The sequence below is a fragment of the Aquarana catesbeiana genome, linkage group LG03 (assembly GCF_042186555.1).
Source record: "Aquarana catesbeiana isolate 2022-GZ linkage group LG03, ASM4218655v1, whole genome shotgun sequence".
Taxonomy (NCBI): Eukaryota; Metazoa; Chordata; class Amphibia; order Anura; family Ranidae; genus Aquarana; species Aquarana catesbeiana.
The window spans coordinates 653,408,639-653,552,817 of record NC_133326.1 but is presented as its reverse complement, the minus strand read 5'-3'; the positions used below and the strand labels follow the sequence as shown (position 1 = coordinate 653,552,817).

General features: G+C 44.9%; 1 protein-coding gene and 1 pseudogene across 4 annotated transcripts; one reads left to right on the top strand and one right to left on the bottom strand.

Annotated features, from left to right (window-relative positions):
- Positions 1-48,822: 48,822 nt before the first annotated feature.
- DNASE2 (deoxyribonuclease 2, lysosomal) lies at positions 48,823-135,856 on the bottom strand. Of its 4 annotated transcripts, XM_073622699.1 has the most exons (9): positions 135,800-135,848; positions 132,836-132,902; positions 125,715-125,790; positions 74,741-74,849; positions 73,132-73,303; positions 59,513-59,585; positions 55,428-55,589; positions 52,592-52,789; positions 48,823-51,215 (listed from the first exon to the last, which is right to left on the bottom strand). In XM_073622699.1, exons 4-9 carry the CDS (start codon positions 74,830-74,832, stop codon positions 50,872-50,874), a joined length of 1,041 nt encoding a protein of 346 aa, XP_073478800.1. In that variant the 5' UTR covers positions 74,833-74,849; positions 125,715-125,790; positions 132,836-132,902; positions 135,800-135,848; the 3' UTR covers positions 48,823-50,871. The 4 variants fall into 4 exon arrangements, with proteins under 4 accessions (XP_073478800.1, XP_073478801.1, XP_073478802.1 ...); XM_073622700.1 differs by lacking the exons at positions 125,715-125,790; positions 132,836-132,902 and having other exon boundaries at positions 135,800-135,856; XM_073622701.1 differs by lacking the exons at positions 125,715-125,790; positions 132,836-132,902; positions 135,800-135,848 and adding an exon at positions 103,186-103,321.
- Positions 128,604-130,722, top strand: LOC141134052 (uncharacterized; annotated as a pseudogene).
- Positions 135,857-144,179: the final 8,323 nt, after the last annotated feature.

The window sequence follows — 144,179 nt, the reverse complement described above, 5'->3', positions numbered from 1 at the left end:
GCATCCTGTTTCCATTGAACATCCTTGAGATGTTTCTACAACTTGATTGGAGTCCACCTGTGGTAAATTAAGTTGATTGGACATGATTTGGAAAGCTGCACACCTGTCTATATAAGGTCCTACAGTTAAGTGTGCATGTCAGAGAAAAAACCAAGCCATGAAGACCAAGGAATTGTCTGTAGACCTCTGAGACACGATAGTATCGAGGCACAGATCTGGGGAAGGGTACAGAAAATATTCTGCAACATTGAAGATCCCAATGAGCACAGTGGCCTCCATCATCCGTAAATAGAAGAAGTTTGGAACCACCAGTACTCTTCCTAGAGTGGGCCACCTGGCCAAACTGAGCAATCAGGGGAGAAGGGCTTTAGTCAGACCAAGAACCCAATGGTCACTCTGACAGAGCTCCAGCGTTTCTCTGTGGAGAGAGGATAACCTTCTAGAAGAACAACCATCTGCAGCACTCCACCAATCAGGCCTTTATGGTAGAGTGGCCAGACGGAAGCCACTCCTCAGTTAAAGGCACATGACAGCCAGCCTGGAGTTTGCCAAAAGGCATCTGAAGGACTCTCAGACCATGAGAAACAAAATTCTCTGGTCTGATGAAACAAAAATTGAACTTGTTGGCCTGAATGACAAGCGTCATGTCTGGAGGAAACCAGGCACTAGTCATCACCTGGTCAATACCATCCCTACAGTGAAACATGGTGGTGGCAGCATCATGCTGTGGGGATGTTTTTCAGTGGCAGGAACTGGGAGACTAGTCAGGATCGAAGGAAAGGTGAAGGCAGCAATGTACAGAGACATCCTTGATGATGAAAACCTGCTCTGGACTCAGACTGGGACAAAGGTTCTTCTTCCAACAGGACAACGACCCTAAGCACACAGAAGTGGCTACAGGACAACTCTGTGAATGTCCTTAAGTGGCCCAGTCAGAGCCCAGACTTGAACCCAACTGAACATGTCTGGAGAGATCTTGAAATGGCTGTGCACCGACGCTCCTCATCCAACCCGATGGAGCTTAAGAGGTCCTGCAAAAAAGAATGGGAGAAACGGCCCAAAAATAGGTGAGCCAAGCTTGTAGCATCATACTCAAAAAGACTTCAGGCTATAATTGGTGTTAAAAGGGCTTCAATAAAGTATTGAACAAAGGCATGTTATTTTTTTGTTTTTTTTTTATTTTTAATACATTTGAAAAGATTTCAAACTTCTTTCACGTTGTCATAATGGGGGATTGTTTGTAGAATTTTTAGGAAAATAATGAACTTAATTCATTTTGGAATAAGGCTGTAACAAAACAATATGTGGAAAAAGTGATGCTGTCTGGATGCACTGTAGGGTTTTAGTTACTGCAAATTCTGTGTGGGGTCATCAAAAGGGAGTTCCAATATACCTAGGTGTGAAAGAAAATCTGTCCATACATGTTTTTCATTTTGTATGCTTTGTTCACTGCAGCCAACGTCCCTGACATCATACTAACTCTTTTGCCACATACTCATAATACTAAGACCCTGATAGGAAGCTAGCTTGCAATATTAATGTGATATCTATGTAAGTATGTTTATAATACATTCCTATTATGAATGATGTCAGTGCTTGATTTGGGTCAGTCAGGAGAGGTAAATGCCATCCTCCAAACTGTGCTGCCAAGTGGTACAACTAGGTATTAGAATGGCAACCCCCCATCCAAGAACAAATATAATGTTTCCAGTTTGATTCTAGGCAGCCTGCTATTCCAGATCATTTAATGGAAATAGCATGCCCATCTTCTGAAAAACATTTTTATGTATCCAGATATGAGTATTATGGGTCATATATAGGGGTTAAAGCAACCATTTCATGTTTATAATATTTGCCTCTCCAATTGTAGTCAACGGAGGCCAGGTCCAGCTTTCAGGTTTTTCTTTGACTTTAGAGAGCAGAGGGAGCAGATTAAAACCCAACTCCAGGATATCAGCAACCCCCCCCCCCCTAACTAACCACTGATATGAAAAAAAAAAACTTCTCTGAATTCCCATTTTAATTACCTGAAGCTGCGGTCACTTGAGGATCCTTCTTTCTACTTTGAGTGTTCACGTTACTGCCTGCATGATGTGGACACCTCCTATAGGTGGAGGCAACACTTCCGGCAGTTGGGTCCTCTCTCATTTGCTTCAGAGACAGGAGAACTCATGGGCGGTGAGGGGACTAGCACCCAAAAAATAATGAGCAGGGAAAAATGCCTGAAAATTAGCAGTGGTCTCCAAACTGCGGCCCAGAGACCAAATGCATTACTTTGCATACTCCTATCTGGCTCTTGGGACACTATTCCTCCCACTGATATGAGGCACTATTCCACCCACTAACACCAAGAATGGGGCAATCATTTCTGCACTGATACCAACAGTGGGGCACTATTCTTCCCACTAACACCAAGAATGGGGCAATCATTTCTGCACTGATACCAACAGTGGGGCACTATTCTTCCCACTAACACCAAGAATGGGGCAATCATTTCTGCACTGATACCAACAGTGGGGCACTATTCCACCCACTAACACCAAGAATGGGGCAATCATTTCTGCACTGATACCAACAGTGGGGCACTATTCTTCCCACTAACACCAATGATGGGGCACTATTCCTTCCACTTACACCAACAATGGAGCACTATTCTTTTCACTGACACCAACTATGAGGCACTACTATTTGCCATGATAACAAAGATTACGAATCATTTACTCCCACTAATGGCAGGGCATTTTCTACTCCCACTGGCCATGGCCTGGCTCCCCTAAAATCTGAAGCACAGTAAACTGGCCCTTTGTTTAGAAAGTTTGGAGACCCCTGATCTATAGGATGGCTTTCGAGAAGGTGTTTGGAATAAAGGCTGAGGAGTAAGGTGATTGATGAACAATGCATTATTTTGATTTCAAAGTTGTGCTTTAACTTTTACAGTATATATCAGATCCCAGGGATCTGCAGAAATTATCACCTCAAAGTAGTGGAAGGAGTCCACAACTCTAAATTACCGCCTATAAACGGGGAAGTGGGTGTTGAAGTGGGCCTAGTGCCAATAAAGTAGACTAATCCCAATTTATTGTCCGGTAGAAACATCAGCCAAAGTTTTGTACCATTGGCCATAACATTTTCCAGGGAAGTTGTTGTATCTCCCAAGAATAATTGTCGATCATCTCTGTAATGGACTATTTTATCCTCCCATTGTGTGTGACAAATCCAGTAATGTGAGATTTTAGCTTGGCAACTGTTGCAAGAGGTTCAATCTCCAGTACAAATAATAAAGGCGAGAGCCTGGTCTGGTGATTCTCCCCAGTGGGTAAGGGATCTGAAAGGGAATTATTACTGAGGACTATGGTCTTGGAAGAGGAGTATATTAGCTGTGAATTTTGGGCTCAACCCCATTGTTCACAACACTTCCCACATATAATCCTATTCAAAGCTTTTGACAGCATAAGTGAGAGTATCACTCTGTTGACCATATTTTGTAAGGTGGATCCTATATTAAGAAACAATCTCCGTATGTTTATGACTCTTGACCTGTGGAGGATAAACCCAGAATGATTGCAAGTTACCAGGTTAGATATAACTTTGGACAAACGAAGATCTAAAGCATTTTAATATCTGTGGTTTGTAGTAAAAAGGGCCGGTAGAAGTCATATTTAGAAGGATCCTTATTTGGTTTTAGAATGACTTTGATAATAGCTTCATACATAGATGTGGGGAGGGCATCCAAATGACCCCCTTAGTGTGTGCAGGAGTTGAGGAAGTATCGATAAAATATATTTTTTATAGACTTCTGCTAGGAGTGACAAATTAAAGCCCAACACCAGGCGCAAAAAAAAATAAAAAAATCTATGAAATGGGGCCTTCCCCGGCATTGCATAGTAGTGCCATATCAAAGACAACAGGCACCAAACCAGGTAGCAAGGGTAAATTTAATATACAGTGGAGACGGAAAGTACTCAGACCCCCTTAAATTTTTCACTCTTTGTTATATTGCAGCCATTTGCTAAAATCATTTAAGTTCATTTTTTTTCCTCATTATTGTACACACAGCACCCCATATTGACAGAAAAACACAGAATTGTTGACATTTTTGTAGATTTATTAAAAAAGAAAAACTGAAATATCACATGGTCCTAAGTATTCAGACCCTTTGCTCAGTATTTAGTAGAAGCACCCTTTTGATCTAATACAGCCATGAGTCTTTTTGGGAAAGATGCAACAAGTTTTTCACACCTGGATTTGGGGATCCTCTGCCATTCCTCCTTGCAGATCCTCTCCAGTTCTGTCAGGTTGGATGGTAAACGTTGGTGGACAGCCATTTTTAGGTCTCTCCAGAGATGCTCAATTGGGTTTAAGTTAGGGCTCTGGCTGGGCCATTCAAGAACAGTCACAGAGTTGTTGTGAAGCCACTCCTTCATTATTTTAGCTGTGTGCTTAGGGTCCTTGTCTTGTTGGAAGGTAAACCTTTGGCCCAGTCTGAGGTCCTGAGCACTCTGGAGAAGGTTTTCGTCCAGGATATCCCTGTACTTGGCCGCATTCATCTTTCCCTTAATTGCAACCAGTCGTCCTGTCCCTGCAGCTGAAAAACACCCCCACAGCATGATGCTGCCACCACCATGCCTGACTGTTGGGAGTGTATTGGACAGGTGATGAGCAGTGCCTGGTTTTCTCCACACATACCCTCTTAGAATTAAGGCCAAAAAGTTCTATCTTGGTCTCATCAGACCAGAAAATCTTATTTCTCACCATCTTGGAGTCCTTCAGGTGTTTTTTAGCAAACTCCATGTGGGCTTTCATGTGTCTTGCACTGAGGAGAGGCTTCCGTCGGGCCACTCTGCCATAAAGCTCCGACTGGTGGAGGGCTGCAGTGGTGGTTGACTTTCTACAACTTTCTCCCATCTCCCGACTGCATCTCTGGAGCTCAGTCACAGTGATCTTTGGGTTCTACTTTACCTCTCTCACCAAGGCTCTTCTCCTCCGATAGCTCAGTTTGGCCCTGATGGCCAGCTCTAGGAAGGGTTCTGGTCGTCCCAAACGTCTTTCATTTAGGGATTATGGAGACCACTTTGCTCTTAGGAGCCTTGAGTTCAGCAGAATTATTTTTTTAACCTTGGCCAGATCTGTGCCTTGCCACAGTACTGTCTCTGAGCATTTCAGGCAGTTCCTTTGACCTCATGATTCTCATTTTCTCTGACATGCACTGTGAGCTGTAAGGTCTTATATAGACAGGTGTGTGGCTTTCCTAATCAAGTCCAATCAGTATAATCAAATACAGCTGGACTCAAATGAAGGTGTAGAACCATCTCAAGGATGATCAGAAGAAATGGACAGCACCTGAGTTAAATATATAAGTGTCACAACAAAAGGTCTGAATACTTAGGACCATGTGATATTTCAGTTTTTCTTTTTTAATAATCTGCAAAAATGTCAACAATTCTGTGTTTTTCTGTCAATATGGGGTGCTGTGTGTACATTAATGAGAAACAAAAATGAATTTAAATGATTTTAGCAAATGGCTGCAATATAACAAAGAGTGATTAACTTAATTAACAAAGCAATTAAGTAAGGATTAGGCATAAAATGACATTTGGCATCCAGATCAGCATAAACAGTAGAAAGGCCACCTCAAATGCAGCAGTGAGCAGTAGTGACGTTTATTCTACAGAGTACTGGAATTATACTGCCAGAGCACATTTATAGTGGTGATGCTGGTCCTAGACCTACTAGGTATGCACTGTCCAGAAAAAAAGGATGACGGTAGCGGAGGGGAACAAAGGGGAAGGGGCAGAATAATTATTATGGGAGGGGCAGTTCTTTGAGATGTTCTATGCCGGCTATCATTGGGGCCTTTTAAGTAGGTTGGTGCACTTAGCAACAGTCCCAGTTAACCTGCATGCAGTATACGTACAGTATAGGTTTGGCACGTGCTACAGTCGCCGAAAACAACAGGGGGTATAATTCCTACCGTGGCTGCAAAGCATCGCCGCTGTGGCAAGTGTACACCTCTGGTCACTGCCACTGTAGCTAAAGGTGGAACAGTAGTGGGGGCGGTAAAAGTGAAGCTCAACCAGAGGGTTTTACTGCCCAAAACTGCTAGTGTGAACGAGCCCTAACGATGCAGAGATCTTCTGTGACTTCTTGATGTGTCTCTGGGACAGAAAGTGAAGAGGAATCTCCCTTATGGGACATGGACAGCAAAATTCCCTACTCTGCATGAAACGAAAGAAAAGGTTTTATAGTTACTTATGCTTTAAGGGCCCATTCATACTTCTGCATTGCGGCAACACGCTTTAAAATGTAACAATGCATGGCAGTGCGTCAGATCTTCATGTGTAGTGTTGCCGTGCCTTTCATTGTAAATGGCACCCCATGCAACGCCCCCCCCCCAGCGCACCACAGTCCATGTACCATACATTGTGGTGTGCTGCCTTGCTATTAACCTCTTGCCAACCAGTGCATGCCGATGTATGTTGGCAGAATGGCACTGGCAGGCAAAAGGGCATACAGGTTGTTTTTTTATATACTTTTGGGGGATATATATTATAGCAAAAAGTAAAAAATACTGCATTTTTTTCAAAATTGTCGCTCTTATTTTGTTTATAGCACAAAAAATAAAAACCACAGAGGTGATCAAATACCACCAAAAGAAAGCTCTATTTGTGGAAAAAAAAGGATGTCAATTTTGCTTGGGTACAGCGTTGCACCCACCGCGCAATTGTCAGTTAAAGCGACGCAGTGCCGAATCGCAAAAAACGATGTGGTCTTTGGGAAGCCAAATGGTCCGGGGCTGAAGTGCTTAAAGGGTCATGCACACGTGTTCATTTGTTTTGGTGCCCTCTGGTAGCCCATTCAAAATAAAACATTTGTTAACACTTGGCGGGCATTACCAATAAACTGTTATGCCGCGTACACACGACCGGACTTTCCGGCAGACTAGGTCCGACGGGATTAGTGCGGCGGACAATTCGATCATGTGTGGACTCCATCTGACTTTTTTTTCCCCAAAAGTCCGATGGACCTAGAAATGAAACATGTTTCAAATCTGTCTGCCGGACTCGGCTTTCTAGCGTGCAAACCGTTCGTCTGTGGGCTAGTCCGACGGACCAAAACTGACGCATGCTCTGAAGCAAGTACAAGACGGAAGCGTTCGGTCTGATAAAACTAGCCTTCGTATTGAAGCTAGCACATTCCTCTTCTGTGATCTTTTATTACAGCGCATTCTTTTATTCTTTATAATGCTAGAAGAATTAAGTTGTTTTGCTGCTTATATTCACACAGAGTTCTCACAAACTTCTTTCTTCATTATTTATCCTCATGTCCTGACTAATATTATAGTTTTTAAAAGCCAGATCTCCATAAATAATTTAGAAACTTATTTATTTGACTCATCTTTTTTACATTTATATTTCAACAATATATATTTTACAATTTGTGAAAAATTATATAAAATCAATCGATTTAAAATGTGTAATTTTTTTAGGAGTTTCAAGTTACCACAATAACTTTATTACCTTGTATTGTTTAGGAACCTTAATGAGGTTGGTGTCCCTTGTTAATTTGACATAGGGGATTATTTTCAAAAGGCAGATTCATTTAGCACTACAAGTGCAAAGTGCACTTGAAATTGCACTGAAAGAGCACTTGGAAGTGCAGTCGCTGTTGATCCGAGGGGCACATGCAAGGAAACCAAAAAAAATAATTTTAGCTTGCACATGATTGGATGATAAAATCAGCAGAGCTTCCCCTCATTTCAGATCTTCCCCTCAGATTTACAGCGACTGCACTTCCATCAAGTGCATTTGCAGTGCAATTTAAAGTGCACTTTGCACTTGTAGTTTGCACTTGAATAGCGAAATGATTTTGCCTTTTGGGAATAACCCCTTTTTGACATGTACCTGCCTACTCACAAACAAAATGTCCTTTTTGAATAAAAACACATAGTAAATTATTTTAGTTAAATAAAATAGCCATTTATTCTAGGAAAAACATAAATGAGGAAGGCAACACTGGAGACACTTTTGGAGTTTGTGAAGCCTTTTGTCCCCCAGGGCACACATCAAGTCAGTGGAAATCAAAATTGGGATCTTGCGGAGTCCATAGAATAGGGAGCACAATCTGTGTCTTCTGTCAGACCAGACTGAAGCCAGGCAATCACTTTCGACTCTTCCGTGGAGCCTTCCCTGTACGCTGCCCTGCAGCCTTCCCTCCACGCTTCTCTGCAGCCTTCCTTGGAGGCTGTGCCTCTGGTGGTGTACTTGTGGCAGGAAGAGGAGGAGGGGCTTCATCAGAAACATGGGTGGTTTGAGTAAGCTGGCCCCTCAACCCCTTCTGAAGGGCCTCAAAAATAATCCCCTCACAGAGGAGGCGTTGCCCCTTCTCAAGTTCCAGCAACCTGGTGGCCAAATAAGTACCCTAGGCCTCTTCAGCATTGGGGGGGGTTACTCAGCATTTGGCTGGCTTCCCGAATGAGGGCAAGTGATTCCTCCTCTGTTCGGCTCATCTTCCTGGGCCTTTTGGTGGTAAGGCAGAGGGGAAGCACCTGGCATTGGGTGAGGCTTCTACTGGGCCCAGCCACCTCCTGCCTGCCACTGGGCACGGCCTCCTCCTCTCTCCCACTGGGCAAGGCCTCCTCCTCTATACCACTGGGCACGGCCTCCTCCTGGCTGAGCTCATCCTGTGTATAAAAAAAAGGGACATAGTTGTAATTTTTGCTTCCTCAATCACACACAATTTTCAGCTCATGACTTGCAAATATAATTGTAAACAAATAGAAAAGGCTATCATTTTGACCCCACCATTATTCTAGCTGTTCAACAATCTTTGAACAACAGTTTTGGCTACTACTGTCTAGTGATATGTATACATAATAATAATTGGGATTAAATCATTGATTTGTAAGCAATTAAAACATTTTAGTTTACATCATTAATATTTAGACAATCCAAAATTAACCAAAAAAGTATACCTGGCTGCAGCTGGGCGCATCCACTTCATCAAGGATGAAAGGGCCTGGTTCTTCTTGGGACGCCTCAGCTGGGGTGGAGGGAAGGGTCCGAAAGTGATTGCCTTGCTTCTGTCTGGTCATCCAGAAATCTCAGTTTGTGGTAGTACCACAGCTTGGGGACACAAACCTTGTCTGCTGCTGCTCCTGATTTGAGGGAATCCCGTACCTTCTTGTGTTCCCGCCTGTACATATTCCGCAAGATCCCAATTTTATTTTCCACTAACTTAATGTCTGCCTGGGGGACTTTACAAACTCCAGAAGTCTCCCCAGTGTTGCCTTCCTTGCATGTTTAAAGCGGGGTTCCACCCAAATTTTGAACATTATCTCTATGCATTCTCTTCCTTGCCTAGATGCTGACATGCTGTGTAAAAAAATTTAAATCGCCGTAATTACCTTTTTTTTTCTAATCTTCTTTGCACTTCCTGGTTTTCCTCCCATGGGAGTAGGCGTGTTTCTAGCCTCTCCCAGACCTCCCACAGTCCCTGGGAGCTAGTCTCAGGCTTCCCAGCATGCATTGTGCAACAGCGTCATCACAACATCTCTGCTCCCAGCATTCACGGCATCCAAGAAATACATGCTTGTGGGCTTCAAATGCCCACAATGAAGATGGAAACCGCCTTCAGTGAATTTTATAAGTTATTCTTTACAACGAAATCGGACACAGGCGGACTTATTACACAGAACATGTGAGTAGATAATCATGAGAAGAAAAGTTTGTGAATGAACTCCAAAAAAAAAATGATAGATAGGTGGACCCCCGCTTTAATGAAATACAAGGGGTGCTTGACCTCCCACAGGTTTCTGTTCTCTTGATAGAGATCAATAAAATGAGTCAAAAAATCCTCCTCCTTAAAGGGATTCATTTTTTCTGAAAGACAAGACACAAGATAAAAACTGTAATGTCAGTCCAAACTCATAGTATTATTTTTATCAGAATATAGGGTGCACACACACACACACACCAAACACATACACAAAACACACACCCACGTTTAAATCTTACCTTCGTTTATGACGCTCACTACTTCCGTTCGGACATACGTAGGCCAGCGTACTAGCTTTATATACACTGCGCATGTGTCATGCTCCGGGTGCGTCGCCCGCCCCTGACGTTCTTTATGACGATTTTTCCCTGCCCCTTCACTCTTCGTTGCGCAGTGGGAGTATATAGTTAAAGATGCCAGAGGCATTCTCAGGAACTAGCGCGGAGGAAAGCCCGGGGCCACAAACATCCAGATCCAATAGGAGATATAAGGCCACCAACATGGCCTTTGGAGAGATGGTGGAGATGGTGGCCATATTGAGGAGGGAGGACTATGATGGCAAAAAAGGACCGTACACCAGACCCAATATGCGGAAGGACAAAATAATGTCCTCAGTTGTCACCGCTATTGAGGAAAAATTTGGAATTAAACGGGCTAAAGAACAATTGAGAAAGCGCTGGTATGACCTAAAAACTAGGGAGCCAGAACAATATTGGCGAATCAAGAAGGTGCTTAAAAAAAGTAAGTACTTGTCGTGTGTTCCTATTGAGATACTTAACTTGCATGCTGATCCATATGCTTTTTGTTTATACAGCATCATTCGTAAAGATCGTTCTTTTGAAACCACATATGATTATAATAAAATGTCTTTCGTTTGGAAAGAAATACGATGGTACAGGGTTCTACATACATTTAGGTCTTGATAATTTGTCGTATTAAAAGACGTTTAGGATATTGTTGTGTAGATGTGTTTGAAACTAGAATGCTTAATAAAAAATGATTCAGTGTAATGTAAGGACAGGACACAGCAGCTGTTTCCACATCTGGACTCAGGAGCACTAGTGTACTGTGTGACACCAGAGAACATTTTTGAGGGTAATTCACACAGGGGCTCCAGGGGATACTTGAGGTGTCTCCATCTGTGAAACTTGGTCAAAAATGTTGAGTACTGCACTTTTGTTAAAAGGGAATTTGAATCCTGTCTAAAAATATTTTTTTTTTTTACAAACAGACAATTGTCCACCATTTCAAAGCAAGGTTTCATATTTCTATTTCTGGACTGAAATATCACTGTGTTAAGTATACCTTTTGTTTCATTCTTATAGGGGAGAAAAGACTCAGACAACAGTCAGAGGATCCCAGGACCCCACAAAGTCACCAGCCTGAATCGGGAATTACCCCAAGCCCAAGACCACGCCCACCCGAGGATCTGGAGGAAGGAGAGGTGGAGGAAGTGGGCGAGATTTGCACCCCACCAAGTGAGTGTCTGACACCCCAGCTTAAGGTCATATATTTAGGCATGCATATTTCTAAATACATTTTTCTCCTCAAATTTTAGTTGATGTTCTGATTGTGGAAGGCCAAGCAGTGGAGCCATTTAGCACAGACAGTGCACAAAGACTGATTGGCAGATAATGGTGTGGAATGGCCAAATTGACAGCATGAGAAATCAGCTGGACAGCATGCAACAGGAAATGAAGAACATGATTGATGTTTTGGGGAGAATCTAATCACTTTTTGCCTAAAACATCAATCATGTTCTTCATTTCAGTTAAATTTTTTTTTTAAAGTTTTTTAAAGTTGTTAAATAGTAAAAGCCAAATTTAACAGATGCACACGGTGTGTCATCATGTGCTATCTGCCATCAGGGGATCTCAATGTACTTGTTTTGAGTTTGCACCCCCTTCCTCATATTGCTAGTTTGTGAGAGGAAGGGATTGCACCCACAAAACACGTCCATTCATCACCCATGATGGGAGATAGCACATGTTGACATTACCCATTTGGACTCACAATTTGTGTGCATCTGCTAAATTTGGCTTTTACATGGGTGACATCACCAGCACGTTTTTTGACATGTTGAACTTTGTAAGTTCCAGAGTTGTATATTTTTATTATATGTGTGAAAAAACCCTGTTGTAAAAAAAAAGTTGTCTAATCAAATATTTTGTTAAAAATATGCATAAAATAACCAAAAAAAATTAGGATTGATATAAAATCCCCCAAAAAATGATAAAAAAATCTTAAAAAAAAGACATTTTCAAAAAATGCACCTTTGAATGTGCGCACAGTAAAATGTTTTTACTACAACAATGTGTGTGGCTTCTTCTTTCAATACTCAATACCAGTTTTGTAATTTTTTTTGTGTTTACAGTGACAAAGGGCCTTATTGACTAAAGGGAAAGGCACTTGCCACTACAAGTGCACTAGGAGACAGACAAAAATAAAATCAAACAAGAGTAAAAACAAGAGATTCGATCCAAAATATTTTCTTTTTATTATTTGAAATTTTAAAGATGTTCTGGCATTGCAATGGCCCCCCTACCATTAAAATAATTGACATATGGGCGGTTTGGGGGGCCAAGCCAGTACGGCCAGTATCCAGGCCTGTGAGTGCAGATTCGGCACTAAGTCCGGCCTCAGGCCCAACAGAAGTGAGATATGTTGTAGAAAGTATGTAGAATGCAACAAGCCATGATGCAATAATTTATTTAATTTTAATTAATTTATAGTCCGCCATATTGATGGCCGAGAGAAACAAACAGAACCGGCTGGCCATAATCCCAAAGGCATTCTCCACAACTCTTCTCACTCTGGCCAGCCGGTAGTTAAATATCTTCCTCTCCGGGGTGAGGGACCTTTGGGGGAACGGCCTCATCAGGTGCTCGCCAAGAGCAAAGGCTTCATCTGCGATGAAAACAGAAGGCAGTCCCTCAAAGTTCTCGGCTTCAGGTGGCAATCCCAGGCCACCAGTCTGGAGACACTAGCACAACTCGGTCTGTGCGAAGACTTCTCCATCTGACATCTGGCCGTTCTTCCCCACGTCCACGAACATAAAATCCAATTGTGCCGAGACCACCGCCATCAATACTTCACTATTAAAGACCTTATAATTAAAGTAGTAAGACCCCGAATGGGGTGGTGGCACAATGCGAACATGCTTCCCATCGATCGCTCCTACACAGTTGGGAAAGTCCCAACGGTCAGCGAACTGGGAGGCCACAGTCTGCCATTCCTGTGGCGTGGAAGGAAACTGTGGAATCAAACAAGAAAAAAAATACATAAGTACTTTTAAACATAACTTTGCTAGCAGATTACACAAAAACATTCTTGCACAACAGCAGTCTAACATTTTTTAAAAGTATTATTTCTAAAAATCTAAAAAATAAGGTCCACTTATAAGATTACTCACCCCCTCTGATGGCCCATTGATCAATTTGTATGTGGGGGGGTGGGTTCTAATTTAGTAGAAGACCACACATGACATTTGGAGACATTTGAGGGGGTGAGGGGGTCTAATTTAGTAGAAGACCACACATGACATTTGGAGACATTTGGAGTCATTTGAGGGGGTGGGGGGGGGTTCTAATTTAGTAGAAGACCACACATGACATTTGGAGACATTTGAGGGGGTGGGGGGTTCTAATTTAGTAGAAGACCACACATGACATTTGGAGACATTTGATGGGGTGGTGGTGGGGTTCTAATTTAGTAGAAGACCACACATGACATTTGGAGACATTTGAGGGGGTGGGGGAGGGTAAAGCAGTACAATGGAGCTGAAAATATACATTGTTAAAGGGACTAGGCTATAGGTGTATATGGGCCCAGGATTGCATGGTGGGGAGGTTAGTGAAGGCAAATATGCATGTGGGGCAAAAAATTATTTACCAAAAAAAAAACATGCATGCATGAAGATAAAGGGGACATTCACAGCATATTCCAAGCATGGTAATTAGGTAATGATGAAATTAATACAATACATTAGCAAACATTGAAGACATATCATGTAATGTTAAAGGATAAAAAACTTACCTTTATATAGTCCTTCTGCAGGACCTGAATTATGGCAGAACAGGTTTCTGGGATAATGATCCCCAGAGCCTGGGGGGAGATGCCTGTCGAGAACTTAAGGTCCTGAAGGCTTCTCCCAGTCGCCATGTAACGTAACGTGGCGACTAGCCTCTGCTCCTCAGTGATGGCTTGCCTCATGCAGATATCCTGCCTGCTGATATAAGGGGTCAGCATAGCCAGCAGACGTTCAAAAACGGGGTCCGTCATCCTGAGATAATTCCTGAAATCCTCAGGATTATTCTCATGGATCTCACGGAGCAAAGGCATGTGCGAGAATTGGTCATGCTGGCGCAGCCAATTCTTCATCCATGAACTCCTCCTCGCCCTGTTCATGGACTGGGCTCGGGTCAAAGTATGAACCCCAACACCAAGCCCCCACGCAGCACAAACTCGAGAACGAGTATGTCCACGCGACATGGCTTCAAAACGGTCGGCTGGTCAAACAAACTTAAACGAACGCACTGAAGAACAGCAAGGCCTATGAAGAGCGACCTGAAGATCAGGAACAAGCAGACCAGAACGGCCTGCCATACAGGTTACGAACTGACCAACACGCACCAGACCAGATACAAACCTCACAAGCACAAACTGAACCACAGAAAAGATCGAAATAAGCTGAAGTCTGAAAAGCGCGAATCGTCTCTAACCGAACTTCTACTAACACGCGGTAAACACGAGATTAGCAGAAGGAGCCCAAAGGGTGGCGTAATGGGGCTTGAACTCTAGTCCGGTCGTATGTGCTGTACGTCACTGCATTCAAAACAATCGGACTTTTGGAGTGATCGTGTGTGTCCAAGTCCGTCTGTTTGTAAGTCCGGCGGACCTACGCTACAAAGTCCATCGGAAAGACCGTCGGACCTAGTCTGACGGAAAGTCCGGTTGTGTGTACGCGGCATTAGAATAAAGTACCCGAGGATGGGATGTATGATTTTTTATGATGTGCCTCCCTCGTGGATGGCTCCGATATCAGATCCAATCATGGCGTCTTCCAACAACATCTGGTCATAAGTACTCCTTTAAAGCTGCTGGCATGCCAGAATATCATGATTTATCTAGAGTCCACTCCTAGCCAAGTTGCAATTCCATGATTCATTCCTTCTTCTTCTTCTTCTTCTTCTTCTTATTACACGAGATTTATATAGAGCCAACAATTTGTACAGAATTTTACATTATAACAGGAGAAAGTACAGTTACAATACAAATCAATACAAGAGGGTTAGGGGTACTTGCTTGTGGGAGCTTACAATCTAATTGTGCTTATGCTGCCCCCTAAATAAGGGGCAAACAATCCAATTATCCTTGTTTTTTTAAGCAGAACTTCACTCTCTCAATCAACATTTACTATTGTCAATCCATATGCTGCTAGCATTATTAAATAGATAGGAAATTATTTCATAATTACTTTAATTAGGAGATTTGTTTGATGAAAGGGGAATTTGGGGGGCCATAGGGGGTAAGAATTGTTCTAGGAGGGGATATTTGGGGGGGTGAGTTCTAGGAGTGGTCATTTAGGGGCATATGTGATAGGAGGGGGAATGGGGGTATTGTGGATTGGGGTTTTTTGCATGAAGAGGTGATATGGTGGGGGGGATAATTGTGATAAGAGCGGAATTTTTTTTTTTGGGGTGGGGTTTGTGCTAGGAGGGGAAATTTTGGGGGGGTATGCTTAGGGGGTAATCATGCAGATTAGTGCTCAGTTTTGAGCACTTGGGGGATTTTTTCTGAAACGTAATGCTCACGCATTTTGGAGGCACTGTTCCTACTACACATACGCGAGCCATGCTGCACCTTGTGAATGGTCCCGTAGTCTTCTGGGACCTGTGATGTGTTCTGATGTGACCTATGATGTGTTCCAGAATACTGCAGTGGAAGGAGGGGGATGAGCCAGCAGTCCCCCCAAAAAAGTGCCAAATGTGGCAGTGGAGGGGGAAGGGGGGGAGGATGCAAAAAAGCACAAGCAGAACTTCCACTTTGCGTGCATTAGTACAAATAGGGCTGTGCCGAGAGCGTGTGCCTTGCGCACTCCCAAAACAGGTACCAGTGGCTAACAGAAAGCTCCCGATCGCTGCTTACGATTTGGAGTTTTCCGATCATGTGACTGCTGTAAAAGTCAATCACGGCGATCACATGATCATAAACCCCTTAAAGGGGCGGGAGGCACTGAATCCAAGGGGTTAAACCCATATTGAGAGGAATCTCCAGGCCACCTCCTCCTGACAATGCTGTTTGCCTGGCTGTTTCAGCCTGCTATACTTTCTGAATCACTCTCATGCAGCACGTCAGTGTTGTGCAGAGTACGGAAATCATGCGCTGTAGGCTTCTTATATACAGCAAACAGCTTTACTTTTATGGAGGAATATCATAACATATCTTTTCATATCTCTCAGCATGGAGAGAGGAACAGGAACAAGGAGGATACAACTACATACACTGAGAGAGATAACACTTCTTCTGATTACATTACCATAGATACACACTACAGTGCCACCTGCTGGATAGATAGGTATAATGCATACAGTATATAGTTCACAGTACTTTACATTACTTGCTGTTGTTCTTCCAACAGTCAGAACCCCTATTTTGTGTTGGTGGCTTTGAATATATTGAAACCATTGGACGATTCCGACAGCCAGGCATCTACTAGGTTCCGGAAGAGAAGTAAGCAATAAAGCCTATGTATTTATCTCAGCATAGGTTTCCTTTTAAAGGGCTTCTCATACTGAATTAGAAGCTGCAGCAAGTCAGAGAAGCACCGCTTCATTTCCTGGCTGGAGGACATCCAGCATCATCTAGCCTTTTCCTTGCCAGCTTAACTGTCCCTGACCCACCCCTTTCATTAATTGGATTTCAGTTATGCCAGTCATGGAGGACCAGCATCACATTACCCAGGGTGTTAGACTGCATTCAAATACATTCTGCCTAGGAACGCCCACTCCTCAAGACTGACATTTACTTATATAGCATTTTGATATTTGCATAACTCCGACCCAAGAGTCAGCCCACTGCTTGCATCAGTGCTGAGAACTTTTGAGAGGAGTGCTGAGCCAGGGTGCTGTATTGTTTTCAGGAAGCTATGTACAGCACCCTGCCAGCCCCTCCCACCAGCCATGATCTGCCTACACTGCATAGAGAAACACAGAGAAACACTAGATCAAAAAAAAAAAAAGTATGTAATTAAAATGGAAGCAAAGTGATGGCGTAGAACCAGGACCAGGAAATGCAAAAAAAGAATAAAAGTTTGTTTTAAACTTTTCTTTAGTTTTAAGTGGAGCGAAGCAGAATGTGAATCCTGCCTGGGATTTTTCTGCTCCATATGCCTCTGATGGCATGTCCCCTACTAACAGGGACAATATGTGACAACACTGCATCCATAAAACTACACAAGCAACACTATGGCTGCAGAAATGGGACCTCCTCCCTATATCCTCCAGTGGTTATGGGAAGGTGCTGTTGCATCCCTTACCTGCATCCACCTAAAATATAATGATCAATTTTGGGCTTCCCCTTTAAAAATAAAGTTCCTGACACGTGTTAGGGGGAGGAAATGGGAAAAGCCAAATTCTGCAGCAGCCAGTTCACACATTGTACACAACCATCTGTAGTATGCCAGGTCCCTTGACTCCGTGGTCACACAAGGCTGCCAATTGATGGAACAAATATGGATCGCATTTCACATATATAAAGTAACGGGACTGATGGTCATGCGGGGGGCCGGTCCCACTAAGGCTGCATTTACACCTAAGTGTTTTGAGCTCATAAAACGCTTGTAAAGCGCCTGAAAAACGCCCAACAAGCAAAATCCCTTTCATTTCAATGGCACCTGTTCATATCTGAGCGTTTTGTCACCTGAAGCAAAACGCCTAAAAAACGCCCTGAACTCAAAAAAGAACAGGAGCTTCTTTGGGGCAGATTACAGGTGTTTTTCTGCCTTTTACATTGGTGACCTGAACAAAATCACGGCAAAAATGCAGCAAAATCGTGGTAAAAACAGACTTTGAAACGCTCAGGTGTGAATGCAGCCTAAAGGGTGGGCCCAACGACTTTGTTCACTACATCATACACAGGTGCTGGATCTCGTACACCACCAACCACCCAGTTCCGTGAGTTAGAGTAAAGACAGACAGATGGTGCAATAAATAATAACAGGCTCCACTCATTTACAGACTGCATGGGTGTGGAGTGTTTTATAATAAAATGAAATGATGTCATAGATATGAGTGTGAAATGATTGGTCTGTATGGTTTCTGGGAATTTTTGGCCACAACTTTTGGAACATGCCACAGGCTCTTTAACAATACTGTGTTACCTGCAACCAGTGGCGTAACTAGAACCTTCAGGGCCCCGGTGCAAGAAACCATGATGGGCCCCCCTTCCATCCGAGCCCCGGGCTTCCAATTTTTGGAGGGTGTCCATGTACATTGTCCCAAAACCGTGCTTCCCGCATGCCCCCTGGGACGTACATCCAGCGCAATCACAGTGGCCCTTTACCATGTGATGTCAGCTGATCACATGTAAACAGCCGGTTATCCGCAGCCCTTTCCTCCCATGCTGTGTCTGTGTTAGGAAAGGACTGCCATTAACTGTCAAGAATGTCAGAAAATTGTTTACACTGATAATCAGTGCCCCAATCATCATCAATGCCACCTATCAGTGCCCATCAATGCCACCTATCAACGATCGAACAGGTGGGATCCCGAACACACCCAAGCCCATATCTACTTGCCACACCCCTATTAACCATGCTATGTTATCTGCCACATCCTCATTGACCATGCTGTTTTACCCACCAAACGCCTATTGACTATGCTGCACTACCTGTCACGTCCCCTTTAACAATGCTGTGTTAGTTGCCACACTCCCATTAACCATGCTGTGTTACCTACCACACCACCAATGACCATGCTGTGCTACCTGCCACACCTCCATTATCCATGTTGTGCTATCTGCCACAAAACCATTGACCATGCTGTTCTACCTGCCACACCCCTATTGACAATGTTGTGCTACCTGCCACAACCCTATTGACCATGCTGAGCTATCTGCCACACCCTCATTGACCATGTTGTTCTACCTTCCACACCCTCATTGACCATGTTCTACCTGCCACACCCACATTGACCATGTTGTTCTACCTGGCACACCCCCCATTGACTATGTTGTTCTACCTGCCACACCCCCATTGACCATGTTGTTCTACCTGCCACACTCCCATTGACCATGTTCTACCTGCCACACCCCCATTGACCATGTTGTTCTACCTGCCACACCCCCATTGACCATGTTCTACCTGCCACACCCCCATTGACCATGTTGTTCTACCTGTCACACCCCCATTGACCATATTGTTCTACCTGTCACACCCCCATTGACCATGTTGTTCTACCTGTCACTCCCCCATTGACCATGTTGTTCTACCTGTCACTCCCCCATTGACCATGCTGAGCTACCTGCCACATCCCCAATGACCATGTTGTTCTACCTGTCACACCCCCACTGACCATGCTGTGTTTCCTGCCACACCCCCATTGACCATGCTATGCTACCTACCATTCCCTCAATGACAATGCTGAGCTACCTACCACACTCCCATTGACTATGCTGTGCTACCTGCCACACCTCTATTATCCATGCTGTGCTATCTGCCACAAAACCATTGACCATGCTGTGCTACCTGCCACACCCCCATTGACCATGCTGCGTTTCCTGCCACACCCCTATTGACTATGCTATGCTACTTGCCATTCCCTCATTGACCATGCTGTGCTACCTGCCTCACCCCCATTAACCATGTTGTTCTACCTGTCACACCCCCATTGACCATGCTGTGTTTCCTGCCACACCCCCATTGACCATGCTGTGCTACCTATCACTTGTAGCTCACAAATGAATTTCTCTTGTTACCTCAAATTGCCCTTTTGAAGGGGCTGCAAGACCGGTCCCCACAGCGTCTTCTCCCCAGCTATCTAAGGTCCTGATGTTACCAAGACAGATACAAGGCTCTATAGCCCTGAACTGGATGTGATGACGCCAAGGGACAGTCCACCACCAGAGCAGGGGGGGGAGCACTGCCTGCGGGGGGGATCAGGTAAGTAAACAGGCTTTTACTCTCATTTAGACTAAATGAGCAATTAACAGTTGCATTGCACTGCAAAGGATCATTTTCAAGTTTTGTAGAGTTGGGCTTTAAAGTGCCGGATCATTATACCAGCTGGAGAGGGCAGCAGAAGATTGGAATCATATAAGGGGGGCAGGGAAGGTGTTGTGAGTTAATTCACTTTTTCTTTTTTTTTGAAAAGGTGGTCAAACCCTTTAAGACTCCCTTTAAGGGCCAGGGTAAGCTGGTGGTGAGGGGTTATTAATGATGCACAGCTCCTCTGTCTCTCAGTCCACCAGAGGAGTCTGAATAATGAAAATAACCTATTCTCTACCTGGCTCAAACTTTATCTCATCAGCTATAGATTAGGGGGGCTAACCAAAAACACCATAATGCAAATATGGCACAGCAAATGTGTCGAAAAGTTACATAAAACTGGCTTTTGAGGTAAACGGTAACCCAAAACATGTGTTCAGTGAGAATAGTCTATAATTTCCCTTTAGTCAGCCTGCTGGTGTCCTGGATTAACCGGCACACGTAGTATCGCTACTGCCCGGCGTACAAAGCCAAGTGTTCTCCGCATGTAGGCAGAGAATCCCACCAGTGCTGTGATAGGGAATCCAGGCGTTGGATAGATACAAACAACTGGCAGCTATAGTGGAAGCAAGGAGAGTGTATATGAGGGGACGAGCTGTGCCACTTCCTTATACTTCCTTGTCCTTAAACGCCCGTCTGGGCAGGGGCCCAGAGCCTGTTAATGTAAAACTGACAGTCTGCACGTAGACGTGTCTACACATACACAAACAACACATAGATAGCGAACAAGGAGAACATCACAACACAACGCAGACCCTGCGCCGCTACGGCTTAACCCCGCGCGCTCTTATATCCAGGGAACAGGGATTCCACAATGCTAAACAGCAAGAAGAAGTATTTAGGACTTTAATGGCATGCCATACGTAGAATTCACATAGATAACATCAGAAACAAAATTACAATACAAAATACAAAAATTTCTAAAAACCACACACTAATAGGCTGCCAATATAGAACGATAAATTACATCATGCAGAAATACATCTCTCTTATCCCACATTATATATAGTATAGCATTTCATATACAGTGCCTTGAAAAAGTATTCATACCTCTTGAAATTTTCCACATTTTGTCATGCTACAACCAAAAATGTAAATGTATTTTAATGGGATTTTATGATAGATCAACACAAAGTGGCACATAATTGTAAAGTGGAAGGAAAATGATAAATGGCTTTGCAAAATTTACAAATAAATATCTGTAAAGTGTGGCGTGCATTTGTATTCAGCCCCCTTTACTCTGATACCCCTAACTGTAGTCTTCTGGAACCCATTGCCTTCAGAAGTCACCTAGGTAGTAAATAGGGTCCACCTGTGTATAATTTAATCTCAGTATAAATACAGATGTTCTGTGAAGCCCTCAGAGGTTTGTTAGAGAACCTTAGTGAACAAACAGCATCATGAAGGCCAAGGAACACACCAGACAGGTCAGGGATAAAGTTGTGGAGAAGTTTAAAGCAGGGTTAGGTTATAAAAAAAATAACCCAAGCTTTGAACTTCTCACGGAGGACTGTTCAATCCATCATCTGAAAATGGAAAGAGTATGGCAAAGCAAGGTCTATAAAATGAGCAAGTTTGGGGTGGAGGAACTTGACTGGCCTGCACAGAGTCCTCTCCTCAACCCGATACAACACCTTTGGGATGAATTAGAGCGGAGACTGCATGCCAGGCCTTCTTGTCCATAAGGGCCTGACCTCACAAATTAAGAATTGTCAAACATTCCCATGGACACACTCCTAAACCTTGTGGGCAGCCTTCCCAGAAGAGTTGAAGCTGTTATTGCTGCAAAGAGTGAGCCAACTCAATATTGAACCCTACGTACTAAACCATGTAGTGCAAGGGCCTGCCTGATTGCATACAGATTGAAGCTCTTAAGGGTTGACCTCATAGTATATGGTTTTGGTAAATCTGAAGCCAAAAATCTGCAGAAGATCTAATAGTGTGTATGGGATGCAATTAACCACTTCAGCCCCGGAAGGATTTACTCTCTTCCTGACCAGGCCATTTTTTGCAATACGGCACTGCGTCGCTTTAACTGACAATTGCGCGGTCGTGTGACATACCCAAACAAATTTGTTCTTTTTTTCCACACAAATAGAGCTTTCTTTTGGTGGTATTTGATCACCTCTGCGGTTTTTACTTTTTGCTCTATAAACAAAAAATAAAAGTAACAATTTTGAAAAAAAAAACAATATTTTTTACTTTTTGCCATATTAAATATCCAAGAAAAAAAAATTTTCTTCATCAGTTTAGGCCGATATGTATTCTTCTACATATTGTTGGTAAAAAAAATCGCAATAAGAGAATATTGATTGGTTTGCGCAAAAGTTATAGCGTCTACAAAATAGGGGATAGATTTATGGCATTTTTATTATTATTTTTTTTTTTTTACTAGTAATGGCGATGATCTGCGATTTTTAGCCGCACTGCGACATTGCGGCGGAAAGATCGGACACTTTTGACACTTTTTTGGGACCATTGACATTTATACAGTGATCAGTGCTATAAAAATGCGCTGATTACTGTGTAAATGTCACTGGCAGGGAAGGGATTAACACTAGGGGGTGATCAAAGGGCTAAATGTGTTCCCTATGGAGTGTTTCTAACTGTGGGGGGATGGGACTGCCTGGAGGAGGAGACCGATCGCTATTCCTAAGCATTAGGAACAACAGATCTGTTTCCTTGCCCCTGACAGAACGGAGATCTGTCTGTTTACATTGACAGATCTCCGTTCTGTCTCTGTCAGGAGCGATTGCGTGTGCCCGGTGGACATCGCGGCCCCTGGGCACACGCAGTAGCTCCTACATCATGCGGCGTCCCCTATACTCCTTAAAGCGCCCGCCGTACAGCTACAGCGATTTGCGCAGGGGAGCCAGCCTGCCGCCGTTTGACGGCGGCTGGTCGGCAAGTGGTTAAAGTTCACGTGCATGTAAAGGCAAGCGTCGCAATACTTGTGGACAATATAGTGTATCTAGTATAGCACTTCATATAGGTGTGTAGTACCCTCTAGTGTGCTAGATTAGATGTACATAGTTAGTTGTAGTGTAAGTAAATTTGGCCAGGGTTGAATCTAGGTCAAGGCTGAGTGACTCAGAGAGGCTGGATGACTCAGCAAGCAGCATCTCTGGTAACTCCCCCTGCTTTCTGGGCCTTTGGAGAAGCTTCCAGAAGTATAGGGTGGAGTCTAGGAGGCGCTGCTTGGAGAATTGATGAGGGCCCCAGCCAATCCCTAGAAAAATGGGCTGGCAGGGGGCAGGCCACCTCATAAATACTCATGGGTTATGCCAGCAGGGGCAGTTGGGTGGAAAATGGAGAAGGAGTGCTAAGGAGGCTGTCGGTGGCCCTTGAAGGTGCCCCCTAGTCTGGGGAGTGACTTCGGGCCTGGGGGTCAGGTGCTGGAGGGTCCTTCTAAATTAACGGAGGAATCCTTTCTGGAGACACAGGACCAAGGAGAGAACAGCGGGAGCAGGTCAGCACATTCAGGAGATATCCTGAGTGAGAATTCAGCCGGGTGGGCTGGTGAGTGAGCAGTCTGGGAGGAATGTGGAGAGAGACAAAATGTCAGTCTGGGAGGACTGTGGAGGAGTAGCCAGGAGGGCTTCAGAAAGGGGCAGCTGCAGCCAGGCGAGTTGGCAGTGCTTGATTAAGTGATTAAGCTGAACACTGTAATTTTGCTACACATTTAAAGGGCTCTCAGGGTTCCTGCCTATAACAGGCTTTTGCTCTAAATATGACTAAGTACTTTGTCAGATCTACAGTGTGACAGCTGGAGTTCTGCAAGCAAGTGTGCTGGAGGAAGTGAGGCATGTATATAGACTGTGTATAGGAAAAGTTGTCCCTGAAGTTCTTTTAAGTCAAGCAGCCATCCCTTAATTTTCCCACATCCCTATCAAAGTTATATCTCCTCAATAAAACAAAATACCCAAAGTACTGGACTGTTTCCTGAGTCTGAAGTGACTGAAAATTGGGTGTTCCTAGCTGTGCAGAGTGGAGGATCTCAGTTCATCTTCAGCTCTTTAGGGGGTGCACTACAGGTGTCTGAGGTGTCTATCATAGATGTGGTCTATTTCCAACGCTTTTCAAATCAATCTTCAGGGGAAGGAGACTATTCATGTCTATATTAGATATGTTGAGAGTTACAACTTACATAATATAGTAATGCACACAAATATGTGGTTGTTAATTGAGGTTCACCAGGGTCTTGAGAAAAAGATGTTTTTTATTGGTTGACATGATTTAAGATTGCCCTCTATTTGCAAGTAAGAACTATGATATAGCATTTTATGTGTACATTACTATATGATGTAAGTTGTAACTCTCAACATTTCTCCTATAGACATGAGTAGTCTCTATCCCCTGAAGAAGGATTTGAAATGCATCAGTATAGAAACATAAATAGTCTCCAAGCCTGAAGAAAGATTTAAAACTCAATGGGAATTTCCCACATTTATGATACACCTTGAATCATTCTTCAGGAAAAGGAGACTATTCATGTCTATGGGAGATGTTGAGAGTTATAACTTACATTATATGGTGACGCACACTTAAAATGTGTGGTTGCTGATTGGGGTCCTCCAGGGTCTTGAGAGAAAGATGTTTTTATTGGCTGACATGATTTAAGATTGGCCTCTATTTGTAAGTAGGAACTATGACATAGTATTTTTTAGGATTTGAAATGCATTGGTATGGAGACTGAAATAGTCTCCATAACCTGAGGAAGTTACAGGCCCTCTATTTGTAAGTTGGAAATATGACATAGTATTTTATGTGTACATTATTGTATGATGTATGATGTTAGTTGTAACTCTCAACATATCTTCTATAGACATGAATAGTCTCCATCCCCTGAAGAAGGATTCAATACACATCGGTATGGAGATATAAATAGTCTCCAAACCCATACCTCCCAAGTGTCCCTGATTTCGAGGGACTTTTCCTGATTTGGAATAAAGTCCATCTGTCCCTCTTTCCTCCTCATTTGTCCTTCATTTTGGTCTGATCTATATAGTTATATATAAAATGCATTATTTACCTTTCAAAAAGTGTTTCCCAGTGCTAAACCTTTCATCCAAATTCTAAATGGCTGCATTTGGTAATTTCAAAAGGTAATTTTTTTAAAATAATTCTCCTTTAAGGGGTGTGGCAGTGGGTGTGTCCTATGCCTACATAGTTTTGCTAATAGGTGTCCCTCGTTTCCATCTCAAAAAGTTGGGAGGTATGTGCAAACCTGAGGATGTCACTAGGCCTCTATTTGTAAGTAGGAACAGTGACATAGCATTTTATGTGTACATTACTATTTGATGTAAGTTATAACTCTCAACATATCTCCTATAGACATGAGTAGTCTCTGTCACCCCTGAAGAAGGATTTGAAATGTGTTGGTATGGAGACATAAATAGTCTCCATAACCTGAGGAAGTTACAAGGTGTTACGTACCTAAAGGGTGAGCCCGAATTGCAGAGGATGGCCTCTCCTACGCCTCCGACTCGAGGGCCCCTGGTAGTGGTGACAGGGGTGCAGGAGTGCGGAGTGGTATGAGTGCCTGGCAGGATCAACAGCAGAAGGATCAGATGGCCGGCACAGCTGACAGGATGGATCAGTAGACAGGAACTGCAGACTGGACAACTCAGCAGACAGGACAGCAGGCAGGATAGATCAGCAGACAGGTGAGCAGCCTGGACGGCTCAGCAGACAGGCCCAGCAGACTGGATGGATCAGCAAACAGGTGAGCAGCCTGGATGGCTCAGCAGACAGGCCCAGCAGACTGGATGGATCAGCAAACAGGTGGGCAGCCTGGATGGCTCAGCAGACAGGCCCAGCAGACTGGATGGATCAGCAGACAAGCTCAGCAGACTGGATGTAAGTCCAGGAACGTCAGACAGGCCGGGTTGGAAAGCAGGCTGGCAGCAGAGGTACAAAAGGAGCAGGCAGAGGGATCGTCAAACAAGCCAAGGGTCAGGTACAGGCGGATAACAGGAACAGTCTCAAAGCAAGCCGGGTCAAAACAGGAGCAGATATCAGGTTTTCAGGGAACACATACACAGAGCTGCAGAGCAAACAGCAATGATGCAAGTGTCAGACAGGTTTAAATAACCCGGCAGACACTAACGAGTGCATGTGCGCGTGCGCATAGACGCCCGCAATCGTGCACCGATGGGTCTAATCTGCCTGTTACTGGCAGGATCTTCATAACATTGCCCCCCCCCCCCCAAGCCCATCCAAGCCAATTTTTCAGGATGGGACCTTTTGAAGGATTGAACCAGCGTGAATGTTTTCTTCAGGTTCCCATGAATGCTCCTCAGGCCCATAGCCCTTCCATTTGATCAGGAATTGAGTTTGTTTCTCCTCCTGCAATCCACTATTGCTTCTACCTCAAACTCCTCTTCCCCATCTACTAATACAGGATCAGGAGGGTCAGAGCTTCGGCAAGGAAAGGGATTAGCAACAGAGGGTTTTAATAGTGTTACATGGAAAACAGAATGAATTTTAAGTGACTCAGGAAGTTCCAACTCGTAAGCCACTTCAGTGATTTTCCTCTTCACAGGAAACGGGCCTATGAATTTAGGACCCAGCTTTTTCGAAGGGCATGCCATCTTCAGGTTCAGTGTAGACAACCATACTAGATTACCGGGTGCCAGTAACAGTTCTCCACGTTTCTTTTTATCAAAAACGTATTTATTGTGTTCCTGTGTTCTGGCCATAGTTTCTTGCAAGAGCTGATTGTTGAGAGAAAAAAATTAATTGTTTCATGAACTGCTGGTACAGAACATTCTGGGATAGAGCTTGGCAGGAATGATGGATGGAAGCCATAGATGGCAAAAAATGGGGTTTGTTTTGTAGCAGAGTGTGTAGAATTGTTGTAGGCGAATTCAGCCAGCGGAAGCAAAGACATCCAGTCATCTTGAGTAAATGAAGAAAAGCAGTGAAGGTATTGTTCGAGGGTTTGGTTGGTCCTCTCTGTTTGCCCATTTGTCTGGGGGTGATAAGTGGAAGAGAATGATAGCTCGAACCTCAAGGCTTTGCATAAGGACCTCCAGAATCGGGAAGTAAATTGTACCCCCCGATCTGAGACAATGTTGGCCGGTACTCCATGGAGTCTGATGATTTCTCTGATGAATACCTGCGCAGTCTCAGAAGCAGAGGGAGTGCCTTTCATAGGGATAAAGTGTGCCTTTTTTGACAACCGGTCTACCACCACAAAGATGGTGGTATGGTCCTCTGCTGGGGGTAAATCTACAATGAAGTCTATGGATAATATCTTCCAGGGTCTATCCGGAACAAGCAGTGGTCTCAATAATCCCCAGGCCTTGGATCTACTGCTCTTGTTCCTAATGCAAGTGACACAGGATTCCACAAACTTCCTGCAGTCTCTGCCTACCTGAGGCCACCAGAAGGTACGTTGTACCAAATCGGTGGTTTTAGTTATGCCAAAATGTCCAGCTAGTGCGTGATCGTGACAGAGTTCTTATATAGGGACTCATATGCTTTCAGGAGCAAAAATCTTGTCCCTGTACCAGAACAACCCGTCTTTTGCACGTAGTTCCGATTTAGCGGGGGGCGTCCACCCCAGAGTAGCCTGCTTGATCCGGGAGAGCAAATCTTCCTGCAGCAGAAGAAAATTCCCTGGGGAAAGAATGGTATCGGGGAAAGTCATTTCTTTGGATTTGTGAAACATTCTGGATAGGGCGTTTTGTATTTTTAGAGCCTGGCCGGTAAGTAACATGAAAAAGAGAACCTGGAGAAAAACAAACGCCCATCTGGCTTGCCGTGGCTTCAATCTCTTTGCCGACCTCAAGTACTCTAAGTTCTTATGATCAGTGAAGATCAAGATTGGGTGAGTTGCTCCTTCAAGTAAGTACTGCCATTCTTCAAGTGCAGATTTGATTGCCAGCAGTTCCCGATCCCCCACATCGTAATTCTTTTCGGCAGACGAAAGTTTGCGGGAGAAGAAGGCTACCGGGTGGAGCAGTGCCTTGGTTCCTTGGCGTTGGGAGAGTACTGCTCCAACAGCGATCTCAGAAGCATCTACCTCAAGTACAAATGACAGGGCGGAATCAGGGTGTTTTAGAACGGAGGCAGATGTAAACAATTCTTTGAGAGATTCGAAGGCAAATTGAGCTTCTGGGGTCCAATGAAAGCGAACTCCCAGTTTGGTTAATTGGGTAATAGGTAATTGGGTAATTGATGGCAGAAATCCCCTTAATGAATTTCTGGTAGAAATTAGCGAATCCAACGAAACGCTGGATTCCTTTTTTGTCAACAGGAACTGGCCAGTCAAGTATTGCAGCGATCTTCTGCGGATCCATCTTGATACCTTCTATGGAGATGATTAATCCCAAGAATGGTATACTCTCTTGTTCGAATTCACATTTTTCTGACTTTGCGTACAGGCCATGCTGTCGAAGCCGTGTCAAAACACACCTGATGTGTCTGCGATAAGCATCAAGGGAGGAAGAAAAGATTAGAATATCGTCTAAGTAGACGATGACAAACAGATCTAAATAATCCCGGAAAACATCATTAATAAAATACTGGAACGTGGCAGGAGCGTTACATAACCCGAAGGGCATTACTAGGTACTCAAAGTGCCCAAAACGGGTGCGTAACGCCGTTTTCAACTCATCTCCTTCCCTGATGGGGACCAATTTATAGGCTCCTTGAAGGTCAAGTTTAGTAAAGATCGTAGCTGTTCCCAGTCTCTGGAATAACTCGGGGACCAAGGGAAGGGGGTACCGGTTCTTGACAGTAATTTTATTTAGCTCACGGTAGTCTATGCAAGGCCAAAGTGTGTGAACCTTCTTCTCTACAAAAAAGATACCCGCACCTGCTGGGGAAGTGGATGGACGAATGAAACCCTTCTTTAAGTTTTCATTGATATAGTCCTTAAGGGCCACCTGTTCTAACTCGGTTAACGGGAAGATTCTTCCGAAGGGAATTTTGGCCCCCGGAAGGAGTTTGATAGGGCAATCATAAGCCCGATGGGGAGGTAGAGTTTCTGCTCCTTTCTTGCTGAACACGTCAATTAAGTCATGGTAGGCTTTCGGGACAGATTGGCATAGCTCAGCTTCAGTGTCCAGACATAGCAAAGGAAAGGGCCCATGGGAGTCCTTTGAGGTACAGAATTGCTGGCAATAAGGAGAGGAAAAGGTGACCTCCCCTGTGGCCCAGTTGACACCAGGATTGTGGGCTTGTAGCCAAGGCATTCCAAGAATTACAGAAAACAGAGGTGAGGAGATAATGTCCATACAAAGCAGTTTGTGGTGGGCACCAGCAATGGTGACTGGCAAAGGGGAAATCTCTTGGGTAACTGGCCCAGATTTAATAGTGGACCCATTAGCCAGGTGAATGGACAGTCTTTGGGTCCTAGGAAGCAGAGGAATCTGATGTCTTGTTGCAAAAGATGAGTCCATAAAGCAGCTGCAGGCTCCTGAATCAATAATGGCGGGCACTGACAGAGTCTTTCCTGGAAGCTGCAAAGAGATAGAGAGGGCAAGATGAGAAGAGGTCTGGATTCCAGTAAGCACATGTTCAGGAGATTTTCGGAAACACTTACAAAGTTTAGTAGGGCAATTCTTGACATAGTGTCCGGGTTCCCCGCAGTAGACATAGATTATTTGCCCGGCGGCGTTGATGCTCTTCCATAGTAAGAGAAGGGCGAAGCACCCCCAACTGCATGGGTTTTGAAGTGTCCATTGTAGAAGTGGACTGAAAGGTAGGGGCCGGATGCAGGTGACTGGGCACTCTAGGTAATATCCAGGTTGGTCGGGAAAATCCAGTTGCTTTTTCCGACCTACGTTCCCTCAGCTGCTGGTCAATCTGTATGGCAAGATTGATTAATGCGTCTAGGGTCTGGGGTACACCAACTCGGGCTAGCTCGTTGTTCAAAGGGTCAGACAGTCCCATGCGAAACTGGTAACGGAGCGCATTCCAGTCAGTGTCTGCACTCCACCACCGAAATTCAGCCACATAATCTTCCGCCGCCCGGCACCCCTGCTGAAGGGCGTGCAGTGCAGCTTCAGCAGTTGCAGAAAGCTGAGGGTCTTCATACAGTTGAGCCATGGCATTGAAGAATGTGGTAAGGTTGGTCAACACATCGGCTTTCTGTTCCAGGAGGCAATGGGCCCAGGTTTGGGGTTTACCCGAAAGTAAAGAGAGGACAAAGCCCACATTGGTGGCTTCCAAAGAGAAGGTATGTACGTGGCTGCAGGGTACAGTACAGTTCACAGGAATTGCAAAATGCCCTGAATTTGCTACGTTCCCCAGCAAATATTTCGGGTGTGGGGACACATGGTTCGGGCGGAAGCATCACCACCGTAGGAGAGGATACGGTGCTTGCAGAAGAGGTAGAGGCTTGAGGGGTTCCTTGGATTCCAGTGGGAGAAGACAGTACTTGGACCCGTTCCTCCAACCGGGTGTATCCTTCCTGAAGGCTTTTGACAGCCTGGGTCAGGCCTGCTAAGTGCAAACAAAGTTCCTGCATAGGAGAGGTTCCCTGCTCGGGCTCAGACATGGCTGTTTGCTACTGTTATGTACCTAAAGGGTGAGCCCAAATTGAAGAGGATGGCCTCTCCTACGCCTCCGACTCGAGGGCCCCTGGTAGTGGGGACAGGATTAACAGCAGAAGGATCAGATGGCCTGCACAGCTGACAGGATGGATCAGTAGACAGGAACTGCAGACTGGACAACTCAGCAGACAGGACAGCAGGCAGGATAGATCAGCAGACAGGTGAGCAGCCTGGATGGCTCAGCAGACAGGTACAGCAGACTGGATGGATCAGCAAACAGGTGAGCAGCTTGGATGGCTCAGCAGACAGGCCCAGCAGACTGGATGTAAGTCCAGGAACGTCAGACAGGCCAGGTTGGAAAGCAGGCTGGCAGCAGAGGTACAAAAGGAGCAGGCATAGGGATCGTCAAACAAGCCAAGGGTCAGGTACAGGCGGATAACAGGAACAGTCTCAAAGCAAGCCGGGTCAAAACAGGAGCAGATATCAGGTTTTCAGGGAACACATACACAGAGCTGCATAGCAAAAAGCAATGATGCATGTGTCAGACAGGTTTAAATAACCCGGCAGACACTAACGAGTGCATGTGCGCGTGCGCATAGATGCCCGCAATCGTGCACCAATGGGTCTAATCTGCCTGTTACTGGCAGGATCTTCATGACACAAGGCCTCTATTTGTAAGTAGGAACAATGACAGAGCACTTTATGTGTATATTACTATATGATGTTAGTTGTAACGCTCAACGTATCTCCTATAGACATGAGTAACCCCATCCCTGAAGAAGGATTTAAAATGCATCAGAATGGAGACATAAATAGTCTCCATACCTGAGGAAGTTACAAGCCCTTTATTTGTAAGTAGGAACTATGACAAAGCATTTTATGTGTATATCAGTGGCGGAAATACCAGGGTCCCAGCAGTCGCACTTGCGACGGGGCCTTGGCACTCCGCCACTGTCGGGGGTTGCTAGTCGCTTGGCTCTGAGCGGAGAGTGTGTCTCTCATGGAACAGCACAGAGCTTGCATTGACAGACAGTTCTTTCTCCCCCTCTGTCCTCTCTCGCACGGGATGAGAGAGGACACAGCTGATCTGCTCCCTTTCTCCCCCCTTCCCTCTTCTGTGTGTGGTTTCATGGTTTCTTGCAGGTTCTAGTTATGCCTCTGGTGTATATTACTATATGAAGTAGTTGCAGCTTTCAACATATCTCCTATAGACATGAAGAGTCTCACTACCCTGAAGAAGGATTTGAAATGCATCGGTGTGGAGACATACAGTAAATAACAGCTGCGACCTGTCCATTAAGGGCGCACCACCGCCACCCCCCTATCCATGCATCTGGCCCCTCTGCAGGATGCCGGACGCATGAATTCCAATGGGGGGGTGTTTTTTGAAACACCTAATTAGAGCCAGAGGCTCTAATAGGCTTTAAAATACGGTGGGCTCAGGGTGCAGAGGATACTATTGAGCCCACCCAGGTGTGTTACAATAGTGAATGAATATTCCCTATTTGTTACACTGAACCTCCTCCCAGCAAATCAGGAAGCCGGTCTTGAGACCTGTCACTTGATTGGCTGAAAGGACAGGCAATCCTATTGGACGCCTAGGAGGAGGGGAGGAAACGCACAGCGGAAGCCACCGTGATGGAGAAGAGGACGCAGGACACGCTGCCAGCTGCCCACCACCCGCCACCTAGCTGGGGTAAGTGCCGGATCGACAGGCAGACAGCGGACAGGGAGGGGTGGTTGTTTGTGGCTCCCCCCCCCAAAAAAAAAAAAACACCAGCCGCCACTGATAAATAGTCTCCAAATCGGAAGAAGAATTTAAAATGCATTGTGAATATCCTACATCTATGATACACCGCGACACCTATATCAAGTTTTCTATTATACGTAATGTGGTATGATGTGGATGAATTTCTGGGTGATGTAATGTAAGGTGTTATATTGTCAGGCTATATATGTATTAGTGTGTTTTTTAGATTTTTTTATAACAATAATTCTATGTAACGTATGCCTTTGGGCATTCCACACAAGATGCCGCCATACCAGAAGCTGAGCGCTAGAGGATTATCCCACCGTGAGAAACAGTAATAAGGGCTGATTACAGCAAGGACACAATGTCATCATACAGGATCTACTATATATATATTGCTCTATAAATTAATTTATCAGGGCCAAATGTTTTCTCCTCCCACGGCTTCCTGCAAATAGCTCAGGCATACCAGGAAAGTACATTCACTGCCGACGTCAATGGCTGCTTCAATGGCTTGTTTCTTTCAAGCCCAACTTCAATGAAAACTGTTTATATGGAGCTGGAAAAATCAAAGAAGGATTAGAGCTCCTGTTAAGTTTTCATTGCTGTGTCCCTATTCGGGAGTTTTCTTCTTTTTTTTTTTTTTACTAAATTCCTGTCAGGACAGGAAGTGATGGCAAATTGCACATCAAAAGTATTGGGATGCCCGCCTTTACACACACGTGAACTTTTATGGCATCCCAGTCTTAGTCCGTAGGGTTCAATATTGAGTTGGCCCACCCTTTGCAGCTTCAGCTCCTCTGGGAAGGCTGTCCACAAGGTTTAGGAGTGTGTCTGTGGGAATGTTAGTTCCAGTGAAGCGAACTCTTAAGGCGTCAGCATACCAAGACATTTTGGACAATTTCATGCTCCCAACTTTGTGGGAACAGTTTGGGGATGGCTCCTTCCTGTTCCAACATGACCGCCCACCAGTGTACAAAGCAAGGTCCATAAAGACATGGATGAGCGAGTTTGGGGTGGAGCAACTTGACTGGCCTACACAGATTCCTGACCTCAACCCAATAGAACACCTTTGGGATGAATTTGAGTGCAGACCGCGAGCCAGGCCTTGTCCAACATCAGTGCCTGACCTCACAAATGCGCTTCTTGAAGAATGGTCAAACATTCCCATTGAAACACTCCTAAACCTTGTGGACAGCCTTCCCAGAAGAGTTGAAGCTGTTATAGCTGCAAAGGGTGGACAAACTCAATATTAAACCCTACGGACTAAGACTGGAATGTCATAAAAGTTCACAAGGTGTAAAGGCGGGCGTCCTAATACTTTTGATATGCGATTTGCCATCACATGCAGTGCCAGTTTGTGTTGCAAAATAACTGTGACAAATTTTTCTACTTAAAACGGAGTTCCAAACAAAAGTGAAACTTCCACTGATTTGTCTCCTCCCCTCTCCGGTGCCACATTAGCCACCTTTCTGGGGGGGATGCCTGTCATATGACAGGTATCCTGTCCCCACTTCCGGAAGTCCAGGCGGCGGCGAATTACATCACAGGTAACCCAGAATTGGCCGTTCCAGGTCCCGTTAGAGCAGGGCCCAGGGCTCTTGGTGAGACCCCGGTCTCTGTCCTGGGAGTGCCCACAAAGGCAAATACGCAAATATGCGGCCCCTTAGAAAAAAGTCCAGCCCAGTGGGGCCGCATATTTGCGTACTGTCGGCGTGAAGGGGTTAAATTAATATCACCAATGTCAGTGTCAGTGTGTTTTAGGTAGGATTAAAAAAAAAAAAAAAAAGCCCAATTTGTCCTAAAAAACAAGGTATAATTCACCTGGATATACAAAGTAGTTGTGAGGATATGTACAGACTTACTAACACATGTCAAAGTTGCAAAATTGTGTTCAGACATTAACATTTGTTTTACCCTTCATCACTTAAAAAAAAAAACAAAAAAAAACGTTGTCATCTTTAAAAAAAATAAAATAAAAAATTCCTGGCATCAACATGGCAGCATACATGTGGTAGTATGCTGCCATGGATTGACGCCAGGAAAGGAAAATTACGATAAATATTGGATACAACTTTCCATTTTCCTGGTGCCAACATAGCTGTAATTTTCTTTTCCTGGCGCTAGTCTTTTGCAGCTCTACTACCACATGTATGCTGCCATGTTGACACCAGGAAGACAGAAAATTGTATCAAATACTTACTGTAATTTTAGTATCCTGGCGCCAATCCATGACAGTATACTACCAGATGTATGCTGCAATGTTGACACCAGGAAAATATTTTTGTTTTAAATAAGCAAAGTGTTTTAAAATAATGATTTAGGTAAAAAAAAATAGTTACTGAGTTATGTTAACTGATATATACTGACACTACTAAATTTTGGACTGGGATTCATAGCAGTGGCATTGTGGAAAACGATAAATGAATAAAACAGGTGAAAAAAAGTAGAATTACTCACCCTACACTCAGTTTCCAGCATGGTTCCCTTAGGCTAGGGTGACATCACTGGGCCTTCCCATGATATCTTTATAAAGCTGTGGAGCGCAGATTTTTGTGAAAAGTCGCTCTTGTGCAGCACTGGAATGACTTCTCACAAGATTTGGGACCCTTGGTGTTCCCAGGAGCTGGGAGAAGAACCAGTGACATAACCTTCTTCTAGGCAAGCACATCGGGTGAGGGTATAAGGTGAGCTACTTTTACTTTCTTCCAATGTTTTCTCACTTTTTTCAGGTGCTCTTTGGACTCTGATATAAGGGGGGCTTTGGTGAGCAGAGACCCCCTTACATCAGAGTCCCCCTTTATACCAGAGTCCACAGTGTTCCCCCTTACATCAGAGCCCCCTCCCTTTAGATCAGGGTTCCCAGAGCACCCCTTACATCAGAGTTCCCCTTTACACCAGAGTCCACAGTGTTCCCCCTTACATCAGAGCCCCCCCCCCTTAGATCAGGGTTCCCATTTATATTACAGTCCACAGAGCTGTAACGGGGCTCTGGGAACACTGATTAAAGGGGAATGCTGAGAACTATTATGTAAGTGGGGACACCCTTATATAAGAGCTACCCTTTACACTAAAGTCTGCAGTGTTCCCCTAACATCAGAGTCCCCAGAGTTCATCCATACATCAGAGTCTGCAGTCCCCCCTAAAGTGTAAGGGAACTGTGAGTTCAGATGTAAAGGGGAACTCTACGGATTCAGATGTAAAGGGGAACTCTGTGGGTATAGATGTAAAGGGGAATGCTGCAGATTCAGATGTAGAGGGGAACTCTGCAAGTTCAGATGTAAAGGGGAACGCTACAAGTTCAGAGGTAAAGGGGAAACTCTGCATATTCAGATGTCAAGGGGAACTCTATGGATTCAGATGTAAAGGGGGAACTCTGTGGACTCTGTAAGGGGGAACTCTTGTGATTAAATCCTTAGTATAGTGTATACTACAAAAAATAAAATAAAAATTGCAATGAGCCACTAAAGTATTTGGATTTGGCTTAAAGAAAAAGTGACAACCCTACCCAAGATAGCAGGGAGGGGGCCTGCTGCAGAACACGTTAAAACGTGTCATAAAGAGCACTGTGATGGGAGAAAAGGATCCCAGGATCAGTGGGAAGGGCACCGGGACCAGAGGTCAGGGGGATCCTTCATGGTTTCTTGCACCGGGGCCCTGAAGTTTCTAGTTACGCCTCTGTAAGGAAGATGCCCCAGCATTTTTATTCACATACTGTAGGTAGTGCAGACACCTAATTACTATGAAACCTGTCAAGACAAATGTTGATTGTCCAAGAACAGGATGGAGGTGTGAAACAATTCACACCTTCAGCCATGGGATTCAGCAGGACTAACATCTATGCGGACTGCCTGAACCAAGCATGGGATTATGTAACTAGAACAGGGTAGTCCTACAATTTTCACTCCTCCTATTCTGTCCTTGGGCAAACATCTGCCTTGACACATTCCATGGGGATTGGATTACAGTGTCTGCATTACCTGTATTGGGTATAAATGTTGGGATAGCTTCCTGACACTCACTAGAGGAAGTGGCTTAGATGAGCTACAAAATGTCTTCAACTTGACAGAATATGTCTGTTGAATGTGACCAACTACTACTAAATATACCATGACCTGGATATATTGGAACCTTCACAAACTTTAGATTATGAGAAGAAAACATGGGAAGAACATACAACATCCTAGCAGGAACTGGACCCAGGAATACATCATTAACCATCAAGATATTGGGCCACTAGTCATACATTTCCCAAACCTGCGACTCTGAAGTCAAAAATCTCACTCTCCAGCAACCAAGCTAGTTGCACGTTGAAAATACAAGTGGATTTAATAATCAAAACTTCATTTCTTGACTGACTCCATGGAGGCATATGTTTGGGCAGCTCCACTCTTGCTCCTACCCTATAGAGCCCCACTCCCAAAAATTTTGAGACTGAGCCAGAGATTGCTTTCCTTTTTTGTCCTCCTTATAGGACCTTTCAAGATGGAGTTTTCTTGCCTTCATTTTTTGATGGGTGTCAGCTTCTGAGTCTCCCTCAGGGTTGTGTGTAGAGACACGGATATCAGGGGGACTATTCCCAGGCATCTTGCAGTATTCCTGACTGTTGATAGGTACATGGTTGGCCGATGCTCACTGATCATTGGGATGGTCTCAGGATGAAACCTCATTCCCAAGCTATTAGTGGAGTGGTACTCAAGGCACATATTCAAGAATGAGAATTTCCAGGATCAATCCCAGCCAGAAGCCGGACTGTATTTAGACCACGGGCCCAGCTATCAGCGGGTGGCCTCTGGTTCAATGTGTCCAGCAGCTGGCCTTGCCCAGGAGTTCCAGGACGTGTGAATGTTGAAGCATCATTATCTTCTTTTTATTTTGTCCTTAAAGTACTGTCAGCTAATGGTTGAATTTAAAACCTTTTTGTTCAGCATGGCCACCCTTGTTTTTGGCTAGTTATTTTCAAAATATGGGCAGCACTTTTGCCTAACAGCACTAGCAGCACTAGTGTTGCTGGTTCAAATCCCAACCATGTCACTCCCTACCTGGAGTTTACATGTTCTCCTTGTGCCTGTGTGGCTTTTCTCCAGGTACTCAGGTTTCCTCTCGCATTCCAAAGACATGCTGATGTTAATGTACAAAATATATGTAAAGTAAAATGTAAATTGATGGTGCTATGTAAGTACCTGTAATGAATAAAATAAGTAAAAATACATACTGCCATGGAGCCAGTAAGGAAATCAGAACATTTCCTATCAATTACTTACCGTAAATTTCTTTTCTCTCATAGACTCCATGGCAGCATGGGTTCCCTACCAGTGTCATGAGTAGACTAGTTACAGAACACATTCTTTGGTTCAGCCTCCCTTTAGGGTCCCTTAAGGATAGGAGCAAAGGTGGAGCTACCTAAACAAATGCTGCCCCCGGGGCCTATCAGGTAAGGAAAACTACCGTAAGTATTTGGTGGGAAATTTTCCATTTTTGGTTTGGAAATGGTTAGAACCTTTCAGAGTTCTTTTTTTTTTTTTTTTTGCTTTCTGTGTCCCGCTGAGGAGATTTCCCTTGACTCCCTGTCCTAGAGAAGCAACAGGAAGTGAAAGGAAGTCCCCACGTCTGACTGGAACAAGCATTCCCAATTGAAAGGTTTCTTCTGTTCCAGTGACAACTGTAAAATTTTGCATTTCCTATCACTTTCTGTCCTGGTGATATTGGTTATCTGGACATATACAGAGGTTAAATCTCTCTACTGGAGACACAAACAGCAATAAAAACCTGACAGAGCATCCAAACCTTCCACCAAAGTGAGAAAACAGTTTTGGCTCTAGATACGCTTAAAACTCATGATGTTTTTTTGGTGTGCATGGACTAATTTTTCACACGGACAGAAGCTATTCAATAAAAAATATTGTTTTTCCTTCTCCTGTACCAGCTGAAGACAAACTAATTAGCTTTGTTAGAGGGATAATTTGTCATAGCAGACGTAGGGGGCGAAGGAACAATGAAGAGCTGGCACAATGTATTAGCCTGGTGTGTAATTAAAGTGACTCAGAGGAAGGGCAACTTGGGGCAAGCGTGGGCTTCTTAAAGGGAGATGGCTGAAGATGGTCATACAGAATTTTTATTTCCTTTTTAGTCAATGATAGTTTTGTCCTTAACTTTAGACCCACACTTCTTTATTTTCCACGCATTGCGTTACCTGCGGACGTTGCATCACATATTAACATTTGTTGAGTTAAGATGTGTGTTGGTATCGCTAACAGGTCTCATGCCCTATTTTCTGTATTGGTGTGAGTCTCCCACTCCCTGAAGGCGTATATAATGTGTAGAGTTCAATACCACATGTACATTGCCATGGTACCACACTCTACCCTGCAATCACGTGGCTGAGCCAGATTCCAGATAGAATAGGCAAAAAACAAGGAAGAGTTCAGTCCAGTAAATTTTCCAAGCGTTACTCCATAAACGGTATGGCAGACAAGATCCTACATTTCAGGCAGCGATTGGCAGTACCTTCCCCAGGGCAGGCATACTTAGTCCTGACCCTACAACTAGACACAACTAGGGTTCTAGGACCTCTTCAGCTATCCTCCAGCCAAGAAAATAACCAACACTTCCAGGGCTACATGGTTGTAAATAGGGCCCCAATCAATCCCATGGGGGGGGGGGGGCAACTCCAGCAGCTGCCTCCTTTCTGTTCTATAACTCTGCCTGAACTGATTCTTTCTCACTCTACCCACAATTTATAATTTATATGGCCAAACTGGGAGTTGAGCTAACACCTCCTTACAAGTGCACCGGAGATGTAATGCCTTAGTGCGTTGGGGTGCCATTCAAAATGAATTAAAGTTACGCTTAAAGAGATACTTTCACCTTGCCCATTCAGGGCAAAATGGCCTGCGAAGGGGACCTACCAACCAACCTTACCAGCACTCCCTTGCCACTGCTTCCTCACAACTGGCAACAATATCTGGCACTTCTGGGTATGGGGGCGCAGATGACCTTCTCTTATGTGACAGTGCTTGGGTCTAGCAGCCAATCACATTAAAGAGGGAGTGGTGGCAACATTTCCATACGGCTTATAACCTGATTGTACAGTCTCTTTATGATCAACCAAAAAATTTATTATAAATACATACCTGAATGAATATAAACTGAATCAATTGTACTGTAAGGCTAAGTTCCCACCAGTACAGTGCAACCTAGTGAGTGCGTAGTTCGACGTGTTCTTGTGTAATGCACATTCATTTAAATGGGCTGCCCTACCCATGAGAAACGTAAAGAAAGAAGTCCCCAAACCTTTTGTAAAGTCATGCTGCAGCAAACCACATGGCATTGCAGAACCATGCCTGTTGCCTATGCATGGGGGTTTCATTCAGAATTAATGACACCCCCCCACGTGCCTGCTAAAGAGCGCATGTCGGGAAAGTGTTCAATTTTGTGAGTGTTCCCAACCCATGTAGATGTGAACCTAGCATAAATGTACCGCAGTGCTAAAAAATGGTGACACTGCCAGAGTGTGTGGTATCCATTCAGTCATTCCCAACTCTTGGAGATTCTATGGGCCAGCTTTCTGGGCACCATGTCCGATACACTTGAGAGCCTTTTCTTTATGAGTGCTTTACAAGGTAGGTTATCAGGATTAACTCAACCCTTCCTAATTGCTTGGGTTTGAGACTTGCATGCAGAATATGATGTGCACAGCTAGTTCCAGTACAGCTACATACCACAATTAGGCTCCAAGTTTAGATCACTGAGTATAAAATGTGTTGCATTTAGAAAAAGCCTGCTTCCATCATTGCACTGCGTGCAGCATTTCTGAATACAGTGACACAAATCAATCAGACCCATCTAAATGCAGGGTAGCAAATGTATAATATAAGCAAAAAAAAATCACATACTAGAGCATTAAATTGAAAATAAAAACTTTTGAAAATGTACGCAATAATGAGTTTTTATAATGGTAGGCGTAGGTGTAAGGGGGCTCCGATGAAAATGGTAACAGCTTGCAGTACCTTATTTTAGCCTACTGGGGTCAGTGTGGCTGAACTTTGGATAAGGCAGGCGAATAGCTTTTTCCTATACACAGTTGTGGAATGTGTGATGTGGTCAAACTCTGAAAAATACATTTTTTTCAGAATTGTAAAGGAAAATTTACTGTTCTCTTCTTATACTACATATAATTGTTGCCTGGTTATCATGTTAATCTGAAGACTTTAGTCTTGTCAGGATCACTGACAAATATGCAGATAAAAAGCCCTGAATTCAATAGTGCTCGTTCAGGGCAGTGACTGAAGATGGCCATACACTTGTAGATTTTCGAGAGAACATTCGTATGAAAATTCTCAATACATCCAATGGCTTGACAAATATCACTTGAAAGTACTTCAAAATGTTATTTTACTTTCAACATTCGATTTTGGGATGAGTACAATTTCCAAAATAAAAAACACATTTACTGTTGGAAATGTGTTTCCTTGAGAAAAGTTTTCCATCTCTCTCCTTCAAATTTTCTTGTCATTGCAGTAGAAAATGCGAATGGTGATTTGACCCCACTAACCATTAGAAAACCGAAGGAATGTTCTTAAACTGAAAAGAGAATATTCTACTAGTGCAGTCATTCCAATCATGGCTCCGTGGAACACTAGGGCTCCTCCAGAGGTTGCTAGGGTTCCTTGGGCTGTGGCTGATTGACCTCCTATCTGATGGTGACTCTATAGTTTAAGGGGAAACACCACTTGGCATAGCCAGCTGCATGACAACAATTATCTCTTTAGCTGTCTGTAAGGGTGGCATTCTGACCACCACTGTAAGGGTTCCATTCTTCTCACTGACTACCACTGTAAGGGGAGCTTTCTTGCCACCTGCCACCACTGTAGGGGTACCATTCTTTCCCCTACTGACCAACATTGTATAGGTTCAATTCTCCCCACTGACCACCACTGTAAGGGGAGCATTCTTCCCACTGATCACCACTGTAACAGTTCCATTCTTCCACTGACCACCACTGCATAGGTTCCATTATTCCCACTGACCACCACTGTAAGGGTTCCTTTCTTCCCACTGACCATAACTGCATAGGTTCCATTTTTCCCACTAATCACCACTATAAGGGTTCTGTTCTTTCACAGACCACCACTGCATAGGTTTTATTATTCCCACAGACCACCACTGCATAGGTTTTATTATTCCCACTGACAACCACTGTAAGGGTTCCATTCTTTCCACTGATCACCACTGTAAGGATTCCATTCTTTCCACTGATCACCACTATAAGGGTTCCATTCTTCCACTGACCACCACTGCATAGGTTTCATTATTCCCACTGACTCCCACTGTAAGGGTTCAATTTTTCCCACTGATTACCACTGCATAGGTTCAATTCTTGCCACTGACCGCCACTGTAAGGGTTCCATTTTTCCCACTGATCACCACTGTAGGGCAAGCATTCTTCCCACTGAGCGCCAATGTAAGGGACATTCCTCCCACTGACCACCACTGTAAGGGGGCATTCCACCAATGTAAGGGACATTCTTCCCACTGACCACCGCTGTAACAGTTCCTTTCCTCTCATTGACCCACACTGTAAATGTTAGAGACCCTGCGCTCCTCCACCTTCCGTTTGAGGATGCCCCACAGATGCTCAATAGGGTTTAGGTCTGGAGACATGCTTGGCCAGTCCATCACCTTTACCCTCAGCTTCTTTAGCAGTGGTCATCTTGGAAGTATGAGAGGGGATCATGCTCTGCTTCAGTATATCACAGTACATGTTGGCATTCAGGGTTCCCCTTAATGAACTGTAGTTTCCCAGTGCCAGCAGCACTCATGCAGCCCCAGACCATGACACTCCCACCACCATGCTTGACTGTAGGCAAGTTTTTACATTCCACACTCTTCTGCATATTGATTAAATATAGTGCAAAGAGTGAGTGTTTATTTTGTTACTTTCTTTGCTAAACATTGATTCAATTCAAGGCAAAGAATATTTGCTTTTGTTTCCCTTTTTCAGTTTTCCTTTCTTCTCTTTTCTTCTTTCCCGTTTCTCTTTTCCAATTTTCTCTTCCTTGCCAATTTATCATTCTTCATTATAGTCCATACATTTCTATCCAACCACTCCCAAGATGCAGTTGGTGCTGGGGTCGATCGAGTCTTTTTCTCGGGGTTGCGATGCGGTCACATGACGGGGGCGGGCCCTGACCTTGGCGCATCGGAGTCATGTTCTCCACGCCCCGCACGCGGCGCCGTTGGCCGCCGCTCTGCGGGATCTTCAGTGGTTTACCACCCCTGGGCCTTGGCGCTGCGGGGATGGGAGGCGGCCCCAATCGTGTCTTGGCTGTCCTCCCCCCCCCGTTGGGTAATTACGCCCGCACATGACGTTGGCATGAGCATGCCCCCGGCCCGCGGCATTCAACAGCGGCCTCTGGCCGGGTGCATTGAGGTCTCGCTACGGATTTGGGGCATCTGGCCTGGCCCGGCACTTTCACCATACAGGTAACTCCCCTGCACTCTTCCACTCTGGTCTATCGACAACAGCAGTGGCCTCTAAGCCGCACATGCACTCTATCCCACTCCTACTTCAAACTCCTCTTTCTTTTTCTGGCTCCTCTCTACACACAGACATCCACTCACCTCTTGGTTTTCTGACGATGTTGTCACCCTCCCCATTCACCTTTAACTATTCACACTCTGTCCCAAGTTCACATACCTATTTTATTTTCTCCACAGTCATCCCAGTGTTTTGTGGCCTCGTTGTTTGTCCCCGCCTGGCGGCCCTTATGGGTACTTTGGTCAATTTGGTAGCTGTGGCCGACGGTTTCTTGGGGCGTGCTCTCTGCCTCAACCCCGGGGGAGACTTTGTAGACCCAGACCAATGCTGCATTCTAGTATATAGGTCACTACAGACCAATGCACTACTTGTGAGTATGATTGAAATTTGATTTCCATTGCATCTTTTCCCTATATCTGTCCGCATACTAACAGATGTTTCATTGTTTCAATGCAGCCAAATTGCATCGGACTCCTGATAAATGGTTATAAGCCAAGAAACGCGTTGAGTTAATAACTATTGATGCACATATCCACTTACTGTATAATGTATTCTCTCCTGCAACTGTACAATTAGTGTCTGAATTATGCCTTTCAACATACTGTCTATAACATGCTCAATTGTGGCCTATGATGTTTTCATTCATGATTGTATTTGGTTCTAGGATCTATGTTATTAAACTTTTATACCATTATTACCTTGTAAACTCTCTGTGGATATAATTATGTATAGGATCTACCCCAGATATTGTATTTCAGCATATACTATTCAGTTGACACATCCACTAACATGCCTCACGCAAAGTCCCGCTTCTCTCCTCTAACTTTACTAAGACACACTTGTCTTTGTACTCCTCACCTGGTTGCCGCCACAAACGCTTGACACCATCTGAACCAAATAAGTTTATCTTGGTCTCATCAGACCACAGGACATGGTTCCAGTAATCCATATCCTTAGTCTGCTTGTCTTCAGCAAACTGTTTGCAGGCTTTCTTGTGCATCATCTTTAGAAGAGGCTTCCTTCTGGGATGACAGGCATGCAGACCAACTTGATGCAGTGCGCGGAGTATGGTCTGAGCACTGACAGGCTGACCCCCCCACCCCTTCAACCTCGGCAGCAATACTGGCAGCACTCATATGTCTGTTTCCCGAAGACAACCTCTGGATATGGCGCTGAGTACGTGCACTCAACTTCTTTGGTCAACTATGGCGAGGTCTGTTCTGAGTGGAACCTGTCCTGTTAAATGCAGCTCAGTTTCAGAGTCTTGGCAATCTTCTTATAGCCTAGGCCATCTTAATGTAGAGCTACAGTTCTTTTTTTTAGATCCTCAGAGTTTTTTGCCATGATGTGCCATGTTGAACTTCCAGTGACCAGTATGAGAGAGTGAGAGCAATAACACCAAATTTAACACACCTGCTCCTCATTCACACCTGAGACCTTGTAACACTAACGAGTCACATGACACCGGGGAGGGAAAATGGCTAATTGGGCCCAATTTGGACACTTTCACTTAGGGGTGTACTCACTTTTGTTGCCAGCGGTTTAGACATTAATGGCTGTGTGTTGAGTTATTTTGAGGGGACAGCAAATTTACACTGTTATACAAGCTGTACACTCACTACTTTACATTGTAGCAAAGTGTCATTTCTTCAGTGTTGTCACATGAAAAGATAAAATAAAATATTTACAAAAATGTGAGGGGTGTACTCACTTTTGTGTGATACTGTATATGCAGCCTCTCTGCGTTAAAGCTCACTCACTGAGAGGCTGCATATATGCGTACGGCCGGCAGGAAGAGGTTAAAGTGACAGCTCATTCATTATGAATGTGGGTGACCAAGGCTCTCAGAAATAGACACAGACTTTTTTGTAAAGGATCATACCACAGCGTAACACATTGGCTTAGTGTTTTGCACTTCCGCCTTGCATTACTGGGGTCCTCAGGTTTTCATGTTCTCTCTGTACTTGCATGGGTTTCTTCTGAGTACTCCCATGCTCCAAAGACATACAGGTATGAAAATTCTTTGTTTTGTAGCGTTTTTTCAACCACCTCCTTTAAAAGTATGCTAAATCTCAAGGCCCCCTAGGTGAATTATACCTTGAAGACAAATGGAGTTTTTATTTGGTGGTATATTAATCACTTCCCTACCTGCCCATTGTCATATGACGTCCTCGGCTTCCTGGCGGTATAGGGGGCGCACACGCGAGTCCCCTGCATCACCGAGGAGCCGATACGCGAGCCCAGCGGCCGGGATATGCACTGGGCACTCGCAGTCGCTGGTTACAGAGAAGTACCTCGGATCTGTGTGTGTAAACACACAGATCCACGTCCTGTCAGGGGAGAGGAGAGGGCTTGTGTGTTCATACTAAGTATGAACACAATCGGTCTCCTCCCCTAGTCAGTCCCCCTACAGTTAGAATCACTCCCTAGGTAACACATTTAACCCCTTGATTGCCCCTAGTGTTAACCCCTTCCCTGCCAGTGACATTTATACAGTAATCAGAGCATATTTATAGCACTGATCGCTGTATAACTGTCAGTGGTCCCAAAATAGTGTCAAAAGTGTCCGATATATCCGCCGCAATGTCACAGTCATGATAAAAATCGCAGATCGCCGCCATTACTAGTAAAAAAAAAAAATAATAATAATAATAATAATAATAAAAAATGCCATAAATGTATCCCTTATTTTGTAGGCGCTATAACTTTAGCGCAAACCAATCAACCAACCAAAAATATGTAGAAGAATACATATCGGCCTAAACTTAAAAAAAATTTTTTTTTTTTAAATTTGGGATATTTATTATACCAAAAAGGAAAACATATTGTGTTTTTTTTCGTCAAACTTTTCGCTCTTCTTTTTATAGAATATCGCAAAAAATAAAACCTGCAGAGGTGATCAAATACCAAATACAAAAGAAAGCTCTATTTATGGGGAAATGTGGGTACAGTGTTGTATGACTGCACAATTGTCATTCAAAATGTTACAGCACTGAAAACTGAAAATTGGCCTGGGCAGGAAGGGGGTGAAAATGCCCTGTATTGAAGTGGTTAATGGCTATCTCTTGATTTTGTTATTATCATAGAAAAACTGCCCAAAAATTTTTATATACTCAAAAACACAGGGGTTGATTTACTAAAACTGGAGGGTGCAAAATCTGGTGCAGCTCTGCACAGAAACCAATCAGCTTCTAGTTTTTTTTTTTTGTCAAAGCTTAATTGAACAAGCTGAAGTTAGAAGCTGATTGGCTACCATGCACAGCTGCACCAGATTTTGCACGCTCCATTTTTAGTAAATCAACCCCACAGTGACACTCAAACTAACTTAGATGAAGCCCTGATCTAACTATTTTTATTTTTTATTTTTTTCAACAAATTCTTTTTTTTTTTATTTACACACATGTCTCCTTTAGCGATTGGCTATGACAGTGATCAGGAAACGATCTTACCTGCTCCTAATCAAGACCAGGAGTTGGTGGTGACAGCTCAGGCTTCAAGGGGGGTACGCGAATGAACATGCTTTCAGCACCATCACAGTTTGGAGGTATCCCTTTTGTACCCAACCTTTCTCTGGTGGAAGAACTCTGGGTTTATTGGCTCTATTGAGTGCACCCAAGATGGCTGCCTCATTTCGTAAGCGTCTTGAGTCCCCAGGGAGAGAGAAAAGCGCTATAGAAACACCAAATTAAACTAAAACACCCAGATGGTTCCCACAAGTGCATTTGGCAGGGTGCGTTGTCAATTGCGTTACTGCAATGCACAGGTGTAAATCCTGTCCTAAAATTATCCTAAGCACAGAAGCAGTATTAGACACCAGGGAAGCACCTTCAACAACAAAAAAATATATATAAATATATTTAATATACTAAATATAAGTATATAATATAAACATAATTCCAGTTTTAAAGTTGAAATACAAAAATCTGGGGTATAGATACATGTTAACTGCCTGCTCCTGCTGGAATCTGGGGTTTTGTGTTGGGGAAGCACTATAAGGCTGGATTCACACCTATGCAGTTTTAGTGCTTTTTGCATTTTGCAGATTTGCACTACAGTCCATTTAACATGGTTTCCTATGGAATATGTTCTGTAGTGCAAATCTGCAAAATGCAAAAAGCACTAAAAATGCATAGGTGTGAATCCAGCCTAAGAATAAAGCACATTTTATAGCATTTTACAATATGAATGAACCAAGCTGATTTGATTTCTATGGGTTTTGAGGAGACTGCAATTTTTGAAAAAAAGCAATATTTTTTACTTTTTGCTATAATAAATATCCCCAAAAAATATATAAAAACGAATTTCTTTCTCAGTTTAGGCCGATATGTATTCTTCTACATATTTTTGGTAAAAAAAAAAAAAAAAAAAAAAAAAAAATCGCAATAAGCGTATATTGATTGGTTTGCACAAAAGTTGAAGCGTCTACAAAATAGGGGTAGATTTATGGCATTTTTATTATTATTTTTTTTTTATTGGTAATGGCGGCGATCTGCGATTTTTATCATGACTGCGGCATTATGGCGGACACATCGGACACTTTTGACACTATTTTGGGACCATTGTCACTTATACAGGGATCAGTGGTATAAAAATGCACTGATTACTGTATAAAAGACACTGGCAGGGAAGGGGTTAAACACTAGGGGGGGATCAAGGGGTTAAGTGTGCCCTAGGGAGTGATTCTAACTGTGGGGGGGATGGGCTACCACTGACATGACAGCGATCACTGCTCCCAATGACAGGGAGCAGTGGATCTCTGTCATGTCACTAGGCAGAACAGGGAAATGCCTTGTTTACATAGGCATCTCTCCGTTCTGCCGCTCCGTGACACGATCGCGGGACACCAGCGGACGTTGAGTCCGTGGGACCCGCGGGCACGGCCACAGAGTACGCGGCGGGTGTGCTCGCACCCACAATGCCGCGTCTTAAAGGGGACGTACCTGTACGTCCATTTGCGCAGCCGTGCCATTGTGCCGACGTATATCATCATGCACTGGTCGGCAATCGGTTAATAAGCCTAACTCTGCACACAATAGGCTTACTAGTATTATTATTATACAGCATTTATATAGCGCCAACAGTTTGCGCAGCGCTTTACGATATAAAGAGACAATAAACAACAATACAATTCAATACAAGAGGGTTAGGAGGGCCTTGCTCCTGTGAGCTTACAATCTAATAGGTAGAGGCTGGTGGAACAAAAAGGTAATAACTGTGAGGGATGAACTGATGGGAGAAAAAGAACAATCAATTATTAGCTGAAGGCAGGATAGGCTGAAGAGATGAGTTTTTAGGGATTGCCTAAAAGTGGACAGAGTAGGAGGTAACTGGACAGATTGGGGTAGGGAGTTCTAGAGGATGTGGGAGGCTCTGGAGAAGTCCTGGAGACGAGTAATGGAAGAGGAGATAAGGGAGCTAGGAGGTCTTGGGAGGAGCAGATAGAACGGTTTGGGTAATAATTTGGAGATAAGATTGGTAATGTAGCTCGGGGCAGAGTTGTAAAAGGCTTTGTATGCTATTGTTAGTGTTTCGAATTTTATTCGGTGAACAATGGGAAGCCAGTGGAGGGATTGGCAGAGAGGGGTGGCGGACACTGAGCAGTTGGTAAGGTGTAGGAGTCTGGAAGCTACATTCATGAAAGACTGAAGGGGAGATATCCGATGAAGAGGTAGGCCAATGAGGAGGGAGTTACAATAGTCAAGGGTTAGATGTGGCATTCATATAAGGCTTGTCGCTTCAATAACGGTCACGTGTGCACACCCCGAGATAATAAGGGACCACACAGAAAAGCAGGCAGTATACCCATCAATGTCTAGGTCACGTGTCTGCTGTATTTTTTCGGATTCAATTAAAGTTCTGTTTGGAAACACAGAAAATCAATTATTTTTTCTAATTGTTTATACTTTTACTTCCATATAAAAAATAAATAAATAAATGTTACACACTACAATTCTCCAACGGCAGAAAAATGGAAAAAGGACGGCCTCACTCCAAAATGATGCCTTTATTGAATAAAGCTTGATCCATACATCAATTAGAGAACACAGGTCCAGATGATAACTGACGCGTTTCGCACCATTAATGGAGCTTAATCATAGCTCCAACCAGGGGCGGACTGACAACTCATGGGGCCCCCGGGCAATAGGAGATTATGGGGCCCCCGGGCAATAGGAGATTATGGGGCCCCCGGCAATAGGAGAAGATTATGGGGCCCCTGGGCAATAGGAGATTATGGGGCCCCTGGGCAATAGGAGATTATGGGGCCCCCAGGCAATAGGAGAAGATTATGGGGCCCCCAGGCAATAGGAGAAGATTATGGGGCCCCCAGGCAATAGGAGAAGATTATGGGGCCCCCAGGCAATAGATTATGGGGCCACACAGTATACACAAAAACACATACAGTATACACACACAGACACACAATATACACACACAGTATACACACACAGAACACACTGAAAAGGTACTGGAGAGGCAGGGCAGCTATAATCTTGGGATTTTTTAACAAAACACAGATTTTTACATACTGTCCCTGGTTTTATTGAGGCTGGCAACCCTGATGGGTCCCCTTAGTGGCATGGGGCCCTCGGGCAATGCCCGAGTGCCCAAATGGTCAGTCCGCCCCTGGCTCCAACATGTCCAAAAATAAATAAATAACCATATATACTTTTTTTTTTTTTTTTTTAATCCAGTTCAGAATCATTTAGCAAAATCATTTTCATTAAAAGGTGCTAAGAGATGAGGAAAAATATTTGATCTTTCCCTTTATATATAGATTCTAAAAGGGAAAAATGATTGAAATTTGATTGGGGTTCATTAAAAACTGAAGACAACATTTCTGAAATTTTTTTTAGCAGGCAGAAGAAGTAAACTTGAAAAGATATTAACCCAATAGAAATAGCCCCCCAATTATATCAGCAAAATACATTTTATATGTGTAGAAAATATAATCTCTTATGCAGATCCTCTGCAAACCGCAAAGACATCAGCACACAGCAAATCATAGCAGAACATGTTAAAAGGTATTCATGGACATGGTTAACGATTTACTGTATAGATTAATGAAATTCCGTGAAATGTTAGTGACTCTGTGTCCTATTAGATGTGTATGGTATGGACAGCAGCATACACAGTTTAATATATTACTAAAACAAATTTGTACTGTGTGATACGTAGGAGGATATTGTAATGTCTCCGTTGTCAGACAGAAAAACAATTTATTTGTGGGTAATAGGTACTCCCAGTATGGTCGTTGCAGAAATCAATCACTATGTACTATACTTACATAAGAAGGGTAAGTGAAGAAATGAATGGTGGAATAGCCCCCTCTTGTGGCTATATTACATACTGCAAGCTCCCATGTACTACAAACTAAACTAGCCGTTTGGGACTTTTTCCAGAGCAACTGGCAAGTCACTAATTGTTTAAAGCCCCACCCTGTTAGATTGTAAGCTCTTCTGAGCAAGTCCCTCTTAATCCTCTTGTATTCTATTGTATTATAACTGTATTGTCTCCTTTTTTATATTGTAAAGTGCTGCATAAACTGTTGGCGCTGTATAAATCCTGTATAATAATAAAGCCTAACTCTGGGCTTCCCATGCCCAGGGGTCCCCTCCACCTCTTAAAACTTCCGCTTTTCTAGATGTAATCTTTGCCTTTTCTCTGGCATTGCATAGGCCTCAATGATGCAGAATTTATTCGTGCCACTCTATCATTACAATGGGAGTGGGCAGGTCCCTGACCCCCTGCCCTTATAAAAACTGAGCGGGCAAAGTGGTTTCCTCATTTCTTAACTTGTATGGAAACGTCTTTACTACCTTGCAATAACCCCAAAAATATTTCTACAGGTATACAAACTCCATGTGTCCCTTTACAGTTTACCGTTGCACAAATGCGTTCCATCCATTTAGTGTCTATCAAGCAGCGCCAATGTTCCCCATAAAATGGTTCCTGTGTCTTTTTCCCAGAATCCTCCTCCTCCTTCCTGTCCTAACTTTTTATCTTTATATACAGAGGATGAATGGTGACCTATCCTTCCTCAGCTCTCCTGACATTTGCTATAATCCATGACCAGGGCCTTGAAGGACTTCCATACGGTGGTGTCCTGGGTACACACGGTGCCCCCTCCTCTCTGCGTCTCCTCCTTGTCCCGGTTCATATCACCAACGCAGGCCCAGCCAGGACTGTCCGACCAGGTCACACACCACTTGGAGTGGTCTTTATGTGAGGAGAAGGTGACAGCGGGGTCAAAGGAGAGATTCAGGGCGTCATATGTGTGATATGCCAGAGAGCAATTCGATTGGAGGATTCCCCTGGAATTTAACCAAAACTGAACACACAGATCGGACTTCAAAGCCTCTGACACCCAGCCGGAGTACAGGTCTGCAGAGAAAGAACACACCGCATCAGGAAATATCCCGACATACCACTATGTCATTGTCAGCATACGTAATACATACTGTACATAGTATACCATCAGATCCTGAGTGCCCTACAACCCCTGTAATATCTTATTACAGTAACCCAGCTCCTGAGTGTCTTATTACCCCTGTAATATATTATTACAGTAACCCAGCTCCTGAGTGTCTTATTACCCCTGTAATATATTATTACAGTACCCCAGCTCCTGAGTGTCTTATCACCCCTGTAATATTTTATTACAATAACCCAGCTCCTGAGTGTCTTATTACCCCTGTAATATCTTATTACAGTAACCCAGCTCCTGAGTGTCTTATTCCCCCTGTAATATCTTATTACAGTCACCCAGCTCCTGAGTGTCTTATTACCCCTGTAATATCTTATTACAGTAACCCAGCTCCTGAGTGTCTTATTACCCCTGTAATATCTTGATATTTATAGTTGCACTATATCCAAAAAAATAGCGACAATTTTGAAAAAAACGCATTATTTTTTTACTTTTTGCTATAATAAATATCCCCAAAAAATATATAAAAAAACATTTTTTTCCTCAGTTTAGGCCGATATGTATTCTTCTACATATTTTTGGTAAAGAAAAAAAATCAAAATAAGCGTTTATCCATTGGTTTGTGCAAAAGTTATAGCGTCTACAAAATAGGGGATAGTTTTATGGCATTTTTATTAATAATTTTTTTTTTTACTAGTAATGGCGGTGATCAGTGATTTTTTTCGTGACTGCGACATTATGGCGGACAGATCGGACACTTTTGGCCCCATTTTGGAACCATTCACATTTATACAGCGATCAGTGCGATTAAAAATGCATTGATTACTGTGTAAATGTGACTGGCAGTGAAGGGGTTAACCAGGAGGGGGCGCTGCAGGGGTTAAGTGTAACCTAGGGAGTGATTGTAAATTTAGGGGGGAGGGGCTACGTGTGACACGACACTGATCACCGCTCCCGATCACAGGGAGCTGTGATCAGTGACAGTTTTACTAGGCAGAATGGGGAAATGCTTGTTTACATCAGCATCTCCCCGTTCTTCCTCTCCGTGAGACGATCGCGGGTACCCCCGCGGACATCGAGTCCGTGGGACCCGCGATCACACTCATGGAGCTCACGGCGGGGGGGGCGCGCGCCCGCAAGCCGCTTCTTAAAGGGCAACGTACAGGTGCGTTAGTATGCCTGTACGTGCCCTTCTGCCGCAGTATATCTGTGTGAAGCGGTCGGCAAGCGGTTAAACTTTTATCAATAAAAACCATCATACAAATCTGTAAAACAGAGAAAAAATAATAAAAACGGACCAAAAAAAAAAATTAAAACTTCCTTCTTAACTTACCGTCTCCAAATCTGGCATGCTTGGAAAAACTGACAAATGTTTTGCCTCCTGCGGAGGTGAGGGTGACTTGCCGGTTCCAGGGTGGTGACGTCACTTCCGCCCTCATTGCTGCGTTCTTTAAGTCAGGGAGGTCACCGCTGAAGCAGTCAGGAACAGAGAAGTCATATGGAGTAATGGTGTTGTACAGGAGTTGTGTTCCTGAGAGGGAACATGTACTGTCAGTTATTACTTCCCCCAACCAATTCATTTTCATTTCATCAGCATCCAAATATCTTTCTCAGCTTCATTTTTTTTTTAAGTGCCCCCACCCACTGAAAAGTAAAACCCTCCTTCTAAGGACTAGATAATGTCATTTTCCAAATTGACCTGCCCTCCTTCTTTGGACCAATCAGCTTAATTTTTAAGCATCTTCCCCCTCACTTTACCACTTAACCCCCCCCCCCACTACTAAATGCCAGACAATGTAAATTCTCCATAGACCTCCCTTCCTTTGGACCAATCAGCTTCATTTTACCTCTGACTACTGCTGCTTTTCGGGACCAAACCACCTAATCACTACGTAAAAGTTGAACACCAGGTATGGATTTTATTGTAAAGTTACATTGATCCAGCTTGAATCAACACAACTACAGTATGCATATTCCATACCTGTGGGATCCCTGTGGAAGTTGAAAATCATTGTAGTAGTCGCCACTACTACAGTGATCTCCATGGTTTTCCAGGTCCTCTGCCAAGCGGTTGCCCTGCTGCAGAAGTAACCACCTTGCTCGGCACAGGTGCCATTCACAGAACACCTTGCATTTTTGGCAGTGAATGTAAGGTGTTCTATGATGGGACAAGGTAGAGGTAGTGACATCACTGCCCCCCCCCCCTTCTCCACCTCATCCAATCAGAGAATGCCGTGCATTCATTACAAAAAATTCAAGGTGTTCTGTAAATTGCGCCCATGCTGAGCGGGCTACCACATGTGGTTACTCTGCGGCAAGGCAACCGCTTGGCACTGGGCCAGAGGACAGCAGTGATCACTGTAACGGCATGTGTATATTTACAAATTAGTACCTGGAATTCAGTTTTAATCTAGAAAAAATGATCTGCCCTCCGGCTGTTGCTCTTACAATTTCTTCATTTTACTGAATAGCCACAGTGAACAAACGCAGATTAAGTCAGTTGACGTGTTTCAGCCTATAAGGCCTTAGTCATCAGTTTTAATCTCCCTGTTCTCTCAGAACCAATCGGCTTCACTCCACAATGCTCATGCCTCTCTTTCACCTGCTCATGTAGTTACTCTATGTACTCTATGACCCTCTTTGTCTCAACCAATCAGCTTTACAATACCATTACTCCAACCCCTTTTCAGCTCCGCACTGGTTTCTCCTTAGACCCTGCCCCCTTCTTTGGACCAATCAGCTTCATTTTACCTCCTTCTGCTTTTCAGAACCTACAGCTTTATCTCTGTTATTCTCCTTGCTCTCTCAGGGCCAATCAGCTTCATTCTGCAATGCTCGTGCCTCTTTGCTGGCTTAAATAGCTAATCTAGGGCTGTTTACTCTTTGCCTAGATCAATCAGGTTACCAATACCATTATTCCAAACCCCTCTTCACTTCCTCATTGATTTCTCCATAGACCCCCTTCTTTGGGCTAATCAGCTTAATATTAACTTCTGCTTTTTTCAGTACCAATTAATTTCATCCCTACTTTAAAGTGGTTGCAAACCCTTTACAACCACTTTAACCTACAGGTAAGCCTAGATTGAGGCTTACCTGTAGGTGCTTGAGATATCTCCCAGACCTGCACAGTCTAGGAGATATTTTCAAATCGCCGTAGGGCGATTTCTTCTGCGCATGCTCCGGAGTTACAAAGGGCACGCTATGCCGTTTTTAGCTTGGGTCATGCCGTTAAAGGCGGCTCCCACGTGTATGCGTGGGAGTGACGTCATGCGACTAAGGAAGAGGGGCAAAGAATGGATGCTCGCTACTAGTGAGGAAGATGGGGACATCGCGGGCTTCTCCTGGTAAGTGTCACATAATGGGCTACTATGCGATGCATAGTAGCCCATTATGCTTTACCTTTGCAGGGAAACAAAGAGGAGGTAACACCCATCAGGGTTTACTTCCTATTTAAGGCCCCATTCACACCAGAGCGTTTTGTAACTTGAAGCCTGAAGCTACAAAACGCTGGAGGGGAAAAAATCAACTATTCTCTATGGAGATGGTTCACATCTCCACTCCAAAACGCCTGAAGCCAGAAGCTCCAAAACGCCTGAAGCTCAAACAAGTTCTGGAACTTTTTTTTAGACAGATTTGGATGTTTTTCTGCTTTTTACATTGGTGGCCTTTTGACAAAATCGTGGCAAAAACGTTCCAAAATTGCGGTAAAATCGTGTGACTTTCTGCCTGAAAACGCTACGCTCAGGTGTGAATGGGGCCTAATGTCCCTGCTCTTGCAGGAGCAGTCGGCTTCATTCTACGGTGCTCATGCCTCTTTTCATATAGCTTGTGCCTTCTCATATAGCCGCTCTAGGGTTCTCCGCTCTTTGCCTAGACCGGTCAGCTTCCCAATACCATTAATCCAAACCCCTTTTCAGTTTATTTACTGGTTTCTCCATAGATCCCCCACTCCTTCTTTGGACCAATCAACCTAAGTTTCGCTCCTTCTGCTTTCCAGTACCAATCAACTTCATCTCTATGTTAATTTCCTTGTTCTGGCAGGACCAGCTTCATTCTGCGATGATCTTGCTTATTTCTTTGGCTCAGATAGTTCCTCTATGGCCTTCCCCTCTTTGCCTAGACAAACCAGCTTCCCAATAGTTACTCCAAACCTTTTTTTAGTTCCTCACCGACTTCTTTGAACTGCAGGTATGGGTAAGTGACACAGATGAAGGTTTGACCATAGTTGTGTGCACTGCTGGGCCAGTCGTACTGGGAAGAAGCAGATGGGGGAAATCTGGGGGTGCTGTGTACCAGCCAGTACCCGCTTTCTTTGTCCAGGAGAATCACACCTAAGGGAATGAGGAAAATTCAGAAATGTTGGTGGTGTGCTTCAGGAAAAGTAAAGTAAAAGAGTAAAATTACATAACCTATATTTATACATACCTGGGTTTTTATGAGTATAATTTGTTTCTCCATATCTCAGTACAATGCTTTTTCCAATTTCATTGGTCTGCTGACAGATACACCCAGTCCCTGACCTCACACCCGGTCTCCCAGCTTCTAAGGCAGACCATAGATGATGCAAATTTCTTTCCTGCAACTACGGGTTGCAGGAAAGAAGTTTGCACGATTCCCCATCAACACGGACAGTGCTGGCAGGGGATCCCCCTGCAGAGCAATTGTCTGCTCCCAGTAGGGGATGGGGGCGGGGGAAGCCTTCCCTCCTGGGAGAAGATAGGGATTATTGACAGGGGCTATAGCAGCCGTTAGCGTTAATCGCAAGTGAATCGGGCAGGCTGGTTGTACCGAAGATCGATCAACTTGATACATCCTGCTTGCCCACACACGGTTTGAATCTCGGCTCTTGCCCAAGATTTGAACCATCTATGGCCGGCTTTAGTATATGTAAGATCAGGCAGTTGACAGGACATAAAGCTGAACTCGGGGATAAGCCAATAATGTCTAAAGACTGTGAGAACTAGCATCAAACAGTGGAGCTTTCAAGGACAAAGCCACTCGCTTTCTTCTTTTAAAGGGCTTTTCTGGCTCAATTTTATTAAAAGAAAGTCCAAAAACAATACATGAGTTTCCCTCACAGGGGTATTCAGCATTGTTTTTCCATCCAAACAAAATGACACTGAGCCTCCTGGCTTACACATACAGCCACTGTGGTTCAGGCCTTACTCTTCAGGCCCTTGTGTGTATCCTGCAGACTGTCCTCTCATTGACACATACAGCTAGTCCATACAGCTAGTAGCCCCTTGCTGCTCCGGCTCCCACCTCTCTCCTAGGTGGAGCCCTCCTGACTCCTGAGCAAAGACCTAATGTCTGCCAGGGTGGAGCCCAGACCCATGGTCAGGTCGCTACAAAAAGCTTTTGGTGGTATTTGATCACCACTGTTTTTTATTTTTTGTGCTATAAACAAAAAGACTGGAAATTTTTTTTAAATAAAAAAATATTTTTCTTTACTTTCTGCTATTAACCACTTTAATACAGAGCACTTAGACACCTTCCTGCCCAGACCAATTTTCAGCTTTCAGCGCTGTCGCACTTTGAATGACAATTGCGCGGTCATGTTACACTGTACTCAAACTAAATTTTTTATCATTTTGTTCCCACAAATAGAGCTTTCTTTTGGTGGTATTTGATCACCTCTGGGATTTTTATTTTTTGGTCACCAAATAAAAAAAAGACCGTTACAAAACTTTGTAAATAAGTAAGTTTTCTCCTTCACTGATGGGGCTGCACTGACGGGCACTGATAAGGCAGCACTGATGGGCACCAATGAGATGGCACTGATGGGCACTAATATGCGGCACTGATGGGGCACTGATAGGCGGCACTGATAGGTACACATGGGTGGCACTGATGGGCACTGAAAAGCGCCACGGATGGGCACTGATAGGTGGCACAGATGGGCACCGATAGGCGACACAGATGGGCACTGATAGGTGGCACAGATGGGCATTGATAGGTGGCACAGATGGGCATTGATAGGTGGCACTGATGTACAGTAATGGATGGTACTGATGGGCATCACCGATTGGCAGGCATTATTGTTTGGCACTGATTGACATCCATTGTGGGCACTGATTGGCATACCTGGTGGTGACTAGTGGTGGGCATCCCCGGTGGTCCTGGTGGCATCCCTGGTGGTCCAGTGTGGGCATCCTCGGAGGGCTGCGCTGATAATCAATCAGCACAGACCCCCCCTGTCAGAAGAGCTGCCGATCGGCTCTCCTCTACTCGCGTCTGACAGACACGAGTGAGGAAAAGCCGATCAACGGCTCTTCCTGTTTACAATGTGATCAGCTGTGATTGGACACGGCTGGTCACGTGGTAAAGAGTCTCCGTTAGAGACTCTTTACCTAGATCGGAGTTGCTGTGTATCAGACTGACACACGCCCCCCGGGCGCGTGCAGCAGCTTGTTATCCTGAAAGACGTCAGGATAACACAACCACTTTTTGCCAAGGTCATTTTGCTATATGGCAGGCAGCAAGTGGTTAAACGTATCCAATAAAAAAAGTAAAAAAAAAATCGAATTTCTTCATAAATTTAGGCCAAAATGTATTCTGCTACATATATTTGGTAAAAAAAAAAAAAAAACCCCAATACACCGATATTGGTATGCGTGAAAGTTATAGCGTCTACAAACTATGGTATATATATATATTTTTTTTTTTTTAATTCTAGTACTGGCGATGATCAGCGACTTATAGCGGGAATGTGATAGTATGGTGTGCAATCTGACACTAACTGATACTTTTGTGGGAACCAGTAATACTAATAGACCAAAAGACCATAGACCTAAAGTGACCAGTGCTAAAAAATATACGATGTCACTGTACTAATGACACTGGCTGGGAAGGGGTTAACACCAGGGCAACCAAGGGGTTAAATGTGTGCCTAACAATGCTCGGTGCATTCCCTGTGTGTTTTTACTAATAGATGTGCTGGCTTTTATCCCCTTCGCAGGGAAACAAAAAACGGCACATCCCCGCTGACAGGACAGAGTTCTGTATTGTTTACATTCACAGAGCTCTGTCCTGTCTTCCTCTTCGCTGATCAGCAGTAGGTTGTAATACTTACCCTATTCCTCACTCTAGCAGGCTCCAAATCATGCTGTAAACCCCCCCCCCCCCAAGCCTCTTCTCTAAGGTGTTCTGGCCATAGGTGTCATCAAGTGCAATGCAGAACCAGTAGTCCTGCATTGTACGTGAGGGTGAGGTCTTGCTCACAACCAGGAGCAGTGGAGAGAAGAGAAGACCCTCCACAGAATGACGGCTAAGGTAAGTGTAAAGGAAATTTGTAAGTTCTGTATATAATTGTATTCTATTTTGCATATATTGCACACTGCCCTCACTGTGCACACGGCACTAATAATGTTTTCAGTACATGCTTGCATTCTTTCGAGTACTGATAAGAATTAGCCTGCCTATGTTACGCCCCTTGTTACCATAAAAGTACAATTGTAATATTAATGTGATACCTACATAATCATGTATATAAAAACCTTCAATTGCGTCATAATAAAGCAGAACAGTTATTTGGAAAGATGTGGAGCGTATCGTTTGTGTCTGTTCCCTACTGCGGTAGTTATTATTAATTTGGAACCACTAATCAATATGAGGATAGGAGTTGCCTATCTATAAATTTCCAGGTCAGTAAGTATTACAGCTTCTTCCTTCACTATTAAAGCAGTTAACCCTTGCATGGGGAAGTAGGGGAGAGACAGGTTGCATTAGGGCATGTAGCTGGTAGGGAAGCAGTGCAAGAGTATTTCATACAAAAACCCCAGGGTTGTTTTAAGTGACCTCTGATCCCTTACCCCAACCCATGTGCAGAGATGTGGGACAAACTAAGTAAGATGGCGCTGCTCCCGATTAAATCACTCGGACAAAACGCATAGGGCAGAGCATCTGGTGTCACCGTGTCAATTCTGGTTCCAGACAGTGGAACGCATAGCGTCCTGGACGCATTCTATGATATGCTTGATTTTATAATATACAATGTAAATACATTCGTAGATTTTTTAAAAATAAAATGACTAAACGGATTCACATTATGGGATTTGCCTCCGTTTTCTTACTCTTTTTCCATAACGCAGATCCATTTTCTATAATATGGCACAAACTAAAACACTCCCATTCCCCAGCAGCCACCAAAAACCCAAATATAAATTTTACGTGCTTCATAGTATTAGGAAAAATCAGTTCAACTATATGATAACATGTTCAGCCATACGCAGAATGTAGGGAATAATGAGGATACCTTTGGTGTGGCCACGCACTTCATTGCTTGTGTCATGAGGAGGCTGATCGTTATACAGTATATATGCCACATTCTGCAAAAGAAGAGGATATTGTTCTCATCATTCTATGTTAATAATTATACATGCAAAAATACAAGGGGGTTTGCCTGGATCCCCGTGTCAAAATTATTAATAATTAGAAACAATTTGTCAATCGCTAGTTTGTATACCACACTCAGCCACATGGAAATCCATGGGACGCAGTTCTAATCGCCCTATGGGCATATATCAAAAAATAAGAGAATAAAGTTCTCTTAAGAGGGCAAAATCAGAACATTAAATATGGTACAAACAAGCTTTATTAATACAAATAATCACAACAGATAATTTAGAAAAATGAAAGGCAGATTGACTGTATTTACATAGACTGGTTTAACCACTTGACATCTGCGCTATAGCTGAATGACGGCTACAGCGCGGACCTGAATTTCCGGGAGGCCGTCATATGACGGCCTCCCCTGTGCACTCGCCCTGCAGGGCGTGTGTGTAGCGCGCTGTGATCACCGAGTCACTGAGACTCGGGTGATCACCAATCCGATTAAGGGGCCAGTCCCGGCCCCTTACCATGTGATCAGCTGTCAGCCAATGACAGCTGATCACGTGATCAAAACAAAAGCTCTGTGATCATTTTTTTTTTCTCCTCATGCTGACGCAAGGAGAAAAAAAAGCCGGCTCATCAGCAAGGGATATCGGTCCCGAAGAGGAAGAGGCAATTCTGCCTCATATGTGCCACCTGCCATTGCCACCTGACAGTGCCCACCAGTGCCACCTATCAGTGCCCACCAGTGGTGCCAATCAGTGCCACCTAGCAGTGCTGCCTATCAGTGTAACCAATCAGTGCCCATCACTGCCACCTATCGGTGCCCATCAGTGCCGCCTCATCAGGGTACATCAATGAAGGAGAAAAATTACCCTTTTTAAAATTTTATAACAAAATATATATATATATATATATATATATATATATATATATATATATATATATATATATATATATATATATATATATATATATATATTTTTTTTTTTTTTAAATTCGGTCTTTTTACATTTTTTTAACAAAAAATAAAAACCGCAGAGGTGATCAAATATCACCAAAAGAAAGCTCTATTTGTGGGAAAAAAATGATAAAAATTTCATTTGGGTACAGTGTTGTATGACCGCGCAATTGTCATTCAAAGTGCGACAGCGCTGAAAGCTGAAAATTGGTCTGGATAGGAGGGGGGTTTAAGTGCCCAGTAAGCAAGTGGTTAAAAAGACAATGTTGTCTAATAATTAAAAACAAGGGGAACCACAGCTGCGCATAACACATACATACAAATACTTGTAAGCATTAATGGTAGGACAGCATATTAATTTAGCAGCAGAATGAGAGTCAAACTATGGGTTTCTTGTTCGCATTAAATAATGCAGACTATTAGTGAAGGAACTCCTATTCAAAAATATGCATGATCAGATAGCATACGTGGAAGATACTGGGTGGATGTATGAGTGAATTACTGTTCAGGTCTGGCTGAGGAAATTAAATCAAAGAATAAAAGTCCATGATAGGATAATAAAAGCCCTCAGAGTGTCCAGTTAGTGACCAGAAAGGATTACACTAAATAAACCAGACGGTATAATGAAGCATGGTTTAGTGGTTTCCAGATCATTAACGTTTAGCAGTGCAAGTTTGTCTCCTGGAAGTGTCTGCAAGGGAGGTAATACAGGAACAGACTGGGCGCATCCATATATATGTATAGCAGGTGGGTTAAAGATACTCTCACCACATTTGTGGTTGAGGTCGTCCTAATTACTCTCTACCCCCCGATATCTTCGGCTAAGAGACTGACTCAATATTAGCCTTGCACTGTAGATCGGAATAAAGCTCGGCGCTCGTGTAGTCACTGCCACACCGACAGTTCCGATTCCGGCTAGAGAGAACACACAGCTTGTGAGATCCGATGCAGTTCACTCAAACAGCTAGCCAACGGTTCCCCAGTGACGTGCTGATGTCACACTGACGCGTTTCACCAGCCAATGACGCTGGTTTCTTCACAGCAAAGAGGAGTAGGGTGAGTGACGAGTTTAAGTAGTCTTGTAATCATGTCATTTCTATCTTATACCAGTAGATGTCATCCAAGTCACCTCTCATAGCAGACATTCAGCAAGAGATATTTTGTGAGTGCATTAGCATACTAGCGTCATAACAAGATAGTTTCCCAGGCGAAGTGAGGTATCCCTATCATTGAGGGTAACAGCCCCAGATGATTACTGAATAAAAAAATGGAATACAATTGATTTTATTCACTCAAATTAAATTAAATAAATGGAGATCAGTGTATCAAATGGTCAGCAGAGGTTTATTCAGTGGGAAATCGTTCCCTAAAGTTAGTTTTAGAATTTAAAAATCAAAGATTTTTTAGAGTGAAATCAATCAGACAAAGGTGCTGGAGAGTGAGAAATGGACAAGAGGAAGGTCGGTGGGCTGGACACCAAGAGAAAAGACTCCGAGGTCTCGTTCAGTAAATACAGTAATTGGTGGGGGTATTATTTTATTCATTTATTTTTATTTATTTCAGGTACTTATATAGCGCCTTCAATTTACGCAACGCTTTACATATACATTGTACATTCACATCAGTCCCTACCCTCAAGGAGCTTACAATCTAAGGTCCCTAACTCACATTCATACATACTAGGGACAATTTAGACAGGATCCAATTAACCTCCCAGCATGTCTTTGGAGTGTGGGAGGAAACCGGAGTACCCGGAGGAAACCCACACAGGCACAGGGAGAACATGCAAACTCCAGGCAGGTAGTGTCGTGGTTGGGTTTCGAACCAGCGACCCTTCTTACTGTTAGGCGAAAGTGCTACCCACTACACCACTGTGCCGCCCATATTATTTTTCCAGAAAAGACTGTAGACTAAATTTAGTATTTAACCCTCTCGGTACCAGGGAATCTAAATAGTATGTCCACATCTTCTTCTGGAGAAGAATAGTATCAAAATCCCCCCTTCTAGGGGGCAAGTTCAATACATATATCCCCTTAACTGTCAAACCTTTGGGGTCACCATTGTGAAACTTAGCAAAATGTAAAGGAATCGGACGATCCTCATCCTTCTTCTTGTTTTTAACACTACCGATGTGCTCGCCTATTCTAATGCGGAGTTGGCGTTTATTTTTGTCTACATATATTTTATTGCACGGACATGTAAGTACATAAATAACTTGTGCAGTTGAGCAATTTATAAACTGATTTTGTAACTTTGAACTCCGCATGAATTGGCGAACACATCGGTCTTATGTATATACTTACAAATGCTACAATGCTCACAGGTATGCATACCGGGGGGGTTTCGATCGGGTAAGCCAGTTTTCATTAATTGTTCATTTATATTCAGAATGAACTAAAGTGTCACCTAGATTACGTGCCCTCTTAGCCGTAAGCAGGGGTCTGGGGCTTACTATATTGGCAATCAAGGGAGCAGATCTCAGGATGTGCCAATGCTTATTCAGAATTTTTTGGACTTCGGTCCATTGAGAACTGAATTTGGTAATGATCCTAGGGAAAGCTGCCTCTGTGTTGTGTACTATCTGTTGGGGTCTTTTCTGGGTTACTAGGAGATCTTCACGTTTACTTTTCAGGGCTTTGTCTTTGGCTTTTTTAAGAGGGAGATGTGAGTACCCTCTTTCTCTAAACAGTTGATACAAATCTCCTGCCTCTATTAGAAATAGTTTATCTTCAGAACAGTTTCTTCTGATTCGCAAGAACTGTCCGGTAGGTATCCTATTAATAAGTGGTTTAGGATGATGACTCTGGGCTAGTAGAAGAGTATTAGCTGCCGTTTCTTTACGAAAGGTGCAGGTGGTTAGTCTATCCCCTGACTTGGTGATTTGTAAGTACAAAAAAGGTAGTGTCTCCCCATGGTATGTGTAGGTCAGCCTTATATTTCTTTCATTAATGTTAAGTTGGGACACAAAGTCCACAAGTTGTTCTGCTGAACCCTCCCACACCATGAGGACATCATCGATGTACCTCAGCCACAAACGACAGTGGCTGAGGTACATTGAGAATTTAAACACCACCTCCTCTTCCCAAAGGCCCAAATGGAGGCAAGCATAGGATGGGGCCCACGGCGCCCCCATACTAGTGCCTCTCAATTGCTGGTGGTAATTTCCTAGAAATTGAAAAAAATTGTTGTTCAACATGAGATCCAATAGCTCAACAATAAATTCATTATCCCAATCAAGGGATAATGTTGGTTCAAGAAGAACGCAGTGGCCGTAATTCCCCAGTGGTGAGGGATCGATGTATATAGACTTTCCACATCAATCCCCACCAGAAGGGCACCTTCAGAAAGAGAGATGTATAACAGTTTGAGAAGAACATCTCTGCTATCTCTGACAAAAGAAGGCAATGTATTAACAAGGTCCTTTATCATGGAATCTACATACTTCCCTACTTTTTCTAAGGGGTCTTTTACAGCCAAGACAGTTGGCCTTCCGGGGGGACGAGTTAGCGATTTATGTAGCTTGGGTATTATGTAGAAAGTCGGGATGGTGATATCCTCGGCTTTAGGAAACTGATGTTCCCTTTTAGTGAGGAGACCTGTTTCCATGCCATAATCAAGTTTAATGTTCAGAGTTTTGACAAGAGTGGGGAATGGGGTATATGTGAGTTTTTTGAAGGTGGATTCATAACCATTCATAACCGCTCAAACATGCACTGGTTACCCCCATACTCAAAAAACCCTCACTAGACCCCACCTGTTTGAATAACTTAAGACCTATCTCCCTTCTCCCGTTTGCCTCCAAGCTCATCGAACGCCTTGTTCATGACCAAATGAGTCGCTACCTCACGGACAACAACCTTCTCGACCCCCTACAGTCTGGCTTCCGCCTACAACATTCTACTGAAACTGCCCTACTAAAACTCACCAATGACCTAATAACTGCCAAAACCAATGGCCACTACTCCATACTCATACTTTTAGACCTCTCTGCTGCCTTTGACACAGTTGACCACCTGCTGCTCCTCAGCAAATTACACTCCCTTGGCCTCCGTGATTCTGCATTATCCTGGTTCTCCTCCTACCTATCTCAGCGCACTTTCAGTGTCACTTACAACTCCATCTCCTCCGCTCCCCTTCCTCTTTCTGTTGGGGTACCCCAAGGCTCCGTCCTTGGGCCTCTCCTTTTCTCACTCTATACCTCTTCCCTGGGCCAGTTGATAACCTCCCATGGCTTCCAATACCACCTCTATGCCGATGACACACAGATCTATCTCTCCACTCCTCAACTCACCCCCACTATCTTCTTAGGGATCTCAAACTTGCTGAATGACATATCGGTATGGATGTCACACCACTTCCTCAAACTTGATCTTTCCAAAACTGAGCTTGTTATATTTCCTCCTTCACGGTCCCCCTCCTGTGACTTCACCATTAATATCAACAACACAACCATTGGTCCCTCCACACATGCCAGGGTCCTGGGTGTAATCCTTGACTCTGACCTCTCCTTCAGCCCCCATATCCAATCACTGGCTAAATCCTGCCGCCTTAACCTCCGCAACATCTCCAGAATTCGACCCTTCCTGACTAATGACACCACAAAGCAACTTATTCACTCCTTGATTATTTCCCACCTCGACTACTGCAACTCTCTCCTTAATGGCCTACCCTTAAGCAGGCTATCCCCCCTTCAGTCTATTATAAATGCTGCTGCTAGACTAATACACCTCACTAATCGATCCGTGACTGCTGCTCCTCTCTGCCAATCCCTTCACTGGCTTCCCCTACCCCACCGTGTAAAATTCAAAATGCTAACCATAACATACAAGGCCATTCACAACATCGCCCCATCTACATCACCAACCTCATCTGCAGATATCGCCCAAATCGCCCCTCCGCTCCTCCCAGGACCTCCTGCTCTCTAGCTCCCTTGTTACCTCCTCCCATGCTCGCCTTCAGGACTTCTCCAGAGCCTCTCCCATCCTCTGGAATTCCCTGCCCCAGTATGTCCGATCAGCCCCTATCCTGTCCACCTTTAGGAGATCCCTGAAAACTCATTTATTCAGGGAAGCCTATCCCACACCCACATAACTGTCCCTGAGCCACCCCCATCAAATCATTCTTTGCAGCTATTACCTTTTGTACCACCACCCCCTCCCTTTAGAATGTAAACTCTACGAGCAGGGCCCTCCTGTACCTTTTGTATTGAACTGTACTGTAATTGTGTTGTCCCCCTTATACATTGTAAAGCGCTGCGTAAACTGTTGGCGCTATATAAATCTCGTATAATAATAATAATAACCAAGTAGCCTTAGTGCTTCTTCCTCATAGAGCTTCTCCTTCATTAGGACCACATTCCCCCCCTTGTCGCTTTTTTAATCACTAAGTCTGATGCCTCTTCTAACTCCCATAGGGCCTTTCTCTCTGCGTTGGTTAAGTTGTTGGGTCCCATCCAATTCCAGTTAACCCACCCCAAGTCCTGTTGTACAAGATCTAAAAATACTTGGAGCCATTTGTGTTTGGACAGAGAAGGCATTTTCCAGGATCTAATTTTTAAGTTGGAGTTTCTTCTTATTGGGTGGCTTGTCTCTCCTTCAGAATCATTAGCCTCGTTCTCATCTAATAGAGACAAAAGGTTTTCAATGGTCTCCCTTTCTTCCCTATCCAGATTTTCTTCTGGTGTTTGTTGAGTATATTGTTTTTTAGAATGCCAAAGTTTGAAGAGAACTTTCCTCAAAAAGAGGCGAATGTCTTTGTAAACTTCAAACTCATTCATAGGGGAAGTGGGAAAGAAAGAGAGTCCTTTTTTCAAGAGTTTAGTATGTTCCTCATGAAGCTGGAACTCCGATAAATTCACAATATTAGGATCTGCTATTTGATAAAATTATAAATATACATTTAATTATACATATACATTTGATAATTATACATATAACTTGTAATCATATCTGATCATTGCATGCAGCCCTATTTGCTCATTATGTCCTGCTTAGTGCCTTGATGAACTTTTTTCATTACTACATGGCTAACAGACAGGGTTGTCAGATACAGTACATACCTCCCAACTTTCTAAAATGGGAATGAGGGACACCTATCAGCAAAGTATGCAGGCATAGGACACACCCCCTGCCACGCCCCCTTAAAGGAGAATTGTACGGGAAAAAAAAACAAGATTGATTAAACCCACAAGTGTTTTTTTACCACTACTATTCCTTTATATTGGCTTTTGGAATTTACAAATGCAGCAATTTAGAATTCAGATTGAAGGTTTAGCACTAGGAAACATTTTTTTGATAGATAAAAAGTGTATTTTATATACATCTATATAGATCAGACCAAAATGAGGGACAAATGAGGAGGAATGAGGGACAGAGGGACATTGCTCCAAATCAGGGACAGTCCCTCCAAATCAGGGATAGTTGGGAGGTATGACAGTATACTGTAAAACAATCGACTATCTGAAGGCTCCAATGACATGAAACATCCACAATGCTGCTGTTAGGCACTGACCATGTAAATTAGCCTCCCTAAGATTTCCATTTTGAGGGAGCTAGCATGCAGCAGATTTTATCCTTGGTAGTTACACATGTAAACTACATTCATGTAATATGTTTACCTGCTAAAGAATTTGCATTTCTGTATAGCCAGTGTTGTGATAAGGCACTCCAGCCATACAATACAGCCTAATCCTCAAGAAGAGGGCAGCACAGTTTATTCCAAAGCTCTCCCCCTGACTGCTAATTGAAAAATGAAAAAGCAGCAATACACTAATCCAGCCTTTCTCAACCTTTTAACTCTAAAGGAACCCCAAAAATATTTTTCAGGTCTCGAGGAACCCATACTAAAACCATAGCTACCAACTGTCCCTGATTTGGAGCAACGTCCCTCTGTCCCTCATTCCTCCTCATTTGTCCCTCATTTAGGTCTGATCCTCATAGTTGTATATAAAATGCACTTTTTATCTTTCAAAAAGTGTTTCCCAGTGCTAAACCTTTCATCCAAATTCTAAATGGCTGCATTTGTACATTTTAAAAGCCAATATAAAGGAATAGTAGTGGTGTAAAAAAAGTCCTTGTGGATTTAAGTAACCTTTTTTTTTGGATAATTCTCCTTTAAGAGGGTGTGACAGGGGGCGTGTCCTATTCCTACATACATTTGTTAGTAGGTGTCCCTCATTCCCATCTCAAAATGTTGGGAGGTATGCTAAAAAACAATTTATCAGGGGTCAATAGAACAATGCCCCTTATACTGGTGGCCAATAGGAAGAATGTCCCACTTAAAGTGGTGCTCAGAATTCCACCCTTAAAGACAGCTAAAAATATATTTGGTGTCATGCTGCTGGCTTTGCTAAGTGTTGCTGAACCTTGAACTCTGTAGGCCCCATCACAAAAGGTGGTTCATCAACCACAGCTCAAGGAACCCCTAGCAACCTCTGGAGGAACCCTGGTTGAGAATGGGTGCACTAATCTATCACCATTTCACTGCTCACTGTGCTCTCTACTTCTGCCAGCATGCTCACAGGCTATACGCTTTAGGTACACTATGTTAGACCAGTTGCATGAATGGAAGAAGTCTGCCGGAGCCAGGAATATGGTAACTATTATACTAAACGAAACAAGCATTTAACCCTTGCAGTATGGGGGGGGGGGGGTCCATGGCAAGGGAAGAGGTTGTGTAATTCCTGTAGTTCAGCTTTCATCAGTCTGCAAACAGCAAAAGAAGAAGCTGAGTTTGAAAAGATTTGATTTTTGTATTTGTAGAAAAGTAAGTTTATGCTGCAAGGCGCACAAATTAAGCAGTATCAGCAAAATGTACGCCATCCTTCCTCTTTCACTCCTGTGAGTTTGATGAGTTTCATCGTAGTCCTACAAATAGCAGTGATTGCGTGAGACGCCCAGCAGCTCCGAGCTGTCCTTCACATTTTAATGTTTTACTTTGCATATGGTCGGGGTGATTTATATAATAGCGATAACCTCACTTCTGGTTCTCGGGCATAAACACTTCTTTTTTTTTTATTTACTTTTAAAGGTCAAAAAAATACATTTTTTTTTTCTTTTGCTTTTAAAAATAAAATGAGAGATCTGGGGTCTTTTTGACCCCAGATCTCTCAATAAAGAGGACCTGTCATGATTATTTCTTTTACAAGGGATGTTTACATTCCTTGTAATAGGAATAAAAGTGATTAAAAAAAATTAAAATAAAGAGACAGTGTATAAATAAAAAATCAAACATAAAAGATATAAGAATATTTTTTTTTTAAAGTGCCCCATCCCTCTGTGCTCATGTGCAGAAGCGAACGCATACCTAAGTCGCGCCCGCATATGTAAACGGTGTTCAAACCACACATGTGAGGTATCGCCGCTATTGTTAGATCGAGAGCAATAATTCTAGCACAGGACCTCCTCTGCAACCCTAAACAGGTAACCTGTAAAAGCATGCGTAATTTTAAAGTATGACATGGAAGGTATCCATTTACTCAGCGCAACATCATCTTTCACATTATACAAAAAAATTGGGGTAACTATTGTATTTTGTTTTGTTTTTTAAATTCATTAATGTGTATTTAAAAAAAAAAAAATTGTGTTTAACCACTTCACCCCCAGAAGGTTTTACCCCCTTTATGACCAGGCCATTTTTTGCGATACGGCACTGCGTTACATTAACTGACAATTGCGCTGTTGTGCGACGTTGTCCCCAAATAAAATTGATGTCCTTTTTTCCCCACAAACAGAGCTTTCTTTTGGTGGAATTTTGAACACCTGCGCGTTTTTTTTGGTTTTTTTTTGCGCTATAAACAAAAAAAGACCAACAATCTTGAAAAGACAATATTTTTTACTTTCTGCTATAAAACATATCCAATAAAAAAAAAAAAAAAAAATCGAATTTCTTCATCAATTTAGGCCAATATGTATTCTGCTACATATTTTTGGTAAAAAAAAATCTCAATATGTGTATATTGATTGGTTTGAGCAAAAATTATAGCGTCTACAAACTATATTTTTATGGCATTTTTATTTACTTATTTATTTTATTTACTACTAATGGCGGCGATCAGCGATTTTTAGCGGGACTGTGACATTGCGGCAGACAAATCGGACACCTAACTGACATTTTTGACACTTTTTTGGCAATCAGTGACACTAATACAGTGATCTGTGCTAAAAAAATATGCACTGTCACTTTACTAATGACACTGGCAGGGAAGGGGTTAACACCAGGGGCGATCGAAGGGTTAAGTGTGTTCCAAGGGCCGGATGGTGGTCAGTGGGAATCAAAAATGATCGGACATCAGTGGGAAAAAATAATTCCCCCGTTGTTTGTTTCAGTGGGAGTAATTGTGCCCCATCATTGGTGTCATTAAGAGACATCGTTCCCCATCGTTGGGGTCATTGGGAGGAATTGTGCCCCATTACTGATGTCATTGGCACCCATTGTTGGTGTAATTGAGAGAAATTGTGCCCCATCATTGGTGTCATTGAGAGGAATTGTGCCCCATCGTTGGTGTCTTTGGGAGGAATTGTGCCCCATCCTTGGCATTATTGAGAGGAATTGTGCTCCATTACTGATGTCATTGGGCCCCATTGTTGGTGTAATTGAGGGAACTTGTTCCCCATCCTTGATGTCATTGGTAGGAATTGTGCCCCATCGTTGGTGTTATTGGGAGGAATTGTGCCCCATCATTTGTGTCAGTGGGAGGAATTGTGCCCCATTTGCTGGCATCAGTGGATGAAATAGTGCCCCAAGGGCCAAATAAAAGCAAGCAAAGGGCCGCATCTGGCCCTCAGGCCGCAGTTTGGAGACCAATGCCCTAGGGGATGTTTTCTAACTGTGTGGGGGATAGACTGACTGAAAGAACGCAGAGATCCCTGTGTTCCTGCTTAGCAGGAACACAAGATCCACTGTGTACTTTCCTGTCAGATCACCGCTCTGCCTCTCCTGGGAATGATCGGCGGGTCACGGCAGACTTCGCGTCCGCCGGACATGCTGATTGGCCCCCCCCCTCTGGCCATTCAGCGCGCGCGCTCCCACAGTATCTATTGCACTAAATGACGTACAGGTACATCGTTTCACGCAATAGAGCCGCCTTGCCACAGTATATATGCAGGTGGGCATATACCCTGTGGGATAAAAAATTTCAACAATCAACATTTTATTCTCTAGGGTCTCTGCTAAAAAAAATATATATATATATATATATATATATATATATATATAAAATGTTTGGGGGTTCTAAGTAATTTTCTAGCAAAAAATACTAATTTAAACTTGTAAACAAAAAGTTCCATAAAAGGCCTGGTCAGTAAGTGGTTAACTAAGCAGTGGGCAGTTTACTGTAACTACAAATGTTTTAGTAGTAGAATGGTAAAATACTAGGTCAATTCCTTCCTTTTCTCCACCCTCTTCTCACCACCCCCAGGAGCTCCCCCCACGTGTGTATATACAGTATATTTGCATGTGTATATATTCTTTTTATAATTTAGGCTGGTGATATGACCTGTAGAGTTCTCTTCCTCTGCACTGAATGGTACTCAGGGATCCAAAGAGTTGCAGGCTCCAATGTAGGGTTTCCACCTTTTCTTCAAGTCAAACCCGAACACTTTAGCGGCGCACAGCAATTATTATTTTTTATATAAACTATGCATATATTTTGCAATTAAATAACATTTCTTAAATGAAGTTAAGCACAAGAGCCCCCCCTTTACATTGGAGTCCACAGTGTTCCTCTTTTACATCAGAGTTCTTTTACACTGTAAGGGGGGACTCTGAGGTAAGGGAGAACTCTGGGGACTCTAACATAAGGGATGCTCTGGGAACCCTGATCTAAAGGGGAAACACTGAGAACTCTGATGTACAGAGAAGACTCTGATCTAAGGGGGAAACACTGAGAACTCTGATGTACAGAGAAGACTCTGATCTAAGGGGAAACACTGAGAACTCTGATGTACAGAGAAGACTCTGATCTAAGGGGAAACACTGAGAACTCTGATGTACAGAGAAGACTCTGATGTAAGGGGGAACACTGAGAACTCTGATGTACGGAGAGGACTCTGATCTAAGGGGAAACACTGAGAACTCTGATGTACAGAGAGGACTCTGATGTAAGGGGAAACACTGAGAACTCTGATGTACAGAGAAGACTCTGATCTAAGGGGGAAACACTGAGAACTCTGATGTACAGAGAAGACTCTGATCTAAGGGGAAACACTGAGAACTCTGATGTACAGAGAAGACTCTGATGTAAGGGGGAACACTGAGAACTCTGATGTACGGAGAGGACTCTGATCTAAGGGGAAACACTGAGAACTCTGATGTACAGAGAGGACTCTGATGTAAGGGGAAACACTGAGAACTCTGATGTACAGAGAGGACTCTGATCTAAGGGGGGAACACTGAGAACTCTGATGTACAGAGAAGATTCTGATCTAAGGGGAAACACTGAGAACTATGATGTACAGAGAAGACTCTGATCTAAGGGGAAACACTGAGAACTCTGATGTACAGAGAAGATTCTGATCTAAGGGGAAACACTGAGAACTATGATGTACAGAGAAGACTCTGATCTAAGGGGAAACACTGAGAACTCTGATGTACAGAGAAGACTCTGATCTAAGGGGGGAACACTGAGAACTCTGATGTACGGAGAGGACTCTGATGTAAGGGGAAACACTGAGAACTCTGATGTACAGAGGAGATTCTGATCTAAGGGGAAACACTAAGAACTCTGATGTACAGAGAAGACTCTGATCTAAGGGGGGAACACTGAGAACTCTGATGTACAGAGAAGACTCTGATGTAAGGGAAAACACTGAGAACTCTGATGTACAGAGAGGACTCTGATGTAAGGGGGGGGCACTGTGGCCTCTGGTGTAAAGGGGAACTCTGAGAACCCTGATTTATCTTAATGTATTTAGAGGCAGGAGAGAGGAGCTCACTCACACCTTGGAGGTCAGCACCTCTCATCTAGATGTATCTGAGGCTGCTGGGCTTCAGATTTCCGGCCCTCCACTTCCCTTTTCTGAGGCACAGCACTGGGGATTTGAGTGTGGGCAGGCACAGAGAGGGAGGGGTGGGAGGAAGAGGAGCAGATCAAGGCCTCTCTCCTCAGCCAGCAACCCTGCTGGGAAGCCACTGTCTTGTCTGAATAATGTGTCCGGGTTTCAGGCGGTTTGAAACCCGGACACATGATTCCAAACCCGAACTGTCCGGATGAATCCCGGACAGGTGGCAACCCTACTCCAATGACATGAAACCTCCACAATGCTCTTGGTAGTCACTGACCATGTGATCTAGGCTCCCATAGCTTTAGGCCTTGAGTGAGCTTGGATGCAGCAGTTTTTATTCATGGTAGGCAAGAGGTAATTATGCATTTAAAATAAAGTCCTGCTGGCTGCTGAATACAATAGCTGGCATGGGAACTTGCTTCATCCACACCCTAGGGCAGGGCTCAATGGGAGAGATCTGAATGTGTATCTAAACTTGTATGGCTAGTGTCAGGGTCAGCTTCTATTGTCCACACTATGACATCACATTACACAGTTGAATTTACTAGGCATAAGACAAGAGGACCACTGCAGTGTCACCTGGGACTGTGAGAACTTGTAAAGCTGACTGACGGTTCGTCCTACTGCACTGTCTGTGCTGTTCATCAGTGAGACCCCTGCCTTCCAACCTTCACTGCTACCATCCTGGTACATGTACTTCATTCCAGCCTCAGCGCTGCGATCCAGATGGGGAAGCTTGTACACAATGAACCTGGAAATGACATTCAACCATAATATTAGAGTGCAAATCAGAGGCTTTAAAAAGACAAATTTTGCATAAAAAATCCAGTTTTAAATAAAAATAAAAATAAAAAAAATGAATCAATGAATTTCTATTTTCATCCAGGCACCTGGATCTGTCTTTGACATCAGCCTCCTGTAATTCCCTGCTAATAATGCATTAGTGCATTGTACAGCCCTGCCCATTTAATACTGGGAGCAGAGTGATGATCTTATGAGTGTGCTTCACCTGTCAAATTGTCCAATCAAACAAACTTACTGCAACCAATCAAATCCCCCCCCCCCCCCCCTTTTACCCTTGTTTCACACCTATGCGGTTTTTAGTGTGTTTTGCAGAAACGCACTACAGTTCATTTAACATGGTTTCCTATGGATCTAGTTCACATCTGTGCGTTTTGAGCCGGTACATTTTTTTGGAAAGGGTCAGGGATTTTTTTTTTCTAGCAGCAGATTGCGTTTTGCATGCAAAAGTCTTCAATGGACCAGCATCAAAAATAAAAGGTTTGCATTTTTGATGCGTTTTTGATGAGTTTTGCTGCGTTTTATGGCTAATAGGAAAGTATGACAGTTCTGTTCACGGAGTGCGACTTTGATACGATTTTACATTCTCTGACACTCAAGTTGCATCAAATCAAATCTCCGTAAACAGAACTGTCATACTTTTCTATAAGCAAAAAAAAAAAAAAAGACGCAAAATGCATCAAACACGAAACATCAACACACAACCTGCATAGATGTAAACCTAGGCTTATTCTCTAGGTGGAGTATAAGGGACTAAAATAAAGATTGTATGTTCATCAGTCAGGAAAACTGACTTTTAATGTATGAAGAACCTGAGTAAATCTGAATACAATACAGTGGAACATTGGATTATGAGCATAATCCGTTCAAGGAGAATGCTTCTAATCCAAAGCACTCGCATATCAAAGTGAGTTTCCCCATAGAAGTCAATGGAAATGAAGATAATTTGTTCCGCATTGACATCTATTACATGCAATACCGCATGTGGCCAGAGGTGGGGGGGGCACCAGAGAGCCTCGGAAATACTCGGGGACAGCTCGGCTGAACTCGGAAAGGCTTGGAAACTCTCGGAAACTGAGTATTTACGAGTGACTCCAAGTATTTCAGAACGGCTCCGAACCGTTCCGAGTGTCCCCGGCGCCCCCGCACCTCTGGCCAAATGCAGTACTGCACACCCCATTAGCTTGAATTCTGCTCGTTTTGCGAGACAACACTCGCAAACCGAGTCAGAATTTAAAAAAAAAAAGTTGCTCGTCTTTCGAAACGCTCGTAAACCGCGTTACTCGTAAACCATGGTTCCACTGTATATGTAAAACAACATTGTCTCAGACCTGTATAGGAAAGCCCAAAACTTAAACTGATGATCCTATGACCACCGGGAACTCACCAGTCTACTGGTTGGCCATTATCCCCATAACAAGAGATGGCAGCAGAGGACAGGTAAGGCATCAGCAGGAACATCAGATGCTGCAGCGCCATCTTCTGGCTTGAAGACACTACAAAGAGACAGAAGAATATTTTATACTGTGAAATGAAACATTAAATTGAAGGCCACCACAAAAAAAAAACCCAGATTTATGTGTGGACATTAGAGGACCAAATTGCTTGGCAAATCCCTTGTTTTAACACACTCAGCAGGACTGCACATAACTTTTTCAGCCATGTGACTGATATAGTGACAGAGAGAGAGAGAGAGAGAGAGTTTAAAGAGGAACTTCAACCCATGTGATTTATTTTTTTTAACCCCGACTTACTGTGTTCACTGGGTTATTCTCAAAATCATAGCTCCCAACTGTCCCTGATTTCGAGGGACTGTCCCTGATTTGGAGCAATGTCTCTCTTTCCCCCTTATTTGTCCTTCATTTTGGGCTGATCTATATAAATGTATATAAAATGCACTTTTTATCTTTCAAAAAGTGTTTTCCAGTGCTAAACCTTTCATCTGATTTCTAAATTGCTGCATTTGTACATTCCAAAAGCCAATATAAAGGAATAGCAGTGTTAAAAAAGCACTTGTGGGTTTAACCAATCTTGTTTTTTTTTTGTACAATTTTCCTTTAAGGGGGCGTGGCAAGGGGTGTGTCCTATGCCTGCATACTTTTGTTGGTAGGTGTCCCTCATTCCCATCTCAAAAAGTTGGGATGTATGTCAAAATATAAACTCACATATCCAGAGAATCCAGCGTCTTTTGTTGCAATCAATCACCGCACGGCATGTCATCAGGGGGTCGTTGCCCCTTCCAGGTTTTAGGAATTTTCTGGGCTCGGGTCTCAATGAGGTTGAGAACCACTGGATTACATAACTTTCACTGGTTTTAGGATTATAAGAAAATGCAATTGGGTAAACCATAGATGATTCAATTTTCTTTCCTGCAGCCACTGGTTGCAGGAAAGAAAAATCGCTCAACTTCTCCATCAACACTGAATCCCTCCTACGGCCCTTTTGTGTTCTGCCGGTCCGGGAGCCTTCCCTGCTGGCAAAACACAGTGATCACTCCTCGGGGGCTATAGCTTCCTGTAGTAATCGCATGAAAAAAAATCTGACAGGCTGGTTGTACTCAAGTCAATTTCGGTGGATCAACTTCAGTACAAACTGACTTGCACATGGATGGATCGAATCTCGGCTGGTCCCTGCTGAAATGTTTGAGATTCGAACCCCCTATGGGCGGGTAAGGCTACTTTCTCACAGATCAGGCGCCAAAATGCGTTTTTGTCGTGATTGTACCGAATTTTGCGGTGAGTTTTTTAAAGGACACGTGACTTAAAAAACCGCACCAAAAAATAAATCACAGATGCGATTTTGCAGCGTTTTTGCCGTGTTATTCATTGCTTTCAATGGGGCGGTGCATTTTTGGTGCATTTTTTTTAACTGGCCAAACATGCTGCAAAAAAGATTTTTTACACCGTAACAGTAGCACAATGCCCCAGTGTGAACACATCCATATAATTTAAAGGGAAGCTTTCTTGAGCTTTTCTGGCACTTTTTTAATGCAAAGAGAAAAGGAGAAACTTCACCCCCCCCCCCTTAAGTTAATTTTTCTTCTTTATCCTCTTACTTGGTTTCCTGTTCCACAAAACACATATGCATCCAGTGAATTCAGCATTGCTCTGCTATAGTACGCTGCTGATATCTTCTTTAGGCCCCTTTAACACAAGGCGGACTCCGTCAAGCAGATTGGCCTGCTCAGCGGGGGGATCTCTCTCCTGATCCCCGCTGAGCAGGCAGATGACAAGTTTGTGTCTGCTCTGCTATGCAGAGCAGACATGGACACAGCTTGCTGTTACAGTGGGGCAAAAAAGTATTTAGTCAGCCACCAATTGTGCAAGTTCTCCCGTTTAAAAAGATCAGAGAGGCCTGTAATTGTCATCATAGGTATACCTCAACTATGAGAGACAAAATGTGGAAACAAACCCAGACAATTACATTGTCTGATTTTTGAAAGAATTTATTTGCAAATTATGGTGGAAAATAAGTATTTGGTCACCTACAAACAAGCAAGATTTCTGTCTCTCACAGACCTGCATCTTCTTCTTTAAGAGGCTTCTCTGTCCTCCACTCATTACGTGCCGGTTCACACAGGGGCGACTTGTCAGGTGACCTAGCCGCCTGACAAGTCGCCTCCCGTTCTGTACAATGGAACCATTCTAATAGGAGCGACGCAAGTCGCTCCGACTTAGAAAAAGGTTCCTGTACTACTTTTGGGGCGACTTGAGGCGACTTGCATAGACTTCTATACAGAAGTCGTTTTGCAAGTCGCCGTGGAAGTCGTGTGCAGGCCGCCTCGGTGAGGCGACCTGCAAGTCGTGCCGCCCCTGTGTGAACCGGGGCTACCTGTATTAATGGCACCTGTTTGAACTTGTTATCAGTATAAAAGATACCTGTCCACAACCTCAGTCAAACTCCAAACTCCACTATGGTGAAAACCAAAAATTGTAGACCTTCACCAGGCTGGGAAGACTGAATCTGCAATAGGCAAGCAGTTTGGTGTGAAGAAATCAACTGTGGGAGCAATAATTAGAAAATGGAAGACATACAAGACCACTGATAATCTCCCTCGATCTGGGGCTCCACGTAAGATCTCACCCTGTGGGGTCAAAATGATCACAAGAACGGTGAGCAAAAATCCCAGAACCACACGGGGGGGATCTAGTGAATGACCTGCAGAGAGCTGGGACCAACGTAACAAAGGCTACCATCAGTAAGACACTACTCCGCCAGGGACTCAGATCCTGCAGTGCCAGACGTGTCCCCCTGCTTGAGCCAGTACATGTCCGGGCCCATCTGAGGTTTGCTAGAGAGCATTTGGATGATCCAGAAGAGGATTGGGAGAATGTCATATGGTCAGATGAAACCAAAGTAGAACTGTTTGGTAGAAACGCAACTCGTCGTGTTTGGAGGAGAGAGAATGCTGAGTTGCAACCAAAGAACACCATACCTACTGTGAAGCATGGGGGTGGCAACATCATGCTTTGGGGCTGTTTCTCTGCAAAGGGAACAGGACGACTGATCCGTGTACATGAAAGAATGAATGGGGCCATGTATCGTGAGATTTTGAGTGCAAACCTCCTCCCATCAGCAAGGGCATTGAAGATGAAACATGGCTGGGTCTTTCAGCATGACAATGATCCCAAACACACTGCCCGCGCAATGAGGGAGTGGCTTCGCAAGAAGCATTTCAAGGTCCTGAAGTGGCCTAGCCAGTCTCCAGATCTCAACCCCATAGAAAACCTTTGGAGGGAGTTGAAAGTCTGTGTTGCTCAGCGACAGCCCCAAAACATCACTGCTCTAGAGGAGATCTGCATGGAGGAATGGGCCAACATACCAGCAACAGTGTGTGACAACCTTGTGAAGACTTACAGAAAACGTTTGACATCTGTCATTGCCAACAAAGGATATATAACAAAGTATTGAGATGAACTTTTGATATTGACCAAATACTTATCTTCCACCATAATTTGCAAATAAATTCTTTCAAAAATCAGACAATGTGATTGTCTGGATTTGTTTCCACATTTTGTCTCTCATAGTTGAGGTATACCTATGATGACAATTACAGGCCTCTCTCAGCTTTTTAAGTGGGAGAACTTGCACAATTGGTGGCTGACTAATAATTTTTTGCCCCACTGTATCTATGGGGCGATTGGGTGGAAATGGACTGCCTGTATGTTTCCATCCGATTGTCATCCAATCTGATCCACCACACAGATGAGAAACGGATCCTGATCCATCTGTTTTCTAGCAGACCGGATAGGATGCCGGCAGGTGTCAGCGGACACATGTTCGCTGACATCTGCCACTCCATAGAGAACAATGGGTGGTCCGATCGGGTCCCCCGGAAAAACGGATTGACCGGATAGGTCTGGTGTGTGAAAGTGGGTTTACTTAAGTCATTGGAAGCTGGCTGTCTCTTCTGGGTTTTTGCATCCAGCTCCTAATGATGCATCACAGTGCGTGTGCAGTGTGTTCTAGATGCCTCCTGGCATGTATGACGTATCTCAGGAGACTGCGGGCAGCTAGGGCTACTTCATTCTTGCCCAGGCGAGAAAGATGAAGTGCGGTATGCAGCTCAAAACTAAGCCCCCCCCCTCCCAAAAAAAAAACAAATTTCACCTACAGTTGTGAGAATGGAGGGAGAGAAGGAGCGATATAGCTAAAAAACAGCAAAATGGGCTGAAGTTCTGCTTTAACACAAGGGAAGCATTTTACAGCATAGAAACTGAAGTAACAGATCAACTAAAAGCTGTATGTGACTCGTAAGCCACCGATCAGAGGTCATTAACTCAAAAAGGATCATAGCCTTACAGGTAGGATAGACCCAGTAAGGGGATGGGTACCCGCTGCTTACTTTCCACCCAACATAGAAGTAATCCACTATGACATCATAGACAGAAGCAAGAAAGTAAAGATATAGAGATGCTAAATTTTATCGACTTAATGAACATATTTTCCCGCAGGCAAATAGAATTTATAAAAGCGGACATACACTCAGACATACATACACTCCTAATCTATACAAGACAAGAGCATGCATGTCTAGGCAGATAGCAGAGGCTGAAAGACAAAGAGCTGCAAATTGGGAACTCACGTGTGCCAAGTACTCAGCGATCTCTGAGTATTTGTTCAGAATTCTGGAGTTTTACAGCAAGCCTTGTGACCGACCTCCCCTCCCCCCCCCCATGACCTCACTCATTTACTTCCCTATTCTTTACAGACAATCTCTGCTGTCAATCTTATGTACTTGTAACCTACAAAGAACATCTAAACAGTGCGGGCAAAACATGGGAAGTGAAATCAAGACACCATGACAGAGTAGAAATCTGCAGCAACCAGTTGTGAACATTTACACAACAAAGCATGTGGCTTGTATGTTCAGGGCCTTGCAAAGGCAGGTACACTTTAACCACTTGCTTACTGGGCACTTATACCCCCTTCCTGCCCAGGCCAATTTTCAGCTTTCAGCGCTGTCATACTTTGAATGACAATTGCTCGGTCATGCAACACTGTACCCAAACTACTAAATTTGTATTTTTTTACACAAATAGAGCTTTCTTTTGGTAGTATTTAATCACCACGTTTTTTTTTTTATTTTTTTGCTAAAGAAACAAAAAAAAATTTTTTTGATAAAAAACAAAAGCATTTTTCATAGTTTGTTATAAAATTTTGCGCTGATGAGGCGGCACTGATGGGCACTGATGATGAGGCACTGCTGGGCACTGATTGGCAGCTCTGATGTTCTCTGTCATTGGTTGACAGCTGTTCACGTGGTAAAGGGCTGCTGTGATTGGCCCTTTACCCTGTTCTGTGATCAGCCAAATCCGAAGGCGCGCAAGCAGTGCGATCACGGGAGGACGTCTGTTGACGCCCTGCCGGTACTGGAAGCGGTCTTTTGGCTATAGCGTGGGTGAAAAGTGGTTAAAGCATATACGGTATCTTACAAAAGTGAGTACACCCCTCACATTTTTGTAAATAATTGATTATATCTTATACTAGTGACTGTACAGCTTGTATAACAGTGTAAATTTGCTGTCCCTTCAAAATGACTCAACACACAGCTATTAATGTCTAAACCGCTGGCAACAGAAGGGAGTACACCTCTAAGTAAAAATGTCTGAAAAAAAGAATTGTTGCTCTACATAAAGATGGCCTAGGCTATAAAAAGATTGCCAAGACCCTGAAACTGAGCTGCAGCACAGTGGCCAAGACCGTACAACAGTTTAACAGGACAGGTTCCACTCAGAACAGGCCTCACCATGGTCGACCAAAGAAGTTGAGTGCACGTGCTCAGCGTCATATCCAGAGGTTGTCTTTGGTAAATAGACGTATGAGTGCTGCCATCATAGCTGCAGAGGTTGAAGGGGTGGAGGGTCAGCCTGTCAGTGCTCAGACCATATGCCGCACACTGCATCAAATTGGTCTGCATCAAAATGAGGGTGATGTCACTTCCGCTTCCGCATTACCTGACTGGTCAGCGTAGAGCTTCCTGTCAAGTGGACACCGCAGAGAAGCCTGTGACCCGATTCAACACCCCTACGGCCAAGGGAACGTTACCAGAGCCCGCAGAGCAGCATCAGCATACCCCAGGACACCTCTATCCCAGACGAGCATCTTCACCCTGTGAACCTGTAAGTGTATATACTACACTAATGCCGCGTACACACGAGCGGACTTTTCAGCATCAAAGGTCCGACGGTCTTTCCGACGGACTTTCGATGGAGTTACGACGGACTTTCGAACAACCGGACTTGCACACACATGAACGGACTAAAGTCCATTCAAAAGTCTGTTCGCTTGAACGTGATGACGTACAACTGGACTAGAATAAGGAAGTTCATAGCCAGTAGCCAATAGCTGCCCTTGTGCCCTTTTTCGTCCGTCGGACTAGCATACAGACGAACGGATTTTTCGACCGGACTCGAGTCCGTTGGAAAGATTTGATACATGTTCCAAATCTAAAGTCTGTCTGATTTTTGACAGAAAATGTCCGCTGAAGGTCCGATGAAGCCCACACACGGTCGGATTGTCTGACGGATTCGTTCCGTCCGAACAGTCCGGCCGAAAAGTCCGGCCGTGTGTACACAGCATAACACTCTATTAACAGTAGGACTATCTCAGTTGGCGCCTCCCCCCCCCCCCTTGTACTCCTTTCTTGCAGACAGAGGTAATGGACACCCTCTGAGATGGCTGCCTCCTTTTTTACAATATACTGACTGACTAAGATGTGCTATTAAAGCCACCATTACACCATTTATAAAGGAATCACATCATTTGGAGCGCCGGAATCCCCCCTTTTTATGAATAATGGCTGTCACCCCAGAAGGAAGCCTCTTCTAAAGATGATGCACAAGAAAGCCCGCAAACAGTTTGCTGAAGACAAGCAGACTAAGGACATGGATTACTGGAACCATGTCCTGTGGTTTGATGAGACCAAGATAAACTTATTTGGTTCAGATGCTATCAAGCGTGTGTGGCGGCAACCAGGTGAGGAGTACAAAGACAAGTGTGTCTTGCCTACAGTCAAGCATGGTGGTGGGACTATCATGGAACAATGGAAGGTGGAGGAGCGCAAGGTCTCTAACATCCACCAGCTCCGTGATGTCATCATGGAGGAGTGGAAGAGGATTCCAGTGGCAACCTGTGAAGCTCTGGTGAACTCCATGCCCAAGAGGGTTAAGGCAGTGCTGGAAAATAATGGTGGCCACACAAAATATTGACACTTTGGGCCTAATGTGGACATTTTCACTTAGGGGTGTACTCACTTTTTTTTTTAGTTATTTTGAGAGGACAACAAATTTACACTGTTATACAAGCTGTACGCTCACTACTTTACATTGTAGTAAAGTGATATTCCCAATATCTACATTAGATAATATCCTTGATGAAGTCACGTGATCAGTGACGTAATGCATCGGGAGGAGCCGGTTGTCGTCACTTCCGGTCGTGGCCGAGACCGGAAGTTCCTTTGTTTGTGAAGCTGAACAGCGCTTTTTTTAACTGTAAGTTACAATGCTGTTGAAATAAATTATATTTGAATACTACACCATGGAGACCTCTCTTTGTTGCATGTAAATTGCACATGTTGGGAAAGAAGAACCTGTAAAGGAATTTACATCACCAGTGTAAGCCGTTTGTCATCTATCTGGCTGGGTGTCCCTGGAAATAGGATTGCATCACCTTGGAACCTGGAGCCACGTATATACAGAGACTTGTCTTGACTTGTAGGGGTCTCTGTCCAGGGTGAGGGGCTGGGGCAAACCACTAGCGCACTACGGATGGTGGAAGCATCTGGACGAATTGGATTTTCTTGCTTTCTGCACAAGTACTTTATTTATTATGCACTTAACATTGATTCACTCTATTGTCACTTTGGCATTTTTGCACTTTATTACGTATGAAGGAAAGTTTATTGTATTTTATTTTATTATTTGCACTTGATTGTCATCATTTGTCATTTTGGATTACTGCACTTTATAAAGGATTATCCTTAGTGTATTTATTTAGTTGCACATTTATATTATTTTAGGTGACACATCATCATTTATAGATTATTAGAGTTAGCGCCACATTATTCATTTCAGCAACATGAAAATTAAAGCTCCATTCATGGCAGTTGGACCCGCGTTCTGTGAGCAGGGCAGTCCATTAATTTCAATGGACTGCCTTACTCGAGAAATGCACGTAAAGTAGCCCGGACCATTGAAGAGTCCTTTTTTGAAAATCGTGTTGCACGAAAATGTGCATGAAAACACGGGCGTTTTGCCGATGCGTGGGGTTACACTGCTAAAAGGCAGTGCGTTTTGCCGCACGGTCGGAAACACGCACAATTTTGAGAGTGTTCCTGACCCCCACATGTGTGATCCTGGCCTTAGAGAGGTTACATTTCCCCAGTGGAGAACAGACCGCAATAAATACTAGACAGGGGTTCTAACCCATCACCACTCCCTCCAAAAATTAAAGCAGACCTTTACTCAAAGGTAAAAAAGGTAAAAAAGTCATGTTTATCCTCCTCCCCACCCTGAACATATATATATATATTTTTTTTATAGGGAGCGGGTACCTTTTTTGACAGATCCCACTTTCCCACTTTCTCAAGCCTTGCCTAGGCATGACATTGCTTGTTCCTCTGCCTCCCTGTCCCATAGCTTTCTGAGTTGCATTATGCAAGGCTGCAGGACCAGCGATTGCCTTGGGTGGCATCTTTCAGGGGGGCAGTGCTGCATATCAGTGCAGCTTCATCAGTGCCTCCTCAGTGCCGCCTCATCCCCTGCCCTGCTGACCTCATCCTCTGCCCCACTGACCACATATGTGGCCCTTGGACAAATCATGTACAATCATGGTGAGGAAGCCTCAGCTGTTCACTGTGAACGGCTGCAGATTCCTCATCAGACCCTGAGACAAGAACGGTATATCGTGGCTGGGGTGGGACAAATTTAGATGGGGGGGCACCCCATTTTAGTCTTGCCTAGGGCAGCACAAAACCAAAATACACCACTGGAACCATATGATCTGGTCACACATGCACAGTGGGGAGCCAGCTGTGATTCATCAATAAGTCACAGTTGGCTCCCAAATCCAAGATGGTGGCACGGGGGACCCACCACGGTCAGATGAATCAGCCGTGGTAAGACAGCGCTGGAAATTATCTGATTTTTAAAGTCAGTATTTGCAAATGTTGTCTTTCTTTTTTTTTTTTGGATGAAGTTCCTCTTTAATGTGGAAGTAAAACTACAGGAATAATATCAGGATTCTGGGTTATGAGGAAGTTGCTGCCATAATGTGCAAGTATGCACAGCATACACACTATAAAAGACTTATCGAAGAAAGCGATCCCCTCCAACGCTGAGATGTCAAGGCTCTCCTCTTGCCAGGACCTATATGTTCTCCTTGTCTCCCTCCAGGTTCGGAGTCTTTGACTGCTTGATTGATTGGGCCAGGATGAAACAACTCCGCATATGCACATAGAATCGTGCCAAGATGGTACACTTAGCTACGCTACGCATGCACAGCTCAGGGTACACTTAACCACTTCAGCCCCGGAAGGATTTGCCCCCTTCCTGACCAAAGCGTCGCCTTTAACTGACAATTGCGCGTGCAAAGTTGTACCCAAACAAAACGTCCTTTTTTTCCCCACAAATAGAGCTTTCTTTTGGTGGTATTTGATCACCTCTGCGTTTTTTTTTTTTTTTGCGCTATAAACAAAAAACTGCGACAATTTTGAAAAAAAACGCAGTATTTTTTGCTATAATAAATATCCCCCAAAAATATATAAAAAAACTATTTTTTTCCTCAGTTTAGGCCCATATGTATTCTTCTACATTTTTTTGGTAAAAAAAATCGCAATAAGCGTATATTGATTGGTTTGAGCAAAATTTATAGCATCTACAAAATAGGGGATAGTTTTATGGCATTTTTATTAAATTTTCTTTTTTCTATTAGTAATGGCGTCGATCTGCGATTTTTATCATGACTGCGACATTATGGCGGATGCATCGGACACTTTTGACACTATTTTGGGACCATTGTCATTTATACAACGATCAGTGCTATAAAAATGCACTGCTTACTGTGTAAATAACACTGGCAGTGAATGGGGTTAACCACTAGGGGGCGATGAAGGGGTTAAGTGTGTCCTAGGGAGTGATTCTAACTGTGGGGGGGATGGGCTTCAACACACATGACAGCGATCACTGCTCCCGATGACAGAGAGCAGTGATCTCTGTCATGTCACAAGGCAGAACAGAGAAATGCTTTGTTTACAAAAGCATCTCCCCGTTCTACCTCTCCGTGACACGATCGCGGGCACCCGGCGAGTCCGCGGGACCTGCGGTCACGGAGAACGTGGCAGGCGCGCGCCCACAGCACCGCTTCTTAAAGGGGGCATACTTGTACGCCATTTTGCCCACCCATGCCATTCTGCCAACGTATATCGTCGTGCAGCGGTCGGGAAGTGGTTAAAGTGGAACTAAAGTCTCTAATTACCAAACTGCAAGCAGGCAGACTCTTTACTGCAGAAGAAGCATCCAATGTCTCTTCTGCAATAACGTAAACCTATCTGCCTGCACACAGTCCTCCTTAGAATGCACACTGAGCTGCACATTCCAGCACAGATCCTGTGTGCCGGGATGACTAAACTCCTGCTCAAGTGCATAAGTGACATCATCCCGCACCGGCCATTAAAGACGGCCGCAGCCCGGAACCCAGAAGAAGCCAACGTCGGTAAAAGATTTCAGACTGTCGAAGGAGAAGGCAAGTATTGTGGACTTTAGGCCACTTTAACCACTTCAACCCCAGAAGGATTTGCCCCCTTAATGACCAGGCCATTTTTTGCGATACGACACTGTTTCGCTTTAACTGACAATTGCGTGGTCGTGTGACGTTGCACCCAAACAAAACTGATGTCCTTTTTTCCCACAAATAGAGTTTGCTTTTGGTGGTATTTGATCACCTCTGCAGTTTTTATTTTTTTGTGCTATAAATAAAAAAAGACTGACAATTTAAAAAAAAACAATTTTTTTTTACTTTCTGCTATAATAAATATCCAAAAAAATAAATAAATAAAACAAAACTAATTTATTCATCAGTTTAGGCCAATATGTATTCTTCTACATATTTTTGTTTAACCACTTGACGACCGCCGCACGACGATGTACGTCGGCAGAGCGGCACGGGCAGGCAAAATGACTTACAGGTACGTCCTTGCCTGCCCGCGGGTGGGGGGTCCGATCGGACCCCCCCCCGGTGCCTGCGGCGGTCGTCAAATCCTCCCCGGTGATCGGTGGAGGCCATCCATTCGTGGCCCCCCCCTCGCGATCGCTCCCAGCCAATGGGATCATTTCCCTGCCTCTGTATTGTACACAGAGGCAGAGGAAATGATGTCATTTCTCCTCGGAGGAGAGAAGACTGGAATGTGAGTGCACAACACACACACATCACAGTAGAACACGCCAGGCATACAATACACCCCCGATCCCCCCCCCCCCCGATTACCCCCCGATCACCCCCCCCCCGTCACACTGACACCAAGCAGGTTTTTTGTTTTTTTTTCTTTTTTTTTTTTCTTACTGCATGGTGTCAGTTTGTGACAGTTACTGTGGTGGGACAGTTACTGTTAGCCCCCTTTAGGTCTAGGGTACCCCCGTAACCCCCCGCAATAAAGTTTTAACCCCTTAATCACCCCCCGTCACCAGTGTCACTAAGCGATCATTTTTCTGATCGCTGTATTAGTGTCGCTGGTGACGCTAGTTAGGGACGTAAATATTTAGGTTCGCCGTCAGCGTTTTATAGCGACAGGGACCCCCATATACTACCTAATAAATGTTTTAACCCCTTGATTGCCCCCTAGTTAACCCTTTCACCACTGATCACCGTATAACTGTTACGGTTGACGCTGGTTAGTTCGTTTATTTTTTATAGTGTCAGGGCACCCGCCGTTTATTACCGAATAAAGGTTTAGCCCCCTGATCGCCCGGCGGTGATATGCGTCGCCCCAGGCAGCGTCAGATTAGCGCCAGTACCGCTAACACCCACGCACGCAGCATACGCCTGCCTTAGTGGTATAGTATCTGTACGGATCAATATCTGATCCGATCAGATCTGTACTAGCGTCCCCAGCAGTTTAGGGTTCCCAAAAACGCAGTGTTAGCGGGATCAGCCCAGATACCTGCTAGCACCTGCGTTTTGCCCCTCCGCCCGGCCCAGACCAGCCCATCCAAGTGCAGTATCGATCGATCAATCACTGTCACTTACAAAACACTAAACACACATAACTGCAGCGTTCGCAGAGTCAGGCCTGATCCCTGCGATCGCTAGCAGTTTTTTTGGTAGCGTTTTGGTGAACTGGCAAGCACCAGCCCCAGGCAGCGTCAGGTTAGCGCCAGTACCGCTAACACCCACACACGCACCGTACACCTCCCTTAGTGGTATAGTATCTGAACGGATCAATATCTGATCTGATCAGATCTATACTAGCATCCCCAGCAGTTTAGGGTTCCCAAAAACGCAGTGTTAGCGGGATCAGCCCAGATACCTGCTAGCACCTGCGTTTTGCCCCTCCGCCCGTCCCAGCCCAGCCCACCCAAGTGCAGTATCGATCGATCACTGACACTTACAAAACTCTAAACGCATAACTGCAGCGTTCGCAGAGTCAGGCCTGATCCCTGCGATCGCTAACAGTTTTTTTGGTAGCGTTTTGGTGTATTGGCAAGCACCAGCGCCCTAGTACACCCCGGTCGTAGTCAAACCAGCACTGCAGTAACACTTGGTGACGTGGCGAGTCCCATAAGTGCAGTTCAAGCTGGTGAGGTGGCAAGCACAAGTAGTGTCCCGCTGCCACCAAGAAGAAGACAAACAGGCCCGTTGTGCCCATAATGCCCTTCCTGCTGCATTCGCCAATCCTAATTGGGAACCCACCGCTTCTGCAGCGCCCGTACTTCCCCCATTCACATCCCCAATCAAATGCAGTCGGCTGCATGAGAGGCATTTTCTTTATGTCCTCCCGAGTACCCCTACGCAACGAACCCCCCAAAAAAGATGTTGTGTCTGCCGCAAGCGCGGATATAGGCGTGACACCCGCTATTATTGTCCCTCCTGTCCTGACAATCCTGGTCTTTGCATTGGTGAATGTTTTGAACACTACCATTCACTAGTTGAGTATTAGCGTAGGGTACAGCATTGCACAGACTAGGCACACTTTCACAGGGTCTCCCAAGATGCCATCGCATTTTGAGAGACCCGAACCTGGAACCGGTTACAGTTATAAAAGTTACAGTTACAAAAAAAAGTGTAAAAAAAAAAATATATAAAGTAAAAAAAAAAAAAATAGTTGTCGTTTTATTGTTCTCTCTCTCTCTATTGTTCTGCTCTTTTTTACTGTATTCTATTCTACAATGTTTTATTGTTATTATGTTTTATCATGTTTGCTTTTCAGGTATGCAATTTTTTATACTTTACCGTTTGCTGTGTTTTATTATTAACCATTTTTATGTCTTTAGGTACGCCATTCACGACTTTGAGTGGTTATACCAGAATGATGCCTGCAGGTTTAGGTATCATCTTGGTATCATTCTTTTCAGCCAGCGGTCGGCTTTCATGTAAAAGCAATCCTAGCGGCTAATTAGCCTCTAGACTGCTTTTACAAGCAGTGGGAGGGAATGCCCCCCCACCGTCTTCCGTGTTTTTCTCTGGCTCTCCTGTCTCAACAGGGAACCTGAGAATGCAGCCGGTGATTCAGCCAGCTGACCATAGAGCTGATCAGAGACCAGAGTGGCTCCAAACATCTCTATGGCCTAAGAAACCGGAAGCTACGAGCATTTTATGACTTAGATTTCGCCAGATGTAAACAGCGCCATTGGGAAATTGGGAAAGCATTTTATCACACTGATCTTGGTGTGGTCAGATGCTTTGAGGGCAGAGGAGAGATCTAGGATCTAATAGACCCCAATTTTTTCAAAAAAGAGTACCTGTCACTACCTATTGCTATCATAGGGGATATTTACATTCCCTGAGATAACAATAAAAATGATTAAAAAAAAAAAAAATGAAAGGAACAGTTTAAAAATAAGATAAAAAAGCAAAAAAATAATAAAGAAAAAAAAAAAAAAAAAAAAAGCACCCCTGTCGCCCCCTGCTCTCGCGCTAAGGCGAACGCAAGCGGCGGTCTGTCGTCAAATGTAAACAGCAATTGCACCATGCATGTGAGGTATCACCGCGAAGGTCAGATCGAGGGCAGTAATTTTAGCAGTAGACCTCCTCTGTAAATCTAAAGTGGTAACCTGTAAAGGCTTTTAAAGGCTTTTAAAAATGTATTTATTTTGTTGCCACTGCACGTTTGTGCGCAATTGTAAAGCATGTCATGTTTGGTATCCATGTACTCGGCCTAAGATCATCTTTTTTATTTCATCAAACATTTGGGCAATATAGTGTGTTTTAGTGCATTAAAATTTTAAAAAGTGTGTTTTTTCCCCAAAAAATGCGTTTGAAAAATCGCTGCGCAAATACTGTGTGAAAAAAAAAAAAATGAAACACCCACCATTTTAATCTGTAGGGCATTTGCTTTAAAAAATATATAATGTTTGTGGGTTCAAAGTAATTTTCTTGCAAAAAAAATAATTTTTTCATGTAAACAAAAAGTGTCAGAAAGGGCTTTGTCTTCAAGTGGTTAGAAGAGTGGGTGATGTGTGACATAAGCTTCTAAATGTTGTGCATAAAATTCCAGGACAGTTCAAAACCCCCCCAAATGACCCCATTTTGGAAAGTAGACACCCCAAGCTATTTGCTGAGAGGCATGTCGAGTCCATGGAATATTTTATATTGTGACACAAGTTGCGGGAAAGAGACAAATTTTTTTTTTTTTTTTTTGCACAAAGTTGTCACTAAACGATATATTGCTCAAACATGCCATGGGAATATGTGAAATTACACCCCAAAATACATTCTGTTGCTTCTCCTGAGTACGGGGATACCACACGTGTGAGACTTTTTGGGAGCCTAGCCGCGTACGGGACCCCGAAAACCAAGCACCGCCTTCAGGCTTTCTAAGGGCGTACATTTTTGATTTCACTCTTCACTGCCTATCACAGTCTCGGAGGCCATGGAATGCCCAGGTGGCACAAAACCCCCCAAATGACCCCATTTTGGAAAGTAGACACCCCAAGCTATTTGCTGAGAGGTATAGTGAGTATTTTGCAGACCTCACTTTTTGTCACAAAGTTTTGAAAATTGAAAAAAGAAAAAAAAATGTTTTTTCTTGTCTTTCTTCATTTTCAAAAACAAATGAGAGCTGCAAAATACTTACCATGCCTCTCAGCAAATAGCTTGGGGTGTCTACTTTCCAAAATGGGGTCATTTGGGGGGGGTTTGTGCCATCTGGGCATTTTATGGCCTTCAAAACTGTAATAGGTAGTGAGGAGTGAAATCAAAAATTTAAGCCCTTAGAAATCCTGAAGGCGGTGATTGGTTTTCAGGGCCCCGTACGTGGCTAGGCTCCCAAAAAGTCCCACACATGTGGTATCCCCGTACTCAGGAGAAGCAGCTGAATGTATTTTGGGGTGCAATTCCACATATGCCCATGGCCTGTGTGAGCAATATATCATTTAGTGACAACTTTTTGTAAATTTTTTTTCTTTGTCATTATTCAATCACTTGGGACAAAAAAAATAAATATTCAATGGGTTCAACATGCCTCTCAGGAATTTCCTTGGGGTGTCTACTTTCCAAAATGGGGTCATTTGGGGGGGTTTTGTACTGCCCTGCCATTTTAGCACCTCAAGAAATGACATAGGCAGTCATAAACTAAAAGCTGTGTAAATTCCAGAAAATGTACCCTAGTTTGTAGATGCTATAACTTTTGCGCAAACCAATAAATATACACTTATTGACATTTTTTTTACCAAAGACATGTGGCCGAATACATTTTGGCCTAAATGTATGACTAAAATTGAGTTTATTGGATTTTTTTATAACAAAAAGTAGAAAATATAATTTTTTTTTCAAAATTTTCGGTCTTTTTCCGTTTATAGCGCAAAAAATAAAAATCGCAGAGGTGATCAAATACCATCAAAAGAAAGCTCTATTTGTGGGAAGAAAAGGACGCAAATTTCGTTTGGGTACAACATTGCATGACTGCGCAATTAGCAGTTAAAGCGACGCAGTGCCAAATTGGAAAAAGACCTCTGGTCCTTAGGCAGCATAATGGTCCGGGCCAATCAATCATATTGATTGGTTTGCACAAAATTATTGCATTTACAAACTATTATTATTATTATTATTATACAGGATTTATATAGCGCCGACAATTTACGCAGCGCTTTACAACATTAGGGCAGACAGTACAATTACAATACAATTCAATACAGGAGGAATCAGAGGGCCCTGCTCGTTAGAGCTTACAATCTAGGAGGGAGGGTCAAGTTATACAAAAGGGTAATAGCTGTGGGGGGGGGGGGGTGAGCTAATGGAGAAAATAGTGCAGTTGTTAGATGGAGGCAGGATAGGCTTCTCTGAAGAGGAAAGTTTTCAGGGATCGCCTAAAAGTGGATAAATTCGGAGACAGTCTGACAGATTGGGGTAGCGAATTCCAGAGGATGGACGAGGCTCAGGAGAAGTCCTGGAGGCGGATATGGGAGGAGGTGATGAGGGAGCTAGAGAGCAGGAGGTCCTGGGAGGAACGAAGAGGGCGATTAGGTTTTTATTTTGATATTAGGCTAGTGAAGTAGAGTTGTGGATGGCTTTGTAACTTATTTTTAGTATTTTGAATATAATTCGTTGGGCGAGTGGCAGCCAATGGAGGGATTGGCAGAGAGGGGTAGCAGACACTGAGCGGTTTGTAAGGTGGATGAGTCTGGCAGCAGCATTCATGATGGACTGAAGGGGGGATAGTCTATTTAAAGGTAAGCCAATGAGGAGGGAGTTGCAGTAGTCAAGGCAAGAGATAACCAGGGAGTGAATCAGGAGCTTTGTGGTTTCATTGGTTAGAAAGGGACGTAGTTTAGAGATGTTGCGGAGGTTGAGGGGGCAAGCACAAACAAACTATGGGTACAAACTGTGGGATAGATTTTTGACTTTTATTTTTTCTTATTGTTTTTAATGGTAATGGCGGCGATCTGTGATTTTTAGCCGGAGTGCGACATTGCGGCAGAGAAATCTCACCTCAAATGACAATTTTTGGGGACCACTGACATTATTACATTGATCAGTGCTATAAAAATGCACTGATCAATGTATAAATGACACTGGCAGGGAAGGGGTTAACACTAGGGGGGCGATCAAGGGATAAAATGTGTTCCCTCAGCATATTCTAGCTGTAGGGGGGGTGGGCTGCCTGGGACATGACAGAAATCACTGTTCCCGATCACTGGGAACAGCAGATCTCTGGGATGTCCCCTGCCAGAACGGGGATCCGCCTTGTTGACAATGGCAGATACACAGCGATCGTGGGCGGCCAGGGGACACCGAGTCCGCCGGACCCACGGGCACGCTCCCACATCACGCAGCGGGCATGGGCGCACGCCCGCAATCTCACATGCACGGACCGACGTACGGGTTCGTCGGTTCGCGCAGGAGAGCTGACCTGCCGCTGTATAAGTATGGCGGCTGGCCAGCAAGTGGCTAAAGTGAAACTCAACCCATTGATTTAACGGTTTCCTAAAACAGTTTCAAGGCATGCCCTGAAAGATAACTGTGGCAGTTGTCATATCCAGCTCCGGAACAAGGTCATCCAGTGACCAGGTTGAAGATGGAAAACTGACCTTCCCTCCAGCACCCCACCCAGGGTGGTGTCATTGGAAGGCCAGCGGTTTAGACAGTAATGGCTGTGTGTTGAGTTATTTTGAGGGGACAGCAAATTTACACTGTTATACAAGCTGTACACTCACTACTTTACATTGTAGCAAAGTGTCATTTCTTCAGAGCCGGTTCACACTGAGGCAGCACGACTTGCAGCGCGACTGCCTCAAGCAACCTGCACACGACAGCAGCAGTGACTTGCAAAACGACTTTTATATAGAAGTCAATGCAAGTTGCCTCAAGTCGCCCCCAAAGTAGTACAGAAACCTTTTTCTGAGTCGGAGTGACTTGCGTCGCTCCTATAAGAACGGTTCCATTGTACAGTACGGGACGCGACTTATCAGGTCGCCTGATAAGTCGTCCCAGTGTGAACCGGCTCTCAGTGTTGTCACATGAAAAGATATAATAAAATATTTACAAAAATGTGAGGGGTGTACTCACTTTTGTGAGATACTGTAGTTACAAATTTGCATGATACGGTATACAGGTAATGATGTATTTGAGTATACAGAAAATCTATCTTTAGCCAGCTTAAAAGAATCAGGTGGGTCAGATTTGAAGGGGTTGCGAAAGCCACAAGGATATCCCCATGCTGGGTCGCCGACATCACAATTGGGCGGTGCCACCAGGTGATGTCACCAGGTGGCCCCCACCCCTTACCTATTAAAGAACTGTCACATGCGGAGCAGACAGATGGCGGTATCTATCGGTTGCGGGCAGGGCTTTTTTTTTTTTTTACGGGTCCAGCGGCAGCGGCGGACGTCATGATTGAAAATTGATCTACATCGGGGGGACATTGTTTTGTTATTTTTAATAAAGGACTGTGTGTGTGTGTTTTTATTTCTTTTTGACACTTTTTAGGGTGAATGAGTAGGGGTACAATATACCCTTACTCATTCACATGGAAGGGCGGGGATCTGGGGGCTTCAGTTAAAGGGGGCTTCCAGATTCCAATAAGCCTCCACAACCACCGTCAGGGTTGTGGGGAAGAGGCCCTTGTTCCCATCAATATGGGGAGAAGGTGCTTTGGGGTCCCTGCCCCAAAGCACCGCCCATGTTGAGGGTATGTGTCCTGGTATGGTTCAGGAAGGGGGGGACACTTGCTCGTCCCCCTCCTTTCCTGGCCTGCCAGGCTTCATGCTTGGATAAGGGTCTGGTATGGATTTTGGGGGGGGGGGGGGCACGCATTTTTTTTTTAACATTTTGGTGTGAGGCAGTTCTCCTAAAAATCCATACCAGACTAGAAAGGGCCTGGTATGGATGGTGGGGGGACCCCCACGCTGTTTTTTTTTTTGGATCAAATTCGTGTTCAAAACTGATCCGATGTGCAATTCAGATGCATTCCCATAGAAGGCAATAGCCTGGAATTCACATCTGAACCCCACCGCAGTGCTCAAAAAACGCACACGACTCTTTTTAAATTCGCTGTGAATTCACACTGCTGCTGCACCGGACATATGTGAACCGGCTCCATAGAAAGCCAGTTTAATTCACGTCATGGGAATCAGATGCGTTCAAAATGCATCCAATTCACATATATGTGAACCAAGCCTCAGGATAATATGATCAATGATTAGCGGGTGCTCAGATCATCAGCATCCGTTCTTTATTGCTGCCAGCCATGCCCCCTCTTCCCCGATTCAGGTAATATTTATTACAATGTTAGGATCCTTTTTTTTTCAATGCTTTTGCACAGTCATGCCTAAAATAGCTTCATTTATATTGAAAACCAAGTATTTTTGTTGTTTCCAGAATTCTTTAATTATAATGGTAGGTTTTGCAGGGAATTAACTATCTGGAGAAAAAAAATTGTATCAAATGTTTTGTTCCATTACACTAAGCTGCTCTATTCTGCTTGTTTTTTCATCCCATGTGACAAGCAAGTACCTCCATGTGTGGGTGACCCTTAATTAAAAATGAGTCTTCCAAAGAGATGAAATGTGTCCCTCTGGACTAATAGATTGTGTTCTGATGAAAGCAGTGATTGACTCAGCTACAGAAATGATTCATTGTGATGAAAAATCGTTTTATCCTCTAAAACCTCAGCGTTTGCTCAGCTCCCCCTGAACGCTTTTTCCTCTGGCAGGAGAAAAGCTGCCTAAAAAAATGCACTTAAAGCCGCGTTTTGCACTTGCATTTGGGCATCTCAAGCGTTTATGGATTCCACTGGCTGTGACTATGGTATTACCATGGCTTGTTACCTGCTATGCCAATGACCCACCCCCCTTACCTCTAATGACCACGCCACACATAACTGGGGTAAATTGGCTGTAGCGGCCGTTTTATTAACCAAATATATAAATATCCAATAATTAACATATCAATAACCTTTTAAACACAACATACAGCTTTATTAACGATAATGGAGCCCAAGGTCCCAATAGGCATAAACCAGAACCATACCTGCTAGTCACTTTCTAAGGCCTCCTGTCGTGAACCACCGACTCAGAGACAACTAGCAGGTACCCATACCAACTGAGAGCCGTACCTCAGACAGGTCCCTACACCATAGCTTTTAAGTGCCCACATGACCTAAAAGGACCTTGCACCCCGCCAAGTGCACCACTCTTTTTTTTTTTTTCGGGGACGCTCCAGTCCCCCAACCCAACAGAAAATTTCCACAACGTTTAGGGTGGGAGGGTGGAAAGCCGTTCCCCTCTTCTTCCCGTTCCAACTGAGGCCGCCTCCCTTCCTCGTACCGCGTCACTTTTCGCTCCAAGACTCCGCCCACATCTACATCCCCCACTACACTCCTCCTTCTCCTTCCTCAGGATCTGGCTCCCCATTAACCCCTGTCATGTCTGCCCTACGTTATGGCTTTGGGGTTGACTCCGGGCTTCTCTTAATATCAACCGCTTGCCGACTTCTGCATGTACATATACGTCGACAGAATGGCACGGCTGCGCAAATGGGCATACCTGCACGTCCCTTTGAATTTTCCGCCGTGTGGTCACGTGCGCGCGACCCTGCCGCGAGCTCCGTGAATGTGATTGCGGGTCCCACGGACTCGATCTCCGCGGGGATACCCGCGATCGTCTCACGGAGCTGCAGAACGGGGAAATGCTAATGTAAACAAGCATTTCCCCGTTCTGCCTAGTGACACTGTCACTGATCACAGCTCCCTGTAATCAGGAGCGGTGATCAGTGTAGTGTCACATGTAACCCCTCCCCCCACGGTTAGAACACATCCCTAGGACACACTTAACTCCTGCAGCACCCCCTTCTGGTGAATCCCTTCACTGCAAGTCACATTTACGCAGTAATTGGTGCATTTTTAATCGCACTGATCGCTGTATAAATGTGAATGGTCGCCAAAAGTGTCTGATCTGTCCACCATAATGTCGCAGACACGATAAAAAACGTTGATCGCCGCCATTACTAGTAAAAAAAAAATATTAATAAAAATGCCATAAAACTATCCCCTATTTTGTAGACACTATAACTTTTGCGCAAACCAATTGATAAATTCGAATCTTTTTGGCTCTATACACCACCACAATGGATTTGAAATGAAACGAACAAGATGTGCTTTAACTGCAGACTTTCAGCTTTAATTTGAGGGTATTGGACAATTGGTTGCTCAGCTGTGTGTGTTATTCCCTCAGCATCCCATTTACAAGGAGCAGATAAAAGGTCCAGAGTTCATTTCAAGTGTGCTATTTGCATTTGGCATCTGTTGCTGTCAACTCTCAATATGAGATCCAAAGAGCTGTCACTATCAGTGAAGTAAGCCATCATTAGGCTGAAAAACAAAACAAACCCATCAGAGAGATAGCAAAACATTAGGTGTGGCCAAATCAACTGTTTGGAACATCCGTAAAAAGAAAGATCGCACCGGTGAGCTCAGCAACACCAAAAGACCCGGAAGACCATGGAAAAAAACTTTGGTGGATGACCGAAGAATTCTTTCCCTGGTGAAGGAAACACCCTTCACAACAGTTGGCCAGATCAAGAACACTCTCAGGAGGTAGGTGTATGTGTGTCAACGTCAACAATCAAGAGAAGACTTCACCAGAGTGAATACAGAGGGTTCACCACAAGATGTAAACCATTGGTGAGCCTCAAAAACAGGAAGGCCAGATTAGAGTTTGCCAAACAACATCTAAAAAAGCCTTCACAATTCTGGAACAACATTCTATGGACAGATGAGACCAAGATCAACTTGTACCAGAGTGATGGGAAGAGAAGAGTATGGAGAAGGAAAGGAACTGCTCATGATCCAAAGCATACCACCTCATCAGTGAAGCATGGTGGTGGTAGTGTCATGGCGTGGGCATGTATGGCTGCCAATGGAAATGGTTCTCTTGTATTTATTGATGATGTGGCTGCTGACAAAAGCAGCAGGATGAATTCTGAAGTGTTTTGGGCAATATTATCTGCTCATATTCAGCAAAATGCTTCAGAAACTCATTGGACGGCGCTTCACAGTGCAGATGGACAATGACCCGAAGCATACTGCGAAAGCAACCAAAGAGTTTTTTAAGGGAAAGAAGTGGAATGTTATGGCCAAGTCAATCCCCTGACCTGAATCCGATTGAGCATGCATTTCACTTGCTGAAGAGAAAATTGAGTACTGTCAGTGAAACTTTTTTTATTTGCACTAAAATACAATTTTTCAGGACAAGCTTTCGGGGTATGTCCCCTTCTTCAAGGTCCAAGCAGGAGCCGATCTTTAAGGCTTCAATAATGAAGATTGGGTACTTCTCAAGTTCGTTTGCTAATCTTTTTCCCGGTCCGTAGGTTTTTGCCTCCTGGTATCTACATGGGAGTCGCCACCTGTATGCTGGACCTTTTTAAATTTTCTGTTTTTTGTCAGATGATATTCGCCCTGACCTGGTCACCCTTGAGATGGCTGTATCCTGTCTACTCCCAAATAGATTGGATCTGTGTTCTGGTGTCTTGCACCATTTTTTTTTTTTTTTTTGGCGGGATCCACCAACCATGGCTTTAGCCATAATGCACTCCTTGCCGTGACCACGGACAACACCGCTCTTGAAAAACATCAGTTCATGTCTGACACATCCACCACAGAGTATGCCGCCAATTTCAGCGCTTACAAAGCTGTTACCACCTTGTATCTTCACTTCTTCTAGACGGGGTTATTTAACCACTTAAGCCCCGGACCATTTGGCTGGCCAAAGACCAGAGCACTTTTTTTGCGATTCGGCACTGCGTCGCTTTAACTGACAATTGCGCAGTCGTGCGACGTGGCTCCCAAACATAATTGACGTCCTGCTTGTATGACTGGTTCACTGATTTTCCCAGAAGTCTGCAACAAGATAAAAGTCAGATTTTTTGGCATCCACTGCAATAAAAATTTCATTTTTGATGTGATTCCCTATTGGGAGTATCTTGTCTAAAGGGATGCAGACTCTGCCACTTTCCTCAGAGTCCTGCAGGTGCAGCAGCTGGTTGATAATTATAATTATGAAACCACTCCCATTAGACTCACTCAGCACATGGGCTGGTTATTACTGGTGTGCCAGCACCTGCAGATGCTACAGTATAAAAAAAAAGGAGAATTGCGCTAGGTGCGTGATAAATGTAAAAAGGGCTGTGAAGGATATCCTGCAGCCAAGCACTATAACCCCGATATCGGGCACAAAAGATATAGATAAAGATAGGAGTGCAATAATACATATAAATATAATGTGTACGATTACAATGTATACAATATGTTAACAATGTATCGTTAGTGATCAAAATCAAGTGCAAATAAAAACATCCCATGAAAATAGTCCATATGTGATTACTGCATTCGCAGAAATACGTACATTTGAACACAAAGAAAATATGACAAAAAACAGTTCATAAGTGAAAGTATCCAAATGAAAAATTCCCAATGCGAGACCCTGGGTCTATGTTTTCCACCACTTGTGCTTCCCGTCACCTTTCAATAAACAATGGAGGCTTATCAGAAAGCCTGCGACCGCCCTTACTCAGAGGGGTCAAAACAGGCTTAGGAGAACAGCAGGAACACTGCTAAGATCTCATAGACTTCCCTCACAGGTGACCGGCTGACATCAATGAAGAGCAGCTTCTGTGGCACGCTCCCAGGAGACAATCGCTATACACCAATGGACGTACACTTCCACGGGTCAGACACAGGCATCCAGTGGATTTTCCAAGAAAGAGAGAAAGAAAAAGACTCCAGTAGTGCCAGTGGCGTAGCGTGGGTTGTCAGCACCTGAGGCAAGGCAAGTAATTTGCGCCCCCCAACCTGCGGACTTTTAGCTATCCCTGAGTCCCTTCAAATACAATAGTACTGGCCTACCTGATTCCTTTACTGACCACTACACACTACACTGTCCCCTACACTGAGAACTACACTGTCCACTACACTGACCACTATACTACACTGTCCACTATACTGTCCACTACAATGTCCACTATACTACACTATACTGACCACCATACTACACTGTCCACTATACTACACTACACTGACCACTATACTACACTGTCCACTACACTGACTACCATACTACACTGTCCACTATATTACACTACACTGACCACCATACTACACTGTCCACTATACTACACTACACTGACCACTATACTGACCACCATACTACACTGTCCACTATACTGACCACCATACTACACTGACCACTATACTACACTACACTGACCACTATACTACACTGTCCACTATACTGACCACTATACTGTCCACTACACTGACCACTACACTACACTGACCACCATACTACACTGTCCACTATACTACACTATACTGACCACCATACTACACTGTCCACTATACTACACTACACTGACCATTATACTACACTACACTGACCACTATACTACACTATACTGACCACCATACTACACTATACTGACCACCATACTACACTGTCCACTATACTACACTACACTGACCACTATACTGACCACCATACTACACTGTCCACTATACTACACTGACCACTATACTACACTACACTGACCACTATACTACACTGTCCACTATACTACACTAACCACTATACTACACTACACTGTCCACTATACTACACTACACTGACCACTATACTGACCACCATACTACACTGTCCACTATACTACACTACACTGACCACCATACTACACTGTCCACTATACTACACTGACCACTATACTGACCACCATACTACACTGACCACTATACTACACTACACTGACCACTATACTACACTATACTGACCACTATACTACACTGTCCACTATACTGACCACTATACTGACCACCATACTACACTGACCACTATACTACACTACACTGACCACTATACTACACTACACTGACCACTACACTACACTATACTGACCACCATACTACACTGTCCACTATACTACACTACACTGACCACTATACTACACTGTCCACTACACTACACTGTCCACCATACTACATTATACTGACCACCATACTACACTGTCCACTATACTACACTGACCACTATGCTACACTATACTGACCACCATACTACACTGTCCACTATACAACACTACACTGACCACTATACTACATTACACTGACCACCATACTACACTGTCCACTACACTGACCTCCATACTAAACTACACTATACTGACCACTATACTAACCACTATACTATACTACACTAACCACTATACTGACCACTATACTACATTATACTGACCACCATACTACACTACACTGACCACTATACTACACTGTCCACTATACTGACCACCATACTACACTACACTGTCCACTATACTACACTGTCCACTATACTGACCACCATACTACACTACACTGACCACTACACTATACTGACCACTATACTACACTACAGTGACCACCATACTATACTACACTGTCCACTACACTATACTGACCAGTATACTACACTACACTGACCACTATGCTACACTACACTGTCCACTACACTATACTGACCACTATACTGTCCACTACACTGACTAACCACCATACTACACTACACTGACCACTATGCTAACCACTATACTATACTACACTAACCACTATACTGTCCACTATACTACACTATACTGTCCTGCCTACAGTCTCTCCCTCTCGCCCCCCCCCCGGCCAGTAACAAGACTCTCACTCACCTTCTTATCCTGGCTGCATCGATCCGGATGAGGAGGAGAGGACAGCGGCGGCTCACATTGTTTCTTCTCTCCCCTGCGCTCTGCCTGCTGCCATGTTCAGTGTCCAGCGCCCTGTGATTGGGCGTATGGGGGTCATGTGCGGAGGCGGGACTTCAGGAGCAATCGAGGACAGGCCAGCCCTACGCCTCACATGACCCCCATATGCCCAATCACAGGGCGCCGGACACTTAACATGGCGGCCGGAGCGCGGGGGACACAGGAATTTGAAATTAGGAGGAGGCAGCCAGTGACACATACTGGCGCCCCCCTAAATGTCGCGCCCGGGGCCAGGGCACCCCCTGCACCCCCACGCTACGCCATGCAGACATTCCTTTGATGACTTATTTAAAAGTTCCAAAAAATCCCATTACATAAAAAACGTTCCTTGCAAGGATAGAAGTAAAAAAGCTCTGCTAGTATCTATAAAAACAAAACGCGCATGCACAGTGCGTGTACACGTGACATAGGAGCCTTTTTACCAGTGGTGGGGTAGCACTTACATAACCCCCATTTTTGCAGAGCTACGACCCTCAAATTTTTTATTTTAATGTTCATGACAGGTGAGGCCCTGCCTCATCTGCCTCCCCTGACTGCATGTCTCTGCTGCTGATTGCCCCCATATCAAGCTGCTTGCCCTTGGGACACTCGTGCGTGCGCGCTCCCGAGCCCCCTCTGCGTGTCTATGCGACACACAGAGTGCCACTCGGCGCCACCCTCTGCTCCCTTCTCACTGGGTTTGATGGACAGCAATGGGAGCCAATGGCTTCCACTGCTGTGTGTCAGCCAATGAGGAGGGAGAGACCTCGGAGAGCTTCTACTCTTGTGCACATCACTGGATCAGGATCAGGCTCAGGTAAATATTAGGGGGCGCTGGGGGTGCGGCACCCTGAAGGTTTTTAGAGCCTTCAGTCTTTAGAGCCACTTTAACTTATTCTGGCCATTGGAATGAATGAATGTTTATGCAAAAAACATGCTTAGTGTTTAGGCGTGTTTACCCACGTTTAGGCGCATCAAGCATTTTTTCTGCCCTCTACTGAACTCGCTGGTGATGGTTTTTTTTCTTAAAAAATGTGTGTTAAGGAATTGGCGCTTACTGTGCTCATATATAAATATAGTTTAACCACCTCAATACAGGGCACTTTCACCCCCTTCCTGCCCAAGCCATTTTTCAGTTTTCATCGCTGTCGCACTTTGAATGACAATTGCGCGGTCATGTTACACTGTACCCAAATGAAATTTTTATCATTTTTCCCTCACAAATAGAGCTTTCTTTTGGTGGTATCACCTCTGCGGTTTTTATTTATTGCACTATAAACAAAAGAAGAGGAACAATTGTGAAAAAACACAATATTTTTTACTTTTTGCTATAATAAATATCCAATTTTTTTTTTTTTTTTTTTTAACAAATTTTTTCCTCAGTTTAGGCCGATATGTATACTTCTACAAAAGTTATAGCGTCTACAAAATAGGGGATAGATTTATAGCATTTTTATTTATTTTTTACTAGTAATGGCGGTGATCTGCGATTTTTATTGTGACTGCGATATTGCGGCGGACATATCGGACACTTTTGACACATTTTTGGGACCATTCACATTTATACAGCGATCAATGCTATAAAATTGCATTGATTACTGTGTAAATGTGACTGGCAGGGAAGGGGTTAACACTAGGGGGCGCTCGAGGGGTTAATGTATGACCTAGGGAGGTGATTCTAACTGTGGGGGGAGGGGACTGACTGGGGGAGGTGACTGATCGGTGTCCCTATATACAAGGGACACGCCATCGGTCTCCTCTCCTCTCTGACAGGACGTGGATCTGTGTTTACATGCACAGATCCACGGTCCTGCTCTGTTACCCGGCAATCGCTGGTGCCCCGCGGGCATCGCGGCCGCCGGGCACACGCATCGGGTCCCGAGCGACGCAGCGGGCACGCGCGCGCGCCCCCTAGTGGCTCGGGAGGGCGATCATGTCATATGACGTCCGCCCAGAACAAGAGAAGCCTCGTCCTGCCGTCATATGACGGTGGGCGGTGGCTTAGTGGTAAACCATAATGGATGACATCAAAGCTCAATCCATAACAGTCACATAAAATGCAAACATTCATAGAAACTCCAATGTGACAAGTCCCAACACCAAACGATATGCTTGTATAGATAAGTATCTTGTAGTTCTTTCAGCACGGGTCTTCAAAGGGAAGGTGACAACTCACCAGGGGTGTTTGACCCTTTTTTTACAGGATGGTCATAATGCGCATTTTGGAAAGCCAGATTGGTTCCACTGCTATCACCACTCCACTCCAATGTTCCCTCAGGATAGAACTAGGATTTGTGAAATGACTCCACAGGAGACACAATTGCAAGATCCTCAAAGTGTAGTACTTTATTAAATGTATAAAAGCAAGTAGTAAAAGATTGCACTCACATGTAGCTGTGCCTGAATCCTGGCACTAGGTGTATACAGCATGTGCAGATATGGCTTATTCCTCCGGCACTAGCATGCGATTCACGCCTCGCTCTGGGCAATAGGCCAGATGGATTATCACACAGGACCCGGAAGTGACGAACCCCTGGCTCCGACGTCCGTTTCACCGTAATTGGCTTTTTCAGGAAGTCCTGAAGATATCTATGTGGGTGTGTGTGAATGCATGTCCCTGAATGCTGACAAGTGTCATATTGGGAGCAGCAGCTGTGTCCGTGCTGTCTGTGCGTCCCAACTGACATGAATGAGACAGCGCATGCGGATGCAAGGAACACCTGTGCATCCCCATGTGAGCAAGAATGTATGGAGGCTTCAAAGTGGTCTCTCTATAGTGTGGGCTCTAGTCTGTTCACAAGCTCAGTTATTGTATATGAGGTGGTACTAGTTAGTACAGGATTTTCAATGTTCATCTCTATTTTATCAGCTTAACTCCAGGCAAATGGATCATAATATAAGATTCGTCAACCTTGGTCCGTTAACCATTCTAAATAAAGTGAGACCTGGAGGAGAAAATGGACAGAGGGGCTGCATGACTAAGGGAGGAACAGGTTCAGGGAATGGTCAGCTAGGTCAATGTGCTTGTTGGGGGTGTAGCCCTTAATTGATTGGAGGCAGGGGTTTTAGGGGCAGGGTTCAGATGCGAGGGTCTTTGCAGTGAGGGAGTTCTTTCACATTTTAAGGAGTCGGTAAAAGTGGCAACATCCCACCCGCCCGCCCGCCCTGGTGTTAGGGGTTACTGCAGTGAATAGGTAGTGGTAGTGTTTTTTATGTCTCAAGTTGTGACCAAGTTTATACAAAATAAAAACAATTATATTTATTAATAATATTCTACTAAATAGTGTATGTTGCTCATTTTGTCACAGCAGCTGGCGGGTCAAGGGGTCTTTGGGGGCTCAGTAATTACATGGATACAAAAGTGTGGGGCCCATCTAAGCTATGGCGCTTCCACTTGGTTAGCGGTGGTTCTCCCAGGAGTGAGGTCCCCTGGGGGAGGGGAATATGGAAGTATGTGTGATGTTGGAACGTCTTTGAGCCAGTTGGGGTGCGGCTAAGGACATGGATGATTCCATTGTGCCTTAAGGACACCCAAAAACCTCTTTAAACAATTCAACCATCAACAATGCAACCAACAAGGGGCCTTTGGTTGTCCTTGAGGCATCCATGTCCTCAGCTGCACCTCAACTGGCTCAAAGACGTTACTACCTCACACCTTCTTACATTTTCCCCCAGGAGACCTAGCTCCTGCGATAACAACCACCAATAACCAACCAGGTGGGAGCGCTATACCTTAGATGGGCCCCCAATTTTGTAACAATATAGTTACACACTGACCCCCCAAAGACCCCCTGACCCGCTAAACTGCTGTGACAATGATTCACCCCTCTTTTTTTTTATTTGAACATACTTACCCAGAAATAGTAACCCAAAACAAAAAAAACACAACCCCTAATACCCCTGTAACCCCGGATATAGGGCGGGAGGGACGGAAGTTTCCTCTTCGCCTGAACTTTCCGGAATGAACCATCTTTGTGGCTGACCTTCACATCCAATAAGGTAAGAACTATGCCTCTTCAACACTAAATGACCCAGATTTAACCCCTTTCGGACCTGTTCCTCACTTCAGTCATGCCGACCCTCTGTCCATTCTCTCCTCTGGGATGCACTTTACTTGACTGTGGCTTCAGTTAAAGGCTTAGTTCATAATCACCAAAAAACTGCCTAAGAAGCTTCAGGTGATCTTTAAGTAAAATGGGTATTTGGACAGCATTTTTTTTTCTTGACAGCGGTTAGTTAGAGGGGTGTAGGAAAGTAATGTTGGGAAGACTACAACTCCCTGAATGCTAGCCAGGTGTCTCCAAACTTTCTAAGCAAGGGGCCGGTTTACTGTCCTTCAGGCTTTAGGGGGGCCAGACTGTGGCCATTGGGAGTAGAAAATGCCCCAGCATCAGTGCCCCCTCATTGGTATTAATGCCCTATTCATGGTGTCAGTAGGAGGAATGAATACAGGTCTGTAAGCGCTTCCACCTTCTCACATCCCAGTAAGGGGAATGATGCTCCATCATTGGTGTCAGTTGGTGGAATAGTGGCCTCAAGGGGAAGATAAAGTCAAGCAAAGGGCCACATCTGGCCCTGGGCTGCAGTTTGGAGACCACTGCCATACACCATTCAAAAATTACAGAAAGTGCCACATTTTAAGTGTATCTAAGGCTTTGTTCACACAGGGCGTACAATACTGTACACCTGTGCAGCGCCATGTTTACATACACAGGGATGCACAGATGTTCCATGCATCCCCCATGCAGGCAGTCCTACCAATATCTATTGGGACACAGCTGCAAGGACATATCCACTATGTCCCAATATGGTATCCGCAAGGGTTCGGATGTGGGTCCCTAAACTCACACTGTCTGTGTTCTGAAACACGCATCTGCACCGATACGGATGTCATATTGGGACACAGCCACTGCTTCCCAATAGACTTCAATGGGACTGCCTACAAAGGGATGCACTGAACACATGGGCATCCCAGTGCGGGTAAACATGGCCCTGCATGGGCAGGCAGTATTGTACGCCCCATGTGAACAAGGCCTAACCATAAGAACAAAAATGTTATATGTTGCAACACACCAATTCATAGATGTAGTGGCAGCATTCTACAAATTTTTTGTTTTTGTCCCAGGGTGACAATGCTGCTTCTTTTTTTTGACTATAGAACACCGCCCCATCTCCTTATCTCCATAACATAAAAGGGAGGTATTCAGGGGAGAACTAAGAACAGATCAGCCAATATCCCTTAGTATTTAGACATTTTTTAAATTCAAAACATGGGAAATGAGCATGAAAAATAACAGAGTACTGCAGACGTTTTTTTAAGGTTTTTTTTCCCATCTAGATCTGGGGTCTCTAAAGTTTCTAAACAAAGGGCCAGTTAACTGTCCTTTAGGCTTTAGGGGAGCCAGACTTTGGCCTATGGAAGTAGAAAATGCCCCGGTGTCCGTGGAATTAAACAATGCTCCATTATTAGTATCAGTGGGAGGAATAGTGCCCCATTGATGGTGTCAGTGGGAGGAATAGTGCCCCATTGATGGTGTCAGTGGGAGGAATGGTGCCCCATTGATGGTGTCTGTGGTCGTAAAAGTTTCCCATTGATGGTGTCAGTGGAAGGAATAGTGCCCCATTGATGGTGTCAGTTGGAGAAACAGTGTCCCATTGATGGCGTCAGTGGGGGGAATAGTGCCCCATTGATGGTATCATTGAGAGGAATAGGGCCCCATCGATGGTGTCAGTAGGAGAAATAGTGCCCTTTGATAGTCTCAGTGGGAGAAATATCTGGGAGAAAATGTCTCATTGATGGTGTCAGTGAGATGAATAGTACCCCATCGATGGTGACAGTGAGATTAATTGTGACCCATTGATGTGTCAGTGGGAGGAATGGTGCCTCATCATTGGTGTCAGATAGAGGAATAGTGACCCAAGGGCCAGATAAAGGCAAGCAAAGGGCCACATATGGCCCCCTGGCCGCAGTTTAGAGACCACTGATCTAGATACTGTCCGGACACTGTGAGCAATGTACCTACTCTATACAAAATTTTTAAAAAAAATGTTTTGGTTGTAAAAAATACTTTAGGGGTTTGCTTTATGCTTGGTTAGTGAGCAGAGGCTAAAGTGTACGACTTGTAACAGCACAGTGGGTTATGAAGGGCCTAGTATTGGACAGGGGAGTTCATAGACAACATTTACACCAAATGCGTGCATTTACTGTGCATCCATGTTTTATATATTATGCATTTTTGGGCACAATTAAATCATTTAAATGAGAACTACAGAGTTTGCTGATTCTCATTCTCATGTACTTACCACGCATCTATGTTGTACTGTTAAAAAAAAAACTCCTTTATTAGTATTGATTTTGCTTTTTCAATGACTTTGTTTTCTTGTGTTGAAAGTGCAGTCTAGTGTAAATGAACCCTTAAGCGTAATTAATTGGTTTAATTACTCAAATCTTCAAAAGTGACTTCAGAAGGTGTTTACTTAAAGCAGACCTATATCAGTCCATTGGCCTGTCTAGGCATTCTCCAGATATCTACCATTCCCCCGGCAGTTGGGGGAGAGGGTGATTAGTCACAAATGAAGATGAGAAGTTTAAACTTAAAACCCTTATTGCATTGCTTGCAATGTGCAGCTAATGTGTTCACATAAATAACTGAGTGCAAGTACAACAGGTTCTACATAAGAATCAATCGACAAATTTCCCCCACCGGCATGCACAGGTGTTGTGTGCACAGTGCGGTAAGAAGGTTATCTAGAGCCCAGGGCCAAAATGCCAAACTGCGCCCCCCCCCCCAAGATGTATGAGCATTATGTGTCAGCAAAAATCCCCCCCCCCCCAAAAAAAAACAAATTGAACACTAATCTGCATGCTTACCCCTAAGCATAAATTCCCCCTTCCTCCCAGAACAAATGAACCCCCTGGTTAGATCCCCCCTCCCAACAAATCTTAGTCCCCCAAATCCACCAAGCACAATGCGCCCTCCCAAAAGAAAATCACCCCTCCTAGCACAAATCCTCTACCCATCATCCCTACTAGCACAACCCCCCCCCCCCCAAAAAAAAATGTCTCTTCCCAGCACAATTCCCCCACCCCCTATACCATATCACCTTTTCTAGCACAGCCCCCCAAATCCTCCCTCCTAGCACAAATCCTCTTCCCTCATCCCCCCACCCAACACAAATCCCCTAAATCACCACTCCTAGCACACACACACAAATTTCCCCTCCTATAACAATTCTTATCCCCTGCTGCCCCCCCCCTCCAAATTCTCCCTCCTAACACAAATCCCCTCCCTCCCTATCTTCTTGTGGCACCCCCACCTCACATGATACCACAGTGCCCAGGGCAGCCGCCCCTCCCGCCCGCCCATCTCCCAGCCCTGTTCGTGCATTCCTGTGCAGGTACTCCCAGCCATGTCAATTTGACAGCCGTGCACGGCCCCCCAATGCACACTGCCTGTGTCCATGGGCCATGCACCCGCTTGGATATCAAATAGGGAGCAGTGGCTGTGTCCATGCAATTGCTGCGTAGGGTTGCCACCTCATCCCTTTAAACCCGAACACATATGAATTACACAGGTTCTGTGGCTGATTAACCTCCCTGGCGGTATGATTATTTCGGATTTTAGGTGCTGAAAGCGGTACCATTATTTTGCATGGAAAAATAAAAAATTTAGCGTTTTATATTGTAGGTCTGTAATTCTTAACAATAATACACTTAAATCTGTCCAAACAAGAGTCTAGTAGATATCCCGGGTATGATAAAGTTTGAAACACAAAAACATAAATTATAATATAATAAATAAAAAAAAATAATAAAAAAAAATAAATAAATAGTAATAAAATAAATTTCCCCACAATTCACTATCGCTCAATTCTGCAAGTGTTCTAATTTACTATCGCTGTTTTCTAGCTGGTCTAAAGCCACTTTTGACATAAAGGGACACTTTTTGGTTGCTATGGACAATCTCCAGTTTCCAGGCAGAAAGAACAGTGTATATCACATAAAACTGCATGCAGGGCATGGGCCAAAGCACTGGGGACAAAAGGGATGTGAAATGATTTCATACAGTACTGTAATCTGTAAGATTACAGGACTGTATGTGTTATGATTTTTACTTTTTTTTTAATTTGCTGCCAGGTCCGCCCCCGTGCGTCGCGACGCTCGCAGGGAACGGAGCCTGGCAAGGAGAGGCTTCGGAGGAGGACGGAGCCCACGGACACTGCGGGGGACATCGCAGGATCCCGGGGACAAGGTAAGTAAAGCCACACCAGGATCCTTAGATGTAATCCCGAGTGTGGTTCGGGGTTACCGCTAATGGTCCTGAATTTTAACCCCGAGCCACACTCAGGAAAACCGCCAGGGAGGCTACAGTGGTAATTAAACTCACTTAGTGCCTTATCTGCATTCAATTAGCCACAGAACCTGTGTAATTCATATGTGTTTGGGTTTAAAGGGATGAGGTGGTAACTCTACTGCTGCGTCATAATTGACATGAATGGGACTGCCTGCGTGGGGATGCACAGAAGACCCGTGCATCCCTGTGAAAACAAGCACAGCCCTCACACGGGCACAAGCTATAGTATGCCAGTGTGAATGAGGCCTCATCCTCTCCCATTACCAAATGTGCTAGGGAGAATCAAACTTATGGTCTTGAACATTTTCAGTATTAAAAACAGCTGATAGTTACTGAGTCCTAGATGGCAGAATGGAGAGCAGGAAATGTGGCCCAATGCTGTGAATGAGGGGGAGGGGGGGTGCACGTTTTCAACATAATGGGAGCAAATGATCGTAAGACAGAAATGGTGGTGAATAAGGGGGGAGACCCAACAAGCTGCTTAATATACTGTAAGAGCCTCTTTAATGGCTAACAGCTAGATTAAAGAGCAATAGCTGTGAAATTTGACCTAAATTAATATTTGTCATAAAAACAAGCAAAAAAACTGCAACATATGTAGTTGCTACTTGCTAGTTTAAATCACGGTATCCTTAAATCTATACAATGTTGACTTCTTTAATGTTTATGTTCCAGTTTTCAACACCAGGGGGAGAACTTGAGTCATTATTCTCTACCCTTTGACAACAGGCAGAAGAGGCTGTATCAGGCGTATATTATAACTGATTGTATTGCAGGTGATCTTTAAGTAAAATGGGTATTTGGACAGCATTTTTTTTTCTTGACAGCAGTTAGTTAGAGGGGTGTAGGAAAGTAATGTTGGGAAGTTGTTAATATCTTTGGAATTGGGCTTTAAAAAAATAGCTGAAAAACTACAACTCCCTGAATGCTAGCAACTTCAATGCTATACCATACACCAGGTGGTAGATTAACTAAAACTGAAGTGTGCAAGATCAAGTGCAGCTGTGCATGGTAGCCAATCAGCTTCTAACTTCAGCTTGTTCATTTAAGCTCTGACAATAAAACCCGGAAGCTGATTGGTTTCTATGCATAGATGCACCAGATTTTGCACTGTCCAGTTTTAGTAAATCAGCCCCCAGGTGTCTCCAAACTTCCTAAGCAAGGGGCCGGTTTACTGTCCTTCAGGCTTTAGGGGGGCCAGACTGTGGCCTTTGGGAGTAGAAAATGCCCCAACATCAGTGCCCCCTCATTGGTAATAATGCCCTATTGATGGTGTCAGTAGGAGGAATGAATACAGGCCTGTAAGCACTTCTACCTTCTCACATCCCAGTAAGGGGAATTTTGCTCCATCATTGGTGTCAGTTGGTGGAATAGTGGCCCCAAGGGCCAGATAAAGGCGAGCAAAGGGCCACATCTGGCCCCTGGGCTGCAGTCTGGAAACCACTGCCATACACTATACAAAAATTACAGAAAGTGCCACCTTTCAAGCGTATATAAGGCTTTGTTCACACAGGGCGTACAATACTGTACACCTGTGCAGCGCCATGTTTACACACACAGGGATGCACAGATGTTCCATGCATCCCCCATGCAGGCAGTCCTACCAATATCTATTGGGACACAGCTGAAAGGACATATCCACTATGTCCCAATATGGTATCCGCAAGGGTTCGGATGTGGGTCCCCAACCTCAGTGTCTGTGTTCTGAGAAACGCACCTGCACCGATACGGATGTCATATTGGGACACAGCCACTGATTCCCAATAGACATCAATGGGACTGCCTACACAGGGATGCACGGAACACATGGGCATCCCAGTGTGGGTAAACATGGCCCTGCATGGGCAGGCAGTATTGTACGCCCCATCTGAACAAGGCCTAACCATAAGAACAAAAATGTTATATGTTGCAACACACCAATCCATAGATGTAGTGGCTGCATTCTATAAAATTTTTGTTTTTGTCCCGGGGTGACAATGCTGCTTCCCTTTTTTGACTATAGAACACCGCCCCATCTCCTTATCTCCATAACATAAAAGGGAGGTATTCAGGGGAGAACTAAAAACAGATCAGCCAATATCCCTTAGTATTTAGACATTTTTGAATTCAAAACATGGGAAATGAGCATGAAAAATAACACAGTACTGCAGACGTTTTTTTAAGGTTTTTTTTCCCATCTAGATCTGGGGTCTCTAAAGTTTCTAAACAAAGGGCCAGTTAACTGTCCTTTAGGCTTTAGGGGAGCCAGACTTTGGCCTGTGGAAGTAGAAAATGCCCTGTTGTCAGTGGAATTAAACAATGCTCCATTATTATTATCAGTGGGAGGAATAGTTCCCCGTTAATGGTGTCAGTGGGAGGAATAGTGCCCCATTGATGGTGTCAATAAGAGTAATAGTGCCCTATTGATGGTGTCAGTGGAAGGAATAGTGCCCCATTGATGGCATCAGTGGGAGGAATAGTGCTCCATCATTGGTGTCAGTGGGGGGAATAGTGCCCCATTGATGGTGTCAGTGGGAGGAATAGTGCCCCATTGATGGCGTCAGTGGGTGGGAATAGTGCCCCATTGATGGCGTCAGTGGGGGGAATAGTGCCCCATTGATGGTATCATTGGGGGGAATAGGGCACCATCGATGGTGTCAGTAGGAGAAATAGTGCCCCATTGATAGTGTCAGTGGGAGGAATAGTGTCTCATTGATGGTGTCAGTGAGATGAATAGTACCCCATTGATGGTGTCAATGAGATTAATTGTGACCCATTGATGTGTCAGTGGGAGGAATGGTGCCTCATCATTGGTGTCAGATAGAGGAATAGTGACCCAAGGGCCAGATAAAGGCAAGCAAAGGGCCACATATGGCCCCCTGGCCGCAGTTTAGAGACCACTGATCTAGATACTGTCCGGACACTGTGAGCAATGTACCTACTCTATACAAAATGAAAAAAAAAAAATGTTTTGGTTGTAAAAAATACTTTAGGGATTTGCTTTATGCTTGGTTAGTGAGCAGAGGCTAAAGTGTACGACTTGTAACAGCACAGTGGGTTATGAAGGGCCTAGTATTGGACAGGGGAGTTCATAGACAACATTTACACCAAATGCGTGCATTTACTGTGCATCCATGTTTTATATATTATGCTTTTTGGGCACAATTAAATCATTTAAATGGGAAATACAGAGTTTGCTGATTCTCGTTCTCATGTACTTACCATGCATCTACGTTGTACTGTTAAAAAAAAAAACTCCTTTATTAGTATTGATTTTGCTTTTTCAATGACTTTGTTTTCTCGTGTTGAAAGTGCAGTCTAGTGTAAATGAACCCTTAAGCGTAATTAATTGGTTTAATTACTCAAATCTTCAAAAGTGACTTCAGAAGATGTTTACTTAAAGCAGACCTATATCAGTCCATTGGCCTGTCTAGGCATTCTCCAGATATCTACCATAAATAAGAGAAATTGTAAACTTCCCCAGGCAGTGCGGGGAGAGGGTGATTAGTCACAAATGAAGATGATAAGTTTAAACTTAAAACCCTTATTGCATTGCTTGCAATGTGCAGCTAATGTGTTCACATAAATAACTGAGTGCAAGTACAACAGGTTCTACATAAGAATCAATCGACAAATTGCCCCCACCGGCATGCACAGGTGTTGTGTGCACAGTGCGGTAAGAAGGTTATCTAGAGCCCAGGGCCAAAATGCCAAACTGCGCCCCCCCCTAAGATGTATGAGCATTATGTGTCAGCAAAAATCCCCCCCCCCCCAAAAAAAACCAAATTGAACACTAATCTGCATGCTTACTCCTAAGCATAAATTCCCCCTCCTGCCAGAACAAATCAACCCCCCTGTTTAGATCCCCCCTCCCAACAAATCTTAGTCCCCCAAATCCACCAAACACAATGCACCCCCCCCCCCAAAAAAAAGAAAATCACCCCTCCTAGCATAAATCCTCTACCCATCAAATTTCCCCTCCGAGTGCACATTCTCCCTCTCAAAATTCCCCCTCCTAGCACAAATTCACCCCTATCATCCCTACTAGCACAACCCCCCCTCCCCCCATTAAAAAAATGTCCCTTCCCAGCACAATTCCCCCACCCCTATACCATATCACCTCTTCTAGCACAGCCCCCCCCAAATCCTCTTCCCTCATCCCCCCTCCCAACACAAATCCCCTAAATCACCACTCCTAGCACACACACACAAATTTCCCCTCCTATAACAATTCTTATCCCCTGCTTCCCCCCCCCCCAAATTCTCCCTCCTAACACAAATCCCCTCCCTCCCTATCTTCTTGTGGCACCCCCCCACCTCACATGATACCGCAGTGCCCAGGGCAGCCGCCCCTCCCTCCCATCCCCTGTCCCAGCCCTATTTGTGCATTCCTGTGCAGGTACTCCCAGCCATGTCAATTTGACAGCCGTGCATGTGCACGGCCCCCCAATGCACACTGCCTGTGTCCATGGGCCATGCACCCGCTTGGATGTCAAATAGGGAGTAGTGGCTGTGTCCATGCAACTGCTGCGTAGGGTGGCCACCTCATCCCTTTAAACCTGAACACATATTAATTACACAGGTTCTGTGGCTGATTAAGGTGGTAATTAAACTCACTTAGTGCCTTATCTGCATTCAATTAGCCACAGAACCTGTGTAATTCATATGTGTTCAGGTTTAAAGGGATGAGGTGGTTACTCTACTGCTGCGTCATAATTGACATGAATGGGACTGCCTGCGTGGGGATGCACAGAAGACCCGTGCATCCCTGTGAAAACAAGCACAGCCCTCACATGGGCATCAGCTATAGTATGCCAGTGTGAATGAGGCCTCATCCTCTCCCATTACCAAATGTGCTAGGGAGAATCAAACTTATTGTCTTGAACATTTTCAGTACTAAAAACAGCTGATAGTTACTGATTCCTAGATAATATGGCAGAATGGAGAGCAGGAAATGTGACCCAATGCTGTGAATGTACTGGGGGGGTGCACGTTTTCAACATAATGGGAGCAAATGATCGTGAGACAGAAATGGTGGTGAATAAGGGGGGAGAGCCAACAAGCTGCTTAATATACTGTATGAGCCTCTTTAATGGCTAACAGCTAGATGGGAGAGCAATAGCTGTGAAATAGAATTTGACCTAAATTAATATTTGTCAGAAAAACAAGCAAAAAAAATGCTACATATGTAGTTGCTACTTGCTAGTTTAAATCACAGTATCCTTAAACCTATACAATACTGACTTCATGAATGTTTATGTTCCAGTTTTCAACACCAGGGGGAGAACTTGAGTCATTATTCTTACCCTTTGACAACTGGCAGAAGAGGCTGTATCAGGCGTATATTATAACTGATTGTATTGCAGCTTTTTAGCAATATGAGTTAGGTGAGCTTTGCATTTATATGATGTCCATTATTATTGGAAAGAAGGAGCAGTATAATAGTCAAAAGTTCTTTTTCTAAAAATATTCCACTTAAGGATTCACATAAGGATTCACAATTCACATCTGTTTTGATGCAGCAAAATTCTTGCATGCAAAGTAGAAATCCCATTCCTTCTTATTGGGCTAATTCATTTATATGCACTGAAGTTTAGTGTGAAAGACAAAGGAAACTCTAATGCCGCGTACACACGGTCGGACTTTTCGTCTACAAAAGTCCAACGGACGCCGACGGACTAAAGCTGGCTGGTAATCCGATCGTGTGTGGGCTTCTCCGGACTTTCAGCAGACTTTTTCAGCCTCAAATCCGACGGACTTTAGATTTGAAACATGCTTCAAATCTTTACGTCGTAACTACGACGGACCCCGAAATCCGCTCGTCTGTGTGCTAGTCCGACGGACAAAACCCCATGCTAGGGCAGCTATTGGCTACTGGCTATGAACTTCCTTATTTTAGTCCGGTGTACGTCATCACGTACGAATCCGTCGGACTTTTGTGTGGTCGTGTGTAGGCAAGTCCGTTCGTTAGAAAGTCTGCTGCAAGTCCGCCGAAAGTCCGCCGGAAGTCTGTCGGACAGGCTGTCGGACTTTTGTAGACGAAAAGTCCGACCGTGTGTACGCGGCATAAGGGTTTGATTTACTAAAGGCAGATAGACTGTGCAGTTTGCAAAGTGCAGTTGCACTCTACAAGAGCAGTTGGTCCAGAACTTAATAAATGATCAGAAGCTCTGCTGACCCCATCATCCAATCACATGTAAGTAAAAATGCTATTTTTTTTTTTTTTTCCTTGCTCGTGATTGGGTATTCTTTGCAAAGTGAAGCCTTATCTCATTTACTAAGCTCTGGAGCAACTGCACTTGCAGAGTGCAACTGTACTTTGCAAAGTGCACAATCAATTTGCCTTTAGTAAATCAACCCCTATGGGCCAATTTACACCTACATGTGTGCATTACCATGCGCAATGCATGCACACAAAAAAGGTAGCTTATGCTCTTATGTCTTAGTTGGCTTTAAACCTGAATTCCAGGTTTGGCTTTTTTTGCATAGTTAGATTGTTCCAGCTTGGACCAATGTTAAGTATGTGCCATACCTGGCCAATCCCTGTGGAACCTGTAAATGACTATAGTAGGCACCGCTATTACAGTGATTGCTGCTGGCTTCCAGGTCCTGTGCCGAGCGGCTGCTCTACTACCTAGAGTTGAATGCAAAGTGCTCTCTGTTTAGCTGAGATGGAATATGTGATGTTACCACCCCTCCTCTCCACCTCTCATTTATGCCTCATTTCCACTGAGTGGATCGGTTCGAGTCGGTACAGTTTGGAAGGCCTAGAATGGTCCGGCCTATTCAGGTGAGTGTTTCCACTGCAAGTCGGACTGCCAGGGGCCATACGTGGGTTTAGAAAAAATGTCTAGCATGGCGTCACATGTCTGCCAATCAGTGGAATGTATCGTAGCTCCGCCCTAACCGAACCGTACCATTTTCTATGGCCCCACATCTGAAGCAGGACCCAGAATGGTGCGGTTCGGTTTGGTTGTATGGGCCGCTTTCATAATGGAAACACTCAAAATAATGTACCGTACCGAACCAAACCGAACCGATCTGCTCAGTGGAAACAAGGCATTATAAAAAGCAAAATGTTCACCTAATGGTGCCCGTGCCAAGTGAGAGACCTCCAGTGTTCATTAGGCAGCAGGGCAGATGCTTGACATGGGACACGGAAGCTAGTTGCGTTATGATAGCGGTGCCTAATACAGTGAATTCCAGCTTCCACGGGAATAGGCCAAGTTTGACACATACATATTTACATGGGTCAAAGCTAGACCAATGTAATTATACAAAAACTGGCTTACCTGGAATTCAGCTTTAACTGCTTGCTGACCGCCTCACGTAGGAGTATGGCGACAAAGCGGCTCTCCTGCGCCGGATCACGTACCTAGGACGTGATCCGGCACTTCCGGATGGGGGGCGCGCACTCACGCTGCCGCCGCGCTGTCTGTGCTGTGTTAAGACACAGCACAAGCCAATCAGCGGGTGCCAGCCAATGGATGACCACTGGCTCTCACTGATCCACTGTAAAAACACCACACTGTGTACACAAAAACCCAAAAAGTACCCAGGGTTGGAAGATCTACTAAAGCAGGCTAGAAGAGTCTGTAGCCATTTTAGGCGATCATACACAGCCAGTGCTTGGTTGGCTGAAATTCAGCGGAAATTCCACTTGCCCATAAACTGCCTGATTTGTGACATGCCCACCAGGTGGAACTTGACTTTGGCAATGCTGCAGTGGCTGCACATGCTACAGAGGGCCATCAACGAGTACCTGTGGGAGTATGGCACAATGACAGGCTCAGGCCGGCTCGGCTTTTTTTCCTCCACGCCAATGGCTGCTCATAAAGGATGCATGCACTGTACTGTCACCTTTTGAGGAGGCCACAAGGATGGTGAGCCATGACAATGCATGCATCATTGACACAATCCCTGTTGTGTTCCTGCTGAAGCAGACTCTGCATGGCATTATGGACAGGGCACTCGAGGCAGAGCAGCGGGATGAATAGGAGGACTTCCTTTACTGTCAAGGCCCACTTTATGCAAACACCATTGTTCCTATGCCACAGAACACACAGGTGGAGAAAGAGGAGGAGGATTCTGGCAGTTTCGGAGGCATTGAAGAAGAGGAAGACATACGTCAAACAGTAAGAAATGGTTTTCCATCCCCAGAACCCTTGGGAGTAGTACATGGCTAGGAGGAGACAGTTCCAGATACTGTAATCCTCAGTGACCTCGAGGAGTCTGCTTCTCATGCCTTCGTAAATTTGCAGTGCATGGGCTCCCTCATGTTTCAAGCCTGCGAAAGGACCCAAGAATACGAATAGGGAAAGGATCACTATTGGTTGGCAACCCTCCTTAACCACCGTTATAAGGGGAAAGTCTCAGAACTCATCCTGTCCCCACAGAGAGTGCAGAAGATGAAATCTCTTGAGGACACCTTAAAGAGGAGTTTATCGAACGCTTTTCTCGCCTCTGGTAGGTTACAGTGTCATGGAAAATGTAGTTTTGAGGCTTCTGTTGGTCAAAAGAGTAGAGGTGGAGAAGGCGGCCTCCTAAGTGATGCATTTCTCAATTTTTTTTAGTCCTCGCCGCCCAGGGCTGTCAGCTTCCATATCCCATCGGCAGCATCTGCATCATATGGTGGATGATTATCTAGGGCGAAAACAGAGATGGAGAGCTTTCCAGTTGACAATCCACTGGCTTACTAGGTCATGAGAATAGACCACTGGCCAGAACTTGCCCAGTATGCTATTGAGCTGCTGGGCTGCCCTGCATCCAGCGGGCTTTCCGAACAGGCATTCAGTGTTGCTGGAGGTTTTGTTACTGATCATAGAATGTGTCTGTCCACAGACTCCGTGGACCATCTGACTTTTATCAAAATGAATCCGTCCTGGATTACCAGCAGCTATGAAGCCCCTGATGCCGATGTTGCTGATTAGGTGTTTTTGGGATGTGGAATCTCTGCAGGACTTCTATGCTGCCTAGTGCTGTGGGTGTTGATTTCATCTGGAACAATGTTTTTGGTGTAGGTTTCATGGGCATAATAAACACCCAAAGAACGATTTTTCCGCACCTGTTTGACAGGGACTGTATTTTTTTTTTCCGCTGCAGCAGATGGGGCAGAGAAATTTGCCGACTATAGTCTACAGCTGGTGGTCTGCTGCTGGCAGATGTGCTGCAAGGACCTTGAACACCCATCATCCCTGTCAGTGGAGGCTGCTGAGAGGTGGTTGGGAATAGCAGGGACAGACTGAGGTGAGTAAGGAGGAGGGACAGATTTGTGCTCCTTTTGTGTGGCTTTTAGGTGCTCTTGCCAATGGGCTGAGTGGTGGAAGGTTAAATGCCTTGTCAAGCATGTGGTTCCCAAATGGTTGGTGTTTTTGCCACGCTTAAAGTGGTTGTACACCCTGTACAACCACTTTTACCTACAGGTAAGCATATATTAAGGCTTACTTGTAGGTGCTGGAAACCTCCACAGTTTAGGAGATATTTACAATAAAGCCGTAAGCCGATGCCTGCGGTGCATGTGCACTTCACGAAGGGCAGATCGTGACGTTTCTAAAGGGGGTCATGCCGTGACTGGCAGCTCCTGCGCGCATGCGCGGGAGTGACGTCATGTGACTCCGGCCAGTCACAGAGCCGGAATTCGCGGCCCCCGAAGGAAATGGGGTGAAGCTTGACGCTCGCTGCTAGTGGGGACAGCGGTGACATTGCGGCCTTCGTTTTCAGGTAAGTGACACATAATGGGCTACTATGCGGTGCATAGTAGCCCATTATGCTTTACCTTTGCAGGGAAATAAAGGGGAAGTAAAACCCTTCAGGGTTTACTTCCTCTTTAATGTGCTTGAGACAAAGTTTGCAAATAGCAACAGTGCGATCGGGCTGCACATGTGCTAAAAAAGGCCCAGACAGCTGAGCTGTGGGAAAAGGTGGGCCGGGAGATAACAGCTCCACAACGTGATGGAATAGGGTGTCTGCTCTCTACTCTTCCATGATGGCTGCCTCGTTGGTGTTGTGCCTCACCCTCACTTTCCTCCTCTGCTCTAACCGGCACCCAAGTCGACTCAGTGACCTCATCGTCATCATCTCCTCTTTCCTCATTAGCACCGGAGACAACTTGGCAATACACTGGGGCTGAGGGAACATGAATGCCAATTTGTATACCAGTGTTCTCCCCTCTCTGTAGGCTCATGTTCCTTCCTTCCTCAACCTCAGAACCAATATCTGAATCGAGTAATGGCTGTGCATCGTCAAGGAGCAAGTGGCTGTGTTCAAATAACTCCGCTGACTCCTCCATGCCTGATGCTGAGGCTATGGCAGGAATAGCTGTGGACAAGGAGGCAGGTTTTGCCACTCTGGAAGGATGAGGACAATTTAGTAAGCCAGTCCATCACTTCCCCTGCATGCTGTGGCTGGATAGCATGGGCAACATCACTAAACAGCGGTAAACTTGCAGTAACGCACAGAACTATACGGCGCTAAACTTGCAGTAACACACGGAACTATATGGCGTTAAACTTGCAGTAAAGCCATTAAATATACAGCGTTAAACTTGCAGTAAAGCAATGAAATATGCGGCGTTAAACTTGCAGTAACACACAGAACTATATGGGATTAAACTTGCAGTAAAGTAGTGAAATACACAGCGTTAAACTTGCAGTAACGCAATGAAATATACGGCGTTAAACTTACAGTAATGCACAGAACTATATGGCATTAAACTTGCAGTAACGCACTGAATTGTACAGCGTTAAACTTGCAGTAACACAACTGAAATATACTGCGTTAAGCATGCACTAATGCCCAGAAATGTACTGCGTTAAACGGCACGTAACGCACTGAAATATACGGCGTTAAACTTGCAGGAATGCCCTGAACTGTACGGCGTTAAACTTGTAGTAACGCAACTGAAATATACTGCGTTATGCGTGCACTAACGCACAGACATGTACTGCATTAAATGGCATGTAACGCACTGAAATATACGGTGTTAAACTTGCAGTAACGCAATAAAATATACTGTGTTAAACAGTCACTACAGTCACACTGACTGAACTATCCCTACATTCACACTAATGTAAAAATGAATGGTTGCACTACACTCACAATGACTGAACTATCCCTACGTTCACACCAGGGGCGAATCCGGGGGGGGCAACGGGGCAATTGCCACCCCCGAGAAATCTGTTGCAGCCTGGCCGGGCAGGTGAGCTCCGCGGGCAGCTCCGCCGCGAGTGGCTCCACCGCGAGTGGCTCCGAGAGCGGGTGGCTCCTCCACCACGGGCGGATAAGAGAGCAGCCGGCTCCGCCGCGGGAGTGTCGGGCAGCTCCGTGTGAGGGCGGGCAGGCAGCAGGCGGGAGAGAGAGCGGATTGGCCGGGCGGCTCCGTGTGTGGATGGTCGGGTGAGCAGGCTAGGTGTGTGTGTGGGGGTGGCTGGCCAATCAGCGAGCCGACGGGCAGGGGAGCAGAGAGATGACATCATCTCTCACCGCCCCCACATCTCTGCATTAACTTCCGCCCTCACTGTGCAGGTAGCGTGGGCAGCAGGGAGATTACATTATCTCTCTGCTGCCTGTCTCTGGAACAAGGAAACAAGAAACAAGCAAGACACCACCTTACCTGGCACGTGACACTCCACATCTGGGTGGCAAGTGACAATCCGCATCTAGTGGCAGATGACGTGGCAAGTGACAATCCGCATCTAGTGGCAGATGACGTGGCAAGTGACAATCCGCATCAAGTGACAGATGACGTGGCAAGTGACAATCCGCATCTAGTGGCATATGACGTGGCAAGTGACAATCCGCATCTAGTGGCATATGACGTGGCAAGTGACAATCCGCAATGTGTGGCATATGACGTGGCAAGTGACAATCCAAAATGTGTGGCATATGACGTGGCAAGTGACAATCAGCATCTAGTGGCAATTGATGTAGCAAGTGACAATCCGCAATGTGTGGCATATGACGTGGCAAGTGACAATCCGCATCTAATGGCAGATGACATGGCAAGTGACAATCCGCAATGTGTGGCATATGACGTGGCAAGTGACAATCTGCATCCAGTGGCAGGTGACGTGGCAAGTCACAATCCACAAGGTGTGGCAAGTGACAATCCGCATCTAGTGGCAGCTGATGTAGCAAGTGACAATCCGCAACATGTGGCAGGTGTCAATCTGCATCTGGTGGCAGGCAAGTGACAATCCACAAAATGTGGCAGGCGACGGTGGCAGGTGACACGCTCGGGGTTCCCACTGATTCTGCATTATGGTGAGTTGAATGATTTCATTTTATATTACAATGTAATAAATGAAATAATGCGCTTCAATCATCCTGACACCATAACAACCATGGTGCTGGGATGATTAAAGCACCAACAACAGCCATTTCCCCGATAAATTGTCAAGGTCTCAGCATGTGAACCCAAGATGGCGACCCAAGCAGTAATACGTCCTCCTCTGCAGAGCGGAAACTCCTCCCCCTTCCAACAGATTGGTGCAAATGTTCTCTGGGAACTGTGGCGCCCGCCTTTTTTATGCTGCGGTGCGCCCAAACTGTAATGGAGTCCATTTTGGAATCTGTAACCCTCACAGCGCTGACGGGAAGTGTCAAAAGACCAGGCTGATCCTCTCCCCTGAGCAGTGAGACTTGTTGGTTCTTCCCCACATTGGTAGTACACATGACAACACAGTCCATTAGAAGTGTAAAGGTTATTTGCCACCTTCACATGGAGCCAGACGAAATCCCGATAAAGCTGAGGCCGGTGGCTAAGGGCGACGGCTGCAGAGATAATGCCTTAGCCCCACGTTTGGCGCCAAATGTAGCAAGGTCCCAGGCCTCCTTTGATCTAATGAGAACCTCCAGGGCCAGGCATAGCTGACATCCTTCTGTATGTAGTGGGTTGTGAGGCATGGTGGGTGCAGAGTAGTTAAAGTTATTGGGCGCCAGACACTTCTTGAATGCAAAAGAAAGTTTATTTCTCTTAACAAACTTTTTTGCGGGAGAGAGGGTTAGGGCCAGGACACCTTAGGTAGTTGCAAGATTAATTGGCAGACTCCGAGACTTCAGTAGGAGGACAGCCATGCAGGGAAAAGCATCCAGCAAGACGTCACATCTGCAAGTGCAGGAATGCTGTCTCCTATGGCAACGTCCCTGGCTTGATACCCACTGAAGTTTCCCGATTGGTGAGAATGCTGCTCTGGTAATTGCTTCAGTTACTCACGGTGGTCCCTGGTAATTAGGCAGGTAGCCCCTTTTGGCAACAGCTTCCCCTCTACCTCTGACCACGACAGGTTTTCCGGCCAGCAGATCCTTCACTTTTGGTTGGACTGTAAGCCGCAATCCCAACCCTGTGCTGCTCTCTTGCTTCTGGATAGGCCCTCAGACAGCCAAGCAGCCAGATCTGCCTGGGATAGACCCCACCTCTGGCCTAGCAGCCCGGGCAATACAACACTCGTCCACACAGACAGCTGTCCAAGTGGCACAGAACACAGATCACCCGACTCCATCCAAACACACAGGCTCTCTCAGCAGGCCAAGGGATCCAAGAAAACCCCTGCTCATTGGCTGAGATACCCAATATACCCATAATCTGACCCTGTGTTGCCGTTCTCATATCTAGTACCACCAAGTACTCGGCCACCTAGTGGTAGAAGAGAAAAGTGCAAGAAGGCTAAACTTAGGGAGAAATCAATAGATCTCTAACAATCAACCAGGATAATTATTCCTGGCAAGTAAATTTGTGAGGAGCAACACTGCCTAAACTCCAGGGTGCTTCATACAAATATGTGAACTGTCTTAGGGACCCTTCACAGTAGACGCATGCTAAAATGGTCTGTTTTAGCATGCTGGCTACTATCCAATATACAAAAAGAGAAGGAGGGCGCACCGACCTTGTGCATTACCAAAGATACATTTTTTTTTTAACACCACCTACTCATTTGACCAAGCTCCCGAGCACAGGAGATTGTATTGTGTTGTTTGTACTATCCAATATTGCAGGCGGCGGGGACAGGTAGGGGGTCGAAGGTGGTGCCTTGCATTGTTACAACGCCTGTTCAGCCATTTTTGTGATTTATACACTTCTTCCAGGCAACACAGCCAGAAAGGTTACACTACTTCCTCATCCTCGGGTTAAGTGTTTTTCTCACCCCCATCCTTTCTGTGTACATTCACACGCACCACCCAGGAATACATTTTTTCTACCTGTCTTAACTGCCCTGCAATAAGTGTTTTAACAGCAAGTGATATCATCAGTCACTGCAAGAAAACTTTGTTCATCTGATGTGAATTAATGTATGTAAAGTGCTATATAAATGCCTGCAATAAAATAAATAATAATATCTTTGGCTGCCAGAAGGAGTGTTCTGCAGGACACCCTGTGTATGTAGGGCACCCTGCAAACAGTCCAGTACAGTTGAACATTAAACTTTATTCTTTTCCCTTAATGCATGGCAGAAAAGAATGTGCAATATGTACAGTCTGTATCTTCAGGAAGTATGAGCTGCCTCTAGATCTTTGGTTCCTGTAATGGTAGTTCTATCCTTTTCCCTTAATGAACCGACAGGTGCCTCTCTGAAAAACACCCTGGAATTCGGATCTTAGAAGTGCCAGGCCTCACCTGCCTATCTTGACTCCTGCAATCCTCCCTGGCCTGTTCAGGAAAAGTCCGGGCGCACCCCGATCTACTGCATCCTCTTGACAACCGCTTCCTGCTCCGCATGTTCAGAACCATCCCAGCCGGTGATATCTGATCCATGACTCCTGGAGATTCTTTAGATGACTTAGTAAGTGAACCATCCAGCGCTGAGGTCTCTGAACCCTCAGGCCTTCAGGTTCAAGATCTGGTGCTATCCAGCACTGAGAGCATTACACCCCAGGCCTTCAAGCCTGGACCCCTGAGGGTTACATTCTTGCTGCTTCTCTGGATCACATTCCCATCTCCAACCACCAGCTCCCCTGGAGCATGTGATCCCCAGTTTATATAGGCTTAATAGCCCCTGCCCACTCAAATTAATGATTGGTTCAGGGTAGCCCATACAAACTAACTGCATCCTGTGTCCAAACCACCTTCCCTCCAGAACCTCTCACTGAAAGAACAGGGTATCACTCATAACAGAATACAGGTGGTCACACCCCCAGTTCTACTCTGTCACCTCTCCCAACCAAATCAAACCCAACCAGGCTTAAACCAACAGGGCAATGCACTGGAAGTTTTACCTAACACTAACCCTTACTAACCAATTAGCACACACCTAAGTAGGTGGGCGCTACATACATGTACCAAGAGACTTTAGCATTCCTACACAGAGTATGTGAGAGGGCTTTTGGGAGGGTTGGCAAAGGAATGGGAAAAAGAGGAGCCAGAGGGGTGCAGAGCTGGGCCGGGACTGACAATGCTAAGCTAATCAAAATATATATTGCCACTAATTCAGACAGCGCTAAACTGATGACATTAGCACTGCCTAAAGTGCAACTACAAGTGGTTGTAAACCCTCACACATACCCTTCAAGACACTTAACAATGATCCTGCAGGTTATAGGCTGGGCACACCTATGCCCTTATATATACAGCTTATTCCTCCCCTCTTCCTTTCTCTCTTGAGGTCCCCCAAAGTTCTGTTCTTGGACCTCTCCTATTCTCGACCTACACCTCCTCCCTGGGTCAGCTGATCACTTCTCATGTCTTCCAGTATCATTTCTACGCTGATGACACCTAATTCTATCTCTCCACCCCTCAGCTCACTCCATCATTCTCCACAGGCATCACTAATTAACTGACCAACATATCAGTTTGGATGTCACACCACTTCCTCAAACTCAATCTATCCAAAACCGAGCTCATTATAAATCCTCCTCCATGTGTCTCTTTCCCTGACTTCTCTGTCAAGATTGATGACAAGACTATCAACCCCCCCCCCCCCCCCCATACCAGGGTGCTGGGTGTAATCCTGAACTATCCGTTCGCCTCACATTAAATCAGTGTCCAAAGCTTGCCGCCTCAACCTCCGCAACATCTCCAAAATACGTCCCTTCCTAACCAATGACACCACAAAGCTTCTAATACACTCCCTAGTCATCTCTCGCCTCGACTACTGCAACTCCCTCATTGGCTTACTGGCCCCTTCAGTCCATCATGTAGGCTGCTGCCAGACTCATCCACCTTACTAACCGTTCAGTGTCTGCAACTCCTCACTGCCAATCTCTCCACTGGTTTCTGCTTACCCAAAAAAATGTAATTTAAAATACTAACAATATCTTACAAAGCCATCCATAACTCGACCCCCAACAACATCACTAACCTAGTCTTAAAATACCAACCAAATCGTTCTCTTCATTCCTCCCAAGACATCCTGCTCTCTAGCTCCCTTGCCACCTCACCCCATGCTCGCTTCCAGGACTTCTCCCAAGCCTCCCCCATTCTGTAGAACTTCCTACCCCAATCTATCCGACTATCTGCTACTCTGTCCCATTTTATTCTATCCCACCTTCACAGCTGTATTTCCTCTTTCTTCATCAGCTCATCCCCTGCAGTTATTACCTTTTGTATCACTTGGTCCTCCCTTTAACCACTTGCTTACTGGGCACTCTTACCTCCTTCCTGCCCAGGCCAATTTTCAGCTTTCAGCGCTGTCACTCTTTCAATGACAATTGCACGGTCATTTCAACACTGTACCCAAATGGGAAAAAAAAGACAGAACATTTTGAAAAAAAAACAGTTTCATAGTTTGTTCTAAAATTTTGCAAACAGGTAATTTTTCTCCTTCATTGATGTGCGCTGGTGAGGCTGCACTAATGGGCACTGATAGGCTGCACTGATAGACTGCACTGATAATACGGCACTGATGGGCAGTGATAGTTGGCACTGATGGGCACTGATGAGGCGGCACTGGTGGGCACTGATAGGTAGCACTGATGGGCACTGATGGGTGGCACTGAAGGGCACTGATAGGTGACACTGATAGGCAGCACTGATAGGTGGCACTGATGGGAACTGATTGGCAGCACTGATGGGCATTGATAGGTGGCACTGGTTAGCATTGATAGATGGCACTGTTGGGCACTGATAGGCAGTACTAATATGCACTGGTGGGTGACACTGGTGGTTACTGCTTAGCAGCAGTGGGTGTCCATGTGTGGGACCAATGTCCCTCTGACAGAAGGCAGTAATTGGCTTTTTTGTCCTCCTCACGCTGACAGCATGCGGGGAAAAAAAACAGATTACGATCTTCTGGTTACATCACGTGATTAGGTGTCATTGGCTGACAGCTGATTACGTGGTAAAGGGCAGGAATCAGCCCCTTACTCCGATCTGTGATCAGCCGAGTCTCATTGACTCGCTGATCACAAAGTGCGCGCGCGCGCCCTGCAGGGGGTGCGCAGGCAGCTTATGCACGAGAGGATGTACATGGACGCCCTCCCGGCAATTTAGGCCCACTCTGTAGCCGTCTTTCGGAAGGAAGAGGTTAAGATTGTAAGCTCTAACGAGCAGGGCCCTCTGATTCCTCCTGTATTGAATTTTATTGTAATTGTACTGTCTGCCCTCATATTGTACAGCATTGCGCAAACGGGTGCTATGTAAATTATTATTATTATACGAGATTTATATAGCGCCAACAGTTTACGCAGCGCTTTACAATGTATAAGGGGGACAACACAATTACAGTACAGTTCAATACAAAAGGTACAGGAGGGCCCTGCTCGTAGAGCTTACATTCTAAAGGGAGGGGGTGGTGATACAAAAGGTAATAGCTGCAAAGAATGATTTGATGGGGGTGGCTCAGGGACAGTTATGTGGGTGTGGGATAGGCTTCCCTAAAGGTGGACAGGGTAGGGGCTGATCGGACATACTGGGGCAGGGAATTCCAGAGGATGGGAGAGACTCTGGAGAAGTCCTGAAGGCGAGCATGGGAGGAGGTAAAAAGGGAGCTAGAGAGCAGGAGGTCCTGGGAGAAGCGGAGGGGACGATTTGGGCGATATCTGCAGATGAGGTTGGTGATGTAGATGGGGGCGATGTTGTGAATGGCCTTGTATGTCATGGTTAGCATTTTGAATTTTACACGGTGGGGTAGGGGAAGCCAGTGAAGGGATTGGCAGAGAGGAGCAGCAGTCACGGATCGATTAGTGAGGTGTATTAGTCTAGCAGCAGCATTCATAATAGACTGAAGGGGGGATAGCCTGCTTAAGGGTAGGCCATTAAGGAGAGAGTTGCAGTAGTCGAGGCGGGAAATAATCAAGGAGTGAATAAGTTGCTTTGTGGTGTCATTAGTCAGGAAGGGTCGAATTCTGGAGATGTTGCGGAGGTTAAGGCGGCAGGATTTAGCCAGTGATTGGATATGGGGGCTGAAGGAGAGGTCAGAGTCAAGGATTACACCCAGGACCCTGGCATGTGTGGAGGGACCAATGGTTGTGTTGTTGATATTAATGGTGAAGTCACAGGAGGGGGACCGTGAAGGAGGAAATATAACAAGCTCAGTTTTAGAAGGATTAAGTTTGAGGAAGTGGTGTGACATCCATACCGATATGTCATTCAGCAAGTTTGAGATCCGTGAGGAGATAGTGGGGGTGAGTTGAGGAGTGGAGAGATAGATCTGTGTGTCATCGGCATAGAGGTGGTATTGGAAGCCATGGGAGGTTATCAACTGGCCCAGGGAAGAGGTGTAGAGTGAGAAAAGGAGAGGCCCAAGGACGGAGCCTTGGGGTACCCCAACAGAAAGAGGAAGGGGAGTGGAGGAGATGGAGTTGTAAGTGACACTGAAAGTGCGCTGAGATAGGTAGGAGGAGAACCAGGATAGTGCAGAATCACGGAGACCAAGGGAGTGTAATTTGCTGAGGAGCAGCAGGTGGTCAACTGTGTCAAAGGCAGCAGAGAGGTCTAAAAGTATGAGTCAGGGGCGTAACTATAGGGGGCGCAAGAGTCGCGACTGCGATCGGGCCCTATGCAGCAGGGGGCCCGCGCGGCCCCCCTTTACATATGGCCGGCGACAGCATAGGCGACTAGGAGTACCAGTGCACCGTGCGCACGGGTGGCTGGAGGTGGGGGGTGACTATCAGAGCTCCATGCTCGCGTACCGCACAGGCTGCTGTTTAGCTGTGCATTCCCCGCATGACCTGCTGTGTCCTCAGCTGGCTCCTCTGGGCCCCCCTCTCCTGCTCCATCCAGCGCTGCTCAGTCCGGTGTCTGTCCCGCCCCCTGATTCTGGCTCACACTGCATTGCATGCTTCTCCCGGGCAAACAAACTTTAAGCACAGAGATGCAGTGCAGCCTCATCGATGCTACACCGCTCCCCAGAGGACACCGCAGGCTTGTCTGCCAGCTCCCCTTCTCCCCCGTCATACACAGATGATGACAGACAAGTCTTTATGGGAGATACACTGATCGCCCGTCCAGTGCGCTGGAGGGAGCCCAGGCCACCACGGATGAGTGGCCGGCCTGCAGCTTGGCCATGGTGAGTGAGATGACCCTATCCTTCACATACCCCCTCCATCTCCCCTATGGACAGGGACCCCATCACCCCCGGGGACAAGGACCCCATCTCCTCTGGAGACAGGGACCCCATCATCCCTGGGGACAGGGACCCCATTACCCCTGGGGACAGGGATTCCATCAATCCTGATAGGGACCCCATCACCCCTGGGGACAGGGACCCCATCACCCCTGGGGACAGAGACCCATCATCCCTGGGGACAGGGACCCCATTACCCCTGGGGACAGAGATTCCATCAATCCTGAGATAGGGACCCCATCACCCCTGAGACAGGGACCCCATCACCCCTGAGGACAGAGACCCATCATCCCTGGCGACAGGGACCCATTGTCCCTGGGGACAGGGACCCCATTATCCCTGGGAACAGGGACTCCATCACCCCTGAGGCAGGGACCCCATCACCCCTGAGTCAGGGACCCCATCACCCCTGGGGATAGGGACTCCATCAATCTTGAGAAAGGGACCCCATCACCACCGGGGACAGGGACCCCATCACCCCTTGGGACAGGGACCCCATCACCCCTTGGGACATGGACCCCATCACCCCTGGGGACATGGACCCCATCACCCCTGGGGATAGGGACTCCGTCACTCCTGAGACAGGGACTCCATCACCCCTGGGGACAGGGACCCATCATCCCTGGGGACAGGGACCCCATTATCCCTGGGGACAGGGACTCCATCACTCCTGAGACAGGGACCCCATCACCCCTGGGGACAGGGACTCCATCACTCCTGAGACAGGGACCCCATTACCCATGGGGACAGGGACCCCATTACCCATGGAGACAGGGACCCCATCTCTCATGGGGACAGGGCCCTCTTCTCACCTGGGGACAGGGCCCTCTTCTCACCTGGGGACAGGGACCCCATCTCCCAAGGGGACAAGAACCCCTTCTCACCTGGGGACAGGGACCCTATCTCCCCTGGAGGCAGGGATCCCATCACCTCTGGGGACAGGGACCCCATCACCCCTAAGGACAAGGACCCCCTCTCTCCTGGGGATAGGGACTCCATCAATCTTGAGAAAGGGACCCCATCACCACTGGGGACAGGGACCCCATCACCCCTTGGGACAGGGACCCCATCACCCCTTGGGACATGGACCCCATCACCCCTGGGGACATGGACCCCATCACCCCTGGGGATAGGGACTCCGTCACTCCTGAGACAGGGACTCCATCACCCCTGGGGACAGGGACCCATCATCCCTGGGGACAGGGACCCCATTATCCCTGGGGACAGGGACTCCATCACTCCTGAGACAGGGACCCCATCACCCCTGGGGACATGGACCCCATCACCCCTGGGGATAGGGACTCCGTCACTCCTGAGACAGGGACTCCATCACCCCTGGGGACAGGGACCCATCATCCCTGGGGACAGGGACCCCATTATCCCTGGGGACAGGGACTCCATCACTCCTGAGACAGGGACCCCATCACCCCTGGGGACAGGGACTCCATCACTCCTGAGACAGGGACCCCATTACCCATGGGGACAGGGACCCCATTACCCATGGAGACAGGGACCCCATCTCTCATGGGGACAGGGCCCTCTTCTCACCTGGGGACAGGGCCCTCTTCTCACCTGGGGACAGGGACCCCATCTCCCAAGGGGACAAGAACCCCTTCTCACCTGGGGACAGGGACCCTATCTCCCCTGGAGGCAGGGATCCCATCACCTCTGGGGACAGGGACCCCATCACCCCTAAGGACAAGGACCCCCTCTCTCCTGGGCACAGGGACCCCCTCTCTCCTGGGCACAGGGACCCCTTCTCTCCTGGGGACAGGGACCCCATCTCCCATGGGGACAGGGCCCTCTTGTCACCTGGGTACAGGGACCCCATTTCCCATGGAGACAGGGAACCCTTCTCACCTGGGGACAGGGACCCTATCTCCTCTGGAGACAGGGATCCTATCACCTCTGAGGACAGGGACCCCATCACCCCTAAGGACAAGGACCCCATCTCCCATGGGGACAGGGACCCCTTCTCTCCTGGGGACAGGGACCCCATCTTCCATGGGGACAGGGCCCTCTTGTCACCCGGGTACAGGGCCCTCTTGTCATTGGGATGCCATATCCCCTGGGGACAGGGACCCCATCTCCCCTAAGAACAAGGATCCCATCTCCCATGGGGACAGGGACCCCTTCTCACCTGGGTACAGGGACCCCTTCTCACCTGGGGACAGGGACCCCATCTCACCTGGGGGCAGGAACACCATCTGCCCTGGGAAAAAGAACCCTATCTCTCCTGGGGACTGGGACCCCATCCTGCCTAAGGCCAGGAACCCCATCTCCCCTGGCTGGAGGATAGGGGGGTACCAGCATGCGGTCACTGGAGATGGGGGCAGGTACAGCACCAGCAAGGTGTGCGCTCCAGCCCCTGTGTGTTCTTTCCCGAACCCCCTCGTGGGCTCTGCCAGGTTCCCACATCCCCTCTCCTGCTGGTTGCTGCTGGGAGTTTGTCAGGACAGACAGCGGGAAATGGGGCGGTAAATGTATAATTTATCGCCCCTTCTTTTTCTAAATTGAGAGTCAGTGATCAGTACAGATCACTGACTCTCAATTTAGAAAAAGAAGGACAGGAAGCTCTGTACAGAGCTATTCCTATCCATTCATTCTATGTAGCTGAGGCTGCAGAGAAGGAGATTAGGGGCTTTGTCCTCAGTCTTCCTCTTTGTCTCAAAGGTGGAACATCAGAGGTCTGTTTAGACCTCTGATATCTCACCAAAGCCCCCCAATGGGGCTCCTAAAAAATGTTAAAAAAAAAACCTACTGATACCAATGGCAGAACTACAGGGCTCACAAAGGTCGTACCTGTGACCGGGCCCTGGAGTTCCACCACCGGACTCAGAGGGAAGGGCCCCGGCTGAGGTTCAGGGGGGCCCTTCATGGTTTCTTGCACCGGGGCCCTGAAGGTTCTAGTTACGCCACTGGTATGAGTATGGAGTAGTGGCCATTGGTTTTGGCAGTTATTAGGTCATTGGTTAGTTTTAGTAGGGCAGTTTCAGTAGAATGTTGTAGGCGGAAGCCAGACTGTAGGGGGTCGAGAAGGTTGTTGTCCGTGAGGTAGCGACTCATTTGGTCATGAACAAGGCGTTCGATGAGCTTGGAGGCAAACGGGAGAAGGGAGATAGGTCTTAAGTTATTCAAACAGGTGGGGTCTAGTGAGGGTTTTTTGAGTATGGGGGTAACCAGTGCATGTTTGAGCGGGGAAGGAAAGGTGTCGGAGGAGAGGGAGAGGTTGAAGATGTGGGTTAGGGAGTTGAGGATAGAGTGGGAAGGTGGTCGCAATAATTGAGAGGGGACAGGGTCCAGGGGACATGTAGTGAGGTGGGCCATGGAGAGGAGTTTATCAACTTCTTCTGTGGTAACTGGGCAAAAGGAGGAGAGTATTGAGTGTGGTGTTGGACCTGATATGTTGGGGAGGAATTTGAATGCTGGATATCTACTTGCGAATTGTGTTGATTTTGCTATTGAAGTGGTTGGCAATATGTTGAGCGGTAAGCAAGTTGGTGGGTGGTGGCAGTGGGAGGTGAAGTAATGGAATTAAGGGTAGAAAAGAGTTGACGAGGTTTGGATGAGAGGGTTTTGATGAGAGTGTTGTAATAGGTTTGTTTAGCAGTGTGGAGGCAGGAGTTGTATTTGAGAAGGACAGATTTGTAGAGGGTAAAATCTTGCAGGGATTTAGATTTACGCCATGCTCGCTCAAGAGCACGGCTGTGTCTCTTGAGACTTCTGGTGTCGTCTGTTTGCCAGGGTTGTGGCAGATGGGGCCTGGTTCTGCGTGTAGAAAGAGGAGCAAGTACGTCTAGGGAGGATGACAACGTGGTGTTGTAGATGGAAGTGGTTAGGTCTGGGCAGGACAGGGGTGCGATTTTGTCATAAAGGCCATCAGTAGCAGAGTGAAGAAGGGAAGGTTTGAGGTTGCGAAGGTTCCTGCGGGTAGTGGTTTGTGGGTTGGCAGCATGGGATATAGGAGACAAGGAGAGTGTGAAACGGATAAGGTTGTGATTAGAGAGAGGAAAGGTGCGTTGGAGAGATTGCAGGGAGTGCAGCAATGGGAGAATACAAGGTCGAGAGTGTTGCCGTTGGAGTGAGTGGTGGTTTGTGTCCATTGTGTTAGGTTAAAAGAGTATAATGATAATAATAATAATACCCAGTGAAGTGACTGGCCTCAGGTGATACACAGAAATTAAACAAATTCGTCTACATATGTTGTACCTGTTTATCTGCGATCTTCTCTCCTCTACATCCGTTCAAATTGCAAAATGTATAAAGCTTGTCTGAGCTGTCAGAAAAAAGGGACAGAGAGCTGAAGTTACACTTTGCAGAGCTCAGTGAGGGGAGCTCTGAGAGCTGATTGCAGAGAAGAGACCCCCACCCCTCACACAGCACACAGCAAACGAGGTGAGGCTGTCAATCAGCTGGAGGTCCCTCCCCTGTCACCTTTTTTCTCTTGGTGTCAGGAAAACTTGTCGGAAGTGACTCATGCTGATAGCAGAAGCAGCAGACAATAATGACACGTCATGCTCTTGATTGAGACAAGTGCACACTATAGCGGGATATGAACTGTTCATATTTCATGTCTGAGGTTTACAACCACTTGTGTGCTGGGATCCCACTGTGTGAAAGCAGAGTTTCAGTAAAGATTGAAGAGGAGGGCTACAAAGTGAAGACAGTGAGGTTGATTTTCTAAAGGGTCATATGAAGGGAAATAAAAAAACAGCATTTTTCTTGCACATGATTGGATGAAAAAAAAAGGCAGAAGAAATTCACCTCATTCACTAATCTCTGGAGCAAATTCCCTTGCAAAGTACAACTTCCCTTGTAACATGCACAGTTGATTTGCCTTTAGTAAATCAACCTCACTATCTGCTGAGGTGAGCCTTTGAAAGCATTAGGTTGATGGCAGATTGGCAGTTCTGGCGCTAGAGACAAATCGCTAGCAGCAGGATTGTTAAAGAGCCTGAATGTCTGTCCCTATGGAATCGCTCCATTCCAATGAAGCTCCAGCTCCCCTGTGTCAGTGATCAGCTGCAGCAGGGGAGAGGAGGGAGCACTGACAACGGCTGGGCTGTGGAAGCCTATGGGTGACATCATGGCTCTCGGGATTACCAGCTGTTGTTGAGCACTCCTTGATACAGGGGCGCTGGGGCTGCAGGGCCACGTAACCGAACCGGAGCCAACTGAATTAAGGTAAGCACATTGATCTTTTTTTACACAGGGTATGCTAGATAAGTATCTAGACATGATGAAGATGACTTGCTGAAGTTCAAACCGAGCATCAGAATGGGGAAGAAAGGGGATTTAAGTGACTTTGAACCTGGCTTTGTTGGTTCTGGACAGGCTGGTCTGAGTATTTCAAAAACTGCTGATCTACTGGAATTTTCACACACAACATCTCTCAGGTTTACAGAGAATGGTCCGAAAAAAAGAAACAATCCAGTGAGTGGCAGTTGTGTGGAGGAAAATGCCTTGTTGATGTCAGAGGTCAAAAGAGAATGGACAGACTGGTTTGAGATTATAGAAAGGCAACAGTAACTCAAATAACCACTCGTTACAACCAAGGTATGAAGAATACAATCTCTAAACGCACAACACATCGAACCTTGAAGCAGTTGGGCTACAGCAGCAGAAGACCACACTGGGTGCCACTCCTGTCAGATAAGAACAGGAAACTGAGGCTAAAGTTCACACGACTCATCAAAATGGGACAATAGAAGATTGGAAAAATGTTGCCTGGTCTGATGAGTCTCGATTTCAGCTGCGACATTCAGATGGTCGGGTCAGAATTTGGTGTAAACAACATGAAAGCATGAATCCATCCAGCCTTGTATCAACGGTTCAGGCTGATGGTGGTGGTGTAATGGTGGGGGGGATATTTTCTTGGCACACTTTGGGCCCCTTAATACCAATTAAGCATTGTTTATACACCACGGCCTACCTGAGTATTGTTGCTGACCATGTCCATCTCTTTATGACTACAGTGTACACATCTTCTGAAGGCTCCTTCCAGCAGGATAATGCACCATGTCACAAAGCTCAAATCATCTCACCACTGGTTTCTTGGACATGACAATGAGGTCACTCTATGCCAATGGCCTCCACAGTCACCAGATCTCAGTCCAATAGAGCACCTTTGGGATGTGGTGGAACTAGGGTTGCCACCTGTCTGGAATAATGTGTCTGGGTTTCAGTCTCTCTGGAACCCAGACACATTATTCAGACTGGGCTGTGGCTCCCCAAGTAACTGAGATAGTCACACAAAAATCTGTTGCAGCTGAGGGCTGCTGTCTGGTGGCAGGTTTGGCATCAATGGGGCACTGGGGGGGGGCGCGATGATGTCAGCAAGTGCAGTTTGACACAATGAAAATCTCTCCTGCCCTCAGGTGTCCATGAACTAGACGTGTGGTGCAGCCACCTATAGAAGTAATGCCTAGCGTCTTGCAGCCCTTGTTTGGGTATTAGTGCAGTTTGGCCAGTTTGGCCACATCCAGTGCTTGCCACAGCATGCTGCATTACCACTTTTCTTGAGGCACCCAAAGGTGTATCAGGTCTTGTATAATCCTATAGTGTATACTACGAAAAAAACGTGCCCTGTGCTGTTAAAGCGTTTGGGTTTGCCGTGAAGAAAAGGTGGCAACCCTAGGTGGAACTGGAGATTTGCATCTTGGATGTGCAGCTGACAACAGCAGCAACTGTGTGATGCCATCATGTCACTATGGACCAGAATCTCTGAGGAATGTTTCCAACACCTTGTTGAATCTATGCCATGAAGAATGAAGGCAGTACTGAAGGCAAAAGGGGGTCCAACCCGATACTAGCAAGGTGTACCTAATAAAGTGGCCGGGGAGTGTACATTTATGCGTGTTTGGATGTGAATGAGGCACATAGAATATCATTGTTGCCCTTGCAGAGACCTGCGTTTATCCAGTGTAGGAAAGTGACGGTCTCTGGACACGGTGTTAACAAGGCCTTAATGTATTTTTATATCTGATTTGGCTGCGGGACCCGGGCATTGTTAGACAAGGTTCACACACAGCTCTACATATATTTTCCACATCCATGCTCAAGTCTTATCAGACACGTAGCCCTGGCAGTGAAAGAGTTAGCACTGTGTTAGTAAAGTGGGTTTACACTTCTGTATAAGAACACACAGTAATCCATCTATATGAACATATTTACCTTCCTGCGCCTCAGAGCCGCTGAACAAAAGGCTCCTTGCACTTCCTGGAACTGTTGTCGGGCTGTCATGTTTTAGGTGTGACGCGGCCTCCCCGCTATGCACAGCCCGTCACACTTCATTACATGCTTCTATATAGAAGGCCAACACACTGCACCGTAACAGGATATGCAAAATCATTTATTTCACGTAGAAATAGTTCTCAATTACAAATTCTAAATGAAAATTGTGTGGCATTAAACAACTACTTTCAATCTTCTCCTTCCATATGGCAGATTAGAAAGTGAAAGTAAAGAGCTAATTAACTGATAGAGGGAGGCAACAAAAACTGTTTTCTTTGTTCCACGTTGGATCTGCAATACATTCACTCACTGCGAGATAAAATTCAAGGCTAGGCGTCAATAAATGTGAATCATTTTTATAAAAAATATTAAGCCCCTCCACTGGACATACCTATGAACAGAATTTCTAAATACAACTAACCATATCATTACAAAAGCATTGGACACAATTCCCCATAAACGTTTACTGTACAAAGTAAGGTCCGTTGGCATGGACCATAGGGTGAGTACATGGATTGAAAACTGGCTACAAGGGCGAGTTCAGAGGGTGGTGATAAATGGGGAGTACTCAGAATGGTCAGGGGTGGGTAGTGGGGTTCCCCAGGGTTCTGTGCTGGGACCAATCTTATTTAATTTGTTTATAAGCGACCTGGAGGATGGGATAAACAGTTCAATCTCTGTATTTGCAGATAATACTAAGCTAAGCAGGGCAATAACTTCTCCGCAGGATGTGGAAACCTTGCAAGAAGATCTGAACAAATTAATGGGGTGGGCAACTACATGGCAAATGAGGTTCAATGTAGAAAAATGTAAAATAATGCATTTGGGTGGCAAAAATATGAATGCAATCTATACACTGGGGGGAGAACCTCTGGGGGAATCTAGGATGGAAAAGGACCTGGGGGTCCTAGTAGATGATAGGCTCAGCAATGGCATGCAATGCCAAGCTGCTGCTAACAAAGCAAACAGAATATTGGCATTAAAAAGGGGATTAACTCCAGAGATAACACAATAATTCTCCCGCTCTACAAAACTCTGGTCTGGAGTATGCCATCCAGTTCTGGGCACCAGTGCTCAGGAAGGATGTACTGGAAATGGAGCGAGTACAAAGAAGGGCAACGAAGCTAATAAAGGGTCTGGAGGATTTTACCGTAGTTATGAGGAAAGGTTGCAAGCACTGAACTTATTCTCTCTGGAGAAGAGACGCTTGAGAGGGGATATGATTTCAATTGATAAATACCGTACTGGTGACCCCACAATAGGGATAAAACTTATTTGTGGAAGGGAGTTTAATAAGACACGTGGCCACTCATTAAAATTAGAAGAAAAGAGGTTTAACCTAAAACTACGTAGAGGGTTCTTTACTGTAAGAGCGGCAAGGATGTGGAATTCCCTTCAGCGGGGGGCATCTATAGTTTCAAGAAATTATTAGATAAGCCCCTGAACGACCACAACATACAGGGATATACAATGTAATACTGACATATAATCACACACACAGGTTGGACTTGATGGACTTGTGTCTTTTTTCGACCTCACCTACTATGTAATTATGTAACTACATGTAACTATGTATTACAAAAATATATATATATATATATATATATATATATATATTTTTCTTTTATTTCATTGTATCAAATTCAATTGAAAAAAATTTGTTTTTATTTCGTATCCAAAAACACAACGGTGTGGGACACAAACATCAAACAATACACATTGTTCTCAATGCAAATTTGACAAAAGCCCACCCTGGACTGACCTTAAAGGTAACCTCTATAGTACCAACAAGGACTGAAAAATTATTCAGAGCTTTTGGATGAAAAGGCATAATATTAACCTGAGTATTTATGTAAGCTATTTTATGCATTGTATGGATGCCATGCCCCAAGGGTAGTTTGGTCACTTTTTGACTTATCTTTGCAACACATTTCAGATTATTTTCCATTATAAAATGTTAAATGTGTGCAGTCTAAAAACTACCCCCTTAAAACTTGTGAAAATGGTGATGCATAAGAATGGGTCTATAATCAAATTATGTTTGCTCTAGGTCTATTTAAAAAAAAAAAAAAAAAAAAAAGTTATTTTCAGGAAGATAGACATTGTAATGTTAAGGGTTTGCTGCGTGGTGAAATATTAATGTATTTACAGAACAGGGCAAATTTGTATACAGTGTGCCTGTTAAATGCTAACATTAATTTTAAGTAGAGTAAATGACTGTGAAGAAGACATGAACTGTGGAAGCTGTCCCAAAAAAGACAAGCAGAGGACCAAGGGCTAGTCAGCTGTGGTCCTCCTGCAGCTAATCTTTCCTAGTCGTACAGTAGGGGGCACAGGCTCTTTAATCATTATGATTGGACTATATGCAGCTACCTTCAGGTGATTGGACACTAGCAAATAAAGAAGCTACAGGGAGATCCCTCTATATAAACCTATAAACCCTCCCACTCTCAGCTAGTCACAGTTTTTGCTGGTGTCCTTAGGTAATGGACCTCCTCCCTCTACCAAGAGAAGCCCAACTTCTTATATGGAGGTTTGTCTCTATCTCTCTTTCTCTGAATGATAATATTCCAAGATGATTCATCTATCATCCATAGCCACTGCAGCTCTGCATGCAGCTTCCGGATCAGTTGAGTCCTTGGCAGAGCCCCGAGGAACTCTACAAAGAGCCAGTCTGGTGGAAGATGTGGATTTGGCATGTAATGTTGCTTTGGGCACTGTATTCTGCTGTTGGTAGATGCCCCCCCCCCCAATGGCACATAGTAAGCCTGTACTGTATAAAGACTGGCCTCACCTGGAGAAAATCTTTACTCCTCAAAAGCATCTCATCCAACAGTATCCTATTGAGAAAAAAGAGACTGCCAGCATGGGCGTCCGCAGAACTTTTTTCAGGGGGGGGCATCATTTTAGAGTCACCCATGCGCCGCCCCTTTTCGACAATATCATTATCACATTGTCATGGTCAGAGACAGCAGGCGTAGTACAGTCCCTAGGATAAGTAATGGATAATGGCCGACATGCCCTCTTACCAGACCCAGCAAAACTACAGCAGTGATCCCTCCGGCTGGGCGATCGCTCACTCTGGGCTCCCCGGGGCGATTCTGGTCAGTAGTGTAGCATGCCTGTACCTTGGCATCATGGCTCTCTCTGCCGCTGGGTAGCGTGGCTCTCTCTCTGGTGGTGCTGGGTAGCATGGGCTCTCTCTCTCTGGCTTCCGCCCAGCACATGCCTCTTACTTTGTCTGGTAGCACTCACTCCCTCAGCTTTCTTCCAGGCTACAGTCTCTTAATCTCTCTCGATCGAGCTGTAGCCTCCTTCCTGTGGAAAATGGGGCCGCCATTCTTCAGGACTACAGGTCCTGTGATACTCTCCTCTCCTAGTCTCCTTTGATTGGCCCTCAGTTATGGCCAATGGGGAAGGAACAGAGGAGGCAGGAAGCTGGGCAGGGAACCTGGTGAGAGCCGCTGTCTCTTCTCCCTGCAGGAGAAAGGGGGGGCGAGTGGGGTAAACCTCTTACAGCCCGCAGCTCGCCTTTCTTCTGACACAGCGCCGCCGAGTTCTCTGCTGGACTGAGCAGGGAAAAGAGCCCGCAGTCACACTACACTGATTGGGGGGCTTGACAGCAGCTTGATGGTATCACCCCACTGGGTGCCCGCACCCCCATAGCCACTGTGCTGAATGTGCCAATCCGATCCCTGATTCCGGGGGGGGCACTTGACCCCCCTTGCCCCTACCTGCGGACGCCCATGACTGCCAGAGTTTCATTTCCAGAGGCTACAAACTAGAGTTCTGCACCCACTTCATGCTTTTAAACTTGTCCTATTCCCCATCACAGTGAGTAGATCTGCTTGAGGAAGCTTGTCTTCTCATCTAGAACTTGGGTTTGGCTGTCCTTTTAACACTGGATTCCTCGATTGCGAGGACCCCAGATGGGAATCCACTGGGACACTTCCATGGCTGTGGCCTACTACAATTATCAAGGAGGCACACCCCTCAAAGGGAAGCAGACTTGTTTCTCTGTTGGGCAGAACTTTATGTTCCTGCTAGACATGTGCAGTTCGTTTCGTACGAATCGAAAATTCGTACGAATTTCCGAAAATTTGTTCATTCATAAGCATCCGAAATACGAATTTCTATGCTTCCGAATTGTATACGAAATACGAAGTTTCATTGATGAATTTCGGATCCAAATTCCATTACAACGGAAACGTTACTGGTGTTTTGTTGACCAATCAGAGGTTTTCTTCTGCTGCTGAGTGAGGGTTGGGAAAATGACCTTTTTAAATATGGGAGTGGGAGACTGGTACTGGTAGTCGATGGGAGATTCAGAATCGGACAAAATAAGAAGGTTCGTTAATATCGTTTCATTATTGTCATAATAATTACGATTATTCGTTATGATGAAGTTAAAAACCCAGGAAGTCAGCAGAGCACAGGGATGGTGGGAGCCCCTCATAATGAGCACAGCACAGGGATGGTGGGAGCCCCTCATAATGAGCACAGCAGGGGTACAAACCCAGGAAGTCAGCAGAGCACAGGGATGGTGGGAGCCCCTCACAATGAGCACAGCACAGGGATGGTGGGAGTCCCTCATAATGAGCACAGCAGGGGTACAGCCCCAGGAGGAAGTCAGCACAGCACAGGGATGGTGGGAGCCCCTCATAATGAGCACAGCACAGGGATGGTGGGAGTCCCTCATAATGAGCACAGCAGGGGTACAGCCCCAGGAAGTCAGCACAGCACAGGGATGGTGGGAGCCCCTTATAATGAGCACAGCAGGGGTACAAACCCAGGAAGTCAGCACAGCACATGGATGGTGGGAGCCCCTCATAATGAGCACAGCCGGGGTACAAACCCAGGAAGTCAGCACAGCACAGGGATGGTGGGAGCCCCTCATAATGAGCACAGCAGGGGTACAGCCCCAGGAGGAAGTCAGCGCAGCACAGGAATGGTGGGAGCCCCTCATATTGAGCACAGCACAGGGATGGTGGGAGCCCCTCATAATGAGCACAGCAGGGGTACAGCCCCAGGAGGAAGTCAGCACAGGGATGGTGGGAGCACCTAATAATGAGCACAGCACAGGGATGGTGGGAGCCCCTCATAATGAGCACAACACAGGGATGGTGGGAGCCCCTCATAATGCGCACAGCAGGGGTACAAACCCAGGAAGTCATCACAGCACAGGGATGGTGGGAGCCCCTCATAATGAGCACGGCAGGGGTACAAACCCAGGAAGTCAGCACAGGGATGGTGGGACCCCCTCATAATGAGCACGGCAGGGGTACAAACCCACGAAGTCAGCACAGCACAGGGATGGTGGGAACCCCTCATAATGAGCACAGCAGGGGTACAGCCCTAGGAGGAAGTCAGCACAGGGATGGTGGGGGCCCCTCATAATGAGCACAGCAGGGGTACAGCCCCAGGAGGAAGTCAGCACAGCACAGGAATGGTGGGAGCCCCTCATAATGAGCATAATGAGTCCGACGACTGCCATATTGAGAAAGGTATTTTTTGCTTTTTAAATTCATCATAACAAATGTTCGTAAAAGTTAACAAACCTAACGAAAACAAATTGGATTTCGGAAACGAATTACAAAATACGAATTAACGGCTAATACGGAACGGAACGAAACAAATTTATTGATGGCGCACACGTCTAGTTCCTGCCTTGTGTACCATGCACATCTCAGGAGTGGTAAATTGTCAGGAGGGCTTTCTCAGTTATCAGGGAATGGGCTCTCCATATAGTTGTGTTTCAAGTACTTTGGTACGGTGACGGATGCTGGATGTGTGCCAAATGCTCTGTGGGTCCTTTTAGATCATCCAGACCTTCTGTCCCAACGACCAGTATTCCATTCTGTTTCTTGGTCGCTGGCTTTACCAGCATGGCTGTTGAAGCCACGGTCCTAAGGGCCTTTAGGGTTCAAAAATTCCTACACACTTAAAGGCTTGGAAATTAACTTCCTTGAAAGTCTATCCATTGCACCTGGAAAGCCTATATTGCTTGCATTTGATCCAAGAAAGTACTCCATGGGATGTATTCTGTTCTTCTTCCAGTCCAGTCTGGACCAACATCTGAGTGCCATTAAAAGAAAATGGTTGGCTTTAGCCGATCTGTTGTAGAGAGCTTTGGCCCCTCATATTCTAGCTAAGGTCTTTGTTCAAGGCACGGCTTACATCTTCCACCCTTTGAATTGGTGATATAGTAATAATCTTGTCTTTTTTCACACAAAACAGAAAGCATCACAGGCCCATTCATCACAAGTGATGCCATTACCAGGAGCCTTGTTTGTTAGGTCATAGAGAATGCATATGCTATATCGCGAGGTGGCTTAAAAGAAGCCAAAAGACCCCTCAACTAAATCAATGCAAAAGACAGCAGTGCCTTGTTAAAACAGAAGGTACTTGCATGTCTTGCATACACAGGAAAGAGTTTACCTGTCCGGGAATTTCACTCTAAGTACTCAACTCACAGTTCTCCATTATCCACAAATATAGAGAAAAAAAGGCTGGTACTCCAGCTGAGTAATATCCGACACTTTATTGATCTACTGAAAAAACAACAGCACTATGTAGCGTGGCTACGCATTTCAGATAAACATGTCATTTCTTAAGCAGCTAAACAACATTAGTATAGCCTCTACGAGAAATGATTTCAGTTTATCTGAAAAGGTCAAGTACTTAAGTAGGAGATGAGAGCAATCAGAGCCAGGTGCTGTAGGAAAGAAGAATAGAGAGGTCTAACATTGAGCGTACTCCATACAAAGTCTGTTTCCCATATAATTTCAGCATCTATCACTAATCTAAAATATATGGGATTTATTTCTAATTTTAGCATTGTGGAAAGAACTGTGCAGATCTGGGCTCTGTAGTATTAGGCTATATCTGTACTGTATAAAAAGAATTTTAGTTTCTTTGTGACAGCCCATGGTTCCCCTTGCTGAAGCTGCACACTTGAACAAAAATCTAATGTTGGACAACATTTTTTTAACTTTTAAGAGTTGCACATAATTAAAGCCCAACTCTTTTCCCCTAACTGTGTCATGGATATGGCAAACAGACACACTGCCCCTTTATTCCTCATAGTAAAGACTTTTTCAGCAGCTTTAAGCAAAGGGCATACATGACAGGGTGGAAAGGAAACCAGACAGTAGTAGGTAGGGATGCACCAATACTAATTTTTTTACGAGTACAAGTACCGATACTTTTTTTAGTTCTCGCCGATACCAATTACCGATACCTACTGCAACTTCAGCTGTCAGCAATGGTTCAAAGCACTGCAAAGTTATTTACAAACACAATACATTTTTTTAAAAATTGTATTATTTTGCACTTTTTTCAATGTGAAATGTGTAAATGTATGTTAACGGTGTCAAAATATTAAGGAACAAAGCAAACAAAAAGAAAAAAAGTTTTAATTATTAATAGTTCATAAAATAAAAGTGAATAAAAAAAATCAGCAGGAAGATAATAAATGGAGAAGGAGAATAAGTAGTTATTAAGGCTGATTAGAGTAAATTAAGGGTTGATAAGGGGTTAAACAGAGGAACAATTTCATAAAAAAACAAAGAAAAAAAAATTTTTTTTTTACTTGACAGGTTGCTTTAAACTGACTTCATCTGCAGACCAAAGTTCATCCCTTTGCTCTGTAAATGTATAAACAAAAAGAAACAATGTTTCTTTTTATCTATCTGTTAGCAATGTTGTTGATAAACATTTCTGGCTGCTTTTTTTTTTTCACAGCTCCAATTGCCAGGACTTAGTTTACACTTCAGCTGTCAACAGGGAAACCCCACTGACAGCTGAATGAGTCATCGGTTGTTAAGGATAGGACGGCCCTGCTCCTTAACAACCAATAATTGCCAGCTTTTTTTTTTTTTACATTTCAGCTGTCAGTAGGGGAATCCCACTGACTGATGAAAGAACCGAGCCTGAAAGTATCGGTTTCAGATATCGGAGCATGTACATGAGTACCGATACTCTTGCAAAATGCTTATTATCGTATCGGCATTGATACTGATACCGATATTATTTTGGTGCAACCCTAGTAGTGGGTTAAATTAGTTGTTAGGGTATGAAGGGTTAGGACTCTTACCTGAATGGCCGAGCAGACGGGGTGATGGGAAGAAGCAGGAGAGATAGTGGGAGCGAGGGGCATCATTTGCAGACTGGAAATTGTAGGAGGAACGTCATTTTTGATGATGAGGGTGGGTGTTGGTGGTTTGGGGTCCTTGACAAGGGTCTAAAACATTGTGTCTATTGATAAAACGGTGGGACCCATCTCAGGTATGGAGTCCTCTGGTGGGTCTTGTTAATTCTT

Bases quoted from the DNA above. Each gene is read 5' to 3' on its own strand.
- DNASE2 (XM_073622700.1), bottom strand. From the start codon at position 74,832: ATGGCGCTGCAGCATCTGATGTTCCTGCTGATGCCTTACCTGTCCTCT. The intron at 73,304-74,740 runs GTGAGTTCCCGG...TGTCATTTCCAG, and splicing joins AATGGCCAACCAGTAGACTG to GTTCATTGTGTACAAGCTTC. The intron at 55,590-59,512 runs GTATCCTCATTA...TCATTCCCTTAG, and splicing joins AGTGCGTGGCCACACCAAAG to GTGTGATTCTCCTGGACAAA.